Source organism: Ictidomys tridecemlineatus, chromosome 10 (assembly GCF_052094955.1).
Source record: "Ictidomys tridecemlineatus isolate mIctTri1 chromosome 10, mIctTri1.hap1, whole genome shotgun sequence".
Taxonomy (NCBI): Eukaryota; Metazoa; Chordata; class Mammalia; order Rodentia; family Sciuridae; genus Ictidomys; species Ictidomys tridecemlineatus.
Window position 1 is genome coordinate 32,248,715 of NC_135486.1, and position 121,896 is coordinate 32,370,610.

At 48.8% G+C, this 121,896-nt stretch overlaps 1 protein-coding gene across 12 annotated transcripts; it reads left to right on the forward strand.

The window, feature by feature from the left end:
• The first annotated feature begins 75,414 nt into the window (after nt 1-75,414).
• Nucleotides 75,415-120,744, forward strand: Sox13 (SRY-box transcription factor 13). 12 transcript variants are annotated; one of them, XM_078022635.1, is made up of 15 exons: nt 82,350-82,858; nt 83,902-83,991; nt 109,908-110,106; nt 111,212-111,323; nt 111,402-111,488; nt 112,314-112,489; nt 112,688-112,756; nt 113,114-113,228; nt 115,297-115,382; nt 115,562-115,724; nt 116,089-116,198; nt 116,350-116,446; nt 116,796-116,939; nt 118,109-118,325; nt 118,995-119,156. In XM_078022635.1, exons 2-15 carry the CDS (start codon nt 83,936-83,938, stop codon nt 119,011-119,013), a joined length of 1,650 nt encoding a protein of 549 aa, XP_077878761.1. In that variant the 5' UTR covers nt 82,350-82,858; nt 83,902-83,935; the 3' UTR covers nt 119,014-119,156. The 12 variants fall into 12 exon arrangements, with proteins under 12 accessions (XP_077878758.1, XP_040133246.1, XP_040133247.1 ...); XM_078022637.1 differs by having other exon boundaries at nt 118,109-118,357; nt 118,995-119,132; XM_078022636.1 differs by having other exon boundaries at nt 118,109-118,357; nt 118,988-119,125.
• The last annotated feature ends 1,152 nt before the right edge of the window (nt 120,745-121,896 follow it).

Sequence of the window (121,896 nt, forward strand, 5' to 3'; positions counted from 1 at the left end):
GAGGCCCAGGGACAGGAGCCTTGAGACATTCAGTACCAGGTGCACAAGATTTTCACCACTGAGAGGATGTTTTGTTACCCTAAGGAAGAGAACCAAAAAAAGTGGGAGGGTTTGGGGTGGGAATAAAGCATTCTGTTTTTGCAATTGTATGGAAGTATCCTTTTCTATGTCTTAACATGCAATTGTAGGCAGACCACAGCAGCTACTTCTACAGACGGGGGTCATTTTGGCAGCCACACTTTGTCCTTTATCTCTTTAAATCCTTTTTTTGGTGTGTTGGGGGGCAGGTACCAGGGATTGAATCAGGGGCACTTAACCACTGAGCCACATCCCCAGCCTATTTTATTTCTTATTTTGAGACAAGGTCTTACTAAGTTGCTCAGGGCCTCACTAAGTTGCTGAGGCTGGCTTTGAATTTGTGATCCTCCTGCCTCAGCCTCCAGAGCCATTAAAATTACAGGCATGTACCATTGTGCCCAGCCTAAATCCTATCTTTGTGTGTGTGTGTGTGCGGTGGTGTTGGGGATTGAACCCAGGCCCTTGTGCACAAGAGACAAGCACTCTACCAACTGAGCTACATCCTCAGCCCTCTAAATCCTCTCTTTTGAACTAATACAGAACGATTGTTATTTCTTTTTTTTTTTTTTTTTTAAAGAGAGAGTGAGAGAGGAGAGAGAGAGAGAGAATTTTTAATGTTTTATTGTTTAGTTCTCGGCGGACACAACATCTTTGTTGGTATGTGGTGCTGAGGATCTAACCCGGGCCGCACGCATGTCAGGCGAGCGCGTTACCGCTTGAGCCACATCCCCAGCCCAGAACGATTGTTATTTCAATGTCACTTTTCTTTATATGACTGACAGGTTCCTTTGCCTAGAGGAGACATGGAAGTGTCCTTGTTCCTGTTCTATCTAGTTCCTTCATCAAAAGAACTACTAATATGTTCTGTATATTTCTTTTCTATGTCAAAGTATCTTTCCAGTGTTCTGAAAGATCTTTGAAGATAATCTAGAGAAGAGGCCATAGTATCTTCTATTTTTAAACTAAATCTGCTATTTTCGTGTAAAAGCATCAACAAAAAAAATAATTTAAGACTAATGTGATACCTTTGATCTTATGAAGACTAGAGTGCTCCTAAGAATGGTCCTTGAATAGTTTCTGAAATTAGGATGAATTTATTCTGTTTACAAATTTGATTTTTTTTTTCAGTGCTGGGGATAGAACCCAGGGTCTTGCATAGTGTTCTAGCACTTACAAAGTTGATTTTTTGGCTAAAATCGTACAGGAAATAGTTCATTGAAAACTAAGAGATGTTAGGCTATTTTTATAAGATATTTAAATATTGATTGACACTCAAATGTTCATGCACGTGTTTAATATATGGTAAAAAAAAAAAAATCTATCCTGCCTTTTCTAACTAAGTTTTATATGTTTAGGTCCCAGGAAAATATGAATTCTTTGATGAATTTTTATCTTTCCTTGGGAATCTTAGGAAAGTCTTTAGCTGGATGACATAGCTTTGACTTTTGCTAAGTTTTTAAAGTGATAAATCCATTGATGTAGGAAATGATCTTCATTCCCACCTATTTTATAAGCCTTTGTGAGGGAACATCACCCAGTGAGAGAAGGGTGTTCAGGAGAGAGTGGGGAAGCGACCCAGCGGTGATACAGAAGGGGGAGGAAGAAGAAGTCAAGGTTTGGGGAGGAGAACAAGAGAGAGAGGCCCATTTTACCCAGGCACAGTTGTGCTCACCTGTAATCCCAGCTACCAGGTGGCCGAGGCAGGAGAGTCGCAAGTTCAAGGCCAGCCTGGGCTATTTGTGAGATCTTGTCTTAAAATAAATAGGACTGGGGATGGTAACTCAGTGACACTCAGTGCGCTTAGCACACACAAGACCCTCGATTCAATCCCCGGTATCGGTACCATTTTAGGTCGGGAGCCATTTTATCTAGAGGTTCCAAAATTTCAGGGCAATGCTGCTGAACTTCCCATAAAAACATGTGCCTGCTAAAAAATGGACCAACCCCACCCCAGCTGAAACTCCTAGGCAGCTTATGAGATTCCTCTTGCGGGCTATGTAGCTGCTCTAGGAGTGTCACAGGCTGCTGCTCTCCCCGGAGGGACAGCCTGTGGGGATGCCTCCTGTTACCTACAATAAATCTCTTGCGAGAGGTTCCTGTGTGAGGCGTGGTCCTTGGACTTCTCGTGGACTTGCCAGGATCCTTTCACCCAGTACCAAAGAAAACTAAAAAATTGGGGGAAGGGAGATGAAAGCTTAAGTTTGGATTTTGGGGTTCTCCAGATTTTTTATTTGCCTTTTCAAAAGTCCTTAAGGGAAACAATTTTATAATTCTTCCGACTTTTGGAAATCTCCTTACAACAATAAAAAAAATGTTGACCATCAAATCACGTGGAACCTTTGAATCCTTTGACTTAAGACACTAGGCATGTGAATAATTTTGTTTGTATAGTAGTTCCTCAGAGTGGCCGCTGAAATTTTAAACACTCCTTGACAGAGCCTCCTTATTTGGTGCCGTTGGCGCTGTGACGTATGGACATGTAAGAGATTGGACAATGACCTGAGTTCACCAAAGCCCTGGTGATCGATAGTGTAGGACCCAAGTCCCAGAGGGAGACACTGCAGCAGAGTTTCTAGTGTATTTTATTCAGATTGAGCAACAGGATTCAGGATTCAGGTCAGGGTTCCAGAAACTGTGGGAGAAAGGCAACCAGAGGCCCTGAAGGAAACTTTCATTCAGAGTGCTCTGCATGGAACCAGTCCAAAGGGATGCTTTGCCTGGAGGGGAAAAGTGAAGATTTTATAGAGCTTTAGCTCAAGAGATCAGCTTGAAGTTCAACTACTTCTGAAAGTATCTGTTCAAAAATGGTTTGGGGGCTTGGGGCTGTAGCTCAGTAGCAGAGCGCTTGCCTAGCATGTGTGAGGCACTGGGTTCGATCCTTAGCACCACATAAAAAAATAAATGAATGAGTAAAATTAAAAAATGGTTTGGGGGCTGGGCGTGGTAGCATACACCTGTAATCCCAGCGACTCTGGAGACTGAGGTAGGAGGATTGCAAGTTTAGGGCCAGCTTCAGCAACTTAACAAGGCCCAAGCAACTTAGTGGGACTTGTCTCAAAATAAAAAAATATTAAAAGGGTTGGAGATGTGGCTCAATGGTTAAGCACCTGAGTTCAATCCTCGGTAACCCCATTCCCACCCGATGCATCAAAAACCAAAAATGGTTTCTGAAGGAACAAGGAATTGTTTTTGCAATTCTGCAGCCATTGGCTGGGCATTAATAACCAAAGAATAATAACATTCACAGGTATTGACCCTCATGTGGTTGGAAGGGAATGAGATAAGGTATAGCCTCTCTGAGGGCAGAATTTGTGGCAGCTGACCTTTGACCAGGAAACAAATTCATTTTCTGATCACAGAAATAAATACTTGACCTATGTGACACTGAAGTTGTCCAATGACACTGCATCTGTATTAAAGATATAGTAGACAGCCAGGTGCATGCCTATAATCCCAATGGTTCTGGAGGCAGAGGCAGGAGGATCCCAAGTTCAAAGCCAGCCAGTGGTAAAAGCGCCTCTGGGTTCAATCCCCAGTGCCAATAAATAAATAATAATATAAATATACAGCAGACCAATCTCAGCTGAGTTGAACACCCGGGAGAGATGGAATGTTGCATGCCCAGGGCCAAAGCTATCTTGGTCTATCTTCAGTCCTTCAGAAAAACAGCCATTTGCTTTTAACCTTTGTATCCAGCCTAACATTCTCTTGACTGTTAGGTAAACCTCTCAGAATGGAATGTATTGTTCAGCTTAGTTAAATGTTTGCTATACAGTTTGATGAAAAGCAGACCACTCTCTCCACCAACCCTAAAGCTAAGAATGCTACAAGATAACATCTGAAACCTATAGAAAAGATTTCCCGCTTTTGCCATAGCCCTCCTACCGCATGCCCCCCCAGAGGTATTTGTTGAATACGAGTTTATGACTTTCTTTGTTCTTTGGCTATAAAAGCTCATGTAACTTCTTCCACTGGGGAGCATAGTCCTTCAGGGTAACCTGAATCTGTGGGCCTTGGTCACTCGAGTTTAGCTCAGAATAAGCTATTTCTTATTGCCTTTAAAGTGGAGTTGTTAATCTGTGTTAACACCTAATACCACTGAGATTTGATGGTGGTGTCAGTATCCTGTCTGGCAGAGCATGGCATGAGGCTGCCTTGGGATCCATGTGGGGGGCCTTATGGAAGTGTCCTCGATTCCCCTTTCCTAAGAGGAAACCTTTACAATAGCTTGATTGGTTTCCTCCATTATTGCGAAATATGGGCTCTTGGAAGTGGCTAACCTGACCACTCTGTCCACTCGGAGCCAGGTTGCCAGGGGTGGAACTCTGGCTCTGCCACTCTCCAGCTATGGAACCTGCCTCATTGTTATCCTCGAACCATGATTGAAATTTTAGAACGGAATCTCTAAACTTTCCCTCTCAGTATGTCTGTATGTCTGTAATTCTGGAAAGGCCTTTATCTTTCCTTGTGTGAATGTAGAGTGTTTTCCTACCTCCAGATAGTCTTACCAAATGAGATTATAAATCTCTTGGGAGCTGAGTTGGGTGGTACATATCTGTAATCCCAGTGGTTTAGGAGGCCGAGGGAGGAGGATTTCAAATTCAAAGCCAGCCTCAGCAACTAGGGAGACTCTAAGCAATTTAGCAAGATCTTGTCTCAAAATTTAAAGAAAAAAAAAATCTCATAGAAAAGGTCTGTTTTGATTGGCTTAGAGATAAATAAGCATTTTATAAATGGAATATCCCTAAGATTCCTAGAAAAAAAATTTCTTTTCTTTCTTTATTTATTTGGTGGTGCTGTGAGGCACTCTACCAAATGAGCTATATCCCCAGACCCCTAATTTTTTGTTTTGAGGCAGTCTCTAACTAAGTTACTTAGGGCCTTTCTAAATTGCTGAGGCTGGCCTTGAACTTGCAGTCTTCCTTCCTTACCCTCCTAGGTCACTGGAATTATAGATGGTCACCACACAGGAACTAAAACTTTTAGAAATTAAGGAAATTGAACCTCTAATGCTTTTAATGTGAAAAACAGATATTCTTATGGAAACTAACTCAGAAGCATTTTAAGAACTCAAGTTAACATAAATCTCTGGCAAACTAAATTAGTTTAATAATTTTGGTTCAAAAATAGCTCTTTGGGGCTAGGGAATGTAGCTTAGTGATAAAGTTATGTTTTTTCTTGAGTTATAGGCATTAAACATACTAAAATTAAATTACAGACATGTAATTAAGTTAATGTACATTAAAGCATAATATACCTTTTTTTTTTCCAGTATTGGGAATTGAACCCAAGGCCTTATACATGCTAGGAAAGTGCTTTACCATTAAGCTACATTCCCAGCCCTTCTTATTTTTTATTTCTAGAGAAGGTCTTGCAAAGTTCCCAGGCTGGCCTTGAATTTGTGATCCTCTTGCCTTAGTCTCTTGAGTTGCTGAGATTACATACATCTGCCACGACCCCCAGCTAAAATGTACATTTTTATTCTATTTAGATATACTCTTTAATTTATACTGGTTAAATAAGTGAACATTACTTCTATTTAGTGTTTAAGATTATAAAAATATAAATTCATTTTTAATCTTATATTACCTTATATATTCTGATAAATTCCATTGATAATTACCTTGTAGTTTCCAAGGTCTTTAGTAGTTTAGAACTTCAGATTAATTTAAATTCAGTTAATTAAACTGGGTGTAGTGGCAAACGGTAATCCTGGTTTAATCCTTGGGATTAAACTGAGGCAGGAGGATTGAAGCATTTTGGATATCTCTGATTAAATAAAATATACTTTAAATTAATTTCGCTTGTTTCTTTCTACTTTTAAATATGTGGCTACTAGGACATTTAAAATTAATGTGCCTTGCTGGGCGTGGTGGTGCATGCCTGTAATCCCAGCAACTGGGGAGGTTGAGGCAGGAGGATCGAGAGTTCAAAAGCAGCCTCAGCAATTTAGTGAGGCCCTAAACAATTTAGCAAGATTATGTCTCAAAATAAAAAATAAAAAGGGCTGGGGATGTGGCTCAGTGGTAAAACACTGTTGAATTCAATCCCCAGTACTGAAGAATTAATTAATTAATTCAGTTAATTAATGGATATTCATTAGACATGACGCCATTTTCAATTTACAATATTGAATCACTGAGGGGCTGGGGATGTGGCTCAAGTGGTAGCGCGCTCGCCTAGCATGCGTGCAACCCGGGTTCGATCCTCAGCACCACATACCAACAAAGATGTTGTGTCCCCCAAGAACTAAAAAATAAATATTAAAAATTCTCTCTCTCTCTCTCTCTCTCTCTCTCCTCTCTCACTCTCTCTTTAAAAAAAAAATATTGAATCACTGATTACTAAGCATCATTTTATGTCTATATGCTTATTTTTATATGCTACAGGGATTAACTGCACCTTTGGGCCATTAATAAATAAAGATGTTCATTACTGCCACTTTGAGAAATTTATAAGCACTATTTTGTGACAGTGTATACCCACTGTAGGGGAAGAAAAAACACATTCCTTCTACCCTCCTAGGTTCTGGGTCTGTGAACCTGGAAATTAAACTGAAGTAAGTCAGATTAACAAGAAAAATTGATCAGAGTTCACTAATGCATGCAACCTACGCACAGGAGGAACTCGGTGATCAGTTGCTCAATGGGGTAGTTAGGACTTGGGGCTTATGTAGCCCCTTAGCAAAGAACAACTAATTTGTAGAGAAATGACAAGACATGGGAAAAGGGGTTTAGGCTTTTTGTTGTTGTTTGTGTTTTTTTGTTTTGATTTTGTAGCCCTGGAGTTGAACTCAAGATCTTGCATATGCTAGTCAAGTGCTCTTCCACCTAGCTGATCCCCCAGCCTGCAGTTTAAGGGGTTTGGGGTTTGTTTGTTTGTTTTTCTATTTTCTTTTCCTTGGTACTGGAGATTGAACCCAGCAGTGCTTAACCAATGAGCCCCATCCTCAGCCCTTTTATATATTTTATAGAGACAGGGTCTCACTGAATTGCTTAGGGCCTCACTAAATTGCTGAGACTGGCTTTAAACTTGTGATCCTTCTGCCTCAGCCTCCCAAACTGCTGGGATTACAAGGGTACGTCATTGCACCCCACCGGGTTTAGGCTTTTAGGGATGGCAAACTATATATGGCAAGGCAGGGTTGAGGCAGGGGGCCTAATGGTCAGTAAGGGGTATTTTTATCGAGGCTTGCTTTGAAGATTCCTCTACATCACTTCGGGCTTAAAGTCTGAAGTTGTCTCTGGTGATTAAAAGTCTAATAAGCGTCCACCTCTTCCTGGCACAGAGAGGGAGACACCTTTACACATGGAAATTTATGTCCTGCTTTTAGGCAAATGTAGGGGAGGGCAGAGAGCTTTTGGCTGCCTGCTGTTTCTCAGTTATCTTCCATTCATAATAATCCTAATGCCAACGTGGTAAATATAGGACTAGCATATTCTTTTCCCTTCCCCACCTCTTGGTTTTCACTGTCAGAAAACATTTTCATTAGTTATCTGGTGCATTCTTTTACATTCTAAAATTTCCAAAATCTCTTGAAATGTTCATGTCTTTTTATTTCCAATACAACGACTACCTACCTTGCTCAATCTGTGATTATCTTCCACCTGGACTTTTTTTGGTACTGGGATTGAACCCAAGGGTGCTTAACCACGCCCACTTTCCGGGCCCTTTTTATATTTATTTATTTAGTTAGTTAGGGGTAGGTAGACACAACACCTTTATTTTCTTTTTATGTAGTGCTGAGGATCGAAATCAGTGCCCCACGCATGCCAGGCGAGGACTGTAACTCTGAGCCACAATCTCAGCCCCCTTTTTATTTTTCATTTAGGAACAGGGTCTCACTGGGTTGCTTACAGCCTTGTTAAATTGCTGAGGCCAGCTTCGAAGCTGTGATCCTCCTGCCTCCCAAGCCACTGGGATGACAGGCGTGTGCCACCGCATCTGGCTTCTCCTGGTCTATGGAATTAACTTTATAGTCACTCCAACAATTTAGAGTAATATTTATAAAATTAAAATCAGACTATGAGCTCACTTCTTTGTAAGTGCCGTTTGACTGCCCAGGGCCTGCTATGACTCCATCTCCGCTCTCCAATTCCGTCCTCTGTCCCTTTTCTTCTCATTCACCTGCTCTCCTTTCTTGAGTCATAGGCTTCCTCTGGGCTCCATGAGCATCCTTTCCTGCCCGGAACTTTGATGCTTGCTGTTCTTTCTACCTGAATGTCCTTTCCATGGCTGGATGTTTTTCATCATCTGATCTATGGGATGACATGAAATAGCCCAGGTTTCTGTCCCCCAGTTCCTGTTACAGAGCGCCTAAAAGTTTTGCAATTTCCTGAATTACAGGAGTGCCTTTGTTATTCGTGGACATGACCTTGCTTAGGTTTATCTAATGACGTAATTTAGGGTGTGGCCCCCAGAGAGTTTGGGATGAAGCCAGTCACCAGAAAGACCATGTGACCAGAGAATGAGAGGGTTAGGGAAGGAGGTGAGGAAGGGTGGCTGGACATTACGTTCTTTAAAAACTTGAAGGAGCCGAGCACGGTGGCACATGCCTGTAATCCCAGGGTTTTGGGAGACTGAGGCAGGAGGATTGCAAATGCAAAGCCAGCCGCAGCAATTGAGTGAGACCCTATCTCAAAATAGAACATAAAAAGGAGGCTGGGGATATCACTCAGTTGGTACAGTGCTTGCCTGGCATGCACAAGGCCCTGAGTTCAATTCCCAGCACCACAAAAAGGGGCTGGGGGGCTAGGAATGTGGCTCAGTGGTTAACCACCGCTACGTTCAATCTTCAGTACCAATTAATTAATTATAACTTGAGGAAGATTTGATGAGCTAGGCTGCTGCCCTCGTGGAGGTACCAAGGGGTGCACAGAAGCTCTACAGCTCCTCCCCCATACCTTTCCTTGTGCATCTCCTCATGTGGCTTTTCTGTATCTTTTATAATAAACTGGAAAACATGAAGGATTCCCTTGGGTTCTGTGGGTTGTCTTAACACATGAACAAACCTGAGGAGGGGGGATTGTGGGCACCTCTATTTAAAGAACACAACCTGGCACCTGTGACTGATGTCTGAAGGAGGGGACAGTCTTGTGGGACTGCATCTTTAACCTGCTAAGATAGTTGACACGATATCCAAATAGATAAAGACAGAATGGAATTGAATCATGGGACACCCGGATGATGTCTGTTAGAGAACTGCTGTTTGTGGGGAGAAATCCCCCACTTTTCACGTCCACAGGTGAAGTACTGCCCTTTAGAAGAGTGTTCATGTACCTTCCAATTTTTTCCTTATGTTTCCGCCAATGCTTTTTGGAAAAACTTCCAAAGACTAAATTCTATGCTCAGGAATGTGCCCACTGAAAGCAAATAAAAGAGGAAGAAAAAGAAACAGAGACAGACCTCAAAGTATCAGCAATGCTTTATCAAGCAGCGGAGGAGCACATTTTCAAGAGGAAAATGGCAACTGGTGTCAATAAGGATCTGAGTTTTCTAGGGTTCAGTGAGGCTGAGTCATCTCTGTTGGGCAGTCAGGGGAACAGTTGTAGATATGGGAAATTGTGAAAGTCCAGAGCCCATTGTTCTCCTTTTCCCCCTTTTGACCATTTATTTATGACCTTGAAATGCGCATGCTCAGAAATGTCCCTCCCTCTACTTGTGATGATGAGTCTCCCCTACCTGAGCATGTTCAAATTTCCAACCAAAGCACCTCTTTGTTTGGAGGGAATGCTGCTTTGCAAATCACTACAATGCTCTCCTTGCTGCAAGTCCTGGAATTTTCTATGCTCATTTATCTCCTGGTTGTATTTATCAGGTTTGCCCGCATCAAAAGGTGAACTGTCCGGGCTTGGGGTTGGGGCTCAAAGGTAGAGTGCTTGCCCAGCATGCATGAGGCACTGGGTTTGATCTTCAGCACCACATAAAAATAAAATAAAGATATTGTGTCCACCTAAAACTAAAAAATATTTAAAAAAAAAGAGGTGAACTGTCGCATTTGATAAAACAGTTATATTTTGCTTGTTTGTTTTTCTATATCCAACAAAACTTCTCAGAGAGGCCTTCCCTGACCACTTCATCCAAAGCAGTCCTCCCCCATCATATTCTCATTTTAATTTTCTTCTTCATGCCTACGAAGTCCCATGATCCAAAATGATCTTAGTCCATTTGTTTGTTTGTGGGCTGGAGACGGAACCCAGGGCCTCATGCATGCTAGGAGAGCATTCTGCCACTGAGCTAATCTCCAGTCACATTTTACTCAGGTTGTTTTCTGTTCCCAGCCAGAACATAAGCTCCAGGAAAACAAGGCCCTTATATTAATCATTATTGTTTCCCCAAGGCCAGAAATGCTGCTGACTGTAATAAAAACTTAAAAAATATTTGTTTAGGGATGAAAGAATGTCAGCAGGGTTGCTGGGCCTCCCAGTGCACCCCAGCCCCTACTTGCAGAAAAGCCAGGTCTGGGCCAGGGTGGCAGGTCTCCCTTTTCTTAGCATCCTCAATTGTTTTCTGCTTTAATGGCCTTAGCCTCCAGGCATACACCTAGGACAAAGGGGTAGAAAGGGGGTCACTAAGAATCCATCTTCTCTAATCTCCCCGGGAATGTTGCCCCTTCCCCCAAACTGCATTCCAGTCTGAGCCTCCCAACGGAAGATTCCCTCTTTCTGCAGAGTGAGCAGGACAGAGAGGCTGTTTAAAGGGTCCAAGGTCAGGTTTCTGCAATTCTTAGTGATTTCCCCATGTCCCCCGTGAGATTTTTCAGCATTCCAATCAACTGCATCAACCATTCTCACAAAAAAAATTAGAAGCAAATCAACATTTCACCCGTAGACTGTATTTGGACCTGGCCAGGTATTGATTTATTGATCTGGATTTCAGGATCCGATCTGTGGATCCGCTTTCCTTTTCTGCTTCCTGTTTGGCAACCTTGAATCGGAATTGTCTCATTGCTCCTTGTCAGAGTCACCAAACTACTTTGATTAGCCTCATGCTCCTCTGGGTGTCTTGCTCTGGTATCAGATGCTGTTGTAAGAGCTTGGAATGCAGCAGGAAGCAGCACAGACACCAGTGCTTTGCCCTGGAGGAGCCTCCATTCTAGAAGCTGGGGGAGGGGTGGAACAACCATACATACACCGTAAATAAGCGAATCCCATAGGACCTTGGTTGGGGGGCGAGTACACACTTTGGAGAAAAGACAAAGTAGATGGGGGTGAAGAGATGGGATGAGTCAGAAGTTGCAACCAAGTTTAGAGTGAAGGAGGCGAGAGTCACCATGGGGATATTTCAAAGCAGAGCATTCCAGGCCAAAAGAGCAAGAAGACTAAGGCCTTAAGGCAGGGGGTGACTGGTGCAGTGGATGAGTGACAGCTGCAGGAGACCAGAGGAGAACCAGGGGCCTTGCAGCCCTTGTAAGTTCCCGGATGTTTTCTCTGAGTGGCATGGGACTTATGGTAGGATACAGAACAGAGGAGGGACAGAGCTCATCTAAAGGGATTACTGGGCAGAGAGAACAGACTAGAGGCACAACAGCCAGAGGGGCCTGTTTCTATCCTGGCAATCTGGGCCGAAAGGGTGGTAGCAACAGGGAAAGCAGTGGAAATGGTGAGATGCTGGATGTACTCTGAAGAGAAGCCACAGGAAGAAACGGATATGGCATTCGAGAGAAAGAAAGGACTCAAAGATGACTCCAAGGTCATTCATTCTCTTCGTCAATGGGAAGGGAAAAGTTTCCATCCATCAAGATGCGGAAGGCAAGGGAAGAGCATCCTGGGGTATCTACTGGTCTACCAGGTGGAGAAGCCCACAGACAATTGTATACAGAAGTTGCTCAGACATTGCTCAGGCCAGCAGTGCAGCCAGCCTGGTCTCCACCGCTTCCACCCCATGGATTGAACCCACGGTGAATGGAAAATATTCAGGGGGGTGGGGGGAAGTGTCTGAACAGAGTCTTGATATCGTATCAGGAATCATAAGTAATTTAGAGAGGGCTGGGGCTGTAGCTCAGCGGTAGAGCACTTGCCTGGCATGTGTGAGGCACTGGGTTCCATCCTCAGCACCACATAAATAAATAAATAAATAAAATAAAGGTACTGAATCCTTCTACAATTAAAAATAAAATATTTAGGAAAAAACAAGTAATCTAGAGAGATGTAAATAAATGGAAGAATGTGTGTGGGTTACATGCACATACTGCACCTTTTATATAAGGAACTTGAGCTCTGAGGCTTTGGTACCTGCGGATGTCCTGCAACAAATCCCCCATGGATATGGAAGAGGGACAGCTGAACAGATTTGGGAGTTGTTAGCATAAAACACTTAAAGCCATAAAAGTGAATGAGAGACTGAAAGGGACAGAGAATCGAGAACTCAAGACAGCCCTAGGGTGCTCTAACACTTAGAACAGTGCCAAATAACGAAAATATATTGCAAGGCATACTAATTTTATTTTTTGGGGGAGGAGAGTACCAGGGATTGAACTCAAGGGCACATGATCACAGAGCCACATCCCAGCCCTACTTTGTATTTTATTTAGAGGCAGGGTCTCACTGAGTTGCTTAGCTCCTCACTAAATTGCTGAGACTGGTTTTAAACTTGTGATCCTCCTGCCTCAGCCTCCAGAGCCTCTGGGATTACAGACGTGCACCACTCTGCCTAGCAAGGCACATTAATTTTAAATTGCCTAGTAGCCACACATTTAAATGTAAAAAGAAGCAGGTGAAATTAATTTAAAGTATATTTTATTTAATCAGAAATACCCACTATGTTATCATTTCGTCATACGAACTTATCTTTGAACCCAGGGGTGCTTTGCCATGGAGCTACATCCCCAGCCCTTTTTATTTTGAGACAGGGTCTCATAAGTTGCCCGGGCTGACCTCGAACTTATGACCCTCCTGCCCTAGCTTCCCCACACTCTGAGATTACAGGCATGCACCACCCGACCTGGCTATCGTAAAAATTATTAATGAAATAGTTTGCCTTCTTTTTCTCTTAGGAAGTCTTGGAAATCTGGTTTGTGTTGAATGCCTACAGCAGTGCGTTAGTTCAGCTGGCCACGTTTCTAGTAGTCTCTAGCCGTATGAGGCCAGAGACCAGCCCATGCTGAAGATTAGAGTTTAGAAGAGAGATGGGGAGCCCTCAGGCAGAAAGAAAAGGGAGACATCATGTCGCAATGTTCCAAAACCTGTGTGGTGGGGATGTGGGAGGAGGTATCCGGGATGGGGAGAGAGGAGAGGCCTGAAATAGGAGAGCAGGGAGGGCAAGCCAGTAGACTAGGGAGGTGAGGACAATGGCTGGCAGCATGATGTCACTGAGATCCACAGTCATGAGCTCAGAGCAAGAACATGCCATTGCCCCAGCCACAGGATCTAGACTGGTTGGGGACTTGGATTTCAACAGGTGAATGGTTTTATGCCTTACATCTTGGCTCCTTTTTGTTTTGGTTAAAGTCATTATGGTTGCAAATAACAGAAAGCAGCTCACATCAGCTAAATCCAAAGAGAAATTTCCTGGAAGAATTCTGGATGCCCTTGGGAAATAAAGGACTACCCAGAGAGTCGGTCAGGCAGCCCTCAGGCCTGGGCTGCAGGGCCTGTCAGCTCTACGGGCCTCTTGCTCCCCACAGCCCGCGCCCCTCTTGGCTCTTCTATCCTCTGCCCCCAACAAGGTGGTCCCACCACTGGCACCTAGCTATGACCTCACTGACAGCCCCAGGATGCACAGGTGTCTTTACCTGATGCTGTGGGCTGAGTTCTGTCCCTGCCCCCAGATTCCTATGTTGAAGCCCTTCACCCCTCATGGGCGCTATGTGGAGATGGGGCCTTGGAAGGAAGGTAGGGTTAATAAGGTCGTGAGGGTGAGGCCCTCCAGAGGGATTAGTAATGTTATAAAAAGACACACAGAACTAGCTCTCTCCACTGAGGACAGACTGTGTGAGGACACGCGGAGAAAGCGGCCATCTGCAAGCCAGTGAGTCTTTCCAAGAATGAAGTTGACCGGCCTCTCGAACTTGGATTTCGGGTCACTGGAACTGTGAGAAATATATTTTTATAGTTTAAGCCACTGTCTTAGTCACTTTTTCACTGCTGTGACTGAAAGACCTGACCAGAACAATTGTAGAGGAGAAAGGTTTGTTTTAGGACTCGTGGTTTCAGAGGTCTTAGTCCATAGAAGGCCAGCTCCATCCTCGGGGCTCAGAGTGAGGCAGGACATCACGAGGAAGAGTGTGGCAGAGGGAAGCAGCTCACATAGAGATCAAGAAGCAGAGAGAGACTCCACTCTCCAGATACAAAATATGTACCCAGAGCTGCGCCCCAATGCCCACCTCCTCCAGCCACATTGATCACTTTAGTTACCACACAGTTAATCCCTACCAGGGGATTAATTCACTTATTGGGGTCAGACTCTCACAATCCAATCGCATCTTCTCTGAACCTTTTTGTATTGTCTCAGATGTGAGCTTTTGGGGGGATACCTCATATCCAAACCATAATGGCACCCGTCTATGGCATTCTGTTAGGGCAATTCAAACTGATGAAGCAAATTACTAAGAGAGACCAATGAAACAAATGAAACCAATCAAGGAAAGTCACAGGGAAAAGGCACCTTTTAATAATTCAAAACATTGTCACATATAGTTGCAAAGTTGTAGCTTCCGAGGCCACCCACTTATAAATGTTCAAATGAAGTCTCAGAGATATTCAGTTTAAAAGGACAATTTATTTTTATTTTTAAAAGTTTAAAAGGTAACACATATATAAAACCATAAACTAGGTGTGGTGGCACATGCCTGTAATCCCATCTGCTTGGGAGGCTAAGGCAGGAGGATCCCAAGTTCAAAGCCAGCTTCTACAACTTCACAAGGCCCTAAGCAGCTTAGTAAGACCCTGTCTCTAAATAAAATATAAAAAGTGCTGGGGATGTGGCTCATAACATATTGGCTCAGGAACTGACTTCCTCAACAAGATTCCCCCGGCACAAGAAATAAAATTTAAAAATCAATAAATGGGATGACATCAAACTAAAAAGCTTCCTGATAGCAAAAGAAACAATCAAGAACATGAAGAGAGAGCCTACAGAATGGGAGAAACTCTTGGCCACCCACACCTCAGATAGGGCATTAATTTCCAGGATATCCAAAGAATTCAAAAAGATTAACACCATAAAAAAAAAAAAAAAAGCAAAGACACTGAACAGACCTTCCTCAAGAGAAGAAATAATAATGGGCAACAAATATACAAAAAAATGTTCAACATCTCTAGCAATTAGAGAAATGCAAACTAGAACTACATTGAGATTTTATCCCATCAGAATGGCAACTATCAAGAATACGAGTAACAATAAATGTTGGCAAGGATATGGGGAAAAGGGAACGCTCTTACATTGTTGTCGGTGGGAATACAAATTGATGCAACCACTCTGAAAAGCAATATGGAGAGTTCTCAAAAAACTAGGAAGGGAACCACCATTTGACCCAGTTATCCCACTCCTCATCATATACAAAAAGGTCTTAAAATCAGCATGTTGAGGGCCACAGCATAGTTGGGATGATGCATGGCATTTTTGCCAGAAGTAGTAGTTGAGAAGTGACGCTATGGAGCCATTAAGATGATGACTTTTGAGTTCTGGCGGAGTTCCCATTGAGTTCCGCTTGAGGTCTCGCGGGGATTCCCGGAGAGTTCCCATTGGTTGGGGAAGTGCTGGAGGAGGGATATTTTCGGTTGTTGGTTCCTGGAGGAGCCATGAGGCGTTCGGGAGAGTTCCCGGGGAGCGTGTGTGGAGTGTGCTGGTGGAGTTCAGAAATAAAGTTTGTTCCTGCTTCAGTGGCTCGTGATTTGTGCCCAGCCAGACTGCGGCATCAGCATTCTATAGTGACACAGCCACATCGGTTCACAATAGCTCAATTCACAATAACCAGTTATAGCTAATTTATGGAATCAATCTAGGTAATGTTCAACAGACAAATGGATAAAGAAAATGTGGCATCTATACACAATGAATATTACTCAGCTATAAAGAAGAAAGACTTTATGATCTTTGCCAGTAAACAGATGGATCTGGAGATTATCGTGCTAAATGAAATAAGTCAATCCCTAAAAACCAAAAGCAGATGTTTTTGCTGATACGTGGAAGCTAAATTATAATAAGGGGTGGGGTAGAGAAGTTCAATAGATTATATAAAGGGGAACAAAGGGAAGGGGGGAACAGGAATAGGAAAGACAGTAGAATAAATCTAACAATTTTCCTATGTACACATATGAAAATACCTAAGTGAATCCCACCATCGTGTCCACCCACAAGAATAGGGTCCTAATTAGAATATGTTTATGTTCCATGCTTGTTTAATTTTATCAAAATGGATTCTACTGTCATGTATAACTAACAAGAAGCAATAAAAAATATTTTTTTAAAGGGCTGGACTGGGTGCAGTGGCGCATTCCTGTAATCCCAGCAGTTTGGGAGGCTGAGGCAGGAGGATTCGAGTTCAAAGCCAGCCTCAGCAATTTAGTGAGGCTCTAAGCAACTTAGCAAGTCCCTGTCTCTAAATAAAATATAAAAATAAAAGGGCTGGGGTTTGGGCTCTGTGACAGAGTGCTTAACTAGCATGTATGAGGCACTGGGTTGGATTCTCATCACTGCATATTAAAAAAAAAAAAGTCCACTGATAACTTAAAAATTGTTTTTAAAAATAAAAGGGCTGGGGATTGGCTCAATAGTTAAGTGCTCCTAGGTTTAATCCCCAATACCCCCAAAATAAAAAATATAAAACCACAACTCTCATACAAATATAAGATGAACACATATCAAAGATTTTTATTTATTTAAGTTACTAAATTAGTGAAGGAATCAGTAAGATGTTGCAACAAATTCAAAAGAGAATTCAAGCCACGTGCAGGTGCACATACCTGCAATCCCAGCTACTCAGGAGGATCACAAGTTTGAGGCCAACCTGGGCAACTTAGTGAGAGCCTCAAAGTAATAAATAAAAAGGATTAGGGATGTGGCTCAGTGCTAAAGTAACAGACTTCAATCCCCAGTACAAGGGAAAAAAAAGAAAGGTGGTATGGCACTCAGGATCCTAATCACACAAAATAAGATATCAGACATTCAAATTCCTTGGTAAACACACTTAGTTTCAGCACCAAAATTATATCATCTCATTCATTTTGGCCTTTCTAAATCAAATTAGATCTCTGTCTGTGATAAAAAAGGTAAATGGAGAAGATGTGGGCAAATGCTCACAAAACTAATATGAAACTTCCAAAAATGTGTGTTTTTATAAATCTAACATTTTTCCTCTCTCTCTCTCTCTCTCTCTCTCTCTCTCCCTCCCTCCCTCCCTCCCTCCCTCTCGTTTTGAGGACTCTGAAAATACAGAACATAATTACATATATTTCTCCTCCCAGTTGCTAACAGTTGTATTTTTCTAGCCCTTTTGCCTGTCGAAGTAGATTCTTTACTGTTCTAGAATTATGGACGATGTGCACCCCACCCCCATTGCCTCCTGAGAGCAACCTTACGCCAGCTGCAGCTGAACTGGAGAGAGCAAGACATGCACCTATGGGATTTACTGGCCTTTGGGATTTGGGGGTGCTGCCTGTTCTTGGTGCTGGGGAATCGAACCCAGAGCCTCCTGGATGCAGGCAGGTGCTCTAGCCCTGAGCCACACCCCCAGCTCTAGTACTTCCTTTTAAAATGACACCTGTGATATGAGTATGGAAGGATATGGAAAACAACAACCCCCAGGGAGAAAAGGAGGCCAGGGGTCCTAGGGAGAGAAGGAAAACAATGGGCTCTGGACTTTCACCAAAACTGCTCCCCGACTCCCAGCGGACACATTCTGCTGAGCCAAGTCTAGTTGAAACCTACATAATCGACCCCTCTTGTAACCAGTTGCCATTCTCCTCCTGAAAATGTGCCCCTCTGGTGCTTGATGGAGGTCTGGTCCCTTTCTGTTTACTTTTGCTTTCATGTATGATCTTCTGTTTGGTTTTGCATCCCACATTTTCTGCTTCGGGATTCACTCTTCTTGTCCAAATAGTTTTGTTTTGTTTTGTTTTTTGGTACCAGGGATTGAACCCAGGGGTGCTTAACCACTGAGCCACATCCCCAGCCCTTTGAAATTTTTATTTAGAGACAGGGTCTCACTGAGTTGCAGAGGGACTCACTAAATTGCTGAGGCTGGTTTTGAACTCTCATCCTCCTGCCCCAGCCTCCCAAGCTACTGGGATCACAGGTGTGCACCGACACACAGGGCTTCAAACAGTTCTTCCAAGGAGAATCTGTCATCAGTAAAACTTCTGGGCTCTTCTATACATAAGGTCATCTTTATTTACACTGACTCTGGAATAATAGCCTTACGGGGCATAGAATTTTACATTTAACATTATTTTATTCAACATTTGAAAGATCTTATCTTAACATCTGCTATTTCATATGACAGAATTTGGTGTTGATCTGATTCTTATGTCTTGGCAAATGATCTGTCTTCCCTCTTTGATAGCTTTTAAGACTTCCTTTTCTTGGTTTCAAGTGCAGCTCTGAGTTTTTTCTGTTTCATTTCACATGTTTGGAGAAGGAGGCAGAGGTTGCCGCATCTTGGTTTCCGCAGTGCCGAATGGGGAAGCCTCATTTTATGTCACACACTCGTCATTTTGAATCATTTTTGTGTATTATTGCCAAAGCCTGATGCCCCTCCGGCCCTGATGAGGTTTATGGGACTTTGGGCGAAGTGTCACGAATATGGATAAACTTCTATTTTTTTAAAGTCCCCTCCGCTTTGTTCAGGCTGTCACTACCACTTCACCTATGGTAATCTACCTGTTGTGGCCTCTTCACTGCTCTCCAGCCACTCAGTCTGGCTCCTATTGCTTTATTATAACAAATGATTGTATCCTCTCCAGCTGCTCCTCCAAACTCAAATTGCAACTTTACTTTGAAAACACAGGATAATTCCCATGCTCGAGTAAGTAATGGGATATCTCACATCGAAGCTTGTCAATCATCAGGGCCGCATGCACTTTCTATTTTTTTTTTTGGGGGGTGGGCCTATTTAACACAACTTTCACATTGTTTTGTGGTCAGAAGATGGCTGCTGGAGCTCCAACCATCAGAGGCACATTCTACAGAGGATAAAGAGGAAGATGAGAAGAACAAAAGTTCTACTTCCTGCATGCAGTCTCCTTTGGGAGAAACTCCCAGACACTCCACCTCTTCAAATTATATGGCATTGACCACCCTTAGCTATGAGGAAAATGTTTGTTCTCTCAAGTACATTGAATAAATTGTCATTATAGCACCACTTTTGATTGCTCTGCAGTCTACATTAGCTTACTTCCCAGTTCTCAACTTCCTTCTAGTTAGATGGGTTATGACTCCATATTTATTTATTTATTATTAGGGATTGAACCCAGGGGCACTTTCCAGCCCTTTTTAGTCTTCATTTTTATTTATTTATTTATTTAAAAAATTTTTAGTTGCAGATGAACACAATATATTTTGTTTATTTTTATGTGGTGTTGAGAATTGAACATGCCAGGAGAGCGTTCTACCACTGAGCCACAACCCGAGCCCTAGTTTTTTAGTTTGAAATAGGGTCTTGCTAAGTTGCTCAGGGCCTCGATAAGTTGCTGAGGTTGGCCTCAGACTTGCCATCCTCCTGCCTCAGCCTCCTGAGCTGCTGGGATTACAGGCATAACATAAATGTTTTGATTTTTATGGCCCTCGCCTATTTTCAGAGCTCAAATAAATTGGATAAAACATTAACCGTCCAAATCATTGACTATACCAAAACTTTAATGTCATTGGGGAAGCACTGTAGAAATGGCTAGATGTCAGCTAACGAGTTCCACATTCACCAAGAGCCTGCCCACTTCCCTGGCACTGTTTATCTGCAATGAGTCCTGGGACCAATCGATGTGATCACATCTGTATCTCCGAAAGACAGCTCAGTCCACGCAAGGTGAATGGGAAGAGAAAAGAGGCCAGCGGCCATGTCATTCTGTATTGCTGTGACATGGCTGTCACCCACATTCCCATCTGCCCCAGCATCCTCACTAGCCCCAACTTCAGATTTTTTTCACCTCAAACCTTTGGCTCTATGCCCACCCTCCCAGAAGCTCAGGGGTAGTCAGGGTGGTCTTCCAAGCTTCATAATGCTTCTGCTGTCAATCATACACCTACTGAGTGCTCACTCTGGGCTGTGGACTGGGGTTACAAAGGTGGATGAGACTCAGTTCTTGCCATGAAGATGGGGACGACTTATTTTGTTTTTCTTTCTGCTTGGAGTATTTTGAGTCTGGCTGAGCGTGGTGGCTCACACCTATAGTCCAAACAGCTGGGGAGCCTGAGGCAGAAGGATTGCTAAGTCGAGGCCAGCTTCCGCAACTCAGCCAGGCCCTAAGCAACTTAGGGAAAGCCCCTCTTTGATATAAAAAACTAAAAAGGGCTGAGGATGTGGCTCAGTGGTAAAGCACCTCTGTGTTCAATCCTGGGTACCAAAATAGAAAAAGAAAGAAGAATCTAGAGCTGATCTTGGCTGGAGAAGGGAAAGCAAGAACCAGAGCACAAATGGGCAGCCTGGGACTGAAGGCAGGGAAGCGGCCTGGGCAAGTCTGTCTTGGGCCTGGGAGTCCCTTCCCCAGCCCCAGACTGCCCTGCCCCTTCCCCTTCCCCTTCCTCTTCCTCCTGTCTCCTCACAGCCAAGCTTGGCCTCCATTCAGTCCTTCCGGAAATCCCCTACCCAATTTCCAGCTTTTGAAACAATGACTCTCTGGAGACTATTCTCATTGTCCTTGGGACCAGAACAATGAGAGAGTGGAGCCTTCTCTCTGGCCTCAGGCTGTACCCCTGCCCCTGGCTGCCCCCCAGAGGAGAAGCTTCCAGAGTAGTGGTGGGTTCCCATCTTACCAGGTAGGAAGCTGGGGAGGCAGAAGGAAAAGCTCCAGGCCCCTCTAGGGCCCCCTTCTCCTAACTAGGTCCAACAGGGACTGTCTCCGCAGGACGGGGAGAGGCCACCTGCCCAGGCCCGGGATGGACAAGGCAGCTCAGGGTCCGATCGCTGTATTTTCTGAATCCCTTTCAGGCCTCAGTTTCCCCATCACCGAGGCCAGGCTTCCCAGGGCCAGGCTAACGGCCCGGGCAGTCTTGTTTTTCTCACTGCCCACTCCTCTCCCACTCCCAGCTCTGACCCTAGGAGACCCCTGTCCCCTCCCTTCGGCGGGTTCAGCCAAAAGGGCTGTGCGCTGGGGGAGGGGGCGGGCGGGGCTCTCCTCGCCCCATCCTGGCGCCGGGCTGGATCGGGTTACTGGAGGCAGTCTGGATTTGAATGTGCAAATAAACAGAAGTAGCTTTGATCCGTGTGGCCGAGAGGGAGGAGGACGACAGCCGAGCGCCCTGGTCAGAGAAGTGCACGCTGGGCACTTGAAAGAGGGTCTGGGGGCTGTGGAGCAGGAGCCGGTCCTTAGTCCTTGGACGGGACCCCAAATGCATTTTGCTAAAAAAAAAAAAAAAAAAAAGGTGTGGGGGTGGGGACCCACGTCCGAGGGGACCCACGCAGGCATTGGAGACCCTTCTGGAAGTCAGATCCTGGGCCTCCCTCCCCGCCCTCCCCCGAAGTCTCCGGCCTCAGGCCAGCCCGGGTGCCACCGGGAGGGGAGGGCGGGGGAGCGCGGTGCGGCTGGGGTGGGGCCGCAGGTTGGGAGGGGGCCGGGCCTATTGTGTCCCCGGCACCAATCCGCAGCCCCAGGCAGGCTGGAGAGGGAGAGACAAAGGAGGGACTGGGGAGCACAAAGGGAGCAGGAATGAAATGGTAAGTAAAGGCAAACAAAAGTGAACGGGGGGAGACAAAAGCCGGGAACAATATTCCCCAGGCAATAGGCTCGGGAACAATGGGGACACTGACAGCCCCACAAAGACACCAGTGTCTCCAAGTAGACGTTATCTCAGGCAGTGGTTGGCAGCCCCGCTCTGGCTGAAGCTATTTTCAGTGCCGCTTTTGTGCCACGCTGAACAATATTGCTTGCATGGCTGCTGATAGAAAGATGAGGTTTCTGTTTGATTCCCCGCTTCCCTTCCCTCCCCCTCCCGGGTTTCCAGCCCCCACCCGCTCCAGCCATGTGGAGCTCCAGTCACCAGTCTGGCTGTGGTGGTGGCGATGGTGATGGTGGTGGTGGTGGTGGTGGTGGTGGTGGTATGGGGGGTGACAGCAGGGGACCCAGGGACCAGAGTAGGAGGGTCTCTTTCAGGGTTTCCAGTTGCCCTCAACCTTATCAGGGCCTCCAAGGAGGGAAGGCGTGGAGGTCAGGGCCGGGCAAGTAGGGGCAGGAAAACGGGGGCGTGCCAGGGTTGGTTCAGGGAGTCCCAAACCCAGCCTGAGCAGTTCACTGTTAAAAGGCCTTCACAGTGACGGATGGCCATGCCTGTTTGGTCCCACTCTGGAGTACTGCCCCCTTCCTCCTTTGTGCCACCAAGTGTCCCCTCCACATACACACCCATGGCTACTGCTTCCACCCATCCTTGTTTATGGTTTCACCATTCTTGACTAACTCCCAGCTTCCCCTGCCACCTCTGCCACTTGGAGGTGATCAGAAAACTAGTCCTACCCTTGGAGAAGACCACTTGGTACAGGCTGGCCCTTCCATAGCTTGATGGCCACCCCCAGGGTGCACATGACCCTCAGCCACAGTGTTAGCATCTCCCCACTCTGTGTCTCCTCTGCCTTCCTCCCTAGAGGAGCCTGGACCCTGGAGTAATGGGTCAGAGATGTCCTTTCCCAGGGCCTCCTTGGCCTCAGGCTGTGGGCTCATAGCTTCTCGGGATTATAGCCCTTCTGGCTGATGCCACGTGTTTAGATAACGCCTCTGTTTCTTTTTCACCTAAGCAAACTTCTTATTATTTTGTTTAGGTTATTTTTTTTTAAGTGGTTAAACTATTTTTGGGTCTTTGGCTTCTTTAAAAAAAAAATGAGACCAGACTTCTTGGGGAGGAATTCATATAAGAATTTCAAGGAGAATGTCTTCCTAAGAGTCTAGACACTCAAAGGTTGACCTGGAAAGTTGACAATAATGTGATTTATGGGACACATTGTGTCTATTTGTCCAGCTTGCTTGCTTTCTTTTTCTTCTTCTATTTCTTTCTTTCTTTTTTTTTTTTTTTTGCAGTGTCAAGATAAAACCCAGGGCCTCTTGGTCTACCACTGAGCTACATTGCCCAGCCCTTGTCTGGCTTTATTATTATTATTGGGGTTTTTTTGTTGTTGTTTATTTTTTGGCCTTACTGGGGATCTAACCCAGAGGCACTATCACTGAGCCATGTCCCCAGCCCTTTTTTATTTTTATTTTGAGATAGCATCTTGCTAAGTTGCTTATGACCTCGCTAACTTGCTGAGGCTGGCTTTGAACTTGGCGATCCTCCTGCCTCAGCTTCCCAAGGAGCTGGGGTTACAGGTGTGCACCACTCTGCCCAGCTCTTGTCCAGCTTTCTAAATGTAAGTCAGCTCCTTGAAGGCAGGAAACACATTTTAGACCTCTGTTGATCACCTACAGCATCAGGGTACACGATAAGTTCTCAATGAACACTTGCTGAACTAGACTGGATTTATAGAGCCAGAAGGGACCTTGAAGCTCACCAAGTTCCTTGTTACTTAAAATGTGGTTTCTGGGCTGGGGATACAGCTCAGTAGAGTGCTTGCCTTACATGCATAAGGCCCTGGGTTCAATCCCAGCACCACAAACACACACACAAAAACACACACACACACACACAAGATGTGGTCTCTGCATCAGCAGCATTAGTAGCATCACCTGGGAACTTGTTAGAAACGAAGAATCTCAGGCTCCCTCTCAGAATCTGCATCTTCGCTAGCTCCCCTAGTAATTCGTATACTCTTTGAGGAGCAGTGATCCAGAACAACGTCTCCCACCTGGCTCCTGCCTGCATCATGTGGCATTGCCATCACCTAGAATCACAGAAGACATGGGCCCACCCACGTCATCCAGCCGCATCTACAGGAAGACCTCCATCCTCTGTGGCAGCAGCCCGTTCCACCACGGCAACTCTTCAGCCATCAGATTGAGTGAAGTCATGAAGTCACGTTCAAATAATCTTTCAAGTGGGACTTCCTGTGCTCCATCAAAGCTTATTGAGGGACAGGTTTAAACGCCTACTGTGGTTTCTCTGCGTGAACCTCATGATGATCAATTTTATGTGTCAACCGGACCAGGAGGCGAAGTGCTCAAACATGTGTCAACCGTTGTGGGTGGGTCTGGGTGGGCATTTCTAGATGAGGTTGACATTTGTATCAGAAGGCTGACCAGAGTGACTGGGCTCAGAGGTAGCTCACTGTAGGAGGGTGAGTCCCTGGGTTCCATCCCAGGAAAAGGAGAAGAGGAGAGGGGGGGAGGGGAGAGGAACAGGAGACTGAATGAAGCAGGTTGTTCTTCCTAATGCTGAGTGGACCTCGTCCAGCCATTTGAAGACCTGAATAAAATGAAAAGGCTGAGTAAGAGGGAATTTTTCCTGCCCAAATACTTCAGCTGGGACTTCTGCCTTCTGCTTTTGGACTCCAATTGAGACTTTTGGCTCTTCTGGAACCTCAAGCCTTCTACTTTTGGACTGACCCCCGCCCTGGTTCTCAGGCCCTTGGACTCAGACTAGAGCTCGTTCATTGCTTTCCTGGGTCTACCGCTTGCTGACTACAGATTTTGAAAATTCTCTGTCTCTAAAATCACATGAGCTTTATCATAAATCCCACTCTTTCTGTATCTCACTGCATGTGTCTGTCTACAAACACACACACACACACACACACACACACGCCCCTTTTGGCCCTATTTCTCTGGAGAACCCTGGCTAATACTATTCTTGGTACACCTACAAATGGGGTTCTGTAGTAACAAAGACCTAAACATGTAGAAGCAGCTTTTGAAGTGGGTAACAGGTCAGAGGCTGGAAAAATTTCGAGATGCATGTTAGAAATATGAATGTTCAAGGTGATTCTGCTGAGATCTCGGTGGAAATGAGAAATACGTTACTGAGAAACTGAGCAGAGCTATCCTTGTTATAAAGCGACAAAGATCTTGGTTGAATTTTGTGGGAAGTAGAACCTGTGAGCGGAGCGATAAAATCAGAATTTAGCTGAGGAGATTCCTAAGCAAAGTATTGAAGGAGCAGCTTGGTTTCTCCTGACTGCTTATGGTCAAATGAAAAAGGAGAGAGATTGAAGAAGAAATTCTTCTTTGGGCTTTTGACTCGGAGGAGGCCAAGTTGCTATTTTCTTCAGTTGTCCCAAATCTGAATTCATCCGTCACCATGCCACCCAAGTTTGACCCTTGTGAGATCAAAGTCCCGTGGCTGAGATGCACTAGTGGTAAGGTTGCTATCTCTTCCCTGGCCCCCAAGATTGGCCCCCTGGGTCCGTCTGCAGAAAGTTTGCTGATGATATTGCCAAAGCAACCAGTGACTTGAAGAGTCCGAGGATGACAGAACAGCAGGCACAGACTGAGGTGGTGACTTCTGCCTCTTCCCTGATCATCAAAGCCCCTAAGGAATAGCCAAGAGATAAAGAAACTGAAAAATGGTAGACACAGTGGATAACACTTTTGACAAGATTGTCCACATTGCCTGACAGGTGTCGCACCAACTTTTGCCAGAGGAACCATTAAAGAGATCCTGGGGCCAGGCGTGGTGGTGCATGCTTGTAACTCCACCTACTTGAGAGGCTGAGGCAGGAGGGTCAAAAGTTGGAGGCCAGCCTCAGCCATTTAGCAAGACCCTCACTGACTCCAAATAAAAGATGAAAGGGCTAAGAATGTAGCTCAATGGTAAAGCACATGCCTCTCATGCAAAAAGGCCCAGGGTTCAATCCCCAGCACTGCTGGTGTTGGAAATTGTGGGGGAAAAAAAGAGAGAGAGAGATCCTGAGCACTGCCAGTCTCAATGGGCTACAGTGTCCATGGCCTCACGACATCATAGATGACACATCATCATAGATGACATGACAGCCGTGCAGTGGAACACCCAGCTAGTTAAGAAATTCAAAGAAAAACATTTCAACAAAGGATCATCTCACAATCAAAAAGAAGAAGAAAAAGGAGGAGGAGGAAGATAAATTGTTCAGCAAGAAGGAAGCAGAACTTGAAGGTTTGGAAAACTCTCAGCCTGTCCGTTTGCCCTGAAGAGAACACTAGGACTGTGACGGAACGAGTATTGGAAAAAGAGACCAGGAGTGAGTCAGGGGCTCCATTGTCTTGGCAGAAGCCAGGAATGGAGATGAGGTAATACCAGCACCGACATTGCCAGTTTGGCTTGAACGGAGGGGACAGAGACACAGGACACAGTGAAGAAGGCTTCCAGGACCTCTGAGGTCTGACTGCACCGTGGAGCTCTGAAGGCCGCTCCGAGATCAGAGGGCTACTTCCCAGGTTTCAAGGCATGAGGCTCAAGAGGTCTGATGGCCTCCGACTGAAGCTTTGGGGGTGGCATCACTCTGTGGAGCCTAGTGAATGGGACCCCCCCATACACCCAGCAGGGTCTCTGGAAGGCGGTGAGCCCTTCCTGGCATCACTGTGGTGGACAGACTCTGTCCCAGGGGTTTCTGAAAGTGGGACAGTCCTCCGCACTGAGTCTGAAAGACAGCATTAAGCCAAAGAGAATTCTAAAATAATTCCTCCTCCTCCTCCTCCTCCTCCTCCTCTTCTTCTTCTCTCTTCTCTCTCTCTCTCTCTCCTTCCTGGCCCTCCAGGTGAGCAGTTCCTCTCACATGTGCTCGGCCCTGCTGTGTGGCCTCACCACCGGCGCCAAAGCAGCAGGCCAGCCAGACGTGGACTGAACCCTCCAAGGCCGTGAGCCAAAATAGACCATCCTCCTTAAGAGTTGATTGATTTCAGCGATGCAGAGCTGACTACCGGACCGACTTGTGTCTGATCTTAGACAAGATCTTGGACTTTAGATTTGATGTTGTGCTGGGTTAAGAGTCTGGGGTCTCTTGCATGGAATAGTGTATTTTGCATGTAGTAAGGACATGAATTTCGGGGAAGGGCAGGGCACAATGCTGTGGACTGGTTTGTGTCCCCCACTGCTCCAAATTCATATGATGAAGCCCCGACCCCCGGAGTGACTATCCATGGAATAAGGAAGCATTTAAGATTAAATGGGTGGGACCCTCATAGGATTAGTGTCCTGATTAGAAGAGATAAGAGTTTACTTTCTCTCCCTGCCTGTGAGGACACAGTGAGAAGAAGGTGGCTGTCTAGAAGCCAGAAGGTGGCTGTCTAGAAGTCTTTGCCAGAAACTGTGGACATTGGTCTGGACCTTTTTTTTTTTGTACCAGAGATTGAACCCAGGGGCACTTAACCATTGAGCCCTGTCCCCAGCCCTTTATTTATTTATTTATTCATTTATTGTGGTGCTGCAGACTGAACCCAGGGCCTTGTGCATGCAAGGCAAACACTTTACCAACTGAGCTAAATCCCCAGTCCCTTATTTTTTATTTTGAGACAGAGTCTTGCTGAGTTGCTCAGGGCCTCCCTAAGTTCCTGAGGCTGGCTTTGAACTCATGATCCCGCTGCCTCAGCCTCCCAAACTTCTGGGATTACAGCATGTGCTGCCAAAACTTTAGTCTTAGATTTAAGGATTTTGCTGCTATTGTTTAGACAGTGATGCTACTTTCCCAAGTAGTTGTGGTGTTCTACAATTCAAAATAATTTTTTCTATCATTGTTAGAAATGAACAAAACACCCTTGTTGGTGCCCACTGACAACACTATTCTTGTGTTTTTTCAACCCTCATGTGTTAAATCTTATCATGTTCTGTAAAGATCATCATGATTCCCATGTACTCAGCCAGTCTAAACAGATTTGTTATCCACAGCTCGGGGTTTACTTGGCTGTCTTCTTCTATCAAACAAGTCATTTCCCTCCAATGAAAGCAGCGGTCACTTCGGATCTGTGGACAGGCTGTTGGGGAGAAGGTGGAGTGCTGGCTGGCAATCCATTGACCAGCCAAACTGGAAAAGCAGCTTTTCACAAGTTTCCTCCTGTCCTTCCACCTCACTCCCCATATCGAGGGAGGGCACAGAAAGGAAAAATTAAAGTTTAGAATGAACCTCCCCAGCCAGGTGCGGTGGCGCACATCTATAATCCCAGCAGCTCAGGAGACTGAGGCAGGGGGATCGTGAGTTCAAAGCCAACCTCAGCAACTAAACAAGGCCCTCAGCAACTTAGTGAGACCCTGTCTCTAGATTAAAATTACAAAAAAATAGGGCTGGGGTGTGGTTCAGTGGTTAAGCGCCCCTGAGTTCAATCTCTGGTTAAAAAAAAAAAAAAAAAAAGAATGGACGTCCACAGATCATATTTATAATTCATCCCTCCCAAAGAGGAAACCACAGGGGACAGAGGCAGAGGCTTCCTCCCTCCTATTTTTCAACACTCAGTGAGCAGCAGCCACAGAAGCGACTGTGTTCTCAGCACTCCTGGTCCATCCTGCCCAGGCACCGGGCAGAACCAGATCACAAAAGGCTGAGGGGCTCCACCAGGCCTTCAGCATGGTCCCGTTTTCCGACACCCCCAGAACACCCCAGACCCGCTGCCTGTGATGCAGGGGGCAGCACGCGCAGGGTGTGGGCTCAGAGGCTGGCAGCATCTTCCAGAGTCTGAGAACAGCCCTGGGATCAAGGCACTAGTGCTGCGCTCTGAGGTCCCCAGAAGTTCAACCAAGTGGAAATGAAGTCACAGCAGGTTTTTGTTTCTTGCGCTCATTCCGGGTCTGATTTTGTCCATTCGAGATCCTCCTGCTCTGCTGAGGGAGCTGCATCACATCAACAGGTGATCTTCAACAATGGTGCACACGACAGTCCCAGGATGAGTATGTGAGATGATCGGGGAGGACGAGGAACTGGAGTCTTCTCCCGCTCTCAAGTGTTTAGAGCTAGATGAAGAGAAGGATATAGTCGTGTGTAAAGTGAACGAACATCAGGAGACTTTTTTTTTTTTTTTTTTTTTACCAGACATTAAACCCAGGGCTGCTTAACCACTGAGCCACATCCTCAGCCCTTTTTAAAAAATATTTTATTGAGAGACAGGGTCTCACTAAGTTGCTCAGGGCCTCGTTAAGTTGCTGAGGCTGGCTTTGAACTCGAGATCCTCCTGCTTCAGTCTCCTGAGCTGCTGAGATTACAGGTGTGCACCATGAGAATTCCACTTAGTAAGAGGATAACAACATAAGTGAGAATAAGTGAAATATAAGTGAGAATATGACTATTGTCCTGTTAGAACAGTTAAGATCCAGAACACTGGCATCATCGATGCTGATGAAGAGCTTGTGTTCATTACCCTTGGGAAGACCAAATGGTATGGCGACCTTGGGAGATAGTTTGGAAGTTTCTTATAAAACTAAATGTATTCTTTCCATAGGATCCAGCAAACACACTTTTTGATATTTACTCAAAAGAGTTGATCCTAAGACTTATGTTCACCCAAAAACCTGCACATGGTCGTTGATAGCAGCTTTACTTATAATTGTTAAAACTTGGAAGCAGGGCTGGGACTGGGGCTCAGTGGTAGAATGCTTGAGGAGCACATGTGAGGCACTGGATTCGATCCTCAGCACCATATAAAAATAAATAAATAAAACAAAGGTTTTAGTGTCTTCATCTTCAACTAAAAAAAAAAAAAAAAATGGAAGCAGCCAAGATGTTCTCCATTGGATGCATGGATAGACTGTGTGGTATATCCAGACAACGGAATATTAGTCAGCCCTAAAAAGAAATGAGTTGTCAAGCCATGAAAAGATGTGAGGAAATTTGAATGCTAACTGAAAGAGGTCAGCTGAAAAAGGTTCCATGTTGTTTGATTTCAACTGTAAGACCTTCTAGATAAGGCAGAACCATGGAGACAATAAAAAGATTAATGACTATCAGGGAGAGAGAGAAGAGAGAATGAATAGATGGGGACAAAATATTTTTAGGGTAGTGAAATTACTCTGTCTGATACTATAATGGTGGACACGTGTCATTAGACATTGTTCAAAAACCACAAAATGTGCAGTAACCAAAGTGAACCCTGATATGGACTATATGGTCCTTGGCTGATAATGCAGGTTCATAATTGCAACAAACGGACTGCTCTGGTCGGGCCTGTGGATTATGGTGGAGGCTGTGCCCAGGGGGGCAGGGACCTTATGGGAACATTTCGTACTTTCTACTCAATTCTGCTGTGAAAAATAAAATCTGTTTTTCAAAGACGAGAAGAAAGCGTAGAATGTTCAAAGAAGATAAAGTCTACAGAAGGTACTGATGGAGACAATGGAAAATGGACCTTGAAGTAAAAGGTGGACTTTGCCAGACCAAAAGAAAAAAAAAAAAAAAACAGACTATTATAGCCTTGGGCAGTGATATAAACAAAGACAGCCAGTCCTGCTGTTCCTCTTGTTTTGAAAACATGAATTTGTTCCAACTCAACTCATACATTAGGGAGCAATTTGAGCGTAATACAGATTTTGCGTTGGCTTGATTTTGCCCTGGGAAACACAGGTGAACGGAGAACTCTGGACCAGCTACACAAAGCAGGGTGGGGACACTCACAATGTGCACAAGCAGACCCCTCGAATGGCCACCACCTGTGTCTATGGGGTGACGCACCCAGTCACCATTTCACAGCAACTCCTAGGTGCACCCTTTCCAACACCCACAGCCACACACAAATTCCTTAACCATTTGACCTGTGTACACGGGGCTACCATTTTATAAGATTCTTATCTTCCTTTTGTTGTTATTATTAATAACGAGTTTTGAGTGCTGTACCTATAACTCCATTTTCCCTCTAAGTCCTGTAGTTTTTATTGTGTGAATTGCATAACAGTGATTTTTTTCCCCCAATACTGGGGATTGAACTCACTGGCACTTTGTCACTGAGCTATATTCCCAGACCTTTTTATTTTATATTATTTTTTTCTAAGTTGCTGAGGGTCTTACTAAGTTGGTGAGACTGGTCTTAAATTCCTGCCCGAGCCTGCCAAACTGCTGGGATTACAGACCACTAACTCCATTAACTGTTTTTTTGTTGTTGTTGTTGTTGTTTTTTATTGTTTTTTTTTTTTTTTTGGTGCCAAGGATTGAACCTAGGGGTGTTAACCACTGAGCCACATCCCCAGCTCTTTTTTTTTTTTTTATATTGAGACAGGGTCTTCCTAAGTTGCTTAGAGCCTCCCTAAGGTACCCATGCTGACCTTGAATTTGAGACTTTCCTACCTCAGTCTCCTAAATTGCTGGGATTACAGGCTGGCACCACCATACCCAGCTGATTCTAGAAACATTTTGAAGGTAAAACCGACAGGATTTGTTGAAGGGTTGAATGTGGAGTGTGAGAGAAAGAGGAGTCAAAGTTAACTTCAGGACTTTCTGCCCATGTAACTAGAAGAATAGGGTTACCATTCTCTATGTTGGGGAGACTGAAGAAAGAATGGTGTTAAGGTAATAGCAGGTAGCCTTGGACACTCTAGGCAAGCATGCTGCCACGGAGCTCTGCTCCCAGCCCTGAGAAAACAATTGGATAATTAAGCCTGGGGTACTGGAACGGAGATTTAGGTTAGAGATACAAATTTGGGAATCCTAAGATGTAGGTGGTAGTTAAAACTATGAGATTGGTTGGGCATGGTGGTGCACACCTGTAATCTCCATGACTCAGGAAGCTGAGACAGGAGGATCTCAAGTTTGAGGCTAGTCTCTGCAACTTAGTGAGACCCTGTATCAAAAAGAAAAGAAAAGAAAAGGGGCCAGGTGGTAGTGGAGCTAGAGATGTACGTAGCTCAGTGGTAGAGCGCCCCTAGGCTAGGTTAAATTCCCAGTGCCTCAAAAAATAAAATCACTCTTTAAGGAGTGGGTGTAAAAGAGGTGAGATTTAAGGACTGAGCCCTGGGTGCTCCAGCATTTAGAAGTGGGAGACAAAAAAGGAATCAACAAAGCTGGGCATGGCGTTGGTGCACGGCTATAATCCCAGAGACTTGGGAGGCTGAGGCAGGAGGATCACAAAATCAAGGCTAGCCTCGGCAATTTAACAAGCCCCTAAGTAATTTAGGGAGATGCTATTTCTAAACAAAAATTAAAAAGGACCGGGGATGTAATTTTGTGGTAAAACCCCTCTGGGTTCAATCCCTAGTACCAAAAAAAAAAAAAAAAAGAATCAACAAAGAAGAGTATTAGTTGCTAAGAGGTCGGCATCAAAACAGGTAAGGATAGTGTGCTGTAATCCAAGGAAAAATGTCTTTCAAGTAAGACTTAGAGATCACCCTGCTGGGAGAAAGAGAGCCACTGGGGCTGGTTGATGGAGTTCACTACCAACCATAGCAGGAATCATGGTGGTGGCGGGGTAGAGACAGAAACCTTGCTGAAATGGGCTGAAGATACAATAAAAAGAGAGAAACTGGAAAATGAATATTCTTTTAGGCCTGTTTGCATCTTTGGGCTGGTGATGAAACCCTGGACCTCATACCTACCTACGGGGCAAGTGCTGTGCCACTAAGCCGTTCCTCCAGCCCTACAAATTCTTTTAAATAATTTAGTGCAAAGGGAATTGGGTTCATAACTGAAGAGAAAATGGAATGAAGAGAAGGTTTTTTCGCTGGGCATGGTGGCGCATGCCTGTAATCCCAGCGGCTTGGGAGGCTGAGGCAGGAGGATTGCAAGTTCAAAGCCAACCTCAGCAACAGCAAGGTCCTTTGCAAACTCAGTGAGACCCTGTCTCTAAATCAAATACAAAATAGGGCTGGGGCTGGGGCTCAGTGGTTGAGTGCCCCTGAGTTCAATCCCTGGTATCAAAAAGAGAGAGAGTTGGGGGGGGGGAGTGTCTTTTATTGATGGGAGCTATAAACCAATCACATTTGTGTATTGAGGAAATGATGAGAGGGAAAAAAATCAATGCGGCAAGAGATACATGAGAGGGCTGGGGATGTGGCTCAAGCGGTAGCGCGCTCGCCTGGCATGCCTGCGGCCAGGGTTCGATCCCCAGCACCACATACAAAACAAAGATGTTGTGTCCGCCGATAACTAAAAAAAATAAATAAATATTAAAATTCTCTCTCTCTCTCCCTCTCTCACTCTCTCTTTAAAAAAAAAAAGAGTTACATGAGAGAATTGCTGGGAGGAAACATCAGTGGGTGAGAGCAGACAGGAGCTGGCCTCTGTGGACAGTGCCCTAAGAACACAACTGCAGGGGAGGAGAGAGCGCCTGTGCCCTGGGGCAGCCAGGGGAGATGGGTCAGATCTTCCCCTCCGAATGGGGAGGAAGGAGGAGGGTGGGGAGACCCAGCCAGGGGTGTAAAGCAGACCCGCAGCGCAGCGGGCCTGGGTGTGTTTCCCAGGGAGCAGCTGCAGGAGGAGGTGGGATGGTGGGAGAGGTGCAGGTAGCGCAGTCTGGTAAGAGGTCTGAGGTCTCTTTGCACATGTTTCTGTAGCTGGGGGGTCCACTGGTGCTGGTGGGCCCAGGGAGTCCAGTCTATGTTTGTTTTCTCACAGTGATTAACCATGCCCCCTTGGACTCTCAAACCTGTCTTCATTTGGATGATAAATGAAATGACCATTTATTCATCCTACCTGGAGCCAACGGTATTGAAATTTTCTGGGAAGAGAATTTATCAGTGTTTGACTTTTTCTTTTTTTTTTTTTTTTCTATTTCTTTTTTTTTTTCTTTTTCTTTTTCTTTAATGGTACTGGGGATTGAGCCCAGGAGTGTTCTACCACTGAGCTATATCCAAAATCTTTATTTTGTATTTTGAGACGAGCCCTCACTAGGTTGTCTAGGCTGACCTTGAACTTGTGATCCTCCTGTCTCAGCCTTCTGAGTAGCTGGGATGATAGACAGGGGTGCACCACCACACCTGGCTGTTTTTGTTTTATTTTGTTTTTTTGGTTTTTTTTGTACCAGAGATTGAACTCAGGGGCACTCGACCACTGAGCCACATCCCCAGCCCTATTTTGTATTTGATTTAGAGACAGGGTCTCAATGAGTTGCTAAGGACTTCGCTGTTGCTGAGGCTGGCTTTGAACTTTCGATCCTCCTGCCTCAGCCTCCTGAGCTGCTGGGATTACAGGTGTGCGCCACCGTGCCAGCTCACACCTGGCTTTTTTTTTTTTTTTTCATTAACTCTAAATAGATTGTAGTTCCTTGAGGCGGTGGTCACGTTTTATACCACTCTGACCCCAGTATTTTACATATGATCTTATCCCTCAGTTAACCCAGTCAAAGTACAGGTGACCCAGGACAGAAGAGCCATTGAGAATTATCCCAACCAAAGGGGACTGAGGCAATTATACACTAAGGGGGCCTTTGTGCATGCAGTACTGGGGTTGAAGCCGGCTGTGTGCGTGCTATCCATGCACTCTACACTGAACTATACTCCAAGTCCCCTAAGAGGGCCTTTATACTCAGGAGGATTACAGGGTTGAAATATGAGAAAGTAAGAGTAGAAAGGGGGCCACCAAGAGCAAGGTTCTGGGGTTTCTTGTTTTGTTTCCCTTCCCCCCTCCCCCCAGTACTGGGGATTGAACCCAGAGCCTTGCATATGCTGGACGAGTGCTCTGTCACTTACCCACACCCAGCCCTTTCCATTTTTTTATTTTGACACAGGGTCTCACTAGGTAGACCTCAAACTTGAGATCCTCCTTCCTCAGCCTCCTGAGTAGCTGGCATTATAGGCCTATGCCTCCAAGCCCAGGAAGGCCCTGGGTTTGATCTCCAGAACTAAAAATAAAATAAATAAAAACAGTGGAGCCAGGGGATGGCAGCTGACCTAAGACCAAGATCAAATGTCCTGGTCATCCGTTGGTTCATGACAAACCACTCTAAAATTTCATGACTTAAAACAATGGCTGTTGTTTTACTCTTTCTCTCTGCTTCTGTGGGTCAGGGATGTGAGAGGGCTTGGCTGGGCGGTTCTGCTGGGAGTCTCCGACAGTTCTCTGGTTCCCAGCAGCTGGCTGGCACCCAACAATGGCGGATCTGCAGAGTTTGGGACTGGCCAGGAGGTGCCCTCTCTTCACGCCACGGGGACCTCTGCTTGGGCTAATTTGGGGTTGCTCAGAGCATAATGGCCTCAGGGTCATCAAACTGCTGTCACAAGCTGCCTGGCTTCAAGGGAAGAGGACTAGGAACTCAGTTCGAGGAGGGTCCAAGCCACTGAATAAGAAGCTTGCATGCGACAGGCAGGTGTGTTCTGCTGATTTTTGGAAAATGTAATTGTGACACCAAGTTTGGGTTCTTGTACTTTACTTCCTTCTCGAGTCTTCTGGTCAAGAGCACATGTGGTGTATTCATTAACTCTAACCATGTTCATGTCGAGATCCTTCCTCACATGCAACTTTTTAACATAGCTTCTCTTCCTGACGTGTGGGAATGTGGGTAACGGGCTCAATCTGTCCTCAGGAGGATAGAGACCTTAGTCTGGGCTCCATCAGAGATAAAATCTACAGTATCATGGAGCAAATAGCTCCATGTTTTATTTATTTATTTATTTATTTATTTATTTATTTATTTATTTATTTATTTTTTACTTTTTGGTACTGGGAATTGAACCCGGGATACTTCACTAGACAGCCACGTTCCAAGCCTTTTTAATTTTTTTACTTTGAGACAGAGTCTTGCTAAGTTGCTGGGGCTGGCCTTGAACTTGTGATCCTCCTGCCTCAGCCTCCCAAGGCGCTGGGATCACAGGTGTGCACCACGGTGCCCAGCAAAACAGCTCCATTTTAGCAGTTTAGAAAAAGTTATCAGCATGATGGCCCATCATATATTCATTTTTTTATTGCTGTGTATCAAAACGCCACATGTTTCGTGGCTTACGACAACATGAAGCTGCTCTCTCCGTGTCTGTGGTCTGTTTCAGCTGGGCCCTCCACTCAGGGCTCCACCAGGGTGGAGTCAAAGTGTCGTGGGGTTTGTCCCTCTCTGGAGGCTGAACTATGGAGAGGTTCCCTCCGAGCTCCCCCGGGGTTTGGCAGAGTTGGCTTCCTTGTAGTTGCACGGCGCAGGTCCCTGTCTCCTGCCCGCTGTCAGCCAGGGACTGCTCTGGACAACCAGAGGATGGTCTCAGGTCCTTGCCCTGCAGCCTTCTCCTCAGACCTTTGAAACATGGCGGCCACCTCTTCAAGGCCAGTGCAGAATCCCTTTCACGCTTCAAACCTGACTTTAAGATGGGCCTTGTCCCCAGAGGGATCACCTAATTAGATCAGGTCTCCCTTTTGACTAGCTCAAAGTGAACTAATTTGGGACCTCAAATCCATCTGCAGAATCCTCTCACCACTGGGCCGGGGGTGTAGTACAATGACAGAGCAGAAAGCACACAAAGCCCCAGGTTCAATCCCCAGCACAGACACTAAAAAGACTCTCTTCGTTTTTTTTCTTTTTTGTACTGGGGATTGAACCCAGGAGCGCTTAACCACAGAACCACATCCCCAGCCTGATTTTATCTTTTTATTTAAAGACAGGTTCTCACTAAGTTGCTTAGGGCCTCGCTAAGTTGCTGAGGCTGGCTTTGAACTTGCGATGCTCCTGCCTCAGCCTCCACAGTCACTGGGATTACAGGCATGCCCCCCACCTGAACCCCTGCTGCACGCCATCATCCTCAGGCCACACCCTCACGCAGGGGTGAGGACTATAAGGGCTTGCTCACCAGGGTACGGGAAGATCAGGGGCCATTAGAATGCTGCCTATCAAACTCCATCCCAGGGGAACCTCTAGCCAGCGGGTCTCCTATAACAATCTCATTTAAATTTTGTGAATTCAGAGAGGGAATGTGGTACCCATTAAAGGAAGCTGGAAGGGTAAAGTAGAGGGGAAGATACCTTCAGCCTTCTGCAAGGTACAGTTGCCTGTAGGAACCGTGCTTACACTGCCATTTGATCAACGAAGAGAAAACAAGTCATTTTAAAGAAAGCATTTAGGTAGAGAGAGCCTTTCAGTGATCAGAGCACATGCCTAGCATGCGTGAGGCCCTGGGTTCAATGCCCAGGACTACCACATATGCATGTACACACACACACACACACACACACACACACACACACACACACACACACACAGCATTTAATAAAGTTAAAGCAAAGAAAAAATTTAAATAAGTGGAAAATAAAAACTTCAGTAAAAGACAAAAAGAAGGCAGGGCTGGGGAGGCAGCTCGGTGGTAGGGTCCTTGTTTGCCTAGTACCTGCAGGACACTGGGTTCAGGCCCCAGCACTGCCATAAGGGGAGACAGAGAGAGAGAGAGAGATGCATAAAATTGAAAATGATAAGGAAAAATTTTTTAAAATGTGGTTGAGAACAAAAAGTTTAAGTGGAATAAAAGGAGGTATCAAATAGTAAGAAAAGACAAAGCACGCCAAGAACAATTAAGCACTGCCAGGTCAGTTCAAGTTAGATGGAATAGTTAAAGGAAAAAAAAAACTTTTAAAAGCCAAAATAATAAAAGTAAATAAAAGGGCTGGGGTTGTGGCTCAGCGGTAGAGCGCTCGCCTAGCACGGGCAAGGCCCTGGGTTCAATCCTCAGCACCACATAAAAATAAAGAAATTAATTAAAGATATTGTAACCAACTACAACTAAAAAATAAATAGAAAAAAATAAAAGTAAATAAAATGTAAGAAACTGAGAAGGACTCATGGTAAACGGGTTCAAACCTGGAGCAAGAACAAATTCAAAGGCTGAGCCATGTCTTGCTAAGGCAATTAGAGATACTCAAGATGAAGCAACCGTAAAATCTGACACACCTACCTGAGGTCTTCCTCAACCAGGGTTTCCCGTCTGAACCACAGAACACAGAAAATTATTTGAGAGATTATTTTTTTTAATTTTCCCAAGGATGGTACATAACCAGTATCATTTAATTACAAAAGAGATGAGTTAATTCATTGCACAGCGGATGCCTAAATATTAGGGCTATTTGCTTCCCTCACCAAACTGTAAAAAAAAAAACATGCAACCGAGGAGTCAGGCGTGATGGCCTGTGGATCCTAGCAATTTGGGAGGCTGATGCAGGAGGATGGCAAGTTCAAAGCCAGCCTCAGCAACAATGAGGTGCTAAGCAACTCAGTGAGACCCTGTCTCTAAATAAAATACAAAATAGGGCTGGGAATGTGGCTCAGTGGTCAAGTGCCCCTGGGTTCAATCCCCGGTATCCAAACATAAATAAATAAATAAAAACCAAAACCAAATTAGCAAGGCCCTAAGCAACTCAGCGAGACCCTGTCTCTAAATAAATTATATACATTTTTTAAAAGGGATGGGATGTGGCTCAGTGGTTAAGCTCCTCTGGGTTTAATCCCCAGTACCAAAAAAAAAAAAAAAAAAAAACTAAGGAAAGATCCTCCTGTTGGGCGTAGAGCATTCTATGACTCTTTTGAGAGACAAATTTTGGGTGAGGGGTGGAAACAGAAGTCAGATTTCTGGTACATTCTCACTCTCAAAAGCTGCTTGACCACTACAGCACAAATCCCTCTGGGCCATTTATGGAAAATCATAAAGCCATGGACACAGGTCTTGACTTCACCAGAGGAATGAGAGAGAGCGCAGAGGATGTGCTTGTATTTGGTCATGCTCCTGTAAGCCTCCAGCCAAGGCACTGGGACGACTTGCAGGTCAGTGCCCTTATGTGTATTTTTCCAAACCAGGATCCCCCAAATTCCCTTTGCAGTGGGCAGAGCTAGCTCGTAAGTGAGGACTGACATTCTACAACAGTCCCCAGATGCTCCTTATTTCTTCTCTCCAGAATTACATAAGTGAAAAGCAAATGACCATTCGTTGCACACACTCCTGCTTATCCTGGCCAAGGCCTCCTGCAAAAGTTGCATTAATGTTCCTCAACTCTGGAACAATCCTACAGGACACAGGACCCACCAGAAGCTAACTAAGGGTTAAAAAAAAATCAAGCTAAGTTCCAAGACATAGTAGATCCCTCTCCCCTTGAAAAATTTACTTCCTCGTACTTGTTATCGATCACCATGTAAAAAATTGCTCCACAACTTTAGGAGCTTAAAACAACAAATATTTATGATCTCACAGTTTCTGTGGGTCACGAATTCCCGATCAACTTAGCAGGGTGGTTCTGGTTTCAGAATCTCTCATGTGGTTGCAGCCAGGATCCTGGCAACCACTGCGGTCCGACGGCTGAGCGCTTGACTGGGGCTGGGGACCTATCAAGCTGGCTTGTTCACGTGGCCTCCCATTCCTGTTAGATTGCTGGCCGGAGGCCTCGGTTCCTCATCCTGTGGTCATCTCTGTCCATAGGCTATTTGTGTGTCCTCATGATAGGACGGCAACTTCCCCAGAAAGACAGAGGAGGAATCTGTCATGCATTTGATGACCTAGTCTCCAAATTCACACACTGTCACTTCCACTTTATTCTGTTCCTTAGAAATGAGTCACCGAGTCCAGCCCCACTTTGGGGAAAGAGCATTAGACAACACTTTATGTTTATTTTTTCAGGCCTGGGGATCGAATCCAGGGGCGTACACAAGCTACCAAGAGCTCTACCACTCAGCTATTGCCCCAGCCCAATAGCACCTTTCTTTTGTAAAATTTTATTATTATTATTATTATTTTAATTGTTGGTGGACCTTTACTTTATTCATTTATTTTTATGTGGCGCTGAGAATCAAACCCAGTGCCTCATACATTCTAGGCAAGCGCTCTACCACTGAGCTACAACCCCAGCCACTAATAGCACCTTTCAGAGGGCAATTTATCAAAGAATCTGTGGACATATTTTAATAAACGCCGCCTCACTCATCTCCTGCAGCAGAACAGCTCTACTGCCTCTTCCCATCTCTGGCTGCTCTCCCCAGATCCACTTATAATAATTATTATTTTTTTATTTTATTATTTTTTTGGTACCAGGGATTGAACCAGGTAACCACTGCGTGACATCCGAAGCCTTTTTGAATTTTACTTAGAGACAGGATCGTGCTGAGTTGCTTAAGGCCTTGCTATGTTGCTGAGGCTGGCTTCAAATTTGAATCCTCCTGCCTCAGCCTCCCCAGCTGCTGGGATTACAGGTGTGTGCCACCCTGCCCGACTTCAGCACCCATTGTGGCTCCTTGTATTGGTCCTTTTCTTTGGATATTGGGTTTCTGGGCTTCTCTTCTTCTCACTCCACATATTTGCTGTGGGCTACCCTACAAGCTGATGGGACACCTTTGGTGCAAACTTTTTTCTGTTTTGTGCATGCATGTGTTGCTGGAGATGGAACACAAGACCTTGGGCAGGCTAAGCATGTCCTCCACTGAGCTACATCCATACTGCAAAAGTGGCCCAAGAGACACAGAAGTCAGTGGCTGGGCTGTGCTCCTAGGAGGCTTTATTCGCTATATAGGCTACCAGCCTGCTAGCCATAGTTTGCTGACCCCAAAAGTAGCTTATCCCAGCCTCTTAGATCCTTCTGGACTCTAGACACACACCTGCTGGCCCCTTGGGCATTTCTCCTTGGATGCTTCAGAGATACTTCAATCTCATCTCCTCTGATGTTCTACCCCTCCACTTCATTTTTTAAAATTTTTTATACCTTTATTGTACTTATTTTTAAATGGTGCTGAGGATCGAACCTAGTGCCTTGCACGTCCTAAGCGAGCACTCTGCTGCTGAGCCCCAGCCTCAGCCCTTTATTTTTCCTTACAAGAGGAAAAACCTGTCTTTAATGACAACTAATCAATCAGTTGTGATCCCTGCTCCTCCCTCTCCCCCCACCTCCCACATCCAATCAGTCAACAATTAATCTAATTCCAAAAGTTATCTCAGGTCTCTCCCTGGCCTCCATCTCTGCTGCTGACACCAGTTTAAGCAATTGAGACCGCCTCTATTGATACTGGAATAGCACAATAGTTTCCTGGGGTGGGCTGCCAAAGATGTCCTAATCACCAAAACCTGTGAACGTGTTGCCTGACATGACAAAGGGACTTTGTAGATGTGACCAAGTGAAGGATTTGGAGATAGGAAGGTTGTCCTGTATTATGGAGGTGAGCCCAATCTAATCAGAAAGGCCCTAGGAAGAGAGGGGCAGAAGGACCCACTATCAGGACAGGATGTGACCGTGGAAGCAGGGATGGCCTGGTGTCTTTTGAAGATGTAGGAAGAGGTCGTGACCCAAGGAAGCTGGAAAAGTAGGAAATGGATTTCCTACTTGAACTTTCCAGGTGAACCAGCCCTGCCTACTCTCTAATATTTAGCCCTGGTGGTGGTGGGGGGGTGACTTTGGACTTCCCATCTCCAGAACTCTAAGATAGTACATTTGTGCTCCACTCCAGCCTATGCCCACGCCACCCCAAATACCGACAGGATCTGTCACTCTCCATCCAGAGCATGTCAGTGACCTCCTCCATCCTGGGCTAAACACCCAGTTCCTTATAAGAGCGCATCCTCTGTGCCCTTCACACTGACCTTCACACCATGCTCTCTGATTCAGATGTCCCCCCTCCCTCTCCTGCCTGCCTCCTCTACGTCCCCTTCAGTTCTCTGCTTAGACATCGCTTTCACAGGGAGCTGTTCCCTGGCCCCATTCAGACATCAGCTCCTCCGTTGAAGACGACACTATAAGTCCCCTTTCACACCCCTCACCCCACTTCTCTGACTCGTGACATGGGAAACTGCATATCTGAGTGGTTGACCACTGTGCCCCCCGCGCCTGGCCTTCTGGCTGGCACACACCAGTGTGCAAAGGGTACATTACGTGGACGGGTGACAGGTCCCACGAAGGGATGGGGACGAGGCTTCAATACTGTCTTATCTCCCCTGGGGAAGAAAGACCCACGGGGAGAAGGATCTGGAGCAGCGGAGGGAAGGCGGTGGGAGCTGGCCTGCCCTGGTTTCCCTTCCTGCCCGGCCCTGGTGGGGATGACCTGGGAAGGGGCGCGGCACCACTGCCCCACTGCTACAATTAGCTGAGCCTTTCATTCTCCCTCTACAAAGAGGAGAGAGCGAATCAAAGGGAGATAAAAGTGAATGTCCCACAAAGGACGCAGAGATGAGGGAGAAGGGAGGGAGGGTGGTGGGAGAGGGAGGCCGAGCGGAGAGAAAGCCCCGCGGCCCAAACAAAGACCTAAAACCAGCGAAGCCGGGATCAGACGGTGGAGACACAGCACAGGAAGAGCCCAGGCCGCGTGGGGACCGTGGGGACCGGGCAGCCATCAGCCAAGGAGGAGCGGGAAGGAAGGAAGATAAAAAGCCCACGTGAATGGCCAGGGAAGAGGGTGGAGAGGGACCCCAAATGGAGTTGGGACAAAAGCATGAAAGGACAAGATTGCCTCCATCCCCTGAGCCACTCCACCAGGGCAAACAAAGAGGAGATGAGACAAAGGCAGAGAGAGGAAGGCGGGAAGGGAGCAAACTGGGCCTTGGCCACAGGGCTGTCAGCGAGGGGCCTTGGCAGCCCCATCCAAGGGCAGGAAGAGGGGATCAGGGCAGGCAGTGGCCTATATTTGGTGAAAGAATCCCGCTTGATGTTTTGTTTTGTTTTGTTTTGTTTTTTTAACTTTATTTCAATGAAATTTGAAAAACAAACACACAAAAACAAGGTCTCAAGCCTTCCGACATGAATGTGGGCTTTTGTGTCTGGCTTCTTTCTCTCAATGTTGCTTATAGTGTAGCAGAGTCATTGGCATTGCTGTATAGTATTCCATTGTGTAACCAGGCCACAGTTTGTTTATCCATTCTTCTATCTGGTGAAGATCCACTATCTGTTATCTGAAGCTTTCTTTGGTGGGGGGAGCGGGTACTGGGGTAGTTAATTGCTGAGCCATATCCCCAGTCCCTTTTTATTTTTTTATTTTGAGACAAGGTCTCACTAAGTTGCTTAGGGTCTCACTAAGTTGCAGAGGCTGGTCTTGAACTTGTCATCCTCCTGCCGTAGCCTCCTGAGTTGCTGGGATTACAGGTATACATACACCCCACCTGACCTGGCTCTTCTCTGAATCCTCGAGTCCATGTGTGTTTTGGAAATTTTTTAGAAAGACCAGACCCACGTGATTCATGCTACACAACTCTCCACTTGGGGTCTGCCACAGCACCGGGTAATCATGCACCTTCATGCTTCTACAGGGAAGTAAATGGATGCTGACTCTATCAATAGCTTCATCTTAGTTCAGGTCGGGGTTTGCTTACAAATAAGAGGTCGACAGAGTTTCTGATTCTCAGGGCTTTTTACATTTCAGAATAGAGGATTAGGAATTGCGGACCTATACTTAACAATTTCCCGGTAACAATTGCTTTGGAAAACCCTGGCAGAGAGATGAATCGGACAGCGCCTTTTGGGATATCAGCCAGGAAATAAAAAAAAAAAAAAAAAAAAAACTGGAGTCAGAAGTAAAATGCAAAGGTTTTAAGCACCAAGATATCGTCTGGAAGGGCCCTGGAGTGGCAAAATAGGGGTGGGAGCCCGACTGTGTGGCAGACACGGAAGACGACAGGCTGCCGGCTGCCTAGGTCACCCGGTGCCCGGGTCTATCGGAACATTTGTAAATCTTTGTTTTCATAATCTCTATTCCTGATCTTATCCATGGTTGATGATATTTTTTTGTATAATTTCAAAAGCTCATTTCTTTCTTTTATCCTTGTAGGTTTTTCTTCCTCTAGGTTTTTTTTTTTTTTTTAATTTACCTTGGTCATTCCTTATCTCTTTTTTGTCCTTTATAATTTTATATTACATTCCTTTATCTCATCTCATCTTCTCGGTTTTATTGTGATTGTTTTATTTTTGAGGCCGTGAAGAGCCCCCCGGGGTTCGGAGAGGCAGGCAGTGGGCAGTGTGCCCGGTGCCCCCTCAGAGCCAGACTGCTCTGTGCCGGGGGAGAGCCTTCCCTGGGGAGGGCTCTGTGCCATGGGGGAGCCCAGGACTCGTTAAACTCAAGCCTGGACCGATAGTAGGTTTTTGAACTTTTGAAGACCTGGAAGACACTCGGTCTCAGAGCAGGAACTGTGGGGATTTAATTCTAGGCAAATATTTCTCTGCCCCAGGTGACCGGACCCCGACACCAGGAGGGACTAAGTAAGTGGAAGAAGTAGCCTGAGGGGGCCTGGGGCTCAGAGGACCCCGTGGGAAAGCCAGGCAGGCCCAGGAAGCACACAGCACGCAGGGACGGGGTGCCTGTGGCCACAGAAGGGACTGGGTCCTAGCTCATGCACAGTGTCTCCCTGTTCCAGTGCCCCCAGAGGGTCCCCAGGCTTCATTGGTTCTTTGGTGTGGACAGTCCCCCAGATTCCAGGTTAGCAGTGAGCCGGGAGGGGCAGCTGAGCCTCTGAGGACTGGGTAGGTGGGGGGCCTCCCAGGTGAGGGCCACGTCACAGGGCCCAAGTGTGGTACCTGGTCACCCTGGGAGCTGATGGGCCCCTGAGGCAGGTTATTTTTAGTTAATCTAATCATTCCATGGCACATTCCCTTTTATATTGTCTTACTAATCTGTTTTACTTCTTCTAAGTTACATCATTTTTTAAATTGACTGCTCTATTATCTTTTTTCTCTGCCTGTTTTCTATTTTTTTCACCTTAAGAAACTGGAATCTAGGAGTCCGGGCTGCAGGGGAGACCAAGAGACAGCCCTTGCCCCACACAGTGGAAGCCTGCAGTTCTGTCTTCTCCCACCTGTCCCCAGGCCCCTTTACCAGGCACCTCATGCTCCAGGGACCCCTCCAGAGTCTTAAAATCTTCTACCTTTGGAATTCAGGAACCTCCAGGTCAGAGTTCTCTCCCAGGATGTGATAATACATTCACCTAAACTGAGAACCCACCTGAATTCCCAAAATGATTGTTACCTTTTTACTATTTTATCATCAGGATAATACACACTCATCATCAAAACACGCACCACTCAGGGCAGGGGGTGCAGCTCAGTGGTGAAGCGCTTGCTTACCAAGAGCAGGGCCCTGGGTTCCATCCCCAGTGCAGCAAAAGGAAAAGGAAGAGAAATATATTTTTTAAATATATTTTTTATTTAAATATATTTTATTTAAATATATTTTTTTAGATGTTGATGAACCTTTATTTTATTCATTTACTTATATGCGGTGCTGAGAATGGAACCCAGTGCCTCACACATGCTAGGCAAGTGTGATTTGAGTCAACAAGTATCTCTCTAACTACAGACTGGTATCCCCAACACCCATTCTGAACCTTGCAGGAACTCTTGACAATGTCCTGGTCAAAGAGACATAGCCAGGGTCTTGTTTAGTTTAGGGGAAATGCTTTTTTTTTGCAGGGGGGTGGGGGTTAAGCAGGGAATGAACTCAGGGACACTGAGCCACTGAGCCACATCCCAGCCCTGTTTTGTATTTTATTTAAAGACAGGGTCTCACTGAGTTGCTTAGCAGTTCGCTTTTGCTGAGGCTGGCTTTGAACTCACGATCCTCCTGCCTCAGCCTCTTGAGCCACTGGAATTCAGGTGTGTGCCACTGCTCCCAGATTATTATTATTATTATTATTTTTAATAAATAGGGCAGGGGCTGGGGTTGTAGCTCAGTGGTAGAGTGCTTGCTTAGCATGTGTGAGGCACTGGGTTCCATTCTCAGCACCGCATATAAATAAATGAATAAAATAAAGGTTCATCAACATCTAAAAAAATATATTTAAATAAAATATATTTAAATAAAAAATATATTTTAAAATATATTTAAATAAATAAATATATCCTGGGACAGATATATCTGGGACTATTTCCCCCACTTTCAACACCCCTTTGAGTGGAGATGTGATACCTGGAGCTATAGCATCCATATTGTGACTTGGAGAAAAAGAACAAGAAAAATATAGTATGTAGCTGGTTGTGGTGGCAAACACCTGTAATCCCAGCAGCTCAGGAGGCTGAGGCAGGAGGATCATGAATGCAAAGCCAGCCTTCAGCAAAAGCGAGGTGCTAAGCAACTCAATGAGACCCTGTCTCTAAATAAAACACAAAACAGGGCTGGGATGTGGCTCAGTGGTCAAGTGCCCTTGAGTCCAATCCCTGGTAACAACAACAACAGCAACAAAACCACCACAGTGTGTTATTCTTAATACTATTATTCCCTATACCTAATGCCAGCGGTTGGCAAACTCTCCTTCTCGTTATGTAAGAAAAATAAATTCCAATTGACTTAAGTTCCTGTTAGTTGACTCTCCTGTTTCTGTCACTGGAAAGCACTCCTGGACTGGGGGTGTGACTCAGTGGTAGAGCCCTGGCCTGGCATGCACAAGGCCCTGGGTTCCGTCCCTAGCACTCAAATGCACTTCTAAGTGACAAACTTGCTATGAATATTCCCACAGGGAAGGAGGCTTTATTTACATGGAACAGGGAGGTGAGTCCCTAAGCCCCTCCACCAGGCAAGGAACCTTTGGTGAGGAAATCCTTCCTTCCCCATCAGGGCGGGGACCTCCCAGCTCCGCTCAGGCGCCCCTCCTGGGCCCTGAACCGTCTCTCAGTGCAGGATAAGTCGAGGCCCCTGGGCTGAGTGCCAAGGAAGTGAAAAAGACAGCTTCGCCCTACAGGTCCCTCTGCCCCTGGGTCCCCTGAGGGCGGGAGGGTGTCCTGGGGCCGCGGGCAGGGAGCCCAGCTGGGCCTGCTCCCAGGCAGCTGCACAGGTATGTTTTTCTGCCTCCCCATCCCTCCCCCTGGGATCCTGGGAACACGTACCCCGCCTCGGGAGGCTTTCCAGACAGGCTCCAGGGATCCGGGCAGACTGGAGGATAAAGAGCAGACCCAGGCATCCCCAGGGTCCTCACTAAGCCATCACTCCAGCGCCTGCCTGCCTGGGGGAGGAGGTAGCTGAGTCCCCGTTCTTTCCCCTGGGCACCAACAACCCCACAATCAGTCCAAGCATAGGCCTGCCCTGCAGACCTCCATGGCTGGCAGACCTCAATGGCACCAGGGCAGGAGCCCAGTGTTAGCCCCTGTGCTCATTTCCTAGAACAAACCGCCACGAACTTAGTGGTTTATAACAGCACAGGTATATTGTCTCGCAGTCCAGGGTCTGGAATCTGTCATGGGTCTCACTGGGCAGCAGGCCAGGGGAGGGCAGGGTGGTGCTCCTGGAAACTCCAGGGGAAAATCCATTTCCTAGCCCACTCGGTTTCCAGATCTTCCATCTTCAAAGCCCTAGGTTCTGCCTCTGCGGTCACATGTCCTCTGACCCTGTGCCTTCTCTTGCACTGTGTGTGTGGTACTGAAGACGGAGCCGACGGTGCTCTACCACTGAGCTCCATCCTCAGCCTTTTTACATTTTCTTATTCTGAGACAGGGGCTAGCTATGTCACCCAGGCTGGCCTTGAACTTGTGATCTTTCTGCCTCAGCCTCCTTTATTTAGGCACCTCAGCAAAGTCCCTTTTGCCATGTAGGAAACTTAATAAATTCCAAGATTCGCATGTGAGCACCTTTGGAAGGGACCATTATTCTGCCTACCATATTCACCCGCCCCAGGCTTTTCCCCATGGTATTAATTGCTACCATGACTGAACACTTTCTGTGGTTTAGGCTACTGAGGCTGGTTTTCTAAAAGCTATTTTTTTTTTAATTTTAAAATTATTTTTATTTTTTTTAGCCAGGTCTGATGGTGCAGGCCTGTAATCTTAGCAGTTGGGGTGCTGAAGCAGGAGGATTGTGAGTTCAAAGCCAGCCTCAGCAACTTAGCGCAAGGCCCTAGCAACTGAGCGAGACTCTGTCTCTAAATAAAATATTTTTTATAAGGACTGGGGTGGTTAAGCAGGTTCAATTCTCGGTACCAATAAGAAAGAAAGAAAGATAGAGTGGAGGGGGAGAGAAGGAGAGAAAGAAAGGAAGGGAGGGAGGGAGAGGGAGAGATTTTTATATTTTGGTGGTGTTGGGACCCTAACCCAGGGCCTCGGCTAGGCAAGCACTCTACCACTGAGCTACACCCCCAGCCCCTCCGTTTTTTCATATACTACGAAGACAATACCAAATGAAGAGACCTTTGGCTGACAATACTTTCACCTCAGTGGCCAAACAAAAAGCCAAGGGCCCCGGAGCACGATTCCCTCTGCCTGCCTGGGTTTCAGAATCGCTATGAACCACTTCCCAGCTTTTGGAGCAAGAATGTCTGAAGCAGGTATCCGATACAGTGGGTGCAGCGGGGTCACAGAACTTGCCTCTTTATTTAACTGGTCAAGAGGAACAATTCTTTTTTTTTTTTTTTTTTAAGTTGTCAGTGTATCTTTATTTTATTTAGTTAGATATTTATATGCAATGCTAGGAATCTACACCAGAGCCTCACACATGCCAGGCAATCGCTTACCTCTGAGCCCTAACCCCAGCCCATGAGGAGCAGTTTTATTTTGTTTTGTTACTGGGGCTTGAACCCAGGTGTGCTCTACCACTGAGCTACATCCCCAGGGTATGGAGACAAAGTCTCACTAAATTGCTGAGGCTGGCCTTGAACTTGCAATCCTTTTGCCTCCTCTTCCTGAGTCGCTGGGGTTACAGTTGTGCCACTGGGCCTGGCAAGAATCGTTCTTGAGAGGAACCGGAGGGCCTTGTCTGAACTTGGACGTGATTTAGATGAACCGTACAGTTGATGCTATAATGAGGTGAGACTTAAAGGCCCTGAAGACGGTGGAGGGGGGGGTGATGGATATTGGGTACAGCAGGGATGTGAACATTAGGGTCCCGCAGGTGGAAGTCCTCAGCTTCTGAAGGTCCCTGTTTCCCCATGGTCACGCCCTTGTGTGCACCAGATTTTACCAACAGCCCTCAGCGAGAGTTGGCGAGTTGGCTGCGTCTTCAGGCTCAGGTTGTCGGAGACTCTGGCGGATGTTTGGGTCTATCATCCCCCTCCCGCCACTTCTTTTCCCCGGGATCACCATTCTGGGGAATGCAGGCTGCCGTGTTAAGCACATCCCTGTGCAGAGGCCCAGAGGCCGAGGAAGAGACACTGGGCCAGAGCCATGCAACCAAGCTGCTCCCAGTCCTGATCTTCAGGATTGTAGGAGAGAACATAATCACTGTTTTACATCACTACGTTTTGGGATAACTTGTTACACAGCAATAACTCCTCAAGGGGGCTAGAGAGATGTGAGGGCCTCGTTGGAAGTAATTCCTATGCCGGGCACGGTGGTGCACACCTGTAATCCCAGCGACTTGGGAGGTTGAGATAGGAGGATCTTGAGTTCAAGGCCAGCCGCAGCAACTTGGCTGAGACCTTCAGCAACTTAGTGAGACCCTGATTCAAAATTGAAAAGTACTCAGAGCTTAAGTGCCCTTAGGTTCAATCCTGGGTACCGAAAAAAAAAAAAAAAGTAATTCCTTACAAAAATTTCCTTAAACAAAATGACTGGTGCTTCTTTGATAGCTGTTTTCTTCTGTTTGGGGTGCCTGATTTGCTCATGACCAACTCATTCATTCTCCTTCCTCTCCTCCTTCCTTCCTTCCTTCCTTCCTTCCTTCCTTCCTTCCTTCCTTCCTTCCTTCTTCTCCTCCTCCTCCTCCTCCTCCTTCTTCTTCATACTGAGGATGGAACCCAGGGGCTCTTTACCGCTGAGCCACATCCCCAACCCTTTGTACTTTTTCTTTTGAGACAGGGTCTCACTAAATTGCAGAGGCTGTCTTCAAACTTGCAATCCTCCTGCCTCAGCCTCCTAAATTGCCGGGATTACAGGTGAGCAACATGGCATCCAGCTAATGACCAACCCTTCCTCATCATTCAGCTCTCCTACAAAGATTCTTCTAGCTGCCAGACCCGAAGGAGTGCCCCTGCCCCTGGCTGGCAGCCCTTTCTGCTGTGATTCTCTGCACAGCACCTATTGCTCCAACGGGTTGGTGAGTTTGGCCTTCACCGTCTTCTGCCACTGGAATGAAGGCTCCAGGAGAGCAAGGAGCTTGTCACTTGCTCCCCATGATATTCTCAGCACCCGGAACAGTGCTTGGCCTAAGTCAACGAGCCTGGGCCTCCTGCCTACCGCAGGGCTTGACGTTCTTTTCAGTCATTCTATTTCACAGGCTGTTACTCCCCCAGGGATAGTTTCCCGCCTCTTCCTCATCTGATGAAGACACACCCTTCCTCTGGGTGCAGTGGCACACGCCTGTAATCCCAGCAGCTCAGGAGGCTGAGGCAGGAGGATCATGAATTCAAAGACTCAGCAACAGCCGCACCCCCACCCCATGTCCTTGCCTCTCTGGGCCTTGATCTTGCTGTCTGGGAAAGGGATCCACTCTACACCTTTGTCTACACCAGTGACTCCGGCTAAGTAAAACTTACTCCTGCTGGAAAATGATCCTTGAGTTGAACTTAGAGGCACCAGAAATACAACCATCCTCCGCATCCTCAGGGGATTGGTTCCAGAGCCCCTGATGGATGCCAAATTCACAGAGGTTGAAGTCCCTTATATAAAAGGTGTAGTATTTGAACATAACTGAGGCACATCTCTCACATATGTTATTTCTATTTATTTATTTATTGGTACCAGGGATGAACCCCAGGAGCGCTTAACCACTGAGCCACATCCCCAGCTCTTTATTTTTATATTTTATTTAGAGACAGGGTCTCACTGAGTTGCTCAGGGCCTCACTAAGTTGCTGAGGCTGGCTTTGAACTCACGATCCTCCAGCCTCAGCCTCCTTGGCCCCTGAGATTACAGGTACGTGCCACCATGTATATACCCATATACTTTGAACCCATTTCTAGCCTGCTGCTCATACCTAATATGGTAAAAATGCTATGGTAATAGCTATTACACTGTATTGTTTAAGGAATAATAACAAAGAAAAGAGTCTGTACATGTTCAGTACAGATGAAAAAAATTCTCAAAAAATATTTTTAATCCTTGGTTTGTCGACTCCATGGGTTATTACTTGCAAGTGTGGCATGCTAAAAGTAACCTGGTAGATAGAGGGGCCAGAGACTGACCTCAACCGCCAGGTGCTGGGACCCTAGAAAGCTTTCTATTCATCTTTTTTCTTTCTTTCTTTCTTTTTTTTCCAGGAAAAGAATTTTATTTTACTTTTTTTTTTTTTTTTTACAGACTGCTAAAATACATATGGGGGAAAAAAGCTATTATTTGATAATGTAGTCATATTTTCCTCCTTCCTTCCTTCCTTCCTTTCTTTTTTTCTTGTCAAATTGCCCAGGCTGGCCTCCACCTTTCCATCCTCCTACCTCAGCCTCCTGAGTAGCTGGGATTGTAGGCATGTGCCCCTGCACCCAGCTTTCTATTTACCTTCTCGGGATGGATCAGTGGGTTCCACGGACCTCTGCGCTCCCTTGGTGAACAGACAAACCTGCATTATGGGGCTCTGGGAGGCTCGCCCACCCTGGAAGGGGGGAAGGTCAAGTGACGGTTGGTAGCATTGGTGACAGGAGCCAGTGTATGAATTAGGGGGCAGAAACACAGTGAGGGAGAAGAAGGAGGGAGGAGAAGAAGATGAGAAGGGAGAGGACCACTGCTGGCTTCCATGACTCAAGACTCTCTGGCTTTGAAACTCCTCACACGGTCCCCTGGATACAGAGCATCTCCCCTCCCCAACATGAAAAGCCCTTTCTCAGAACAAAAGCCCTGTCACTGAAGCACTTATTTAACAACAATAACAGCAAAACACACAGGGTACAAAAACATTTTTTTCTCAAAAAAAAAATTTTCCAATTCAATTCAAAAAATATTTATTTTCCTGAAAAAGCAGAGATAGATATAAAGAAATAGAAACACGTGGATTTTTTTTTCTTGTTTTTTGATTGAAAAGCCCATCGGTACAACCGGGAGAACAGCATTGCCCAGTGAAACACGGCACAATGGAAAAGCATTTTTAAAATAGAAAAGAACACTAATATATAAATACACCAAGGTAATTTTAAAACATAGCGGAGCTGCGGTGCTCGGGTGGAGGATGGTCTCCTGCTCCCAGGCAACTCGTGTGCTTGACTTCCCTGTGGATCCGTAGGGATGCAGTGTAATTCAGGGCGAGGGTCCATCATCACGTTTAAAAAATGCAACACGGGGACAAATGTAAAACTGCCATCAATAAAGACCTAGCTGACTAGCAAACTATAATGTGAAAAAAAATAATTTAGAAAGCAAACGGAAGGCTGGGCACGGTGGTGCAGGCTTGTAATCCCAGCAGCTCAGGAGATTGAGACAGGAGGATGGCAAGTTCAAAGCCAGCCTCAGCAAGAGTGAGGCACTAAGCAATTCAGCAAGACCCTGTCTCTAAATAAAATACAAAAATGGGCTGGGGATGTGACTCAGTGATCAATCCAAGAAAAAGAGAGAGCGAGAGCGAGAGCAAGAGCGAGAGCGAGAGAGAGAGAGAGAGAGAGAGAGAGAGAGAGAGAGAGAGAGAGAAAGCAAATGGAAGTCCAGAGAGCCATCTCTGAGTAAAGAAAGAAACACTGAATAAGTCCATTTTCCTTGCTGGTGCCTCAGTTTCCTTATCTGTAAAATGGACCCATTGACCTCTGCTCTACCTTTAGGCTCTAGTAAGTTGTGATTCCATAGAGGTGGCTTAGGAATCCAGCATCAAGGATGGTGGAGGAGATGTGGAAATCCCACGAGGGACCCCATGGTATTTCTATCAGAAAAGGAGGACCAGGGAAGACACCTATGGAAGTCCTGGGGACTCAGCCTAACCTCCCAGGAGTTTTAAGCACCAGATCACTGTGTGAGAGCCACCTTTGATGCCACCATGGATAGTCACGTATTTCAGTGATGTCTGTCATGCCCAATGTGAACCTGGGCAAGTCGAATGACCTGGTACCGTAGGACAGGAGACAATCTGCTGCCCACAGAGGCCACAGGCGAGTGCAGCAGGCGGGCCTTTACCAAGGAGGAGGTCAGAGAGAAACAGCCTGTCGCCAGTGGGGACCCATCTGCTGCAGGAGGGACCATGGCCAGTGCTTGTGTGGACTCTGGTGATGCAGACTGTGTCCTCACTAGTGGTGGGGACAACAGTCCTGTGACCGCGCAGGGTTGCCTTGAGTTCTTTCAGTCCCTGGAAGGATACGGCCAATGACTGTGATATTTGCAAATGTGCCTGGGGCGCCATAGAGAATTCTGGGTTCTCCCGCTGAGGATCCCCCAGGTGGTGGAGTCAGGGCTCAGGAAACGAGTTCTCACAGGCCTCACTTGGTTTTCTTCCTGGTGCTGAAGCATCTGTCTGCCTCAGCGGCCTCTGTTCTGGTTCTGGGTTCCCACTCCATGCCCAACCCACCCAGATGCACCAAGCGGGGACCTGCCATATCCTGTACCCTCTGCCCCACGCCCACAGACACTTGTGTCCTGAAGGCCATTCCCTGGCTTAATTATTTGCAGATCTTCTTTCTCTTTTGGGTCTCCCAAAGTCCAAAGGCTCTTCAATCATTAAACCTGGAGGGAGCTGGAAGAGGAGGCCCAGCCCTGGGCCTTTGGAATCGGGCTGGGCAATGAGGTCATAATTGATCTCTATTGTTGCAGCTGAAGATTATTTATCCCTCAGGAGCAGCCGCCTGCCCCACCCCCAGCTTTCTGACTGAGCGGCCTGAGGCCTGGAGGCCCGAGCCTTAGCCTGCCCTGAGAGGGAACCAGGGACAGTGACCAGTCTGTGTATTCATCTTCTCTCTTTGGAAACTTCTGGAAGCTTCTCCTCACTGACAGTCCACATGGGTTTTCTCACTCTTCTTGTCCCTGCCACTGGGCACCTCGGCCCCTGGGCCTCTGGGTCCTGCTCAGCCCTCCTGGGAAGCTGGCCTGAGGACCCAAGCTGGGGGCAGAAGAGCTGTCCCCTGCAGGAGTCTCCATTCCCGAATGCCCGAGCGCTTTCCCAGGCAGGCCCTGGAAAGGAAACGGGTGGGAGGAATGGGGTTCCCTAAAAATACCTTTAGATTCCCCAGTGGATGGACGAGTGGGTGGTGGAAGTCAGGCCTGAGCTCCGCCGGACAGAAGCCTGCGGGTGCGGGGAGCTCCCTGGAAAAGAACGGGAAAGAGAAGGAATTCTCCGGCTCACAAATAAATCTCCCAGGGCTGCCCCGGGCCCTGGAGATGAATTACATTATTATTTGTGATGATAATACATTTTATGTTTACAGAGCCCTTTAAAACATTTTCACTGATTTCGTTTTGCTCGTAAGCATGACCTCATTGGTGCTGGGCTACGGGGCAGGGCAGAGATGAATTCCACTTCACAAACAAGAGGAGCAGGAGAGAGTGGCCAAGTGACTTGCCTGAGTCAGAACTAGAAGCCCAGTCCCCTGACTCTCAGCCTCAGAGCAATTACGCAGTTTCATCGTGATGGTATGGGGGTCTCCTCTGGGGCGGGGTGACTTTCACTTGCTGGTAAGACCACCTGGAGGTACGGAGCCTCCCCTGATGAGGCCATTCTCTTTAGCAGCAGGTCCTTCTTGGTTCTGCCATGTCATTTTGTTCTAGGAGCACAGCAGGGCCCCTCCCCCCTCGGAGTGGAGTGACCATAGCTACCATCACTGCACACCCCACTTGGTGCCAGGGTCTGTGTCAGGAGTGTACATGAATCAGCTTCCAAGAACCCTGATCCCTCATTTATTTATTTATTTTACAGTACTGCCACTGAGCTACAGCCTCAGCTGCTTTTCCTTTTTTTTTCGTTTTTAATAGACCTTTATTTTATTGATTTCTATGTGATGCTGAGAATCTAACCCAGTGCCTCACACATGCCAGGCAAATGTGCTGCTGTGGAGCCACAACCCCAACCCCCCATTTTTACTTTTTATTCTAAGTTGCCCAGGCTGGACTCAAACGTGGGATCCTCCTGCCTCAGCCTCCCAAGTAGCTGGGATTACAGGTGTGCTCCACCACACCTAGCTGTTTCTCTTATTTTTCAAATGAGGCAAGAGGATCAGAGAAGGTAACATGCCCTCCTCCGTCACATAGCCAGCAAGAGGCAAGGGCCAACATTGGAGAGCAAGACTGCCTGAACTCTGGAGCAAAGGCCTTTAACTGCAAAAGATGAACACAGGCGGCTACTGGCTTGCTCCAGGCTACCTCCCTGCCGTCTCTGGGTGCTGAACGGGGGTGCCTCTGGTCACTTCCTCTTCTTTTAGGAACACTAATCCCACCATAAGAGCTCCCCCTCATGACCACCTCAAACCTAATTAATTATTTCTCAAATGTGCCACCTCCTCCCTCACATTGGGGGGTTAGGATTGAAACCTGTGAATTTTGAGGGGACACAGACATTCAGTTCATAACCTCAAGTTCTTCTGAGCTGTTGTAAGAATAGGGATATGATGAAAGAAGCCAAAGAACAGACTAGGCGTCATTGACCATGAAGACTATCGGGGCCTTTAGAGATTACCTAAGGAGACTGCAGAGTACAGCTGAGAAAGGAGGTTCTGCGAGGGACCAGTGTGCCCTGGACCCATGGCAGAGCCAGAGGTAGAACCTGGGCGTCCTGGCTTGCAGTCCCCTTGACCCATCCCAGGTCACTGACAGTTTTCTCCTTCACCTCACCATTTCATCTCCCACTTCCTGTCATGTCAAAGACCTTCCACAGACTCTGTGACAAGCACCCTTTTGCAGCCTGTAAGGAAACTTTTTGGGCCGGGTGCGGTGGTGCACATCTGTAATCCCAGTGGCACCAGAGGCTGAGGCAGGAGGATTGCAAGTTCAAAGCCAGCCTCAGCAAAAGCCAGGTGCTAAGCGACTCAGTGAGACTCTATCTCTGAATAAAATACAAAATAGGGCTGGGGATGGGGCTCAGTGATTAATTGCCCCTGAGTTCAATCCCTGGTACCCACTGCCAAAAAGAAACTTCTTGGACTAAAAATAAACCCCTAAAACACAAGCAACCAAACAATTCCTTCAATACTTAGCGAGATTCCTGAGTTTTGCTCCTCTAAGAGTGTATTCAGAGATGTCTAATGTGCTCAACCCAGTGTCCCCCTTCCCTCCATCCTCCAGCCAATCCCTCCACTCACTATTGCAATCAAACCAAGGCAAAGAAACCCCCAGAACAGTCTCAGTCCCAACTGAGGCTTGGCTTTGCCTACCTGACCTCCAGAACAGTGTGACACAGAGGAAACAAATTTTCCTCCTCGTAGGACCGGATTCCAGCACCCTCCCCTCTCTAGATTTAATCCTGTCTCATTACTGCCTGGACTGGAGTCATTTACCTGGTCAGCCCTCCAGTCTCCTGGGCTCTGTGTTGGGAGGGCTAGTAAGCCACAGCTGGGTTGAACTTGCTTGGTGCGTCCCGGATGGGGTGGGCCAAGCAGGGGTCGGAGCTGTGCTACCAGCTCTCTTGTTTCCAGTGCTTTGCTGGAAAACCAGCTCTCAAACAGAACAAAACCAACAACAAAAACCTAGTGTGCACAAGACCCTGGGTTCAATCTCCAGCATTGCCAAACAAACAAAAACCCCAATTCATATTTTGTTGATATCTAGGGAAGGAAATTTTCTATAACAGCCAACTGCAGGCTACCAGTGGACTGAATGACAGTCCTGAGCATTAACACTTGGCTCTTGGGTGCTCACCTGGCTGGGTCCAGCACACTCATGCCCCTATGTGCCCACCCATGGCTCCCAGAGGTCCTCGATGCAGGGGCAGTTTTTAATTTTATCTCAGCCGTTGGCATGTGTCTGATGAACAGTCTAGGAAAACCAAGTCCCAGACAGTACATCTCTCCTCGCTCCCAGGTTCCAGCCACAGGGGAAAGAAGCAAACAGTGCAAAGCCTTGATGTTTGAAAGGCTTTTCTCTTCCGAGGAGTTCAAAGCAATTGCTGCGTCTGATCTTACCTTATCCTCCCCCAACACCCGGGGGGAAGTGGGGAGATGGCAGGGATGATTTTGGTCTCCCTTCCTGAAAGATGGGGACACTGAGGCCCAGAAAGCTCAGACAGCTCATTCAAGGCCACCAGCAGTTGGGAGCCTGGCTGTGTCTCCCAGTCTCAATCTCCTGTCCCTTCCCCCACTCCACCTTCTTTTGACCTCGCAGCAGGGATGGAGAAGCCTGAGATCTCCCTGTGGTTTTCCCAGACAGAACCCAGTCTCTACTTCCCAGCTCTCCCAGTCTCAGACCACACACACCCTTAGCACCTCCAGGGGAGCTGGCCCGACAGGCTTCCCTTGGGGCTGAGCCAGCTCTGCCTCTGCTCATTAGCAGGTCTGTTTCCAGGTGGATCTACCACGGGGTCATTAAAGCAATAAACAAGTTCCCAATTGTCGGTGGGCTAGACCTGGCACCCACTGCTCCCTGCATTGTGCTGACTTCCAGTGGCCCACACAGCCCCTGAAACAATGCCTCACTTCCTCCCAGGAAGCGGCAGACCCGAGCCAGCCTCCTGGGCTCGCCCATGTGCTCTGGCCAAGCCATTGTCTCTAAGTCCTACGGGTGCAGCCATTCCCATGACCAGGGTAGTTGCATCCTCTTTGCCGTCCAAAAGTAAGAGGTCAAGGGACCAGGGGCAGAGAGCTACAGCTCTCCTAAGGAGGTCATTGTCCAAATCCCCACAGCCCATGACCAGAAGTCCTGTGGCTCTGACTGCATATGAAGCCCATGCCTCCGCTTCTCCCTGGAACAGGGGAGAAAAGAAGAATCTAGAGGTAAATGCAGGGAAGGAGCCCTGGCCAAGCCTCCCATCTTCCTGGCACACTTTTTTCTCTGTGTTCACCAGAATCGTTCCCTGTGTCTCCAGAAAGTTTGTGCATTTATCCACAGGGAAGGGCTGAGGGGTAGCCAAGAGTAGATGACCAGGACATCCGGCCATGTCTGGTAGAGAAACAGTGACAAGCTCAGGGTTTTGCTTCTCATGGGAGTCTCGGGGGCATTCCATTGGCTCCCTGTCAAAGTTGGTCATCAGGAACCTACTCGGGGGTCCCCACTAACCCAGGTTTCTTTCTTTGCAACAACTGTCCGGATTTCTCAGATGGAATGGTGCTTTAGGGGAGGAGGAGATTGGGGACAAAGGGAGCTATGGGAAAGGTCAAGAACCTGTGCCACATGGAGGCCAGGGAAAGCTGGCCCGGTGGCCCACAAGAAGGGCTGAGGTCTGAAGGCAAAAGGACCAGAGAAGGTGTGCCATCGCCCGCCCTTGCCAAGATCCTGCAAGCCCGGGGAGGCCCATGCAGTTCGTGGAGGGCCAACTCCGCACCAGCTAAACATTATTTGCTGTCTGCTTAGCCTTGGCCCCGCGCCCTGGCCGGAGAAAGCACAGACGGCTCATCCCTAAAGCCAGCCGGTAGGGGCTACTGGAGGCAGATGAAGGTGCCAGATTGGCATATGAACAGAACCATGGAGTATGGACACTTTTGTGTCTGGCTCCACCCAATTGTTACATGTATCAGAAACTAGTTTCCTTTCTATTGCTGAGCAGATCCCACGGTGTGGCTGTACCAAGATTTGTTCATCCATTCACCTGTTGATGGGCATTTGGATTGTTTCCAGTTGGGTGCTATTAGGAGGAATAAAGTTTCCTTCAACATTCATTTTTCCAAGTTTTTGTGGATATATATTTTAATTTTTTCTTGGGTATATATCTAGTAGAAGAATCTTTGGGTCTTATGATAAGTAGATGTTAAGTTTTTATAAGAGATTTCCAAAGTGGTTGTGATATTGTGCACACCCACGGCAAGGAATCCATGATGTCCTGGTTGTTCTTTATTCTTGGCCACACTTGCTATTGTTGTCTTCTTCTTTTAGCCATTCTGATGCAAGTGTAATGAGAGTTCATTGTGGTTGGAATTTGCATTTTCCTTGCTAGCTAGGAAGGTTGAAGTTGCCTCTGGCTATTCAGATTTTTTTAGGGGGAGGGGCAGGTGAAAAGACTTTTGTTCTTAAAAGAAAATCTTTTGTCCTTTAAAAAAAAAAATCAAATATTTTGTCCTTTAAAAAAAGACCGTGAGAGCTGGCATCAGGGCTCAGTGGTAGAGCACTTGCCTAGCATGTGTGAAGCACTGGGTTTGATCCTCAGCACCGCATATAAATAAAAAAAATAAGTTCATTGACAACTAAAAAATTTTTTTAAAAAAAATGAGTCTTCTCATTATTGAATGTTAAGTGTTCTTTATATATTCTGAATATAAGTCTTTTGTCAGATATATGAATTGCAAATATTTCTTTCCAGGCTGTGATCTGTGACTTCCCTTTTCATTTCCTAAAAAATGTTCTTTGAAGAGAAGTTTCCAATTTCAGCGTAGTCAAGTTTAGTTGTTTTTTTGATGATTGAAGATGTCTTGAGAAACCTCTGCCTACCCTAAGGTCAGAAAGATTGTCTCCTATTTTTTTGTTTTGTTTGTTTTGTTTAGAATTTTTTCATTTTATCTCTTATGTTTAGGTCTATGATCCATTTCTACTTTATTTTTGTGTTTTTTATGAGGTCAGGGACAAGGTACATATTCTTTTCCCTTACAACCATAAAGCTGCCAAAAATCAATTGACAAAATGTCTGGGTCTATTTCTATTTTCATTGGTCTGCAGATCCATCCTTATGTTAATTAATATCATACTGAATCGATTACCATAGCGTTACAGTGGGTCTTTCTTTTGATTGATTGATTGATTTAGTGGTACTAGGGATTGAAACCAGGGACACTCTATTACTGAGCTACACCCCCCCAACACTTTTTTTTTTAATATCTTTATTTCATTTTTTTTAATGTGTTGCTAAGGCTTGAACCTAGTGCCTCACATGTGCTAGGCGAGCACTCTACCACTGAGCCACAACCCCAACCCTCACCCCCCAACACTTTCTATGTTTCATTTTGAGACAGGGTCTGGCTAAGTTGTCCAGGCTGGTGTGGAACTTGCGATCCTCCTGCCTCGGGCAGCCACTGTGTCCAACCTCATTGTAGATATTGAAACTAGGGGATATGGTTCCTACTTTGGTATTCTTTTCTTTCTTTCTTTCTTTCTTTCTTTCTTTCTTTCTTTCTTTCTTTCTTTCTTTCTTTCTTTCTTTCTTTCTTTCTTTCTTTCTTTCTTCCTTCTTTCCTTCCTTCCTTCCTTCCTTTCTTTTTCTCTTTTTTTTCATATTTTAATGTATTTATTTATTTATTTAGGTACCAGTTATTGAACTCAGTGGGATTTGGCCACTGAACCACATCCCCAGCCCTATTTTGTATTTTATTTAGAGACAGGGTCCCATTGAGTTGCTTAGCACCTCATTTTTGCTGAGGCTGCCTTTGAACTCCATTGTGTCTCAGCCTCCTGAGCCGCTGGGATTATAGGCATTCTCCACTGCATCCAGCTAATGTGTTCATTCATTTAATATTTATTTTTTAGTTGGACACAATATCTTTATTTTATTTATTTTTATGTGGTGCTGAGGATGGAACCCAGGGCCTCACACATGCTAGGCAAGCGCTCTACCACTGAGCCACAGCCCCAGGCCATGTATTTATTTTAATCCTAACCACATTTGGATTGTGAAGAGGTCAAATATCTACCAAGCAAATACACAATAATCCCAATAATTACAATAATTTTTAAAAATGTTTTTATTGTTGCATCACAATTATACATAATAGTGGACTCATTGTGACATTCATACATGCACATACCACAGTTTGTTCCCTTTCTTTCCTCAGTGCCTCCCATTTCTTCCCCACTTCTCCCTCCTCCAGGCTGTTTTTTAAGATAATTTTGGATATTCTAGGTCTTTTGAGTTTTTACATAAATTTTAGAATTAGCTTGTCATTCTGCAAAAATTACTGAGTGATTATGATTGGGATTGCTTTGAATCTATACATTTTGAAGAATTAACATTTTAGGGGCTGGGGATGTGGCTCAAGCGGTAGCGCGCTCGCCTGGCATGCCTGCGGCCCGGGTTCGATCCTCAGCACCACGTACCAACAAAGATGTTGTGTCCGCCAAGAACTAAAAAATAAATATTAAAAATTCTCTCTCTCCCCTCTCTCACTCTCTCTTTAAAAAAAAAAAAAAAAAAAGTTAACTTGCCCAGAACAACAAAAAAAATTACTTAAAAAAAAAAAAAAAGAAAAAAAAGAATTAACATTTTAGCAATATTGAATCTTTTCATTCATGAACCTGACATGCTCTTCATTCATTTAGATCTTTGATTTTTCTCAGGAATATTTCATAATTTTTAGTATAAATGTCTTACAATCTTTCATTAAATTTATCTCTAAATATTTCATGTTTGTTGATGCTAATGTAAATGGTGCCCTTATATTTCATGTTCCAATTGTCTGTTACTACTACATAGAAATACAAATACAAATTTTTACCCCCAGCGCTGGGGATTGAACCCACAGCTTTACAATGCTGGGCAAACATCTTACTGCTGAGCTATATCCTCAGCCCCTTACAATTGACTTTGTACATTGACCTGGCATTCTGCAACCTTGCTCAATTCACTTACTAGTTCTGGTAGTTGGTAAATTCTTTGGGTTTAGGCTGGGGATACAGCTCAGTTGGTAGAATGCTTTCCTCGAATGCACAAAGCCCTGAGTTCAATCCCTAGCACCACCAAAAAAAATTTGGTGGTGGTAGTGGGGTTACATGCATATCATATTGGCTGTGAATAAAGATGGTTTTATTTCTTCCTTTACTATTTCAGGATTGCAAGTACAGTTTAATGGCAGAGCACTTGCCTGGCATGTCAGAGGCTCTGAGTTCAACTCCCAATACCAAAGCAAAAACAGCAACCATTGAATATCCCACATTCTTGGAATACCATAATTGATCCTGATTGTCTTTCTTTCTTTCTCTCTCTCTCTCTTTCTTTCTTTCTTTCTTTCTCTTTGCAAAATGTGAAGGCTTTTATGTCTGCATTTACAAGATATACTAGTTATGGTTTATGTTCCTTACAATATCTTTGGTCATGGGTATTGCTGCTACTGTCCAACTTTCATTGTAGAACCTTCCTCCTGTTTTCTAGAACAATTCATGTATGATTGGTATTGTGTCATCCTTAACCGTCTGATAGAATCTTACGAGTTTTTATATAATTATAAATACAAGTTTGTATATAGAGAAGGCTATTCAGATGTTCTGTTTCTTCTTGGGCCAGTTTTGGTGAAATGTGTGTTTCAAGTAATTTGTCCATTTCATCTAAGTTGCCAAGTTTATTCTATAAAGTGTTAATAATTCTTCCTTGTCATTGTTTTGGTGGCTGGAGGATCTGGAAGTGGGGGCTGTTTTCCTTCCTGATAGTGGTGACTCGTGTCTTTCCTCTTTTGTTGTTGATCAATCTGGCGAGAGGGTTATCAATTTTATTGATCTTTTGAAAGAACTAGCCTTTACTCTCATTGATTTCCTTTATTTTTGGTCTGTTTCTTATTTCACCAATTTCCATTATTGTCTTTATTAGTTTCTTCCCAGCATTGCTTTCTGAAGGTCATGGAAGGGTATAAGTTTCCACTCCCATCTCCCATCATAAACTACTGAAGGTCAGAGTAAAAAAGGATCTTAGACGTTATCTTCTTCCATTTCCTCATTTTATAGGTGAACAGAAATCCAAGGGGGAAGCAGTTTTCCTCAGGCCGCTTGGTTTTCTTCCAAGGCCAACACATTTATTCATTTATTCCTTCCTTTCTTCATTAATATATTCTATTCGCCCATGTGAGATATATTTGGTGAGCTGATTCTATGAGCCAGAGGCTGTGTTCTAAGAACAAAGATGAATAAATCTCAGTCTTCGCTTTCAAAAATCTCCTAGCCTATGGAGGGAGACAGCAAGTTCTCAGCCAGTGCAGTGACAAGTGCCAAAGCAGAGATGTCTCAGAGCACATGGGAACTCCAGGGAGAGAGCAGAACTCTGAGGGCCCATCTGCGTGATGAGGACAGGGTGGGGTGTGGCCAAGGAAGACTACAGAGAAGATCAGCTTAAAATAGATCCATCATGCAAAATAATGCTTTTTCGCTCCAGAAAGAGCTTTGTGAATTTAATAAAAATTTGTTTAAATACAGCAAATAGAATTTAATAAAAAATTTGTTTAAATACAGCAAATAGAAAGAGATGTAAATCTCACTAAGCAGCCAACCATTAATCAATTAATTAATTTTGTCCAGTCTTGTTTTATGAGGTGTAGGAGAACATAGATTACACAGATGATTTAATCATGCTTTCTAGAGAGTAGATGAGTGTGTGTTTGTGTGTGTTTGTGTGTGTGTGTGTGTAATGACAGATCAAAACTAGGGCCTCTTGCATACTATGCAAGACTATAGGAGGTTTTTTTTAAAAATTCTATTTATTAAACTAAAAAAAAATTTTGTATTGCTTTTTTGCATTATTAAGGATCAACCTCCAAACGTAGCATGTGCTATGCAAGTGCTCTACCCCTGAACTACATCCACAGCCCTTTCTATTTTTATTTTTGAGACAGTAAGCTCCTGCCTCAGCCTCCTGTATCTCTGGGATTACAGAAATGTGTCACCACCCAGCCCTAAAATTAGTTTTTAATTGATGTATTATAATTACACATAATAGTGGGATACATTGTGACATATGTGTACATGCACAAAACAAAATTTGGTCAGTTTCCTCTCCTAGTACCTTCCCTCCCTTCTACCCTGGTCCCCTTATTGTACTGTCCCAGTGCGCCTCCCTTCTAATTACACCAGACTCCCCTGGCTTTTCCCTTTTGTTCTCTCCAGCTTCCACATATGAGAGAAAACACATGATCCTTGACTTTCTGAATTTGGTTTATTTTGCTTAACATAATATTCTTGAGCTCTATCCATTTTTCCTGCAAATGACACAATTTTGTTCTTCTTTATGGCTGAATAAAATGCCATTATGTACACACACCACATTTTCTTTATCCATTCATTCATTGACATTCACGTAGGCAAGTTCCGTAATTTGGTGATTGTAAATTGTGCTGCTATAAACATGGGTATGCATGTGTTGCTATAGTACGCTAACTCTTTGGGATTAATATTGAGGGGTCATATAGATGGGTCATATGGTGGTTCCATTCCTATTCTTTGGAGGGACCTCCATACTGATTTCCACAGTGGTGAAGCTTGTCCTCTTTATAGATATCATACTATTATATCCTAAAATAAAAATAATAGAAATCTGTATTGAGAACTCTAATCAGCTCTATACAGGGAAAAATACCTTAGATATTGGGAGACAACTTCAAGGAACCTTCTACAAGGATGCCTCTTTTGGCCGTGGAATCATGCAGGATTATGACTGTTAGCTGACTTCTTCTAAGCACTGGGAATGCAGAAGTGAACAAGAGAGATGAGTGGAGAGGAGCTACTGTCTCCTTACTGAGTGGGGAGACCAAATTCCCAGTGGTAGGCTTCCATAGTGTTTTCTGTGGTGGAGAAATCTGCAGGATTTCAGGACTGCTTCTGTCTGCAAAGCTGAAGAAATCTCTGGAACTGTGACTGGGGAAGCGACGTGGGAGTACTGAGCCAAGAGTTGAAGATTTGGAGAAAAATCATTATTGGTGGTGGTGATGGGGTCAGTATGGCGTTGATGTGACGTCTACTGATGAAAGCTTGTTTGTAACAGAATACATTGTTCAGCTTGTGTAGATTACTTATTATGAAAAATATGTGCAAAGTGGGGACAATGGCTAAGACTTTTCCAGGACTCAAGAGAACAGGAGGCAGTGAGCAGGCTTTTCTGGACTCAGAGCCCAACCATGAAGTACAGCAGATCACCACCATCATGTACCCTGGTGACAGGGAAGGGCTCTCTTTCTTGCCTATAGGAGTAACCCAGAAGGAACATATCTGATTATTTTCTCAAAGCTCCCAAGAGCATGATTCTAGCCTGGCCATGTATTCCAATCTCTTAAAATAAAGGAAGGTTTGCGGGGAGAATTACATGCTAGCAAGAACAGACACAGCTGCTCTAACAGAGGCCTATGTCCCAGCGGCTTATACAAGAGCAGTTTATTAGCCTCTCATTAGTTGTCTAGGAATAAACACGACCAGACTTTGGGAGGGCTAATGGTGTCAGGGACCCAGACTCCTCACTTATTTTCAATGCCCTGCTTTATCCCATGGCCTGGGAAAATGGTTACAGCTCTTGCCATGGTACCCAAATTCTGGCAGGCAACAAGAGAAAGAGACAAGGGGAGAATACACCCTTTCTTTGAAGGACAAGACCAGGAAGTGGCATATATCACTTTGCGTTGGTCCTACAGGGCAGAACCAGGAAGTGTGCATCAATCACTCTGCTTTACAACGCAGAACGGGAAATGATATAGTTCTTCCATTTAGGGTAGAAACTGGGCCCATGGCCATGCTTCGTGGCAAGTGGGCTAGGAAATACAGTCTTCAGTGGGTAGTCATTTTCTTGACTAAAACTTGTGTTACACTAGAAGGGAAATATAGATACTGCAGGACAACCGGCATAAGAACCTCCTGTAGCCAGGCATACTGATGGATGCCTGTAACCCCAGCTGCTGCTGAGGCTGAGGGAGATCACAAGTTCAAGGCCAGCCTGGGCAACTTGGTGAGACCCTGTCTCAAAATAAAACAAAAAGGGCAGGGGATGTAGCTCAGTGGTAGAGCACCCACTAGCACATGCTAGGTTTGGGGTTTAATCCCTAATAGTGCCAAAAGTAATAAAAAATATTAATAAATTTTTTAAAAATAAGAACCTCCTATAATTTTGCATGGAAGGAGGATAAATCATTGGTAATAGGTAAATAAAGTTTTGTTAGACTAAAAACTTTCCTTCCCTCCCCTTCCTTCCCCTCCCTCTCCCTCTCTCCCTCTCTCTCCCTCCCTCCCTCCCTTCCTTCCTTCCTTTCTCAGTTATGGGGATTATACCAGGGTACCTTATGGCTGAGTTACCCCCAGCTCTTTTTATTTTATTTCTTATTTTGAGACAGGGTCTCACTAAGTTGCCTAGGGCTCACTAAACTGCTGAGGTTGCCTTTGACCTTGCAATCCTCTTGACTCAGCCTCCCTAGCCACTGGGATTCCAGTAAACTTTATTTTTTTTTTAATTTACTTATTTTATGTTTTCATTGTGGCGCTGGGGTGGCAGGGGCCTCACACATGCTAGACAAGCCCCAGACCCCTTAGCCACACTCCAGTCTACAGACTACAAATCTCATGCCAGGAACCTGGCTCTTTTTGCTCATCATTTTCTCTTCATTGCCTAGCACAGTTTACAGCACATACTAGATTCTCAGCATATATTTGTCAAACAAATGAATGAGAGCAGCTGGATGTGAGAGGGATTCCGGAAGACAGGCACTCACTCCACTGTGCCTCCTAAGGACTTTGGTGGTAAGGATCTGGACCATCTTGTTTTCCTGCTCAGATTAAACCTGAGCAGTACACGCCGGTGCTTCCTGAAGTGAAATTTCTGACCACTCTGACAAGTAGCGTGGTCCCTTTAGAGACTTGGTCTAATGTCTTGAGATGATGTGGTGTTCACAGAGCAAGTAAAAACAAACAAACAATGAGTGCTGGTGCTGGGGATTGAACCCGGGGCCTTAGCACACATTAGATAAGTGCTCTCTACGATGAGCTACAGCCTGAGCCCCTTACAAGGAGAAATCTTACAGCATATAACATGAGAAAGCTTGTCTAGAAAGCTTGTGTTATCACTATAAGACTATAAGCAAATCTAGGGTCTTCCCAGGTAGACTTTTGCCCCAGTCTTTCCTATTACATTGACTGATTCTTACAGAGAGGAGGGGCGAGCTTTGGAGCAAACGGGGCATCCATGAGGGGTTTCTGGGAGCGCCAACTGGAGAAGGCAGAGCATCCAGCCTCCTTGGGCTAGGCCTGGGCTGGCCTCCCCTCTGAAGGACTCCCCTGAGGGTGTGTGTCCATCCTCCACATTTAATCAGCTGAGAGAATTGAAAACAGTAAAAAATGGAAGATAATACAGCATTCAATAAAAAGATAAAGTAAACTAAGAAGAAATAAAAAGATGGTTAAAAAAAAGTGTGTGTGGGGGGGAGCAGGCAATAAAGTAATAATATGAGCTAAAAATATACCCAATCAGCTGAAAAGAAATTAAAAGATAGAACAAAGACACGATAAGGCAAAGGTTAGGAATAAAAGATGGAGAATAAAGAGATAATACAATAACAATAAATCTAGAAGATAAGATGAGATAAAAGGAAATAATATGAAATAGCTAGAAGAAAGACCAAACAGATTAAAAATACCGAGATAAGTAAAATCATTAAAACCAGAAAAATAAACGACTAAAGGGATTAAAACAATAAAATGTGTTAAACCGATACCAAAGAAATAAAAAATCCAAAAGACTCAGCTCTGGGGAAAGAGAATAATAGATCAATTTTGTTTCAAGTTAAAATAACGCATCGATGCAAGTACAAAGGCCTACCCCCTCAGGAGGACTTACTCTTTTTTTTTTTTTTTTTTTTTTTTTTTTTTTTTTTTTTTTTTTTAAAGAGAGAGTGAGAGAGGAGAGAGAGAGAGAGAATTTTTAATATTTATTTTTCAGTTCTCGGCGGACACAACATCTTTGTTGGTATGTGGTGCTGAGGATCGAACCCGGGTCGCACGCATACCAGGCGAGCGCGCTACCGCTTGAGCCACACCCCCAGCCCAGGACTTACTCTTTGAGTCAGGCAGCCTCAAGGTCCTGCAGACCACCCAGGCTCTAGGCATCTGTATCAATCTGCTAGGGCTCCGGTAACAAAGTACTGCAGAGTGAGTGGCTTCAAAAACAGATATTGGGGCTGAGATACACAGCTCAGTGTACCGGGCCATGGGTTCAATCCCCAGCACTGCCACAAAACAAAACAACAACAACAAAAAACCCAGAAATGAATCTTCTCACAGTCCTGGAGGCTGGAAGTTCATGACCCAGGTGATGGCAGGGTTGGTTCTTTCTGAAGGATATGAAGGGGAATCTGATCCAGGCTTCTCTCCTTCACTTGTAGTTGGCCGATGACTCTTCACATTGTCATCCTTCTGTTTGTGTCCAAGTTTCCTGGACTTAAAGGATACCAGTCATATTGGAGTGGGGCTTATCCAAATGACTGCATTTTAACTTGTTCCATCCAGGAACCTATTCACCTCCCAGAGGTCCTGCCTCCTAATCCCATCACATTTTGGATTTCAACATGGATTTGGGAGACCAACAAACATTCAGACTGCAGCACATGAGATCAGAAGCATATGGAGTGCACAGGTCTGAAAACCCTTCTCTCACCCCGGGTCCCTGCACTTGATTCCAAGCTCTGTTGTCACCAGTAATTCTGGAACAAGGGGCTCTTGCACTGAAAGTTATGTAGACAACCCTGCCGGCCGCCTCCACTTCCCACATGAAGGGAAACATAAGCAATCCATGGTGCTCTTTTGGACTGTGAGCTGTCTATCCAGGGCCACTTGAGACCTGGGTACAGGTAAGCCCGTCAGAGAAGGAGGAGGAAGGGATCCAATGCGTTTGATTCTGGCCCCAAGGCCTCCTGTCTAGGCTTAATTCCCCAGTGGGCTCTTAGGTAGAGCACAAGCCTTAGGGTCACCCCCTCAAGGCTTCAGTCTTCAGACTTGGCCTGTCCTAGCCCTGTTCCCTTCAGGATCTCCCTGGGCCACCCTGGCAGAAACCCAAAGGAGTGGGAGAGGGGAGAAATGAAAGGAAAGAGAAAGGATCTGTCTCTTTGGATGGTGGCCCTCCTCCTCCTCCTCCTCCTCCTCCTCCTCCTCCTCCTCCTCCTCTTCGGCCCCCCCCGTTGCCATGACGACCAGAACAAAGCCTCTCTTTCCACTCTTTTCTGGATTGTTAATTGTCTTTGCTCCATGGTGCCTTTGTTAATTGTTGCCAGTCCCTCCCAGGATGGGGATCTAGGTTTCCTCCAGACAGGAAGAAGGGTTTAAAAGAAAAAAAGTAAGTGGTGGGGGTGGGGCACTCTCAACCAGGTGGTGAGGGTGGAGGTGGGGGAAAGGAGGGGGAGGGAGCACGGGGTACTACCCTGGGCCCAGGCTTCCGGAGGGGACCACCTCTTCACTGCCCTCTCCACGTTCCTTCAGCTGCCTTTCCATGTGGGGCCCAAAGGCCCCCTCTATGGCAAGAGATGAAAGATGAGAGAAAAGAAAAGGAAAAAAAAAACAGTGTCCTGTGTGTTCCTGTGTGTATGTGGGGGTGGGTGTCCTGCTGAGAAAGGGAGGTGGCCCTGTCTTTGTACTGTACCCATTCCAGTGGGCCAGTAAGCCTTGCAGCCTGATTGCTGCCCCCCCACCCCCAGAGTTTAGGAGTCCGGATTAATATGCAGAGAGAGAGAACATTAGCCCTGAAGGTGAGCATGACACTCCAGTCCACTTCCCACACTCAATTCCCAAGTAGCTAAACTTCTGAGGATGGAGTGGAGAATTTTAGAAGCGTGTGTGTGTGTGTGTGTGTGTGTGTGTGTGTGTGTGTGTGTGTGAGTATGTGTGTGTGTGTAAAGGACACAAGTCTCCAACATTAGCTGAGCCCATGTACTCAGTGGGGTCCCTATACGTGTGTATGCAAGTGTGTTGCAGGAGGGTCTGGTTTGGGTTCTCTAGGAGAAAGTCCTCCAGTTGGGGGACAGCTGGCTAACTTTTACAGAGAAAGCAGAGAGCTTTTTACCACTGGACCTACTTCCAAGGTCCAGGTTAGAATCGAGTACACGGACTAACATTCAAGTACTGGTTTATACGGTTCAGATTCTAAATGTTAGTGGATAAAGCCCATTTTGCCTACCATGCGTGATGTCAAACACTGAAGCATTGGATTTTGCAAGAATAGTTCATTCACGAGGCAGGCAAATGTGAGTGCTCAAGTCTCAAGTCCATCCCCACAAAGGATAGGAGATATGAGATAAAGAAACAGGGTGGTCTAAAGCATGGAGGTGGTGATTGAAGGTAAGAAAAAGTGACATGGGACCAGTGGTATATGCATCATAATCAAAATTCCTGGCTTTTCCTGGGAAGCACATTCAGAAAATGGCACAGTTAGCTTATTCTGAGGGTAGAATTTTTGACCTCTGACATCAAAAGGTTATCCCAAGAACACCTGTGCAGACCCAAGTGAAGGGCTGATGGTTTTACCAGGTTTGATTTCGGCAAAGCAAGCTTCAGATTCCTGAAAAACAACTCAGACAACGGTTACCATCATGACAGTACAGCAGAGGGGCTACGTAGGGTAGGGGAAGGCTGATGGGAATGCGCTGCTCAGCTAGGTGACTTCTGAAATTGGTAATAAAAGCAAGTAACTAAGGGCAAGTGAAGCCAGAGGATTTATTCAGTTTCATAAGGATCATAAAACTTCCCGGAAGAGAAGCAGCCTGGGATACTGGACAAAGCAGGGATTTGAGAGCCAGAAAATCTGGGTTCAAATGTCGGCTCTTGCCCCTTCACTATGTGGTCTCGGAACACTTCCTTCACCTGCGTGTCATTTTCCTCATTTGTAAAATGGAACTGTCCCCATCTTCACAGAGCTGTTGAAGATCCTGTGAGTAGAACACCAGGCCTTGGGCAAAACACCCCTCTTCTCTGTGTCTCATTCTCTTCTATTGCTCAAAGAAGGAGCTGAAGGAGATGTTTCTGAAAGGCTGATTCCTTCTAGATCTTGTATTTTCAGATTCTGAAAGGCAAATGCAACATTCAGTGACTCAAACGGTCACTCTCTTCTTCCTCCCCCTCCCTTTTCCCTTCCCTTTCTACCTGGGATGAGGATTCAACGCAGCAGGGCCTTGAGCAGGCTCCGCAAGTGCTCTACCACTGAGCTACATTCCAGTCCTTTTGACTTTTCATTGTGAGATAGGGTCTTGCTGAGTTGTCCAGGGAGGTCTCAAATTTGGGATCCTCCTGCCTTAGCCCCCCAAGTAGCTGGGATTTCAGATGTGTGCCACCCTGACTGTCTACCTATTACCTTCTTGATTAGCTCTTTAGCTTTGTCCCTGAGTATGACTCTCTGGAAAACCCAAGTAGAACTGAGTAGAAGCCATTGGAGTTCCACCCAAAGATAGTGACTGAGAAAAGTCTCCCCTGTGGGATGAGCCATGGTGAGTGACTCCAAGGCTTGAGAGTATCATCTCACATCTCTGATGGTCAGTATTTGGAAAAGCACTTGCTTAGTCAATAGGGTGAAGGGCTGGTACCAGACATGGAGGGGCAGGCGCTGGCGGTCCGGTCGGAGGGGCAAACAGGATAGAGCTCAGGCAGAGACTAGAATCCCAGTGCATCCTCCCTTTCCCCCATTCCCCAGCTATCTTTCTCCCCTTGAGCTTTCTCTCCTCACCTTGCAGAGCTCCTGGGAATGTAATTCACACCATTCTGCAAACTTAAGCCTTTTATGGCTTCTCCTGAGGCATTTGCATGTGGCACCTAGTCTCTAACCTTGGAGGTTAAGGGGACACAGGCACCTCAGCCCCACTCATGGCCCAGGAGCCCACTTGATGGCTGCACCCCCGGAAGCCAATCTGAATCATTCCTTCAGCAACTATTTCTTGAGCACCTTAACCACTCTGGAAATGTAATGGAGAACAAGGCAGACAAGGCCCCTGTCTCACAAAGCCTATATAGTCCAAAGGGGAGCAGAGAAAGTACAGGAAAACAGGAAAGAGATTAAATAAGTACCAATTGTGGCAAGTGCTATAAAGGAAGCAGACCGGAGCTGGGAAAGAGAATAGAAGTGGGGTGGGGTGGAGGGTGATTTCAGATGGAGGGAAGAGGGAACATGAAAGCAGGGGATGGAAAGGAGCCTGTCTGGGAAGAGCAGGGTTTGGCAAGTACTTTCCAGGTGAAGAGATGTTTATAGGGAGATATGATAGGAATTGAAGTGTTTTTTTTTTTTTCTTTGTTTGTACCAGAGATTGAATCCAGGGATTCTTAACCACTGAGCCACATCCCCGGCTCTTTTTATTTGAGACAGGGTCTCACTAAGTTATTTAGGGCCTCATGAAGTTGCTAAGGCTGGTTTTGAACTTGTGACCCTCCTGCCTTAGCCTCGCAAGCACCTGGGATTACAGGTGTGAGCCACCACACCCAGCAAGGATGGAAGCCTTAAGGCAGATCTTTCCATAGGGGGATCTGATCGGGACTGGGAAAAGTGTGAGATATAACTGTGAAGGACTGGAGAATGCATTGAAGGGAGGGTCCTGAAAAATAAACCATTGTGGATAAACTGGCAGTTTGGGCTGGGGATGTACCTGAGTGATAGAGCACTTGCCTAGCATGCATGGAGGCCCTGGGTTCAATTTCCAACACTACCAAAACCAAAAGAAACAGAAAAATTAGAGGTTTTCCCAGTTAAGCAAACTATTGTCCAGAGAAGCGGGTGGTGGTTTGTTCAGATAAATTGATTTCCAGTAAGTTCCTGAAGCAAATAATGAAAGTTATGTACTGGTTTGCAGTATTATCTTCCTGGGCAAGAACTTTCTGGAATGCAAACGGCCTTAGTGTTATGGTGTGGCTAAGTGCAATAAAGGAAGCAGACGGGGGCTGGGAAAGAGAATAGAAGTGGGATGGGGTGGAGGGTGATTTTAGGTGGTCTCAGCTCTCAAAGGCAGGGAGGCTGTGGTAGTCTAGCTGAATGATGACGAAGTGACCTTGCTAAGGTGGGAACGGTGAAGAGAGAGAAATGGAGGGACTGGGACGTGTCTTTGGAGAAAGACCAATGGCATTCACTAAACAGACTAGATGGGAAAGAGGAATCAAGGGTGACTGTCCGTTTTTTGCCACCGAAGAAGTGTAGTCCTAGTTATTGAGATGGGGGAATGGCAGAGGGTATAAACAGGCTCCAGGATGGTGGTGGTTAAAGGTTCAGTTTTAAACATAAGTCTAGGATGTCTGTGAGACCCCTCAGTAGAAAAGTCAAGTGCATATTTGGGCATGCGAGTCTCAAGTCTTAAGATATTGAAGTAAAAAGTGGACTGTGGAAGTCTCTTAGGAGAGAAGGCAGATAGGGAGGAAAATGGGGTGTAGGAGATCTTGGTCCACAGGAGCACCCACCTAGAGACCAGGGTGGAGAAGGAGCATAAACAAGGGAAGCTGATCAAGGCAGTCTGAGGGCAAGGCGAACTCAGGAGAGTGCGGAATCATGTAGCCAATGTTTCAAGGAAGGAGCGGCTGATTGGGTTAAATGGTGTAAATTTGGTAGGTATTCCTGGGAAGTGGTATGATAATATAGAACAAGATCTAGAATTCTCAATGAGGTAATTTCTTTTTTCCATTTGCAATCTGTGACCTTGAGCTTCCTTTTTCTCCCCTCTAAAAAGGTATAATGACACACCCTCAAAGATTTGGGGCAAGATGCAAATAGATGTTTTATAGGAAAGTAGTACTGTGCCTAAGGCATAGTAGGCAGACCCTCAATGTCTGAATTTGGTGGTAGTGACTGAAGAGGCCTGATACCAATGAGATAAAGTAGATGGTGGAATATCGGAGACAAGAGTGCACCTCTCGCCTCCCTGTTCTTCCCATCTCAATCTGCTGTGGCCAAGGGAAGTTACGAAGAAGGAAGCACCGTGAAGTTCCCCCACTAGAGCCGAACAGAGGCTAGAGAAAAACACCAGCAGATGGAAATCACAGGAGCCTCGTCTGGGAAGAGCAAAGGATACGTGGAACCTGGGGAAACTCTTTCATGGGTTTCTGAGATGACTTCAACCAGTCATCCTCAAAACAGACCCTCAAGAGTCAGAGCTGACTTCTCCCACCCTGCTCCCCTACCTGTTCACTCCTTTGCATCCCTTTATTCCTGGGTTAGCTCAGGCCTGCACCATTTTTTACCCTGGTCATTGCCTCTCTTTCTCTTTCCAACTAGACAGATCTTGTCAGAGACCTTACTTTGAATCCCTTAGCTCACCCCCACCCCTAACCCCGTTCCTTTCCATCAGCCAACCGATCAATAAGCTATTTATTAAGGGCCCACTCTTGGCAGAGTCCTGGTTAGGCACACAGATTTCCCTAACAGTGAACCAGAGATCTATCTCAGTCCTGTGGAGCTTACAGTCTAATAGGGAAGACAGACATAGGTGATCACCATGCTATCTGCCATCAAGGGGTTTCCAGAGCCCACGAATGAGGTGCCTCCCCCAGTTTTGGGCCATCAAGAAAGGCTCCTGGAAGAGTTGATATCCAGGCTGAGACTCAGAAGGTGAATAAAGGGAATGAGCCAGGGAAGGCAGTGGGTGAAGGATGTGGAAAATCACAACCCCCAGAGAGAAAAGGAAGCACAATAAGCCCCAGGGAGAAAAGCAGAACAATGCACTCCGGACTTTCACAATTTCTCATATCTACAGCTATTCCCCTGACTGCCCAACAGACACATCCCTGCGATGACTCAGCCTCACTGAACCCTATAAAACTCAGACCCCTAGAGTAACCTCTTGCCACTTTCCTCTTGAAAATGTGCCCCTCTGCTGCTGGAGAAACCATCCCTGATCTATTGAGGTCTGTCTCTTGTTTCTTTTTCTTTCTCTTCCATTTGCTTCAGTGGAGGAACGATGAAATCCAAAGCCCTTAGAAGGCCTCGGAAGCCTCACTGGCTATCACCTGACCAAGACCAGCCACCCACACTGGGCACACACAGGGTAATTTGCAGTTTTATAAATTGCTGATCCTTTAGCTTGTCCTCTTCCAATGGTCCCTCCAAGTTCAGATGAGGCCTCCCCCAAAAGACCGATCCCAGTCCTTACATCCTAAGGCCCTCAGTAGGTCCCCGCCCAACCAGGAGTTTGCCCTGTCTGAACACTTTCCACTCACTGGAATTGTGTGCACTCTTTCCTTCAGGAATCCAGTATCTGGTTGGGTGATGCTCACCTGTAATCAAACTTATTGGCCAGGTGGAGGTAGGAGGACTCCAAGTTTGAAGCCATTCTGAGCAACTTAGCCAGACCTTGTCTCAAAAATAAATAAATAAATAAATAAAAAGGGCTGGGAATGTAGCTCAATGGTAGAGTGAACCTTGTACTAAATAAATAAATAAAATTTAAAAATGGAAATCTAGGAAGGGCGAACAATGTCTCATTCATCCTGCTGTTCCCAGCACCTAATGGGCCAGGCATATGGTAGACATTTAGTAAAAACTTTGAAAGAAGAAAATCCACCCCCCCCCTGGGGGGGGGAACAGTACTAAGGAGAGTCCACAGACATTAGGAAGCTGTACAGCTGCAGGTGAGATCAGATTTTTAAGGGGGGTTCTCAAATGAGGTTTTTAAAATTCCAAATCCAGCCTGTTGAAGGAATTCGGAGGTTGAGTGGATAGATAACTTCTCAGATCTTGCTCCAGGTGAAGATTTTTCTGTAGGAACCCTCATTCCTGGGCAGACGGAGTGAGCAGAATCCACTTTCTTTTTCCTACTCTCTCCACCCTTTCATTTCATCTCCACCCACCCCGCGGTCCAGAACCTTAGTCCTTCTCTTCCCAACAGAGGTTTCCAGCTGTTGATGCCTGGATGGACTCCGCTGCAGGGAGGAGGAGGAGGAAATTCTCTGTCCCTCCCTCCTTCTACATCTCCCCACCCTTCTCCCTCCCCCTCCTCCCCCTGCCGGCTCACGGTCTCCCTCCCTCTTTCTCCTCGGAGGCTGTCGAGTCGCTTCGCAGCTGCGAGCAGCGAGCGCCCTGCTCCAGTCCGGGCTCGGAACTGAACTGTGAGCGCGGGTCCTGGAACCCGGGCCCAAGAGCGATCACCCGGGGTCTGAGGCCGGGGCGCAGCGCCCAGCCTCGGAGGCTAACCGAGGCGCGGAGCCGCAGAGCCCTCAGGGCGGGAGGGCCGGCCAGCGCGCGTCCGGGCGAGTCCGGGAGCAGGACCGGGAAGGCAGCGAGACGGCCGCAAGCCAAGGGCAGAGGGCAGAGTGCAGAAAGCGGCCTGGCTTGGCGAAGGGCGCCGCCCGGCCGGAACCGAGCTCGCCTCCCGGGACGGTGGCCCCTCGTGGGGCGCGGACCCCGGGTGACCGCGGGTCCAGAGCGACTCCTCCGCGGCCGGCGGGGGGCGTGCCGCCTCCCAGCCCCGCCGCCCCAGCTCTGCCCGCCCGCCGCGTCGCCGGGGCATGTGAGCGGGAAGCCCAGGCTACCAGTCGCGAGGATCGCACGGAGGAGGAGCAGGAGCGCGGAGCCCCGAGCCCCGAGCCCAGCGCCTGGCTGAGTAGTAAGTGCGCCCCGCGCGCCTTCGTGCCCCTCTCCCCGGCCTGAGAAGTTTGACACTCGCGCCCCCACGTTTCTGGGCACACGGCGATCCTCTTCCCTTCGAGTTTCCATCCTTTGCAAAGTTTTTCGAGGAGGACCGGACCCTCGCCGACCCTGAACAACGCCGGCCAGTGGCGGCTCCTCGCCGGCAGAGCCCAGTCCTTGTGGAGAGGAGTGGCAGCCTGAAATGGCCGTGGGTGGCTCTGTGTATGTGTGCGCACCACGCGAGCGAGCTCCGGGCCCCCCCCTCACCCCCCAGCCCCACGTCGGCTCCTCGCCCAGCCGCCCGGCGCCAGGTCTTTTTCACAAACCGGACTGTGCGCCCAGTTTAAGGATTTCCCAGCGGGAAGCCGGGCGACGTGTGCGTGCCCCGCGTGAGGCTCGGGGGCCAGAGACCAGACGCAGAGCTCCCCCGCCCTGAGTGTGTGGGGTGCCGGGGTGAGGGTGGCCGCGCACCCCTTCCCACCGCTCCAGGTTCGTTCCCGAGAGAACCAGCCGGGCGCCGCCTCCTGTTTGTTTTCTGCTCGCGCTGCTCGCGTTCCACCCCTACCCCATCCTAGCCTCTCCCTAGCACCCCTATCTCCCACCCTAGGATGCCAGAGAGGGTCCTTTCCCCCGTATTTCACTGCAGAAGCAAATTGTGCCTAGGGATTGGGAGACGCGGAGGCGATGGTCGCTCAGTCCCGGCGGCTCGCCATTGTTTTCCCACCCCGCGCGTTCTGTACGTAAACACACACTCACACGTGTGTGTGAGTGTGTGGTGGTGTGTGCACGCGCGTGTGTGTGCGCGCGCTTGCTCGGGTTGCTTGGAGTTCCCAGACGCGCTGGGATAGCCCGTGGGATCGCCTCGCTGTCCGCCGGGGTCTTCCGGCTGGAGGTGCCCCATTATTTAACTGGAGCTGGGGCGGTTCGGTGAGCTGGGGTTGCCGGAGAGTCCCGGGCGGGGCCGCGAGTCCGGCCTGGGCGGGAAGTGAATTTTGAACTTCAGCCCTGGACCTTTCCGGGAGGACCCCGAACGCTGGAGCGGCGGCTCCCTCCCTGAAGGGCCCACGGCAGCTGCAAAGACTCCGCTGGCGCTCTTGGCAGTCGCCTCCGTGACAGGGGCTTGGAGGAAGCCGGGGAGTTTTCCTGGGAAGTTTGCTTTAACTCTGTGGGAATTTCCGGGCCGAGCGCCTTGGCGCTGGCGCTGGTGAAGGGGTCTGGCCAAAGGCAGCCAGAGAAGATGCTGTTGCTGCTCTGGGCGGGGTTTGCAGAGACCCAGTTTCCACTGTGCTCCCTTTAGGAAGTGCCTCGCTAGATGCTGGGTTTCAGCACAGTTGAGTCCTAGTTCCCTACAGAGGCGCAGCGTGAGTTCGAGCGAGTTCCTCAACTTTTCTGGACTTCTTCTTATGAAAACAGACAGAATTGCGCTCTCACCTTTGAAACTGGTATACAGTGATCCTTTGAAGGATGCAGGTTTGGAAGGCATGAACTCCAGGAGGGTAGGAGTCCACCTACTTGGATCACTGACAACCAAGTGTAGCCTAGTGATTAAGCTCCAGGCAGCTGGAATTAGATCCCCAGTGCTGGTATGACTTGGAGCAGTTTAATCAACCCCTATCCTACAGTTTCCTCATCTTTAAAATGGGGCTGATATGAAGAGTACCCACTTCGTTATCCTGAAAAGGAAAAACACTAATCTGCAGTTCAGTGGTAGGGCACTTGCCTAGCATGCCAGAGGTCCTGGGTTCCATTCCCAGCACGTCAAAAATTAGCTTTTAATGCATTATTTTACTGATGAATTTCTTTGGTGGTGCTGGGAATGGGACCCAATGCTTGGAGCTTGCTCTACCACTGAGCTATACCCCCCAACCTGTGCCATTATTAAGTGAACTTGTGTAGAGCCCAGAAGAGCACTTTGGGATTGTGCCCACTTAATCAATTTTTTAATAATTTGTTCACTGAACTCCTGTTCCCCGGTTCTGATTTGGGCTCTTAAGCTCAAACTTGTCCTTCCTATTCCTCATTTAGTTTCATATTCTTGAGTCTTTTTTTCTTTTGTTTTTTCCTCTCTTGCTTCACAATATTTGTGAACAGCATTTCATCTTTCCTTCTTTTAAAAAAATCAGACAGGGTACCACTGTAGTATTCTTTCCATGGAAATTGGGCCGCCGGAAGGAAGTATCTCCAAAAGGGTGTCCCCTGGGCATTCTTGGCCAGGGCTGCTGGCTCAGGATTGGATGTGCATTTGTGTCTCTGGGGCTGTTCGAATTTCCAGAGAGAGGAGCCCAGGTGTCTGGAGCCCAGGGGAAGAGTCAGGTGGGATGGGCCTGGCTGTCCCTGGAGGAGCTCTGCTCCCTCGGCCGCGTCTGCATTTCCTGCTGCTGGGACTCACTTGAGAGCCTGGGAAGGCCCAGCTGCCAGAGTACACTGAGTATGGGTTTCAGGTAAATGAGGGACAAATGTGCCACCTCTGCCTTTCCACTAGTAGTTGGAATTTGGCATCCACATAAGCTCCTTGTTTGATTGTGACCACTTCGGAGTACAAATAAGAGGCGAGGCAGCCAGAGAGAGGGCGACAGGCTGCCTGGGACAGGCTCCTGTCTTGCTTTCTCTTGCCTTCTTAACCTGCCCCAGGGATGGGAGAGGATGGCCAGAGATTCAATTCTTGGTGCTAGGAGATTCTGCAGGTGGAGAGCTTTCAGTGATGAGACCCCGCATTGAAGACACCTTGTTTCATTCCTCTAACAGAAACATGCTAAAGAAATGTGGCAGTCAAGTACCAGGCCCTGTCCTAGGCAGTGGGCTACAGGTGAACAAGACAGGTAGCATGCCAGCCTTCAGAGAGGCTTCTTTCTTTTTGAGGGTGGGGAGTACTGGGGATTGAACCCAGGGGTACTTTACTATGCTACATCCCCAGCTCTTTTTATTTTCTATTTTGTGATAGGGTCTTGCTAAGTTGCTGAGGCTGACCTTGAACTTGATATCCTCCTGCCTCAGCCTCCAGAGTTACTGGGATTTTAGGCAAGTGCTCCCAAGCCCTGCCAGAGGCTTCTTTCTAAAGGGGCTGTAGGGGACCAAGATAGTAGTGGCTCATCCTGTGTGATAGGAAAGAAGTACCACAGGGTGAGGGAAAGAGGGTATAGAGGCCTGTGGCAGGTGGCTCTGGATTGGGAGGGCAGTGAAGGCTGCCCCACACAGGCCTGAAGACTGGGTAGAAGCCAGCTGCACAAAGACAGGAAGAAGAGGATTCCAGGGTGAGGGAATAGCAAAGGAAACCCCCTGTGGACAAGGGGAGCCAACAGCTATGTGGCTCTGGGGAGAGTCCCTGAGGACAGAGGGCTGGACTTGGCCCCTCCTCACCTGGTAAGAATCCTGTCTTTTATTGCCAGAGCCATGGGAAACTATTGGAAGCTAGAGAGCAAAATAGTCTTGATTCATGATTTTTAAAGATTATTTGGTGCAAAAGAAGCAGTAATCCTAATTGCCTCAGGGGAGGGAAATAATGGCTGAGGGAGGAAAAATTTTGTTTTTCCTGTAGGCCCCTTTATCAAAACACCAAAAAGCATAGTTAACAAAGAACAGTGTATCACCTGGAAAACGCCTACAAAAAGAAGAAAAAAAAAAAAAACAGGATCTAAAACTGTATAAGTACCAATTTTGTAAAGATCTAATTATCTGTATACACATGTCCATCATGCACACATACGGAGAACACCGGACACATGCATCAAATGTTTACAGAGGTTAATTTGGGACACTGGATACATGGATAATTTTTTATTTCCTGTTTTAATCTTCTGTTGGTTTTTCCAATCTTCTACAGTGGTCATAAATTACTTTTATAAGTGGAGAAAAATTGTGAAAAATAGAGATGACTTTAGCCTGAAAAGGACTAAGAATGGAATTTAGGAGGGCAGGCAGGCTGCTTGAGAACTGAGAAGGAGGGTGCTTTGGATTAGGGTGGACAGTGGGAAAGTTAGCTCCCACCTAAGTAGAGCCAACAGGTCTCACAAAATTTTGCTTAAGATCTTACGCTCTTACCTAAAGAGGGCTTACCACCCCAACTCTGACTTTGTGATGAGGAGTGTGAGGATCAATAAGGGTGAAGAGTGATTTCCAGGCGAGCGCACTACCGCTTGAGCCACATCCCCAGCCCCCCCTTTATTTTTAAAGAGAGAGAGAGAATTTTTTAATATTTATTTTTTAGTTTTCGGCGGAAACAACATCTTTGTTTGTATGTGGTGCTGAGGATCGACCCCAGGCCGCACGCATGCCAGGCGAGCCTGAAGAGTGATTTCCATCCTCGGATTCCGTCTGCCATTCTATCCCCATTGTTCCTCTTGATGGGAAGAGCCTCAATCTGGACATTTTGCTACTTTGATAATTAGCAGAATCAGAGAAGCGAGTGTTTGTAGTGAGAAGGATTTAGAGCCAGGAGATACATTGGTCATTTATCATTTCTAAACCTCTCTTTTCTCATCTGTGAGATGGGACAACAGCAATCAGAATACCTCCCTGGGAGCTGTTGAGAAGCACATGGCAGCGGTTGCTTTGTGGATGGTAAAGGCTGCTGCTGAGCCGGTCTATTCCTCCAAGAGACCTAGGGGAGGACACGCCAGTCTACTAAGGTTTTCTCCTCTCTGGGGGTGCTTCAAGATGGCCTTTAGTTGGGTAGTTCTTGGGGTAAGTCTCCAGGAAACGGACACTACCGGAAAAAGTGGATTCAGAAGCAGCTGGACTAGGGTGCCCCCTCCCCCAGCACATTCAGGGGTGAAGCTGTGTTTGAAAAGAGCTCTGTGCTGGGAAGGCCGGCCTGCACAGTAAATCGTGCTTTGAATGGGAGTTATTTTTGTGCGCACTGTTTGCTTAAGAGGACTGCTCCTGTCTGAACTCGCAGCAGCCCTCACCCTTTGCTAGTCCCTTCCCAGAACCCGGATATGTTAGCCAGGGTGGCTGTCACAATGCTTGTCACCAGATGGGGAACCAGAATTCATGGAGGATAGCTTCTGCATCTTCCATTATCTCCCTTCCCCAAGTTGGAGGGCATGCTCCGTATGCTGGTCCTGGCCTGGTGTCTTGACCAGCTCTTCTTTAGCCTTGGGAAGACCTGGTTAGGAGATTTGCTACAGGCCAGCTCAGCAAGGCTGCCTCCAACCTCTGCCAGCTTCTCTGATGGGGTCACTCTTTATTTATTTCCTTTAAAATGCATAATAGTTGGCCTGGCATGGTGGTACACACCTATAATCCTGTAATTCCAGCAACTGGAAGGCTAAGGCAGGAGGATCACAAGTTTGAGTCCAGCCTCTGCAATTTAGTGAGGCCCTAAGTAACCCTGTCTCAAAATAAAGAACTAAAAGGGCTCCGGATGTAACTCAGGTGGTAGAGCAACCCTGGGTTCAATCCTCATTTTAAAATAAATAAATAAATAAAATTTAAAGATGCATATACTTTCCTGAGCAGCTTGGATGTGGTAGTTTCTCCTGAGAGTGCCTGTTCCATACCCAGGGACCTGACCCCAAGAGGCCACGTGGGCCCCAAAGCCTTCCCAGACCCCTAGAGAAAGGGTTCCATCCATTCCCCGTGGTCATGGCACAGGACCTCCCAGACACCTCCTGGGACTCCAGGTGTATTCTTGGGTCTGGTCCATGAGTTGGCAGAGCCCTGGATGTGCCATGTGGGCCTGGCATCTCTGAGCTCCAAGTGTGCACATGGGACAAGTTAGCAAAGGAGCGGAGACTTGTGCCCAAACATGAGGATTTCGGCCTTGGGGATGCGCATGCATGGGGTAGTAGGGAGAGGAAGGAAGAAGCAGGGGCCGTATCCTCAGCTGCTACCTTGTTTTCCTAAATAGCATTCACTACTCAGGCCCTTTTGGTCTCTCTAGAAGCCTGACACCGGGAAGCCATCAAATCTGGAATTCAGTTCCCTTGATAGGAACAGCATTCAGACTCCTCCCCCACCCCATGCTCCCCGCAGCAATGGCCTTAGCATTTAAATGGCCTTGGCACCAAGCCCCATAAGCTGTCCATGGGGTTGGGGCAAGGCTGGGGGGAAGGGTATATTAGCGTTACCCCCCACATTGTGCCCCTGTGTCTTCTGGGGACATGTCCAAGGCAGGATTTCAGTGCTTTGGCTCCAGAGGAGAAAGGGGAAGGGACCACCTCTGGGCCGCGGTACTCCTGGCGCCCTTCCCCTGTTGGTTTGGTCTGTAATCCCTGCCAGGCCTGGAGCTCCCTGGGGGATCCGCCCCAGAGGAGGCCAGACTGTCTCCTCCCCTCCGCCTTACCTCCCCCAGTCCCCGCCTCCTTCTTGACTCAGAATGGAATGTGCAGCCTGTGGAACAGGATGGGGTGGGAACTCGTTCCAGTGGGCTCGCTCCCTCCTCTTCACATCCCCCTCCAAAGGGGGTGAGGAGTGCCCCCGCTGCCACCCAAGTCCCACACCAAGTTGGGCCAGAGGTGGATGCCACAGGGGTCCAGGTCTGGCCATTTGAAGGAGCAGCCAGTGCTGGGGATCTCCTTTAGCCCTGGTGGGGCAGGTGGGGAGTTGAGGGCAGAGCCCCTGCGGGCAGAGCAGCCCCCCCCTCCTCCGTCCAGTAGCCACGGTGGCCCATCCAGGACCAGCTTCATTGATTTAGTTCTTAAAAACTGTGGCTCATTTATTTTCTTATTTCTATAGTTTCTAGAAACAATGCCTCATTGTGTGTGACTTTTGTTATCAGAATGAAAAGGTTTTAAAATATATCCAGACTAGCCAGTGAAACAGAAATCTGTGTTTTCATGAAAGACCAAGAGGAATCGGGGTTCGGTCAATACTAGGACAGCAGAAGATTGTCCCAGGTAGGAGGGGTAACAAGAAGACAGTCAGGGGTTCCCTGGAACCCCAGGTTGGCCCTGGCTGCAGGGCTGTGGGAGCCCTGAGGCCTCCAGCCTTGGCCCTGGTACCTGGGAGAGGCTGAGCCAGGAGGGAGGTCTGGGCTGGAGCTGCCTCCTAAGGACTCAAAAGAATGAACCCTCCTGGCCTCCCAGGCAGGACCGAGCCCTCTGCAGAGCAGTGGCAGGTTGTCTCTGGGATGTGAAGCCCTCTGCACCCCTTCGGCAGCCAGTGCCCGCCTCAGCCCTGTTGCTGGAATCTGAAGTCACTGGGCCATTCCCTGAGGCTTTGGTTCTGGGCCTGCTCCTTGAGGGGTGGGGTAGGGCTGGAGGGAAGGGGAATGAGAGGGTGGTGGGGAGGGTTGGGGGAAGCCTGGGAGCAGGTGGGCCAGGGCTGTCTGCACAGGTGCAGTGGCGGGGTGTGTGAATAGCAAGTGTTGAAAGCAGAACAGAGGGGCCCCTCAGCCATTTCTCTGGCTTGTAGGACTCACCTTTTCTTGGGTGGGGAGGGTGTGCGTGTGCATGTGGAGGAGAGGAGGGGGATGGGGGTCCTGCTCTTCTCACTTCTCCTTGAGCTTCCATCCTCCGGCGCTCCAGGTGCCCAAGTGGATAGGGATTTCAATCCCCTGCTCACCCTCCCATCCTCCCCTTACCTTCTGTAGGATCAGGGTACCTGTACAAGCCTCACCCAGGAGAGCCTGGGGCTGGAGGAAGAGAGGAGGGGTCGAGACGGAGCCAAGGGTGGGGTCAAGTGGGATTCCCTAGAGGAGGGGAGGCCTCTCCCCTTAGTTGGGGTAAAGGTTTCAGCCTTCACTCACAGGTGCCCTGGCCAGTGAACTCCCAGTAGTAGATCAGGAAACAGCGTCAGAGAACTGGAAAGGGCCCCGTCAGCCCTTGCCTTGGATAGCCGTAGGTGGCAGGAGGGCTTTCTCTTTGGTATCTGAGGGAGACAAGGGATGAACTTGACTGCCATCTGCTAGAGCCCACTCATGATGGGGCTCTTCCAGTAGTGCAGTGTACGTGCTGCCTGGACAACTGGACATCATGGCTGTGTTGGAAGTGGCTCAGAGCAAGCACCAGGGACCTATGGTTTTCATAATGTGAGTTCCCCTTCTCTTCTACTAGGTTAGCTGAGCCTTAGATGCAAATTTCTCCTTATGATGCCCCCATTGGGGGGCTGTACTATCTTTTTCTGGGCACTGATTGATTGGGGCTTGGGGGGACCAGAATTAGGGGGTGCTTGTGTTTGAGTGTGGGTGTTTGGCAGGTGAGAGATGGTCTGTGGAGCTGGATGGACACTCCCTTTGTTGAGTCAGGGTTGTCTGTGCACAAGTAGAAGTGTAAGCGACCACCGGAGCCATGGCAGATTGGGTGGATTGCTTACTTGGACAGAGTGGGCAAGAGAGAGGTTCCTGCAGTACCTGAGAGAAAGCCCTCCCCAGATCCTTTTGCTGTCCCTCAACTCATGGGGTCTTTGTATCTCTGCCTTCCTCTCTCCCTCTCCCATGATCAAAACTCCCCTATCCCTTGACCTGCAGGGGATCCCTGCTGTTTGATCTCTAAGGAGATAACCAGCTAGTCAGATTTGACCAGTCTAGGTGCATGGGCTGGTAGCAAAGTAACAGGTAATTCCAGAGCCTTTTAACCAGCTACGCTAACCAGCTAGCTACTTACCAGCTACCTACAGGACCTTATTAATTGAAAAGCTGATTTTAAAATTGGAACTTAGGGATGGGGAAGGGAGGGAGGGCCCCTGCAGGGGCTGTTCCCTTCCTCCTTCTGTCCACTCACCAGATATGCAGGAGTGTTGGCTTTGGGCCTTTGCCCACCACGCTGGGGCCAGAAGACCAAGAGACCTGCACAGCCCTTTCCCAACTTTGAGGAAGGTAGAGAAGTGAGTGACAGGTACAATAATGGCTGACATATGTGAGGAAGGAAGGTGCAGGGTGCTTTAGGAGCATCCAGGAGGGCCACCCAATCCAGATTTGGTCTGTTAGGGAAGGCTCCCTGTTAGACCAGGAGATAGCTTGGCAAGAGAAGGGTATAAGGGCATATCCCCTGCATCTCTCAAGGGTCCCATCAGGGTCTCCCAGGGCATATCACATGGTCCTGTCCCTTACCAAGGACCTGGGCACATCATAACTGCAGGGCAGAGTGAGTGGTGGGCATTTGAAGACAGGTGGCCAGAGCCTCTGGCATGCAGAGGCCTTGTTTGGCTAGGAGCTGGGTGGTTGGCACCAGAACCTGAGTTTTGGTGTGTGCTCATGTGTGGGGCGCTGTGGTGGGGCTGCCTGTGGTGTGGTGTGGTTCTGTGGGGCTTGGGCTACCAGGGAATTGGAACCCAGGCAAGTGTCTTCAAGGTGTGTGTGCCCACACGCATGCGCACACTCACAGGAACGCTCTGGCCAACTGCAAATTAGCCAGACTGGCGTGAAATGCCTTCGCTGCTTCTCTCCTCTCCTCCCGTCCCTCCCTACCCTCCTGAAAAATCAACAACTGTGTCAACAGCAGGGTGATTGTGCTTGGCCAGCAGCCTCGGGGGCTGCCAGGGCTGGGCAGGTGCTGGCAGGGGCTGTGGAGCCCCACGCTGGGTGCAGGCCGCCTGGCTGCCAGGGCTGCAGGATAAACAAGGCCGCACACAGGCTCGCTGGGAAGCGAGGCCACGGCAGGCAGGAGGGGAGAACAGGTGTCCCAGGAGCTCGCAGACACAAAGGGCCTCTTGTCTCCTCCTCCCCTGCCTGGCCCAGGGAGCAGCCCCCTCTCCTCCCTCCCTCCAGGCTCCGCCCAGAGCCCAGTGACCAGGTCAGCCAGGGTGCTGTCTTGCAGATCCCCGGCCTCTTGGCGTTGGTTTGTTCTTGCTTGAGGCTGAGGTAAGGCCAGTCCATGTGCACTAACTGAGGAGACAAGTCCCCCGGCCCTGAGGCATCCTTGGGTCTCAGTTTCCCCACTGCCAAGATGGCAAGATCACTCTGCCTTGCAGGGGGCACCCAAGAAATGGGAGGAGCACCTGGAGCTTTGGAGAAGGAAGAAGTGCTGTCAGGAGTGATGGAAGTGGGGGTTCTGCGTGGGATCCGGGCCTGGGACGTGGCAACATCTTCCTCCCTCTTGACCTCTTTATAAAACAAACCTTTACCTGCGCTAGGGACTGGGAGGCAGTGGAGAAAGACACAGAATCAGCAGACGGGCGGTTTCTGGAGCCAGGCTGCCTGTGTGGTCTTGGGAATGGTGACTTGACTTCTGTGAGCCTATAAAAGGGAGGTGGAAACCGTGGTACCTGCCTCATGCTCATGGAGCGGCGGTCATGCTGGGATCTGTGAAGCTGTAAAGCAATGCGTGGCCCGCACACATACACAGGGGTGTATGTGAGTGCCTGTACTGTCCCTGTCCCTGAGAGAGTATTAGGGATTTAAATCTAGACAAAGCCCAAGAGGTAGGCCAAGGAACAAATAATTGAAGTCTAGTGAAGTGCTAGGAGCCAGTGTGCCCAAGGTCCCTAGGATTCCCTGAGGAATCATCAACCCTTCTGGGATTATTAGGGAAGGAGGACCTTGGAGCCGGGTTTTGAGCAGGCGCAGGAGCTGCTCTTCAGGAATGTGGGAAGGTCTTCTAGGCAAGGACCCCGAGGTGTGGAAGTGCGTGTTTGTGCAGTGCAGTTTTGTGCAGGTGACAGTTGGGGTGGCCTGGACTGTGTGAGGGGACCTGTACAGCATGGGAGGTGCCAGTATGGCTGCCACCACTCAGCAACTTTCTCCTCCCCCTACTACATTATGCACACGTCTGTCATCCTCACTCCCTCTGGAATGTTCTTCAGTTCAGAGAGAGTGGAATGAAAACGCCCTGGGGTGTTAGGGTCAGAAAGCTCTAGATAGGAAGCTTCTGGATTTTGAGTCTTGGTGCTGGGCTGTTTATCTCTCTTGTTTGAGCTTTACTTTCCTCACCCCAAAATAAAGAGGGTGATGGACTCTCCTCCGTGGCAGGGTTCAGTGAGGATGGGAGGAAAAGGTGCACAGCAGCACCTGGTATGCGTGAGCTGGTGGCCCGAGTCGCAAACCTGTCTGGGCCTCAGTCTCCATCTCTATAACAAGGGGACGTGGTCTGTGTCCTTGTTCCCATGGTTTTCCAGCAGTGATAGGCCAGGCTGCCCATCACCTGGGTAGATGAGTCAGGCTGGAGAGCCAGGACCCCCGACTTGGACCAAGAGGCCCGTGCTGCACTTAGGGTCCCCAGCCAGGCCCTGCTGGATGAAGCCGAGGGAGTCTGACACTGAGGTGGAGCAGCATTGGGTGTAGGACCCTCTTTGTGGCTGCCTGGGTGCTGCTCAGGCAGCAGGGCCCCTGTCCTTCCTTTCCCTGTGGGGAGAAGCCCCCACAGCCCTCTGGCCTCTCCCAGGGCTGGCTGCTGTTGGAGAGCCGGGGAGACTGAGGCCCCTCCGCAGCTTCTGCTGCTGACACACTCCCTCCCTGTCCCCTCAGGCACTTTGCCTCCTGGAACCTCCCTTTCACCGCTTTGCAACTTGAGAAGGACCATTTTGACCCCTTCTGAGAGACCAGGAGACTGCTGGGTTGGCATGGACAGCCACCCTCGCAGTCTCGGCTGCAGTTTTAAAGTCCAGATGTGGAGTTGGACACTCTGCCACCTTCCTGTCCCGTTCCCTCACCGTGTGCTCCTGTGAGGCTTACTCAGGGGAACCCAGCAAACTGTCCAAGTTAGGCCGGGTGGTGAGCCTCGGTTCCCCACATTCTGCAGATGAGAAAAATCACTGTTTGGAGAGGTGGCTTTGCTTAGGTGGCAGGGCTTCCCTAAGTCCCTCCTGGCTGTGCATCTGCAGGGAGGAGGCTGGTCCATATGGTGTGTCTGACCCCTGTGCAGAACAACTGAAAACCCGCTTTGACATCTTGCTGTCTCCTGGCCTCCTGCCCTGGCCTCTTGCCATTGGTTTTGAAAAACTGATGATGGGAAGGGCCCTGAGCGGCGTCGGGGAATGTCTGGAGCCCAGTGGATCCCCTGACAGCCCCAGGGAGCCCAGCCCGAGGCAAGATCCAGAAGGATGTGGCACCTGGCAGAGGCCGCCATTCTCCTCCTTGCCTCTATTACTTGATGTGGCTGTGCCTGGTGTGGACAGAGCCCCGCTCCCCCTTCCTCCCTGCGGCCATGTTTCTCAGGTGGTCATGAGGTGAACTGAGGCCGAGGAGAGGAGCTGGTGTGAAGAGGAACACTGAGAGGCAGGGCTGGGGACACTACTCTAGGGTCACCTGGCCAGGTGGTCAGATGGCTTCGCAGGTACCCTGGAAACTTCACAAGTCAGAGAGAGAGGAGGAAAGAGCAGCAGGGGCACTTAGATTTTTCCAGGGGTCTTGTCCCTATTTACATGCGATTTGCATCTAACCTACACACTGAACACCGTTTTGTAATCTGTCCCTGGACACATTCAGATTGGCCCTGTCCTGTTGTTCTTTCCAGAGATGGCTGCTTCCATCTTTTTGCTCTGTCCTGTTTTCCCATTGTGACCTCTCTTACAGGGAGGGCAGGGCACTGGGAACACAGAGTCAGCTTGGGGTTGTCCTTGTCATCTGATGCCACCTCCCTGGGGTTAGCACAGAGGGCTGGCCCTCCACTGCTGTTCCTTAGCAGGAAGACATCATCCCAGCAGCTGTCCCTTTACCTGCATTAGGGAACAGGTGTCCACCTGCTTGGCACTCAGCAGGTGCTCCATAAATGTGAGGATAAAGCAAAATTAGAGATTGAAGGCAGAGGTGGCAGGATGGGAAGACACACCAGACAGGTTGGGCCAGGTTTGTGCCTGTGAAAGGGGGCTCGGACAGGGGAGTGGGCCTGGGGGTCCTGAGGGTGGGAGGAGTTGACGGTGGTGGCCAGAGAAGGCATTTCTTTGTCTTCACAACCTTGTAGGATCGAGGGTTGAGGATGAGAGGAACAGAAAGGAAGAGGCCGATTATTTTGTTTTCCAGATTGAGAGTCTGTTATTAGCAATTTATTACATCCGGGTCTCCAGCCAAGCACATTCTGTTCTCCAGTGTCGGGGGAAAATGCTTGGGGGACATGGCAAGAGGCTGGACAGGAAGGAGGAACGGATCAACAGTTTTATGATTGACGATGTGGTGTCTTGGCCTGTGCTAGGGGACAGTTTTAATATGGGGCCAGTGTGAGCCCAGCCCTGTGTGAGGAGGTGCCTCTGGATGGCCTGAGAGGCTGTGGGGGGCGGGGAGCAGGCTCTGCTCCCACACTCATGCCCCCCACCCCGGGCCTTGGGTTTCTCATTTCTCTGTGAAACAGGTCCAGAGCAGTGACTCTCAGAGCAGAATCTTTAAAGAAAAGGGGAGCTGGCGTGTTCGAACCCAGGAAGAGAGGGAGCAGGCAAGATTGTCACCCCTGTGGAAAGAATGGTGCACCAGCCAAACAACCCCCTTTTTGCAAATGCGCTGAGCTGGCGGAATTTCACTTGGTGGCTGCAAGATTGGGGCGGTAGATAGCGCTCTGCGGGCTGTGAGCGCAGGTTGTTATGTGGGGGTCCCGGAAGAGAATGGAGAGGGCCAGGCCAGTGCCCCTTCCTTTGAGCTGGCCTCCATGCTACCCAGGGCTCATCACTGGTCCCCGTTCCTGGAGGCAAGTCCCCTACCTCCATCCATCCCTCAAGTAAGTTGGCCTCCTTCTTCCCTTGTTCCCCCTCATTCTCCTCCTAGATGTTTGTCTTTGACTACAAGTGGCTACTCCCCTCTTCAAGAGCATTCCCCAGGATCATGTAGGGAAAGGTCGTGGACAGAACCTTCTCAGGGTCATGGGTGGTGGTGCCTGGTCCCCCAGGCCTCTGGAGGGAGCAGAGGCTGCGAATATTTATGTATTTATTTTTAATTTTTTGGTACTGGGGCTTGAGCCCAGTGGCGCTCTACCACTGTGCCACATCCTCAACCCTTTTTTAAAATTTTCTTTTTACTTTGAGACATGGTCTCACTAAGTTGCTTAGGTCCATGCTAAGTTGCTGAGGCTGGCCTTGAATTTGGGATTCTCCTGTCTCAGCCTCCCGAATCTCTGGAATTATAAACATGAGCCACCATGACCAGCCAGAGACTGCTTTTTGAGTGAGTCACCCAAATGGTGGTTTCTTGCATCTCCGACACTTCTCCAAGCTTGGTTCCTTTGGATGGTAGCTAATGGGCAGGTTCACTGTAAGATAAGAAGCTCAGGTGGGACTCTGGGAAGGTCGCCTTAGAGGATGTGTTGGGTGGTCTGGAAGAAGGGTGTTAGGCCGAGAGAGCCTGGGCCTGGTTTCCAGCAGCGAGGCATGTCCCCCACTTGGGCACATCCCTCTGAGGTGGGTTGGTGGTTGGCTACTTGCCTTCTGTTTTCTCAAGGCTAGCCAAGGCTTCATGAAGGGACCGATGCTGAGATTAAATTCAGTGCATGTGTATTGTTGGGTTTTTTTGGGGGGGGGTTTTGGGGGTGGTGGTGGTGCCGAGGATTGTGCATTCGAGGCAAGCACTCCCCAGCTGAGCTCTATCCCCAGCCCCAGTGCGTGTGTATTGAACGGGACTCAGAACTCCACCAGCAGCCCCTATGTCTGCTAAGATGACCGTGTTTGAGGGACACCTTGGACCAGGTGTACTAAGGAGCAACAGTGGCTGAGCTCCCAGCCCAGAGGCTGAGGAGGGAAGGCATCCTGTTAGTTTATACCGCAGTTAGGCGCAGACCACCCAGCCTAGCGGGAACCTTGGACACAGGCCACCGAGCTGGGACTTTGTTGACAATGGGGAACCAGAGGTTTCAGAGAACTTTCAGAATGGGTGGCTCATTCATTCAGGCTGAAGCATCTCTCATTGTCCTTGAAAAATTCCCGAAGTACCCAGTTCTTTTCCATTCAAAGGCAAGTCTTTGAATTGCCTGCAAGTCTTGCTGAACTGCCTGGTAACTGACTCCCCTTCCCTGCCAGGCCTGGGGGCTCCAGGGTGTGGGGCTGAGGCTGGTGGCCCTGAAAGACGTGCCACTTTTTCCTGTCTGCCCTGACCTACGCTGCCCACCACTTTGGTCCCACTGGGGCTCAGTGAATGTGGCCACTTTTCCTGGGAAATCCAGCTTGTCAGTTTCCTGATGAATGGGCAAACTTGCATTGTTCAGGATTGATCTCAAGATGTCATTTTAAAAGGCAGCAGTTGAGTGTACTTTTAAACAAATGAGAATCAGATTTACCAAGCCCTCAGTGTATGAAAGGCCCTGGGTGAGGAGTTAAGGTCTTGCCTTCAGGGCGTCCCTACTCTGTCTAGGGGAGAACAAAGCCCCTTTCCCTCCTAGGTTTAGGTAGCCTTGGGTGGGGAGACAGGGGTGAGGCACAGTCAGACTGGGGTTTAGGTTCTGACTCGTCTGCTTCTGAGCTGTGTGATTTCTGGCAAATACCAGACTGTGTGTGTGTGTGTGTGTGTAGGGGGATTGAACCCAGAGATACTGTACCACTAAGCCATAACCCCAACCCTTTTAATATTTTTTTGAGATGGGGTGTTGCCAAGTTGCTGAGGCTGGTCTTGAATTTGTGATCCTTCTCCCTCAGCCTCCCAAATCACTGGGATTACAGGTGTATGCTACCATGCCTGGCCCGGAACTTTCTTTTCTTTTTCTTTTTTTTTTTTTTTTTTTGGTATCAGGAATTGAACCCAGGGGCGCTTACCCACTGAGCCACATACCCAGCACATTTTTTTTTTTTTTGTATTTTATTTTGAGACAGGGTCTTGCTGAGTTGCTTAGGGTCTCGCTAAGTTGCTGAGGCTGGCTTTGAACTCAATCCTCCTGCCTCAGCCTCCTGAGCCTCTAGGATTACAGGTATGCGCTATCATACTTGGCTCCAGAACTTTCTTATGGCCTCGTTTTTTCACCTACAAGTGGTGCCATACGAGGATGAAGAGATTTCATGAAGTGATGAACATATTACAGCACTTAGTCCACAGCCATTCCACGCTGAGGCTTGTCCTGTGATGGGCATGCTTTGTAGGGGGCAGTGACTTCCTGGTGTCAGGAGCATGGCCTTTGTAGGATTCTGAGAAGAAGGGCTTCTCAAGACCATGCTCGGGTCGGGCATCGTCATCGAGGACCCTTCCCTCATCCTCCCAATGTCCATTCCGTTGCAACAAGCAGATGCCCTGTGTCACCCTGGCTAAGTTACTAAGCTTCTTGGTGCCTCAGCTTCCTCAGTGTCACATGCCATCAGTAGCAGTGCCCTTGTGTGAGTGTATGAAAAGGCTTATGTGAAGACTGCCTAGAGCCAGGTGCAGTGGTGCACACCTGTAATCCCAGGCTAAGGCAGGAGGATTGCAAGTTCAAGGCCAGCCTCAGCAATTTAGCGAGACTCTAAGCAACTTATGTCTCAAAATAAAAAGGGCTAGGGATGTGGTTCAGTGGTTAAGCACGCCCCTGGGTTCAATTTCTGTAGCCAAAAAAGTAAATAAACAAAATAAAAAGGACTGGGGGCATAGTTAGGTGGTAAAACACCCTTAGGTTCAATCCCCTTGTACCCCCCAAAAATGTGCCTAGAACCGTGCAGAACACATAGGGGGCTTCACCTGGGGTTTGCTGCTGGGGTTTGTAACTGGCTCTACTCTGCTATTGGAGTGATCGCTTAATCAGGGTAAGAGCTGCTGTCCCAAGTGGTTCAGGGTGTAGGAGCAGGGCAGAGGTGCTGAGTGGAGATGGGCTGGGGTGGGGACCCTGCAAGATGGTCCCGGGTGCAGCGCAGAAAAGAGAAGTGACTGTCATACGGCAACTACAGGCAGGGCGTTGCCAGGTGTGAGGGAAACGATATTCTGGCTCAGAGCACACTGTGGGTTCTGTCCACCCTGAGCTAAGGGGACCGTCCTGGCTGAGGAGAGCCCATTTTTATAACACCAATGGTATTTACTTGAGTTGGGGTTGCCTTAAGGCGGGAAACCACCACATTATTCGCAAAACCCACTGCTGGGTTATGAATTTCAATAATTCGTAATAATAAACAGCCCTTAACTAACCTTTGGACTCCGAGCTGGGGTGGCCGCTGGCAAGAGCCTGGCAGGAAGTGAAGGCAGCGAGGGTGTGTGGGGCTGCCCTCCCTGGTGACCATGGTAACAGGGCAGCTGGAGGCAGGGGGAGGCCCGGCCTGCTGGCCATCCCTGTGGCATGCAGCCGGGGGAAGTGCCTCTTTCCGAGATCCTTGAGCTGTGGTGTTGGGCTTGGAGTCAGGTGGACCTTCAGTGGGAGCCACCCCCACCCGTTGGCTTCCGTTTCCTCATCTGTGAAGAGGCTTTTGCCACTGCAGAAGATACCTGTGAAGCACTCAGCCTGCCATCACTCAGTAGATGGCGGGAGCTGTCATTATCTTGCTGCTAAGGGGCTTTATCCAAGGCTTGCCCTGGGCTACACCCTGAAGGTGGAAGTCGGGGGCTTAGGAACACTTTAATCTCCACGGCATCAAAGGCCTGGGAGTCTCTGCCACCTATAATTTTGTCTGTGGAAGAAGTTATAATTCACGTCCTGTACAAATGCAAAAACAGCCCTGGGAGGCCGAGTGATTTGTCCCAGGCTTCCCAGTGTGTTCAAGGTGTTCAAATCCCTTACACGTGTATGGGGCTTTGCAAACCATCTAGTGTGTCAAGAGCTAGAAAACAACCAAGGTCCCTAGTGAGCTGCTGGTGTGCGCCCATTGACTTCCGTTTTGCAGATGGTAAAGCTGAGGCTCCACGACTTTTGGAGACTTGCCCAGGATCACACCCTAAGTTTGTGGCAGAGATCAGGCCCATACTCTGGCCTTCCGCTCTCTCCACCACACTCAGAACTATGACCGGATCCTTCTGGATTTTTTGCAGCTATTTTTCCTCCATACGGGCAGGTCTGTTAGAGTGGGTGGTCATGAGCTGGGAGGGAGAGGGTTAAATTCTTCCTCAGTGCTGAGCTGATTTTGAGCTGGGCGCCTCCAGTGACCCCATCGCTGACCCCCTTCCCCTGGGTCAGGTCTGCAGGCTGTGGGGGAAGGGAGGCAGCACAGTGAGCTCCAGTGGCCCGGTGGTGGCAGAGGGAGGGCCTGGGGAGGGACAGCCCTGAGGGCCACTCAGCCCTCTCCCTCCTTGGACAAAGATGAACAAAGTCTCCCTAGGAAATCCCTCGGGTCCTGTGGGGTGGGCTGCCATCGCTGTGGCCTGTCCTCTTAATGAAGCCGCAGAGCACAGGCCGCTCTCGGAGACACAGGAAGCTCTGTGATCTCTGCTTGGAGTGGGACCAGGAGAGTTCACCAGTAAAGCACCCAGTGGAAAATCAGAAAATGGGAACATCAAATAAACCTTAGGGCTAGCGGGCCTTTGGGGAGCCTGTCCTTCATTGAGAAGGACAAGGATGTTTTGGTTGGGCCGCAGAAGCCAGTGTATGTGACCTCAAGTACAGTTCCGCCCTGCGCTCTGGGAGGGCTGCCCTACTCCCCTTCCTCTGGCTGCCTGGTAGCACAGATGAGCTGGGGGGGGGGGGGGAGCTTCGGTCTGGACCATTGTCCTGTGTCCTCTGCAGGCAGCCCAGGCACCTGCAGCAAACCTTATTCTGCCTTATTCAGCACATCGGGGCAGATCTGTTCTGGAAGCCAGGCGTCTGCCCAGTGCTTGCTTCAGAAACCACCTCTAGAATAGGAACATTCCGGAAAGCCGAGGGACTGACCTTAAGGGAAGACCAAACTTCCTCTGTCCCCAGCTTCCTGCCCCCGCAGGTCCCTTGGCTCTGCCGAGGAATCCTAAACACACCTTGCCTTTAATTGTTCCTAGAGGTAGTGAGGAAAGACCTGGCTGGCCCGGCAGGTCTGGCATTGTCTGGCTCTGGCCAACTCTAGACACTTCAATTAGTGACTTTAATTATGGCCTTGCGAGTAGGGGCTCTCCCCAGGCAGCTGGCCTCCGGCACTGCTGCCCTCTCCGTTGCCCATCTAGGGTAGTCACCAGTCTGTGATTAAAAGTGCCATGAAAGAAAATTACTAGTAGTTTCTTGTTCTTCATTAAAAAAAAAAAAATTGTGATAAGGCCAGGCACGGTGGCGCACACTGTAATGCCAGCAGCTTGGGTGGCTGAGGCAGGCGGATCACAAGTTCAAAGCCAGCCAATAAAATACAAAATAGGGCTAGGGATGTGGCTGGCTAAGTGGCCGAGTGCCCTGGAGTTCAATTCCCAGTACCAAAAAAAAAAAAAAAAAAAAAAGTGTTAAAATATATGTAGCATTATTTTCCCATTTCAATCATTTTTAAAGTGTGTAGGTCTGCTGGGCACAGTGGTATACACCTTCATCCCAGCGATTTAGGTGGCTGAGGCAGAAGGATTGCAATTGTCATGCCAATCTGAGGCAACTCAGCAAGACTCAACATAAAAAATAAAAAGGGCTGGGGATGTGGCTCAGTGGTAGAGCCCCCCCACCCTGCAGCTTCAATCCCTAGTACCTCCAAATAAATAAATAAATACAATAAAGCTCAAGGGCATTAGGTACATTGGCATAGCTGTGCAACCGCCATCCAGCCACAGAACTTATTCTCCCAAACCGAAACTCATACCCATTCAACAACTCTGTTCCTCCCTCTGCCCAGCGCCTGGTAACCTCTGTTCTCTTTTCTGTTCCTAAGAATTTAACTGTTTTTAAGTACCTCCTAAGTGAAATCACTTTTCAAGTTCCATCCATATTGTACCATGTGTCAAGATTTCCTTCCTTTTTAAGGCTGATGATCCAGTGTATGGGTGTATCCCATTTTGTTGATCTCTTCATCCTCCTGCCTCTTCATCTGTTGATGGACACTAGGCTTCTTCCTTTCTTTGGCTATCAAGAATACGGCTGTAGTGGGGGTCGGGGGTGGGGGTGACTAGGATATAGCCCAGTTGATAGAGTGCTTGCCTCACATGCACAAGGCCCTGGGTTCAATCCCCAGCACCACCAAAAAAAGAAAGAAAGAAAAAAGAATACTGTTACCATGAACATGGATATATAAATATCTCTTCAAGACTTCTTTTAGTGCTTTGGGTAAATGCCCAGGAGAGGGATTGCTGGGTCATAGAATTTTGTTTTGTTTTTTTGGTACCAGGAATTGAATCCAGGGGCGCTTAACCCCTGAGCCATATCCCTAGCCCTTTTAAATATTTTATTTAGAGATAGGGTATCTCTGAATTGCTTAGGGCCTGGCTAAATTGCTGAGGCTGGCTTGATCCTCCTGCGTCAGCCTCCAGAGCCTCTGGGATTACAGGCATGTGCAAGATTCATGGGGCAATTTTATGTTAAATGTTTGAGGACCTATCATACTCTTTTCCACATTAGTAGCAACCTTTTATTCCTACCAGCGATTCTCACAGCTTAGTCAATACTTATCCTTTCTCCTCCTCCTCCTCCTCTTCCTCCTCCTCTGCCTTCTTTCTTTGTGTGTGTGTGTTGGGGGTAATGGTCATTCTGGGGGGTGTGGAGTCTCATTGTAGGTTTTTTTTTTTTTTCCGCTTTGTTTTGTTCGAAATACTGGGGATTGAACCCAAGGTGCTCTACCTCTGAGCTATATCCTCAGCCTTTTTAGTTTTTATTTTGAGACAGAGTTTCACTAAGTTGCCCCGGGAACTTGTTATCCTCTGACCTCAGCCTCCCTAATAACTGGGAGTAGTTAGGATTACAGGTGTGTGCCACCGAGTGTGGTTGTTCTTTGTTTTTTTCAAGGGAAAATTAAGGTCCCAGGAACACAGTGTCTTGGCTCTCCTCTCCCAGAAGCAGTCAGGCTTTGGGCCCAAGCTTTCTTCCCTGCTCATGGCTTTAATCCTGGGTCATGGCTTCCATCCTCCATGGGAAACCTCTTTGTTATTTTTGTCCCTGGCTCAACAGAGATGGCAGCTGTCGGGGACCCTGCTTTCCTACCTGTCAAAGTGGCGGAATGACTGAGACCCTGTAGAGGTGATGGGAGGGTAGATGACCTTGCGGGTGAGGAGGATGGTTCAAGTCCTGTGAGATCTGAAGAGCGGGATTACCCCACCATGGGGCCTGGGGTAAAGTAAATCGTGGTGGAAGACAGACAGCCATTAAAAATGGCTTTCCAGAGTGAGGGAAACTCGCTTTCCAACGAATTTTTAATAATATCTAATTTGTAGTAGCATGAAAAGCCCCCGGATATACAATTAAGTGAGGGTGAAGAAACAAGATAAAAAAAAAAAAAAACTTGCATGTGAGCTCAATGGTGAAAAAGAAAACTACGTTTAGAGAAAAGTTTGATGGAAATATGTCAGTGATCAGTGCCACCTCCAGATTGATGAGAAATGGGTGACTTTAAATTTTTCTTTGTTACTTTAAATTTTGTAGATTTTCTATAGTGTGGTGAACACATACTCCTTTTATAGTCAGAAAAAAATTGAAAAGAAAATTAGAGTGACTGCACCCGTTCATTAGGCACATGTGTTGTAAGCACACAGCTCTGATGGATGTACTGACAGTCCGGCATTAGATGGGATGCGGTGGGACAGGAGCGGCTTGGAGAAGTGATAAGTGTGAGGGAGGTTGGGCCGGTCAGCCCTGTGCCCTCTAGAATGCTTGCTGCATTTCATTTGTGTTTGCTGGGGAAGGTGCTGGTAGAACCCTGGCTTTGAATCTCTTTGTTTTTGCAAGGGGTGTGGGCAGGTCTCGCTGAGCCCCCTACCTGCACTTACCTGGTCTCTTTGTCATGGCTAACAGGATCTGAGTGACCCTTGTAGCCTGTAAAACCAGGATCTTCTCTGCCCACACTTGTCTTTGACTTTCCTTGTAGCAGTTGAACCAGGACCGAGGGCCTAGTTCTCTTGAACCATCAGGAGAGCACCAGTGGCCAACCGGTGGGGCTTAGGAACAGGTAATGGAGCCTCAGGGAGATGATTTTCCTTGGCCCTTAGGACCTCTGACAGGTGTGAGAGAAGCTACCCACTCTATTCCACTGCTTAAAAAAAGAGACTGAGGCTGGGGATGTAGCTCAGTGGTAGAACAACTTGCCTAGCATATACGAGGCTCTGGTGTTCTATCAGGCACCACAAAAATAAAAGAAAAATTAAGAGACTCATTAGCTAGTTTCTGGGTTCTGCTTCTTGGTTACCACTTCCTGGCTATGATCTTGGGGCCTAACCTCCTTAAGCCTCTGTCCTCATCAGTAAAACAGATAATTAATATTACTATTTCACAGGGCTGATGAAGTAATAGGGCTAAAGCACTAGAAATGACGCTTGGCACGTTGTGTAGTCGATCCCTGTCGTCTGATTGAGAGCTCGATTCTGCTGCAAGACTGTCCAAGCTCAAAACCCCTCAGAGTCTCCGTTTTTCCATTTCTAAACTGGACATCATAATATTACCTACCTCAGATGATTATTTTGAAGATTAAATAAATTAACATAAGTAAAAGGGATTCAAAGAGTGCCCAGCGCGTGATAAATATGGTGACAGGACTCATCGCATGGGATCCTTGGTCCTGCATACCAATTGCATGTGGCTGGCATCTGCCAATTCGTCAGATTGTCCCAAGGGTCCCTCTGATTGGCCGGTGCCCATTAGTCATTAAATACTTTGCAAGTCATCGTTATCACTTCCATTCTTATCAGTGTCATGAGCTTCCCACATCATGATTCCTCCCTGGATCCCCGCCTTTGCCAAGCATGGGTTGGCATCGGTGGTCTTGCCTCAGTTTCCAAAGAGTGCTTACTGATAGAAGGTGAGGTCCCAGGCAGACCTGGGGGCGGCTGGCTGCCCTGGATTGTTTGTTGAGAATTGGAGATGAAATCTGAGGATTCGAGACGATGATACAGCTCACCTCCCCTTGCTTCTCTGCCTTTTTGAAAAGGAGCCAAAAGCAAGGGAAAAAAAAAACACCCATAAATAAAGGGGGCCATGAAAATAACATAAAGAAAGAAGAAATCTTGCCTTTGCGGCTGCCGATGGGGTAGATAATGGGAGAGGAAATGTGGCCCTCGCGGAGCAGAAGAACGGAACACTTTGTTCACTGGAGGAGCGAATGCTGCGCCAGCAAGGGCCGCCCAAGTGGGGTTCCTGGTGAGCGAGCTTGGTTTGGGGGAGATGGTGGTGATTAGGCCTCCACGAGGACTTTGGGGCTGGAGGAGGGGAGGCGAGCGGGAAGCAGACTTGGAGTGGCCCACGCATCCATGTCCAGCCCCAGGGCTTGGCCACCTGAGTGAGGTGCTCAAGCCGGGGAGCCAGATGCTCCAATCTCTCTGGGGAGTACTTTCCAGGTGGGTCTTTTTTGGGGGGAGGGGGTGAGTTACTGGGCACTGGACCACTGAGCCACATCCCAGCCCTGTTTTGTATTTTATTTAGAGATGGGGTCTCGCTGAGTGGCTTAGCCCTTTGCTCTTGCTGAGGTTGGCTTTGAACTCTTGTCTCAGCCTGCTGAGCTGCTGGGATTACAGGCATACACCACCACGCTACCAGCTCCCAGGTGGGTCACGGAGCCTTGGGGAGTCATCCCAGGGAGGAGAGGATGAGGCTGAAGTGTACTTGCCGATGACCTGTGTGCTCACCTTTGGGCTCTCGCCAGTGCTGCCTGGTGGCTTTCTTGGTGACCAGCATCTACTGACTTCTCATTCTTTTTGGCTTCATTTGCTCCTCTCGAAGGCTGGCCCATTTCCTCACCCCTGCCTGTCTGTGGAGGAACTGGAAAAAAAGTGAGATCCCTTTTCTAAGCCCTTTGCGGACCCCAGGATGCTGCATGGGAGTGAACTGTAGGCTCGTGGGGTACAGAAGTGGTTATTTTAAATAACTCTAAGCATGGCCTCGGGAGCCTGGTGTGGTGGTGCCTGTCTGTAATCCCAGGCACTCGAGAGAGCCTGGGGTAGCTAAGGCTCGAGAGTTCAAAGCCAGCCTCAGCAATTTAGCAAGGCCCTGAGCAATTTACTGAGATCCTGTCCCTAAATTAAATATAAAAAGGCCTGGGGATGTGGCTCAGTGGTTAAGTGTCCCTAGGTTCAATCCCCATACCAAAAAAAAAAAAGGCCTTGGGAACATTCACTGCTTGAGGACTGAGTGCTTGGTTTGGCAGAGGGTCCTTGGAAGTGGGTTTTTTCAGCCACCACAATACTAAGTGCCAATCCATATTGTACCCGACACTGCCTTAAGCATTTTGGATACATTAACATCAATTCTCCAGCAACCCCTAGAGGTGGATATTGTTGGCCCCGCCACAGATGGGAGACTTAGGTGTGAAGAGATACAACGGAAAGAAAGTATCCGTCCACCTGCTTAGAGCAGTGTTGAACCAGACTCCCCACTTGCCACCCCGACCCTCTCAGTCTAGATTAAGGCGATAATGGCCATCACAGCTGTTGAGCTGTGTGCCAGGCGGCAGGCTTTGCCTGTATTATCTCATTTACTTCTGGAAACCACATTAGGGGTATGAGTGACTTGTCCCCTTTATAGAAAAAGGAAGTAGCCGGCTTAGAGGGTTAAACGTGTCACCTGGTAAGAAGGGTGCTGGGTGCCAGCCAGCTCTGCAGATCCCCAGAGCCTCCATTTCACCCTGTACCACTAGAGCTCGGTCTCCATGGCCTAGCCTCATCTCCGAGCAGAAGCCAAATGCTGCCCGACTTACCCTGGTACCATCTAGGAAAGATGAGATTTGGTGGCTGAACGTGGATGTTTGTAGATGTTTCGCTTCCCTTGTCCTTTTCCCGGTCTCTGGTCACCCCTCTGTCCCCACTTCTCCCTGTGCTCCTCCGATTGGCAGGGCACCGCAGGGGTTAGGATTGAACCTCTCTTAATCCTGCGGGCTCCGGAGGAGCTTGGAGGGGGCTGATGAGTGCTGCAGAGCTTTTGGGTCATCAGGCCTGGAAGGGAGGGGGAGGCACGGGGCTCCGGAAGCCGCCATGCTGAGCACACCGGGTGGCCTCCTGTCTGCACTGCAGAGGCCTGGGACCCAGTGTCTGTCCTTGCCAGGAGATAGTCCAGGTTGTTGGGGACACCAAAAGGACATTTGGACAACAGGTATCTTAAGTAGGGGGTGTAATAGACAAAGACATGCCAAGTGGTCCTTCAGGTGTGGGTCTCCCCCTTCTGTGCCTGTGTGCGAGGTGCAGGGCAGGCTCAGGGAGCAGGCATTTTTTGCTGTTTATAGACACAATCACATTCGGTCTTCTTGATAAATCTATGATGTAGGTATGTTGATTCCATCTTATTTAATGATTTTATTTTTATTTTATTTTTTTGCCGTCCTGGGGGTGGATCCTAGGGCTTGGTGTATTCTAGGCTCTGCGTGGAGCTTCTCCCCCAGGGCCTGTCCGCTCCACTTTAGAGATGGTGGTGGTGGAGCCAGGCTGGAAGCACAAGGCCACGGGACACAGGGCCCACTTTCTGGTAGCTGGGCCAGCCTTGTGATGATCACACCCACCTCCAGAGGAGCCTGGGCAAGTTGGGAGGAGGGTGGGGCAGCTGTCCTGCTTCTGGTGCTCTGGTGGGGGAGGGGCAGGACAGGACTCAGTTTCTGTTGCTGTCACCTCTCAGCAGGATTCTCTCACCAGATCACCAAGCAAGCAGCAAGGCCTGCAGTGGACCTTGGCCACTGAGCGTCCTCTAATCAATTTCCTCTGTCACTCCCTAGAGGTAGCCTCTGATGGCACAGGTTGAGGGCTGGGCTCCACGCTCTACATGCCCTTGTGTGGCCAGTTGCAAGCTGATTGTTTTTCCGATGCTTCCACGACCCCCTCCTCGGGTTTGATAAGTAACCTAGAGAGGCTCCCAGAACTCCCAGAGAGACTTTACCTCCATTTACTGATTTATTATAAAGGACCTAACAGAGGACACGGATGGAGAGATGCGTGGAGAGATGGTCGTGAGGTGTGTGGAGCTTCCACCATCCTCCAGGTGTGCTGAATCCAAGGCCCTCCGAGACCCTCCGTGAGTTCAGCTCTCCAGAAACTCCCCAAACCTGCCCTTTAGGGGTTTTATGGAGGCTTCCAAGACATAGGCATCGTGTCTGGGAGAGGAACAGTTTAACCCTCAGTCCCCTCTCCTCCCCAGTCCTAGGGGGTGGGGCTGGAAGTCCCAAGCTCTAATCCTGTTTTGGTCTTTCTGGTGACCAGCCCCCCATCTCACCGCTCTGAGGGGGCTGCCAGCTTCAGCCAGCTCATTAGCATACAAAAAGACATTTATCACTTTGGAGATTCCAAGGATTTTAGGAGCTATAAGCTAGTAGACCCGGATGAAGATCAAACATAATATATATCTCACAAAACCTATGGAGGACAAGAAATCCCTTCCTGCTTTAGGTCTGTCTTGCCATCCCCACCTCCTTGAACATATGTATTCTATGCCAGATTCTTCTTTTTTTGGGGGGGGGGGCGGGTACTGGGGGTTGAACCACTGAGCCACATTCCCAGCCCTTTTTATTTTTTATTTTGAGATAGGGTTTCACCAAGTTACTGAAGCTGGCCTTGAACTTGTGATCCTCCTGCCACTGCAGTTGGGATCACAGGCATGCACCACCGTGCCTGCGCCTGGCCCCAGATTGTTGAATTGTGTGCATTATCTTCTAATTGCAAAGCAGTGGTTGGAACTCCATTTTACACCTAAAAGAAACTAAGGTTTTTGAGGGGTAGAATCTTTCCTCCAAGTTCCCAACGCTGCCTTGGCTTCTTTTGACTAATTTTCCTCGGCCATGATTCAAGTCAGAAACGCCTGGTGTCCTGCAGGTGGTGAGAACTGGCCAGTCTGTCTTGCTGGGCCAGAGCCTATTATCTGGAGGTGCTGTGGGGGGGTAGGGGAGTGGCCGCACCTTAGCTGGTAGATGAAAAGGTGTGGGTTTGGGCATCAGTGAGCCCTGAGTTCAGATGCCCCTGCTGTCTTTGTGCCTCCTCTTCCTTTGGTGAATGTTCACAGCTGTCCCCACAGGGTCTTTGACAAGGACCTTTTGCTGCACAATTTGGTGCTGGCCCTGGGTGGGCACTGCCCCTGTAGGAAGCCAGACACATGCCCCTGTTCAGGACACAGGTGTGGCCCTGGCCCCTGGAGACAGCAAGGACGGCCCGCAGCTGCCTCCTTAGAGTATTGGGGTCAGGGGAGCCGAGACAGCTCAGGTCCTGAAGGCAGGGAGGTAGGGCTCCAGGGGGGACTCCAGAGCCTCTGCCCTCAGGCCCTCCATCGGATGCGTTATTCCTGGAGCCTCAACAACAGTTTAAACTATCCTCTCACTGTCCTTGACCTTCTCCCTGGGTTCGGGCAGGACCCAAATACTGCAGATGTCCCAAGGGCCGCAGGTGCCTGAAGACCAGGTGGGAGGCAGGTGGAAACCCACAGGCACCTTCTCCCTGTCTGCTTCTTCTGCACTCTCTCCCAGGTCAGCCGAGCTGCAGCTGTGGAAGCTCTGTCCGTCAGAAGCTGCCCTTATGTGGCATTGGTGCTTCTGGTGGGGAGGACACCTTATCTGTCCAGGTGAATGGCACCTGGGCCAGCCTGGAAACATCCTGGAGCCTGGGAGTGTTGCCAGTGGCCCCTGAGCTGGGTGGACCAGGCCAGACGTGGGTTTGGTACCCCACAGGTCCGCAGAGGCTGGAGAGGGAGAGGGGACTCTCAGGAAAGCTTTGTCCCAAGCCTGCAGCCAGCCCAGCTCCTAGTTCTGAGTAAACACAGAGATAGGATCGGGCGTAGCCAGGAAGGGTGGCAGGGTGCGGCCTGTGAGAAGAATGGCAGGATGTGGCACTAGGGCACTGCTCTGGGCACCCACGCCTCGGACTATTGTTCAGGGCAGCCTGCGGCTCTCAACTCTCTGGGGCTTTGAGAGGAAGTGACATTCCCCTGGGACCTGGGCTCTGCCCCAGCCCTGCTGTGTGGATCTGCAGATCTCCTTCCCTTCCTTCCCTGCCGTGCCCCTTGGCACCGCGGCCTGGGCTGGCTGGGAGTTTGCTGTGAGTTTCCTTGAAGGGTCTGCCTGTCCGTGCAGTCTGTCTTCCTGTACGCCGGGTCTGAGTCACGGTCACGCTGTGATAACTGGAATCTATCTCTTTCTGCATCTAGATGTTTTTTGGGGGGAGGGGTGCGGTGATGGAGGGAGGAAGGGCTGAGAGTGAAGACTCCTTTGATTCCAATCCAGCAGGGTCTGTCGCTGACTGATTAGAGGAGGAAGTGGCTGAGGACTTGTTTGGGGTGGAAAAGGGGCTCAGTGTGTGCACCTGTGTGGGGGGCGGGGTGTCGGAGGGGCCCAGAGAGTTGGTTGGGGGTGGGGTTTGGCACCTGGCATCTGCTCTGTCACATAGAGGCTGCACTCTGAGCCAGGGGCCCTCCTTGGAAGTACCTCTATACTTGACCCAGGCACTGGGTTTGGGGGCCCCAAACAGACACCAGCTCAGAGAGACTCCAGGCTTTGAGCATCAAGGATGAAGATGGTCAGAGAGAGCCCTTTCCTCTTAGGGATGCTCAGGTAAGATAAGGCCAAGGAGAAAGGAGGACAGAAGGCCTGAGGTGTGTTCCCAAGAAGGGAAGGGAACGGAGGGCAGAGCCAGGCACGATCCGCGTCCCAGCTGGTGGAAGGTCCTCTGATGATAGAGTCCTAAAGCAGCGCTGCCCCATCAAGCCACATGAACTTGACACCTCTAGACCTCAGTTTCTCTGTTTATGAAATATGAGTAATGTTGGGCAAGAGGAAGAAGCACCTCCATCCCGCAGGGAGCTGACGGGGTGTCCTGTGGGTTTATGCCTCTGACCAGGACTTGGGGCATCAGATTAGGGTGGGACCTGGGGAGTTCAGTAACTCCTGTCTCCTGTGGGTTGAGAGGCCTTTATGAGCATTTGGGGAGTAGAGGAGGTTGTGGTCAGTGACCTTAAAACCTCCTTAGAAACCGCCACGTGGAGAATTGAGGCACGGAACATGCTTTGTAAGGGAGGGGTAAAGGAAATTGAGGTTTTTTTTTTTTTATTTTTTTTAAGTTAAATCCCTGGGAAAGAAGAGATTTAAGGGAGGACTCCAACAGGGTCTTTAAATCTAAAAAGTATGGAAAATGTTTCTTATGTGACCCAAGGTGAAAACAAAAGGAAATGGACTTGCTTTGCTGCTGACAGGGATTTAGGTCAAACTCAGAGGAAGGGCTTGGATCCAAGGAAGAGGTGGCAGAGGATAACCGGGCGTAGGTGGACAGAGCATCATCTACCTAATGATGGTCATAATAGTGTCTGTCACCTGTTAGACAGCCAGGTCTTCTCTGTGCTGTGCTGCTGTATTGGATGCTACTCACTTTATCACTGCTGCGTATTTATTGAACACCCTACTATACTCCAGGCACTATACTAGGCTCTGGGGCTGCATTGATGGGCAGAAACAGGTTTATTTCCACAATGTTCTGTGTGGGGTTGGTTCTCTGGCTACTGGGAAAATCCAAAACAAATAAATCAGGTATGTGAAGGTACCATTACCATCTGTGACCTTTGAAGGCCAAGTGCAAAGTGCCAGGAGAATGAAACACGGGCGTATTTGATAGGATCTGGATTGTTAACAGAAGGCTCACCTCTTCGTATTGGGTTTTCGTATTCCCATTTTACTAAGGAGGAAACAGGCTGAGAGGTTAAGTTACATGCCCAAGACAGACCAGCGAGTAATGGCCAGGCTGAGGTACTGGGAGCCCAGGAGGCAGCTCCCTGATATAAAAATAATCCACAGTGCTGGTTGCGGGTAGCTGGGCACCCTGGGCTATGTGTATATGGGGGGTAGAGTGTGGGTAGAAAAGGCCATTGAAGCTCAAAGCCAGGATGTGTCTTAGAGCCCCCCTTTGCCCAACAGATGTAATGAGACCCATATGAATAAGTTAAGAATTTTTAGTATTTGCATTTAAAAAGAGAGGCTACAGTCCCTGTAAGCTCGTGGCTCCAGAGCCTGAGGCAGGAGGATTGCAAGTTCAAAGCCAGCCTCAGCAACTTAGCGAGATCCTCAAAAAATAAAAAGAGCTGGTGATATGGCTCAGTGGCCCAGTACCCCTCTCCAAATAACACAGAAAGAGGGCGAGGGGTGTAGCTCAGTGACAGAGCCCTTGCCTAGCCTGTGAGAGGCCCTGGATTCCCCTCCAGCACCATACTGAATGAATGAACGAACGAACAAAAGAAAGAGGGGAAGTGGATTTCAAGAGTTGTAGTGTATCTAGCCTAATCCACCCAAAATATAATTTCACTTCGTAATTGATAACCAGTTACAGCGGGCTAGTTTGCACTCTGTCTCTTGTGTTCAACCTGCAGGACTTGGGTGTGTTGGCCACTCAGCAGCACGTTTCCCCTGGGACTGGCCCATTACAGGTGCTCGGTGGCCACATGTGGCCTGTGGCACCTGCCTTGGGCAGTGCGGCCCTAGAGTTATCAGGACAGAGGATCTCCTCCTCTTCCTCGCTCAGCTCACGGGATGAACAGGCTGTCACGGGCTCCGGCGAGGCGTCCTTAGGACTCTGCGCCCCATGCTCATCTGACTGTGCACAGGCAGCGGCCACTGCTGCGAATGCTTCTAGGGCCTCTGGGCTGCAGTGGGAAGAAAGGCTTAGAGGTAGGAGCTGGAAGGCCAGAAAGAAGGAGAAAAACCCTGAGCACCCAAGTCTGGAAGGAGGAGGCGACCCGGTGGCCCGCTTGGTGGCAGTGGGTGTGGGATGAGGTGGCGCAGAGCCGGCGGGGATCAGAAGCCCACAGGGCCGCATTGTGCGCCTGTCACACTTCCTTTGGCTTTATTGCTTTTGTCCAACACCCTATTGTCTGGTTTCCTTTTGTCCCCCTTTCAGCGCCGCTGCCTTTTATTTTCCAGCCAGCCTGGTTGTTTTCATTTCTTTTGTCTGAAGTTCCTGAGAGGAAGGTTTTATTTTCAGCGGTTTGATTAATTCACAGCTTGAGCCCGGGGTTTGTTTGTTATGTAATTGCTGCCCTCAGCTTCAGGATAATACCCCTCCCGCCCCACCCCCACGCCTGCCCCCTGCGCAGGGCCCGGCTCCCAGCCCCTCCCGGTGCCCGGATGGGCTGCTGCCTGCTTCCTGGAGTCTCTCCAGGTCCCTCCGAGGTAGGAGGGGACCTCAGGGCTGGGGTCTCTTGTTTTCTCTTGGTCTAGGTGAGATGGGGGCCAACCCTCATAGGGAGGCCCCTCTCTTCTCACCCTGCAGTTCCCTGCTCTGGGTCTGGCACCAGCCCTCAGACCACCGTGCACTTGGGAAGTGGGTGAGCAGAGAGTCTGCTGGGGTCTGATCAGTAGGGTGGAATCAAATCAGATATATATCTTATGCACATCTTAGTTGATTATAATGCCCTTTAATCATTTTATTTAAAATATGGTACATGTATGCCGTTGTACATGGCAGAAGTAAACTCTTCGTAGGTTTTAAGTTGTGCACCGTTCTGAGGAGCATGATGAAATTTCAAACTGTCCAGGATGTGAGTCATCCCTTTGTCCAGAGTATCCACACTGTATATTCTACCTGCCCATTAGTCACTCAGTTGTCAGATTGACTGTTGAGGTATTGCAGCAGCACTTATTATTATTTATTTGAATAAAATGGCTCCAAATGCAAGGGCAGTGATTCTGGAATTGGGATATGCCAGAGAGCAGCCATGAAGTACTTCCTTTCATTGAAACGATGAAAATTCCCACTAGAGAAAGAAAGAAAAATTTTTTGGTTAAGTTTCTAGAAATATATAGTAGGAACAAGTCTTCAATCTATGAAATTATGAAGACCGAAAAAGAAGTTTGTGCTAATTTTGCTATGGTAACTCAGACTATACAAGTTACAGTCCTAATGTGTGATGATAAATGCTTAATTAGGTGGGAAAAGGCATTGGATTTGTTTATGTGTGTATAGGAACTTCAGTATAAATAGGGTTGGCACTACCCACAGCCTCAGGCATCCACACGGGTGTCTGGGAACATAGCCTCTGAGGATAGAGGGCTACTCCACTACCGTACTGCACCTGCTGTTGCAGGGATATTTTACTGTTCTGATTTATCCTTATACCTCCCCTAAGAATTTAATCCACATGTGTATTAGTATATTTGTGCTGCTATAACAGTACTACAGACTGTAATTTATGATGAACAGATATTTATTTTTCACGGTTCTGGGGACTGGGAAGTTCAAGAGGCTGGAATCTGGTGAGGGCCTTCTTTTCTTTTTTTGGTACCTGGGATTGAACCCAGAGACACTGAACCCCTGAGCTACATCTCCAGACCTTTTATATTTTATTTTGAAATAGGATCTTCCTAAATTGTTTAGGGCCTTGCTAAGTTGCTGAGTCTGGCTTTGAACTTGCGATCCTCCTGCCTCATCTTCCCAAGCAGCTGAGATGACAGGTGTGCGCCACCATGACTGACTGGTGAGGGCCAGAAGGGTACAAAGGACCAAAAGGGGCCAAACTCAGTTTACAACAAAACTGCTCTCCCCATAACTCCCACTCGTTGATTATGACATTGATGATATTAACCCATCCATGAAGGCAGGACCCTCAGGACCTTATTTGAAATGCTTATCAGAATCACCTGGCCCTGCTCCTGGCCGGCACCTTTAATCCTGATTACTTGGGAGGCTGAGGCAAGAAGGATCCCAAGTTCAAGACCAGCCTCCGAAACTTAGAAGACCCTATCTTAAAATAAAACATTAAAAGGGCCGGGGATGTAGCCCAGTGGTAGAGCACCCCTGTGTTCGATAAAATAATTAATTAATTAATTTGAAAGCCCTGGCCAGTCCCCAAAGATACTGATTTGTGAATGACAGGAAACTGCAGAGACTAGGCAACTTGCCCAAGGTCACATAGCTGGGCAAGTAGCAGAGGCAGGACCTATAACTAGTAGGAACCTGCTTTACATGCCCACTGGACTCCAGAGTGCGTCCTTGGATACGTGACTTGGGAGGCTGGGTACCTGCTTCTCTGGCCCCAAGCCTGGCATGACCATGCAAACAACTTCACAAGATCCTGCAATTGCCTGGCTCCTCTAGATGTGTCCAGCAGTGGTTTGGCAGGCAGGGAGGCACACAGGGGCACTGCAGAGCAGCGAGGCAGGGCTATCAGGTGTGTTGGCTGCTTCCCTGTTGCCAGGGAGTGCAAATTCAAATGTCTGCCTGCGGGGCCATCTCCTAAACCAGAGACTGGCCACATATCAGCAAATATTTTTCTTAAAACCATTCATGTCATGGCCTGTATTTTATTTTCCCACTTTTGATAGATACATGAATGGAAGAAATATTTAATTTTTACTTTGTTTCTACAAAGGACTGGGGGTGTGGCTCAGTGCTAGCCTAGCTTGTAGGAGATCCCGAGTTAGGTTCCCTGCCCTGCGAAAGAGAATCGTCTTACTCTGGGTAGTTGATACTTGGTTTCCTTTTAGGGTGTAAGGTAGGGAGCAGGGCATCTAAGGCCACCCGGCCTGTACAGGAGGAGTACTTACTTACTGCTCATTTCTAGCCAGCTTTCGTCATTCAGCTGAAAGTTCAAATCCAGATTTTTATGTGCTATTTCTTGATTTTTAAGTTTTGGAAACCAATTACAAATATGTACACACACACACACACACACACACACATTTTCAGTTCTGTTGGCTGGGAAGCAGCCAGTTAACAATTTCTATCCTCCTTAAATAAGCACATTGGCCTGCCAGTTCCTACAGGTGGGGAGTGATAAGATCTTCTCTAGAATTTTCTCTATAAAAAGCAAAAAATAAAAAAATAAGAGGGACAGAAGAGGCTAAACTAATTTTTCTCTGGGTTCCAAAAATAGGCTTCCGTTTTGTGTGTCTCCCTGTTTGAGAGGATCCAGGGGGGTACCAGGGCTGGGTGAGCAAAGAGTGGAGTCACTACCTCTGGGACTCCAAGGACAAGTTCACTGGACCATGGGAGCTGGGCATGGTAGCACACACCCATAACGCCAGCTACTCAGGAGGCTGAGGCCGGAGGACACAAAGTTTGAGGTTAGCCTCCAACTTATCGAGACCCTGTCTCAATATTAAAAATTAAAAGGGAAGAGGGCATAGCTCAGTGGTAGAGCACTTGCCTGAGCACTTGGGACTCACCTTGGCTCCCTCTCTCTCCTCCCACAGGATGTCCATGAGGAGCCCCATCTCTGCCCAGCTGGCCCTGGATGGCGCTGGCACCATGGTGAACTGCACCATCAAGTCAGAGGAGAAGAAGGAGTCCTGCCACGAGGCCCCCCAGAGTTCGGCCACTACAGCTGAACCCCAGCCCTCCGACCCATCCCGGGTCCCCCAGGATGCTGCTGACCCCCATGCTTCAGCTCAGGTGCCCAGCACTTTCCCCAGGGGCTCCTGGGTCCACGTTCCCACCCCACCCCTGTAGCTTCACCTGCTATCCCCAGCCTGTCTGCGAGGCTGGGCAAGCATGGACACGTCCCCTGGCTGGGCAGCACAGCAGGCAGAAGTGGGCATCCTAGGGCAAGCTGTTGCTCTGGTGGGCAGGGAGGGGCTGCCAAGTTCAGTGTGAGACCGGAAGCCAGAGCAGGGCGTGGACTCTCCTCCCTATCCTACCGTGTCTGCTCACTCTCGGGTGGCCCAGTCCTTGCTCCTGAGAACCAGCTGCAGAGGTGGGATATGCACACTGAACACTGGGCTCAGGAGTGGCCAGTATCTTTTTCATAGGGTTTCAGATAATTGGCCTGATTACCCAGGTACAGAGCTCAAATCACGGTTAAAATGCCCTATAATTCCACATCCTTAAAATGAGGGAACGGAACGACACGTTCAGTATGGATTCTCACACTTCTTAAGACTTCGGTGACGGTGGTTAAGAGCCCCTGGGTTCAATCCCTGGCAACCCCCCCCCCCACAAAAGACATCTGTGAGTCCACACAGGAGACATAAAAAGGGAATAAATAAAAGCTGAACGAATGAGTGAAAATGAGGAGGTATTTGATTTGGGGGTGGTGACCCGAGAAGAGCCCCTGGACCTTTGAATATGGGGAGGACCTCAGTGGGAAGAGGGGGGGCTGGGGGCCTGGCTGGAAGGAGCCCGCCAGGCGGGAGCAGCAGGTGTGCACAGGGGGCAGTAATTAAGAGGCGGCCTGGGCCCCTGGCTGTGGTGGGGACCCTCATTCACATGCTTTGACACCCTCGATCCCCAGACAGTCCCCTGCCAGGGGAGGTGTTCGTATTTCCGCTTTCAGAAGAGGGAAGTTCAGGACTCTGTGGGATCACTTGTGAGTCACCAAGCCTGGACCGAAACCCAGGTCCTTCCTTTGTCCCTCTCAGGTGAAGTGTGAGCAGCGGTGCGAGGTCCCGTCCCATGGGGCTGCTGGGCTCAGGTTCCCTCCTAGTAGACACTCAGCCCTCCCCAGACTTTGTCCCCTCTTCTCTTGGGGGCAGCAGTGACAATTCAGGGTGTCTTACAGGACTGTAGTTCTCCAGAGCGTGACGGGTCCCCAGAGCCCAAGAGACCCGGAGCCTCTGAGGCTGCTTCCGGAAGCCAGGAGAAGCTGGACTTCAACCGCAATTTACAGGAGGGTAAGCCGCCTGCCCCAGGTGGAGGGGGCTCCGGGTCAGGGCGCCGGGAAGACGCTGCTCATCCCAGGTGTCTTCCAGTGGTGCCCGCCATCGAGAAACTGCTGTCCAGTGACTGGAAGGAGAGGTTTCTGGGAAGGAGCTCCGTGGAAACCAAAGATGTCAAAGGTGAGGGCCTGTGGGGGCGGCAGGGCCCGTGGGCTGAGCCCTTTTTGCTCTTGTGGGCTGGCCGTGGTGTGGAGGGCAGTTCTTGTGGTTCTTGGTCCCCTCATACCTGGCCCATGCCACATGGCTCCTGCCCGTTCTTCAGGCCATCACCATCCCTCCCCTGGGGGCCCCCAAGCAACGGGTCTGGCTGATCCCCATGTAGCAAAGGCCTGGCTGGAGCGGGTATGGGTTCAGGCTCTTGTCAGAGATGCTGGTGACTCCAGGCCCTGTCACTCCATTTCCCCAGCTCTACCTCCACAAGGAGCAGAAAGGTCCCTTTCACTGCCAACCTCCCTGAGGAAATGAGTGTTGTTAAAGGGCAGCTGTTGGGGTTTCTTTGAGTGACCATTTTTCCAGTGTGGTCGATCACGCCTACAGAAGGAGCCTAAAACCATTGCAGATCCCAGGCTACTGAAAGAGAACCCTAACAGGCGGGGGCGTGGGCATCTGAATTTTGCCGTGGTACCCCGAGTGATTCTGGTGCAAGCGGTCTGCAGCTTGGCACTTTGGAACAAACTGCCATACCCAATGTTAGCTAAATGGGAGGGCCATGTACCAAATCCTAGACCAAGAGGTTTCCATGCATGAGCTCATTCAATCTCACAGTTCTTGTGCCCATTTATAGATTTAAAAACTGCCCTAACGTGCCTAGAAGTGAGTAACTCCACTGATCACATCCTGGGATGTAGTAATTGCTCAGTAAATGTCAGATGGCTGAGTGGACAGGTGGATGGGTAGACGGATGAACTAACAAAAACTCTGCACGGTGGTTGTTTCACCGAGGAGCAGGGACCCAAGAGAGCCTGGCAGAGAAGGAGCTGCAGCTTCTGGTCATGATCCACCAGCTGTCCACCTTGCGGGACCAGCTCCTGACAGCCCACTCAGAGCAAAAGAACATGGCAGCCATGCTCTTTGAGAAGCAGCAGCAGCAGATGGAGCTGGCCCGGCAGCAGCAGGAGCAGGTGCGGCCGAGACCCGGGGCGGATGGAGAGGCGCTGGGTGCAGGCCTGCTGCGGGGGCTGTGCTCCTGCTCCATCTCTGTGCTCTGCGGGAAGGCCGGGCTACTCTGCTCCGTCTTGGCTTCTAGTGCAGGGCAGGCTTGGGGTTGAGTGCCCAGGGCTGGTGTCCATGGCCCTCTTGCCTGCTCTTCCCCTCCACAGATAGCCAAGCAGCAGCAGCAGCTGATTCAACAACAGCATAAGATCAACCTCCTCCAGCAGCAGATCCAGGTAAGCGCGGGGGGCTGGGGCTGGGGATGGGGGATGTAGGCCAGGCAAGAGTTGCACGGTGCAGGATCCAGCTCGGTCCTGAACCCTTACCAGGGCCCTTGTTTCCCCTCAAGCCTCCTCCCTGGTTGCATTCCCTGTTTGATGGAGGGGGGTGCCCAGGGTATCCTCTTCCTCCCCAGCCGAGACTCAAGAGCAGAGAGATGGGAACATGGTGTCAGATGGGTTCTTATGAAGACTGTCCCTGTCCTATGCCTTATGCCTCTCTCATGCATGGCTCCATCCTCTGTGTCCCAGGCTGACCACAGCTGAGTAGCTCTTTGAGCCCCAGGGGCTCACACAAGGTTTCTTTGCCTTCAGCAGGTCAACATGCCTTACGTCATGATCCCAGCTTTCCCTCCAAGCCACCAGCCTCTACCTGTCACCCCTGACTCCCAGCTGGCTTTGCCCATTCAGCCCATCCCCTGCAAACCAGGTGAGTGCGGGAGGGGGGGGGTCTGCCACTGTGACCGGCTTGTCCTAAGGTCGGGGAAGGAGCCTTGGAACCTCTGTCTTCTATTAATTTATTCTGTGGACTTTCTGGGCCTCAGTTTGGGATCTGTGCAGTGGAAGAGTAATTGCTCCTTTCTGATCATTGTTGGGAGAATGAAAAGGAAATTGTGCATTGAAAACGGTCGAGGGCTTTCCAGATGTTAGGTGAGGCGGCTCTCTGTGTCTGCCTGCCCACTCTGGTACATTTATCATGCCTGAATATTAATATCTTTTTAGGGGGCGAGGATTGAACTCAGGGGTGCTTAACCACTGAGCCATATCCCCAGCCCTATTTTGTATTTTATTTAGAGACAGAGTCTCACTGAGTTGCTTAGTGCCTCCCTGTTGCTGAGGTGGCTTTGAACTCGTGATCCTCCTGCCTCAGCCTCCCAAGCTGCTGGGATTACAGGCGTGCACCACCATGCCAGCAATATCTTGAATTTTAACTGAGGTTTAGTTCAGCATCTGCCGGGTTCTAGTGGCCATGGCCACCATTTCTGCCTTCACACTCTGATCCCTGTCTTTACCCTGTCACTCCTGCACTGAAATTCAGTACAGTGACCATGTATCCAGTACTGTGCTGTTGGTGGTGATGACATATGAACTTTGAGCTCAAGGAATTCAGTCTGGGGAGAGACAGAGGATGCCAATCAATCATCAGGGGCCTGGGGAGGTTGGCTGAGGAAGTGGTATTTGGGTAAGGGGTGGATGGGCAAGGGTGAAGTTGGGAGCTGTGGGGAGAGAGAGTCCAGGAGGAGGGCGGCCAGACAGAGGCCCAGGGTGCAGGGGTGGAGCTAAGGGAGGTGAGGGTGGGGCATGCCTAGGGAGGCCAGTGAGGGGGGCTTGGGGTCTGGGGTTATTTTGCCGGAGTCGGGGTAGACTTGAACATTTGAGTGGTAAATGTGTTGGCACTGGCTATGGGTGGTAAGGGCGTGGAGGGCACTGACCAGGTGAGCTATGGGGGCAGGGCGGATGTGCTGCCCATGGCTGCTTCAGGAGTGTGAACAGCTGCCCCGCCAGCCCCCGCTGCTGCCCCCTCCCTGTTCCACAAGCCTCGGGCGGTGCCCTGTGGTCTGCAGCACAGAGTTCAAATACCCAAGGCTTGACACTCACAGGCTTCGGACCTGATCTCACCTTGTGTCTGGTTTCACTCCCCACGTGTCCCCACCGCCCCATATCTACCTCCCTGAACCCTGCCCATCCTGAAGGTCCCAGCTCACATCCAACTGCCCTGGGAAGCCTGCTCTAGTCACACTAGCTGGAACAAAGTCCCCTGATATGCCACCTGGGGGCCTTATCTCTCACCACCTGCCATGTGGTTAGTGATTTGTACACAGGGCTTATCTCTCCACCTCCTTGACACGGGCCTGGCAGGGCCTGATTGATGGAGAGTGAGGGAGGGTGGGTAGGTAGAAAAGAGCACTACGGAGAGGGAAGAGGTGGGGCTATAGAGTCTGCAGGGCCTGGGTTCAAATCCTGGTGCTGCTGTTTAATAGCTCTGTGGGCAAGTCATGGAAGGTCTTAGAAGACCTCAGTTTCTTTTTCTTTCTTCCTTTTTTCTTTTTTTCCTCTTGGTGCTGAGGATTGACCAAGGGTGCTTAACCACTGAGCCCCATCCTCAGCCCTGTTTTGTATTTTGTTTAGAGACAGGGTCTCACTGAGTTGCTTAGGGCCTCGCTAAGTTGCTGAGGCTGGCTTTGAACTCGTGCTCCTTCTCCTTCAGCCTCCGGAGCTGCTGGGACGACAGGCATGAGCCATCACACCTGGCCAGTGGAGACTCTGTGGAGTGGGTTGGGAAGGGCAGGCCCAGGGTGAATGGCAGTTAGTGTACGAGGGCAGTGGGGCAGGAGGGGACAGGTGGTCCCCAGCAGCGCTTTGGAGCTGGGGGCAGTGGTTGGGACCAACTGGGCCAGCTCCGAGCCTTGCCTGCCTGTGGTGCGGGGGCCTCGTCAAGCAGGTGTCCGCTGTTCTGTGCTCATCCAGGACTTTTCTCCCTGCCGCCTTTTCCACAGTGGAGTACCCGCTGCAGCTGCTGCACAGCCCCCCTGCCCCGGTGGTGAAGAGGCCGGGGCCCATGGCCGCCCACCACCCCCTGCAGGTACCGCCCTCCGCCTCTTTTTGCTCTGGCTCACCCTGCACTTCTCTCTCTTCTTGGTCCCTCACCTTGTCTGCCTGGGTATGCTCACTTTGCTCACTTTCCCTCTGTGTCTCTGTCCCTTGGTGTCCCCAAGGGGTCTCCTTTGGTGTCTCTCACCTGACCCTCTGGATCTCCCCCAGGAGCCCTCCCAGCCCTTGAACCTCACAGCGAAGCCCAAGGCTCCTGAGCTGCCCAGCGCCTCCAGCTCCCCCAGCCTGAAGATGGGCAACTGCGGGCCCCGCCCCCCCAGCCACGGGGCCCCCACAAGGGACCTGCAGTCCAGCCCCCCGAGTCTGCCTCTGGGTGAGCTCTGCCATCCACTCTCTCAGGGGAGACCCAGAGGGCCGGATGTGACCTTGGCCATGTCTCTTTCCGCTCTGATCCCAATTTTTTAAAACAAGTTGTTTAGAAAACCCTTTTCCTCCTGTCCACCTCCCCATCCCGTCTGTCCGGGCACTCCAGCCCTGGACTCAGGCTGCTGAGCCACACAATCTGAGTGTCCTAGTCTTGTGTCCGGTCTGTTGACACTGCCCGGCAGCCAGTGTAGGGGCATGGAGCCGCCCCACAGAGGGCAGGGGAATCACTCACCCAGTAGCTCCCAGGAGCCCGACCTCAAACTGGACGACTCCCCAGCTTCTCCTCCTCCTCCTCCTCCTCCCGGTCATAGGCTTCCTTGGTGAAGGGGATGCTGTCACCAAAGCCATCCAGGATGCTCGACAGCTGTTGCACAGCCACAGTGGGGCCTTGGAAAGCTCCCCCAGCACCCCCTTTCTCAAGGTATGGGCCCCACTCGCCTGTCCCTGAGGGCTGGAGCGGACAGGGTCCCAGGTAAAAGATGCAGAATCCGAGGCCACCAAAAGGACGGGCAGGGGGAGGAGGGGCGGGACACCAAGGGGACTGAAGTCCAAGTTGTTCCTGTCCACCTCAGGACCTCCTCAGCCTGGACTCCTCTCCAGCCAAGGAGCGGCTGGAGGACAACTGTGTGCACCCGCTGGAAGAAGCCATGCTGAGCTGCGACGTGGACGGTGAGGGCTCCGGCACTGGGCAGGGGGGCAGGAGGGCCCACGGCTGCGTCCCGCGGGGCTTGTATCTGTCTCTGATCCCTTCTCTCCCTTGCTGTGCCTTCTTGGGTCCTTCCAGGTGAGTGTGCCTCTTTTGTCCCCTGGTGTCTCTATCTCTGGGTCTGCTTCCCTGCCTCTTGTGACCACAGGAGCTCTGGTTTCCTCTGGACTCTGTCCTGGGGCTCAGGTCTGAGGTGCATCTCTGCTCCTGCATTGCTGGGAGCCTCCTCAGCGCCTTCTGGTGGTCACATAGGGCACGTCACTTTGCCAGCCCCAGACGGGTGGCCCTGCTGACTGTCCCCCTGTCCCCCAGGCTCTCGCCACTTCCCTGAGTCTCGGAATAGCAGTCACATCAAGAGACCCATGAATGCCTTCATGGTGTGGGCCAAGGATGAGAGGAGAAAGATCCTCCAAGCCTTCCCGGATATGCACAACTCCAGCATCAGCAAGATCCTCGGTAAGGGCCAGGGAGTGGGCCTCTTGGGGGGCGCGGGGCTCCAGGGAACAGAGCGCAGCAGGGCTGGTTGCTGGGGTCAGCTGGGTCTACTCGAGGCTTGCTCGGTGACATTCCACCCCACGATGAACCCCAGTGGGCTATGACTGGAGGTGTGGGAGTCTTGCACCCAGGGCAGCTGGGTCCTGGGGTCTTGAACCATTGTAGGGCTCTTCTGGTAGTGCTTCCCGCTAAGAACTCAAGCAGAGTGTGTGTGTGTTTGTGTGTGAGTGAGAGAGAGAATGAGTGTGTATGTGTGTGTATTGTACACACACGTGTATATGTATTCTTTAGCCTCCCCAGGTCTGTCCCTAACCTATTCTACTATTTACCCACATTCCTAAAACTGGCGGTGCCAGAAGACAGGAGAGATCCGTATTCTTGGGCTATGCATAGAAAGATTTTTTGAATTACACATACTGTTTGGAGGCCAAGGAGGGATGTAGGGCAGGGCAGATGGGGCTGGAAGAAGACAGTTGCATTTAAGACTGAGTCCCCTCTAATGTCAACGTAGGTATCTTGTCTGAGACAACAGGTTTTTTGGGTTTCTTTTTAAGAACACTAGGGAATGAACCCAGGGATATTCAAAGACCGACTTACATCTCCAGCTCTTTTTATTTTTATGAGACAAGGTCTTGCTGAGTTGCTCAGGCTGGCCTCAAACTTGTTATCCTCCTGCCTCAGCCTCCCTAGTAGTTGAAGTTACAGATGTATGCCACCACATCCTGCAGTGTGTGTGTGTGTGTGTGTGTGTGTGTGTGTGTGTGTTGCTGAGGATTGAAGCCAGGCCCTTGCACATTGCTAGGCAAGTGCTACCCCTGAGCTGTACCCTTGACTTAATACCAGGTGTTTGTCCTGAGCTGGGCACTCATCTGAATTGTTGATAGCCCGGGGTGGCTGCTCCCTTATTAATGCGTATGAGGCATTACCGACTTCCTCCTGGAAGTTTCTGGGTTAAGTGGCATCTGGGTGGGTGCCGAGTCTTAATCTGGCTGTTGGAACCCCTCTATGCATCATCTTCATTGATTCTTTTGTCCAACGTCCAAAGAGCATCCACGTTGGGCTGGGTTCTTGCTAAGTGCAGGGCCCAGCTCTGACCGCCTCCCTCCCCCCCACCCCGGGGTCTGGGCCAGGCTCCCGCTGGAAGTCCATGACCAACCAGGAGAAGCAGCCCTATTATGAGGAGCAGGCGCGGCTGAGCCGGCAGCACCTGGAGAAATACCCCGACTACAAGTACAAGCCTCGGCCCAAGCGCACCTGCATCGTGGAGGGCAAGCGGCTGCGCGTGGGCGAGTACAAGGCCCTGATGAGGACCCGGCGCCAGGATGCCCGCCAGAGCTACGTGATCCCGTGAGCAGGCCCACCCTGGGCAGCCAGTGACGGTGTGTGCGTGACTGTGAGAGGCAGGTCGTGGGTGTGTGGCTGGCTTTTGTGAGCGGTCGGGGCGCCGCGTGTCTGTCCAGTGTGCGCCTGGAGTCATCCGTGTGTGGTTGGGTCTGTGTGCGTGACTTTAGGGGAAATGGAGAGTGACCACGTGCAATGTGGTAGGCACTTCATGACTGACGCTACAGGTGTGTGGCTGTGCGTGACTGTGGAGGACCCGCCACACGCCCCTGGAGGGAGGTGCCTGTAGCTCTGTGGAGGCGTCAAAAGTATTCATCCCACAGAAAGATTCCTGACTGGGCCAAGACCACCCGGATGGATTTAAATCCCCCTTGGGCATTTAGAATATAGTTTCCCAAAACTGGATCCACAGACAGTTCCCCAAGAAATGTACCTATTGAGCACCCCATGGCTCTGAATCTGTGCAGGTCTTGGCTGACAGTGAAAGTGGCCATTGGAAAGCAGACCAGGGGCCAGGGTACATGAGTCCCAGAGCCAAGAGGGGGTGGAGTGGGAGTGTGCAAGTCCTACCCCTGAGCTGCACCCTTGACTTAATACCAGGTGTTGGGGAGCTGGGTTTGGAGTGGAAAGGAGGGTGCACCTGTAACCACGCCTCTCCTTCATCTCAGCCCACAGGCCGGCCAGGTGCAGATGAGCTCCTCAGACGTCCTATACCCTCGGGCAGCAGGCATGCCCCCGGCACAGCCCCTGGTGGAGCACTGTGTCCCCCACAGCCTGGACCCCAACATGCCTGTCATCGTCAATACCTGCAGCCTCAGGGAGGAGGGTGAGAGCACAGATGACAGGCACTCGGTGGCCGATGGCGAGATGTACCGGTACAGCGAGGACGAGGACTCGGAGGCTGAAGAGAAGAGTGATGGGGAGTTGGTGGTGCTCACGGACTGATCCCAGCTGGCTGGGCCTGGCCCTTTCCTCACCGGGGAAGACCTTGGCCCCAACCCAATGGGCACAGCCCGCCGGCCTGAACTCTGTTGGTACTTGGACTTGGGTATGTCTGGAGATGGGCAAAGCCGTGCACTTGTAGATACAGATACGTTCCTCTTCCCACCACACCTTCTGCACACCTGAGGAGCTGTCGGCCTCAGGGGTGGGGCTTGCATGGCGGTGATGAGCCGAGCCGGCTGAGCTCCTTGGCTCTTAGGGCTGATGGCCAGGGACACTGGATGACCCTTTTCTCTTGCAGGTCTACCCACCTGGGGGGTTGGCAGCTATACACCTGTCTCCCCGGGTCACATGCTTTGTTCCCATTCTTGTCCTGGCTGGACCAGCCACCATGGGACCAACACCCCCTCCCACACTCCCCTAGATCACTCCTCTGTCACCAGGATCACTTTGTACTTTGTGCAAACAGGTCTGACTGTCCCTTGGGCGTCTTTATCTCTGCTAAGCCCATTGTGCCTCTGGCTGCTGTGTGTGAGCGCGTGCATTTTCTCTGTTCAGTCATTGCACAAGATATTTATTGAGTGCCCGCTAGGTGCCAGGCACTGCTGCTGAGTCCCTGCAGATGTCTCTTCCATGCCACTCTTGCTTCTCTGGGGGCCTCCTCTGTGCTTCTCTTCGTCCCCAAATTGCTACCTCTTTGTCTGGGTGTCTCAGGTTCCGTGTGTCCTGTGTGCATTTCTCTGTCCTTGTCTTGCTGCAAGGCCCTCTTTCTCTCCCTTTCTCTAGCCCTGAACCCCACCCCACCCCCAGGCCCCCCTGGATTCTCTGGGTCTCTGTAGGCCCCTGGACTGCCCTGGGCCGGGGCCTCCCTGACTTCCTGCCTGCGTCTTCTCTCCCTCTGACTCTGCCAGTCAATTCCCACAGAGCCTTTTTTAGCTCCCAGCAGCATGAGAATGTGCCTCCTCCTCCAAAGGCTTTGTCCTGATGCCCCAGCCCCGGGGCCCAGCCTGTGTTCCAGGAGTGAGGCCAGGAGGACTGATGGTCAGTGGCAGAGGCCCTGGAGGGGGGCCCCAGAGCAGATGGTCCCCATCCTCCCTCATGAGCACTGGGTGGGTGGTGGGTGGGTGGCATCCAGGCCTGCCACTCCCCGTCTGATCCTCTCCCTGATCCTGGGTTCTAGGGAACAGGTCTCAGCCCCTGTTCAGCTTCACAAGTTATTTCCCTAAGAAAATCAAATCCCATTGGCACCTAACTCCAAAGAGCTGGAACAGCCCTAGGATCAGGGTGGTGACTCTAATCCCACAGGGCCAGATGCCTGCCTCCCGTTTTCTGCCCTCCCCATCACCCCCACGTCTCTCCAGGCTGTTTCTTTTTTATGACTGTAAACATAGATAGTGCTTTATTTTGTTAATAAGATAACGATGAGTAACTTAACCAGCACATTTGTTTTCTGATGGCATAATAAAGACAGACCATTTCAGAATCTAGTCCTTGCATCCGGGTAGAGGGAGGCTGGCCTAAGTCCAGAATTCCTAAATGTGCAGCCAGCCCCGGACGCTGCTGCCCCCTGGTGGTCACACCAGGGCACTCCAGGCCCAGGGCTGGGAGATACTGTACATGAGGAAGCAGGACCCCTGCTCCAGGAGGGTGCTTGCCCAGGTCCCCAGGAGGAAGGCATTTGGTAGGAACTCTGTAATCACAGTCATGAGACGGGGGTCTCCCCAGAACGAGCCACAGGAGGGGTGGTGGAGGAGTCCCTTAGGCCTCATCGACCTCATCTGAAAACAGTAGGATTAAACTTCTTGGTTCTTACCCACTCTTGGAGAATGGGCTCTTTGAGAATCTAAAGCAAGCTGCGGATTCTTGTCCTAGAAAGGGCTCACTCATAGACATCTGGAAGCCCATCAATGAGCCCTCTGCATACTGATGAAAGAAGCAGGGTCTCTAATAACATGCTTCAGGATTCTTAACTATGACTTTATGCTTCAAAGGAGAAATACGGAGGCCTGAAAGGGCCATGACTGAAACTCTTCAAAATGCTTATTGATGAGGATCTATTGAAAAGATAACTCTTGCAGTTAAAAGGTTAGGGCTGGCGGTGGAGCAGACCTGTAATCCCAGTGGCTTGGGAGGCCTGAAGCAGGAGGATCAATCACAAGTTCAAAGCCAGCCTAAGCAACAGGGAGGCACTAAGCAATTCAGTGAGACCCTAAATAAAATGCAAAAGAGGGCTGGGGATGTGGCTCATTGGTTGAGTGCCCCTGAGTTCAATCCTCAGTACAAAAAAAAAAAAAATTAGGGCTGGAACTTAGAGATGATGTTTGCCTAGTGTGTCTGAGGCCCCAAGTTTGAAAAATTCAATCCCATTCATAAGGAATGGAAGCAGCAAAGCTCAGTGGCCATTCTTGTGTGAGAGACTTGGGCTGGATTAACAAGGGAAGAGGTGAGGCCACACAGTCCTGGACTCTCACTGGAAAAGGCCACTGTCATCTGGAGGGGCCTGGAAGCAGGCACTTGGCATGGAGGAAGACTGGAGGGATCTTGGTGGACATGCCCTTCGAGAGTGGTCAAAAGGACAAGGCAGAAAGAACAAGATGGCCTCTTTAAAGCTGCTGGCTGTGCAAGAGTGTAATAT

Bases quoted from the DNA above. Each gene is read 5' to 3' on its own strand.
- Sox13 (XM_078022628.1), top strand. From the start codon at position 83,936: ATGGCTGTGTTGGAAGTGGCTCAGAGCAAGCACCAGGGACCTATGGTT. The intron at 115,383-115,561 runs GTACCGCCCTCC...GATCTCCCCCAG, and splicing joins CCGCCCACCACCCCCTGCAG to GAGCCCTCCCAGCCCTTGAA. The intron at 116,447-116,795 runs GTGAGGGCTCCG...CCTGTCCCCCAG, and splicing joins GCTGAGCTGCGACGTGGACG to GCTCTCGCCACTTCCCTGAG.